At 40.5% G+C, this 144179-nt stretch overlaps 1 protein-coding gene across 1 annotated transcript; it reads left to right on the top strand.

The window, feature by feature from the left end:
- Window positions 1-24799: 24799 nt before the first annotated feature.
- EMB1006 (Pentatricopeptide repeat (PPR) superfamily protein) lies at window positions 24800-102303 on the top strand. The gene is made up of 2 exons (XM_089385387.1): window positions 24800-25870; window positions 100736-102303. Exons 1-2 carry the CDS (start codon window positions 24981-24983, stop codon window positions 102024-102026), a joined length of 2181 nt encoding a protein of 726 aa, XP_089241513.1. The 5' UTR covers window positions 24800-24980; the 3' UTR covers window positions 102027-102303.
- Window positions 102304-144179: the final 41876 nt, after the last annotated feature.

Genomic DNA, 144179 nt, shown 5'->3' on the forward strand with positions numbered 1-144179 from the left:
CATTACACCAGGAACTGATTTAAAGGATGGCATTATCAAAACAAAACAAAATGTCATTCGACAGAACTTGACAAAGAGAAACTTAATTGAGGGTGGTCATACATTTAAGCTTAATGCCAGACAAATCTATAAGGCAAGTGAAGGACAATATCAATATCAATCAGAAAGCCACACCATCTGCATGTTCACAACTTGAAGACATTGATGAGGTACAATCCATATGCTCATGTGGTTAATTATGTGCTTCTTGTTGATCCAGTACAAGTTCCCAACAAAGAAGCATTTGATAAGTCAAAAATTTTGAATACAATTATAATGTGCTTGGGAGGAACCATTCTGCAGAAGCTTAAAGACAATTGATGGAGGAATATCCCAATAACTCATGTTTTGAAACAATTAAATGTATCATTTATGTTGGTTTATCAGATACAGAAGCAAAGTTAGTGGCATGGGATCATAATTCAGATAATGAATATAGGATGTCTATGACTTTCATCCAAAGAGTTAGATTTATTCATAGTGAATTTGAAGAAAAATGTGGTGGGGATAGGATAAATGTTACTGTAGATTTCCGAAAGGAATGTTGTATGGAAATAGGCTATCAAATTGAAGAGAAAATCAATTCAAAAGGCGACAAAGGCGGCAAATTTAGTGATTTATTCAGAGGTGTTGATAACATTTTCCAGTTGGCATTTAGAACTGGAGAGATATGGGAGTTGATTAATGAGATTTTTAGCATGTGGGAGAACATTGGCATTAAAAACCAGAAGGTCAAAAAGTCTAAGCCATTGATATGTAGCAACAGTAAATCAGGTCCTGAAATGAAGCAGCTTCCAGAAGATATGACTATCACACCTTGGAGAGCATTGCAAGGAGTGAAGGATGAAAAACTTGTCAAAGCAATATTATCTCGTGTGAGGTCAGGGGAATTATCATTGGAGGAAATATTTGAGGAATTTCAAAAGCGAGTTTGTTGAATTATTTTTATTTATTTCTAGATTATAATTTTCTTTTAAATATAACATATTGTTATTGGTATTATTTGTTATACATATCATTATATTAATTTTTTTTACTTTATCTATGTTGTCATAAAGTTTACATGAAAATTATTGTTCAATGCCACTAAGAGTGGATTATCCAGCCTTTCTAGTGGGATAAACAAAACAAAGAAGGCCTAGAGTAGCAAGCATGAGGTTGATGTGCTGGCAGAGTTGAAGAACAGTGGCGCAAGCCCTTCAGAGCTTATTTTTAAAGGTACTCAGCTGTTTTTTTGAGAACAGCCAGATAAAAATGGCAGAAAGTTTTTGTCTCTTATCTGATTGCAAAAGCAGTCAAACAGAAGCATTAGAAATGCTCACAGCATATGCAATGTAACTTTTTATTTCCTTAATAAAAAGTTTGCTTTTTCTTTGGAAAAAAAGAAGTTGATTAGCGTATGGACACCCTTTTAAAAATTTAAAAAAAGTTTACATGAAAATTCAAGAACAAATGGTTAAATTGTTGAATGAAGATAGTTGGGATGATGTTGTACGCAACTATCCAGATTCAAGTTCTACATCAACATTAAAAAAAATATCTTGCATTTAGAAAAGTATGTTGATTTATACATTCATTTTTATTCATTTGTGTACTATTTTTAATTTATAACTTACACATATATTTTTTTATTTTATAAAAGATGAAGAAGAATGATAATGGAGCACCAGATAGTTTCAGAACCTTTATTGAAAAAAGAAAGATCGAAAGACAGAAGAAGCAATGTCTTAAGAATGTTGAACGTGATCCAACTCTTACTCATTTAATTTGGAATGGGCTATACACTATTCAATATCAAATAATACAAGGCAACTGTGAAGATATTGCTAAACTCATACCTAAAAAGGATTATGCCCTAGTTATTGCAAATATTCCCCATGGTTTCAATATTCCAAACATTGACTATGATAGTGATCTTTATACTTATCAAGCTCTTAGTAAAGTGGTTGCAGGATTTCTAGAAGTCACGTCGTCACCATTATGGAGATTTGTGACATTTCATTCAGACACACAATTGGCAATGTTATTATCAAGCTTCAAGGGGAAAATAAATTCAAGGCTACAGCTTACATGGTAAGACGTTTAAAATACATATTTGATTAATGTTAAAAGATTCATTTATGTACAAGTTAATTGAACTTTTACTATTTCATATTACGGGCAAAAGTCAAATCTTCTTAACCCTGAAGATCAACTATTTATAATTGATTGTGAGTTCATCCATATTGATAGTTGGGCAAAAGATGATAGCTATATGTCTATGATTTTTAATCGAGTAGATGGAAAGAGTCATAGCCAAACACTGACTTATGATGTTGTTGTGAGAAAACTAACATATGAAGACAACAAATCAAAAGGACAGATAGTTAACATTTATCAAAAACTGCAATTATTAATTAACTATCTTATAGACATATGTTCAAATGAAGGAGATTGGGTTCTGGATTTATTTTTTGGCTCAGGTAAGTTTTATTATATGGAATTGAATTTCAATATATTATTTCTTAATTTATATGTCATTGTACTAATTTACTTCATTATTTCTTTTGTGCTTGATAATTAGGTACAACGCTAGCATGTGACCTTCAAAAAGGAAGAAATTGCATTGCCATTGAAAAAGATCCAATACAGTGCAATTTCATTCAGCAAAGAATTAATGCTATTCAATTTCATCCAGATGCAATGCAAGAAATTGTGTTGAAGAAAAGGAACTTTAATGAATCACGTGTGACAAAAAAGGCAAAGGAACCCTAACCACCATTACACGGAATGATTGGAAAGGCATACATTGGGAGATTTGCAGACATCAAAGATCCATTAGAAGAGGAAAATGAGCAAAATGAAGCAGAAAATATTGTGGAAGAAGACAATAATAAAACTCTAGAAGACGAAAAGTTTGGATTACGTGACATTGTTGATTAAGTTTAAGTTATGCTTGGAAATCAAGCTCATCTTTTGTAACTATTAATTAGTTATACTTGTAATGTTTTGACTTTGACATTTTATGAGAAGAATATGCACTCAATTAAGATTGTTATGCATTCAATATTTGTATTATGTGATTTTCGCATTAATTTTTATGTTAATCATTATTTTTTGAAAAAAATAGTGATTATTATTATTTTTTTGACATGAAATTCATAAAAAAATATTATGTAACCATTTTTAGTTTAAAAATTCCTATAAAAATTGTGGTTTTGACATGTCATTTCTAGCAAAAAAAAAATTCAAAACGTATAGTTTTTTAGTTATATTTATGTTAAAATTGGTTATTTTTATGTCAATTATTAAAAATTATTGTTTTTTAGAGACAATTATTTCACGTGGATTGAAAAATTAATTAACGATGTATAAATATGTAGAATATCGAAAATTCAAAATATCGACCTTCTTCTTTAAATATGCAAAACAATAAAAACCTCACTACAAAAAAAAAACAAGAAAATATGAAGAAGAAGACCACTTCATAAATTATTAAATTTAGAAAATAATTATTTACATTTCATACATTAGAAAATTTAAAGTAAAAAAAATAAAATAAGTCTTTTAAAAAAAGAGCTTGATGCATAATTACCACTTTTTTAAATCAGCATGAAAATAACTACCATTCTAAAACGCAATGTACATAAAAAAAATTATAGTGCCAAAAACTATGCTCTAAAAAAAACATGTGTGTTCTGCATCATCCTTTTTCAAAATCGAGTCAATTTTTTGGTATCTCTACGAAACAAGTAACAATATCAGTTCTCGTTTCAAAGTTTACATTGTTGGAAGCTCTAAAATATAAAAGCGATAAGGTTGACATCATGACCATACGCGACCTTGTACTGAAGGTCTTGCTGTTGACCATTAACAGAGTTGTTGGGGCTCAGGCATTGCACGAATCCAACGAGTCTAAGTTCCAGTATGCCATAGACTACATGACGCCCATTGTCTTCAACTAGGCAGAAGCCCTGAAAGTGAACATGAAATGCCAATTATCCAAATTCAAGGTAGGAAACCTGAGGAAATTTGGATATGGTTCCGCTTTAATGACTTTCTTCTTGGAACGGATCCCATTGTTCCACTATCCGCTGGCAGAGGTAAATACCCCAATGCCACGAGATCCACGGATGGTCCGATGGACTGAACTGATGCCCGGGGCTGGAGGGAGCTAGAACATGTCATACAAGCCCACTTTCTTTGAATGGTTGAGGCGTCAGCTGATTGTTGTGGAGGATTGGCCATATAGTGGGACTGACTTCCGCGACAATCCTAACACGCCGCTCCTAGAGGGGGAGGATTTTGATGATGGCAATGAGCAAAACAGTTTTTTTTTTTACTTTTTATTGTTTTTGAAATATATGCATTCGTGACACTTTGATTTTGTAATTGTAGATGTGGGACCAGAGCGACCAGCCGGGATGTCCCCGATCGCTAGACACGTTGCTCGACAATTTCAGAGCGCTCCTTATCAGGAACGATTCGACAATGAGGAGGATATTGCGCGGAATCTCAATAACCTGACCAGAGGCATCCCAGAATATGCCCGGATGGAGGACACTAAACGTTGTTATCAGCGACACACAGTGGGAGTATCAGATCGGATCTGCCGATTACTGAATCACGTAGTACGAGCAGTAACGTGTTATCATGAGCACAATGTCGAGTAGTCCATAGGTTTAGCATTTACAGTTTTGAGGCCTACGAGCCACAGATGTATTTGGAACACATATATTAGCCAATGCATCTGTTAATGTATTCATGTGCCTAAGAATGTGATGATATGTGACATAATCAAAATTTCTTTCCAATAGACGAATACACAATTACATTCTCAATATATTAGGGTTTCTGACAAAATATTGCCCATTGAGCTGAAGAACAACAAGTTGTGAATCAAGGTTAACAACCATTTCTCGAATGTCAAGAGCAATGGCTTTTGACAAGAGTTCGATAACTGCATTATATTCAACAATGTTATTAGTTGTTTGACCTAAAAAAATACCTTGAAGATTAATCAACTCACCATGAGGGTCATAAATAGCCCATGCCGCAGATGATAGATTCTGAGTACTACGGCAAGCACCATCAGTGAAACTGACATAAGGAGTCACAAACATTTGCAAAGTAGGTGAAGACATAATAAGCAGGAAAGCTGCTTGAAAAACACACCAAACCAAACTGCACAAAAATTAATAACACACTTATGTACAAAAGTAATCATGTGGGATGACTCACGCGTAATACTTTTTGAGATATAACCCATTGTGGGGCTTGTCCAAGGGGTTGCCCTCATAATCAATCAGCTCATAGGCCCCTTTTTGTAACACATGCTTGACAATATAGGGCTCATGCCACATGGGTTTGAATTTTCCTGCCCCCGGCTTATCATTATCTTGGTCATATAACAAGACCAGATCACCCTCAGAAAAAGCACGAGGAGAGACCAACTGATCAAAATGGGACTTAACTCGCTTTTTCTATGATTTAATGACAAAAGCAGGGAGACGACGGGTTTCATCCAGTTGTTCTAAATATAAAAGACACTCTTCTTGAGGCGAGGTTTCGGGGAGTAATTTGACAACCAGTTTGAGTGAGGGAAGTTCACATTTAATCGGTAAGGTAGCTTCTAGACTGTATACTAGATGGAAAGGGGTGAATCTAGTTGTGTCTTTGGTCGAGGTTCGATAGGTCCACAGAGCTGAAAAAAACATGAGATGCCCATTGGATTTGTGCATCCCAATAGTACATTGAAGCATAGTAACTAACACTTTGTTTACAACTTCAACTTAGTCGTTGGCCTGAGGGTAATATGGAGTTGAGTTGTCATGACACAAGCCCAACATAGAAGTCAGCTCAACCATCATATAATCACGAAAATGGGAGCCATGGTCAGTGACAATGGCTTGAGGCACTCCAAACCTAGAAATCACATGATTGAATAGAAATTGCACTGTCGTTTTACCGTCAATTGAATATGTAGGCATCGCTTTGGCCCATTTGGTGAAGTAATCCATGGAAACAATAATATAACCATGCCCCCCAGCTGATTGAGGGTTACATGTCATAAAATCAATGCCCCATTTGGCAAAGGGACCAACGATAATAATGGGGTGAAGGTGAGCGGGTGGGGAACACATTTTTTGCTGATAAATAAAGCATTCATAGCATTTGCAAACAGCAAGAATGCAATCCTTAAAGATAAAGGGCTAGAAATAGCCAACGCGGAGTATCTTTTGAGCAGTGGCGTAGCCAAACAAATGACCACCACATGCCCCAGAATGGAATTCATTCAAGACTCTTTCAGCGTCATCGAGAGTTAAACATCGACGAAGAATTTAATCAACACCAAAGGGGTATAAGTATCCCTAATGATGCGGTAAGGTTGGGATTTATGCCGAATGCGTCAGCGATCATCCTTAGACAACGCAGACCGAAAGGTAGAAGTTTGGAGATACACGATGATATCACCGTACCAAGGATCAAGAGTGCTAATTAGAAAGAGAGTCTCATCGGGGAGCTGCTCATCAGCACCAGTAGGAAGAGAAGCAGAGGGAAGAGAGAAAATCAACTCAGCGAATATAAGTGATTTCTTGGATTTGGCAATAGTGAACACCAAATCAAATTCCTGGAGGATGAAAATCCACTTGGAATACTTGCCCCCAAGTAACTGACAAGTCAGAATGTAAGTCATGGGGTTACACTCAGAAATCACAGTTGTAGTGCGGAGGAGAATATAATGTCGAAAGCGCTGAACAACCTAAACAACAACCAAAGCCAACTTCTCGACATGAGCATAACGGGTCTCAGTATTGAGGAGGTTTCGGCTAAGTTAATAAATGACATGTTCATGACCTTCGTTGTCGTCTTGCACCAACACCATAGAAATAGTGCTAAAAGCTGCAGCTAGATAGAGGAAATAATCGCAATGATATTTTGGAGGATGCAACAAAGGAGCATTAATGAGGACAACTTTCAAGTCATCAAAAGACTTTTGGGCAGCCTCATCCCAAATGAATGGAGTTCCTTGCTTAAGCAATCAGGTGAACCCTGAAGCTAGCTCAACATAGTTAGGCACAAAGCGATGAAGGAAATTCACTTTCCCTTGCAGACTCTGTAATTGATGCAACGAAGAGGGAGGGGGTAGATTAACAATAGCCTCAACTTTGAGAGGATCAAGACGAATTCCATCTTTCGAAACAATAAAACCGAGGAGTCGTCCGGATTCGACGTAGAAGACACACTTATGCAGATTCAACTGAATGTTATAGTGTCTGCAACGAAGAAAGATTTGTTGAAGATGATCGGGATGGTCATGGCGCTTACGTGAATGAGCAGGAATATCATCCAGATAAGGCTGAACGATGTTTTTAATGTCATGGAAAGCATAGGACATCGCTCTTTGAAAAGTAGCCCCAACATTCTTAAGGCCAAAAGGGAGCTTTTTATATGCAAAGTCCCCCACGGATAGATAAAGGTAGTCTTATCTTGATCAGTCGGTGTAATGTTTATCTGGTTATAACCAGAAAAACTGTCCATAAAGGAAAAGATCTCACTCCCAGCACATTCATCGATGATTTGTTCTATAAAAGGAGTGGGATAATTATCCTTTGGACAGGCACAATTAAGGTCGCGGTAACTAACACAGACTTGAATGGTGCCTTGTTTCTTAGTCACTGGTACGATATTGGACACCTAATCTATCAGAGGGATGGGATAAATAAATCCAGCTTTAAGAAGTTTTTCAACTTCCCCTTTAATGGCGGCCGCTTTTTTAGGGTACACTGGACGAAGTCGTTGACAAACTGGCTTCGCGTTGGGATAAGTCAAAATTTCGTGCATGGCTATACTTAGGTCAATGCTGGACATTTCTTCATATGACCATGCAAAAACATCTCGAAACTCTTGAAAAATATGAGTATAGAGCTTGATCTCATCAAGAGAACAAGTCACCCCAATATGAACGTTTTCAACGATACCAGGTTTAACAGAAATGTCAATAGGCATCATTTGGGTAATATTACCCATGTTCCCTTCTGACCAAACTTCATGGGTCATGATAGGCGTTTGAAGTGGTTGGGTCAGGAAACGAGAAGAGAACTTCTCAAGACAAGTAGACATGACCATCAGGCCAGGTAAGAATGAGGAACGATGATGAGTATCATTCCACGGTGCTTCCTCCAGAGACATAATTTCCATGGCACTTTCATTAGAAGGAAAAGTCTCGGCTAAGGGATCGGGAGAATCTGAAGAACCAAGCCACGAGGATTGAGAATATGCATTAAGGGAGGTACTCGAAGCAATATGATCAATAGGTACCAAAGCTAAAGCCGAAACAATCTCCACATAATTGATCTCGGCAAGGCTTCATAGCATAACATCAACCCATGTATCAATAAGATCAGGAGAGGGAATGACCCAAGGATTAGACTTAACCAATATCATGTTGACTGAGGCAACATGTGGAGGTGGGAGAGGAAAAATATCCATTAAGGAAGGATCTTTGAAAATTCCATCCCCCACACTCTCATACGGAGCACCAGTATGCTTCACATAAGGAACATTGTCATCCGAGGAAGAAGAGGCAAAGAAAGACAATTAGTTGACCATGACGATCTTCCCTTGATGAGGAAATCAGAGCACGCGGAACAAAGAGGAGGCTACAACATGCATAGCATGGGTCCAACTCTGTCCAAGTAGAATATTATAGTTAAGGTTCGCATCAACAATTTCTACCTCGACATTGACTGTCATGCCTTCCAAGGTAATGGCAAGATTAGGAAGGACACTGAATGGTCAAGAATTACGTCCATCAAAGACTTCCAATGTGTTAGGTGATTGGTTCAGGGTAGGAGAACCAATTTCCTTCCAACAAGAGACAGACATGATGCAAGTGGAAGCACCTTCATCAATGACGGTCCTATGAATGGTTTTCTCATTAATGATCACCTGAATGAGAAAGGCAATCTGATGAGGTAAGTGTGGAACATGGATTTCCAAATCAAAATAGATGAGATTGGAATCAAATGGATCAATACCTCCAATAGCTAATAGCAACGCTTTCTGCTGAGAAGGACAGCTCTGAAGGACCTCGAGAGTAGACATGGCTGATGGCGCTTGAGCCAAATCCTCAACAATGTTATAATGTTGAGCGGCTTGAGCATTTGGATTACTCGACGACTTTTGCAGCACACCCTGAGAGGGTGGTCGAATAGCAGATCAGGATTAGGTCGCTCTATATGGAGAGGATTGGAGGTAGACGGGATGGAGGAGGAAGGGGTACCTTCTTTCTCTTTCCCTGTCGTCGAAGTAGGTGTTTGATAATATTTTGATCTGGTAGCCACATTTATAGGTGTATTCATCATGAACACTTGGGAACCTGTGGAAGTGGAAGACTGAGGTTGGTCTACCATTTGGGTCTGTTGGGATGGAAAGGGCTCTTTCAAGATATCCAAGGTCCCTTTGAGCAAGTGACTAACATTAGATCATCGGGGACAATCTTTAGTGTAGTGATCCTCCTTGCAGATGAGGCATGGCTACTTGGGTTTTCTTTGAGAAGCATCGCCAACAAACGACATAGGAGGGCCCTGTTTCAGGGAATCGCCTTTGGCCTTGCCTTTGCCCTTCTTTTTACCCTTAGAGTATTTGTCTGTTGTGGTAGACTGGACAATGGGAATCTTAGAGGTTTTACTAGGACCAGATGAATTTCGAGAGGGATCATTGGAACCAGTGTTTGAGACTGATTTTTGCATGGAAGAAGATTTCACGGGGGTCTAAGACACAAAACCAATCACTCCATCAACAGGTGGGGTAGCTGGAGACTTTGATGCTATTAGATCTAATGATGGTCTTGGAGCATCGGGTAAAATATCATATAACATGCCATATTGCGAGTAGACAAGGTCTAAATACTGGGCACGAGCGATGGCTTGCTCCTCAGTAACACACCCACCCATAGTTATGTCCTCAACAATTTTGTTGATGAATGATTTGGTGAACCATTCTGTCAACAACTAATTAGCAATTTCAAACTTGATCAGGCGACGTCGACGCCTCCATTCATGGATGTGATCAGAGATATGGGTCGCAGTGTCTTGCTTAAGTGACGTAAGTAGATGGGTGTCAGTTTCATAGCGAACCGGTAGCTGGAAATGAGTGAGGAAATCCATAGCAAGAGTGTTAAAGTCATTGTAGGTAATTCGAGGCAATTTGGTGTACCACTTTGCTGCAGCACCTGTGAGAGTTCGTTGAAAAAGTCAAAGATGAATGGAATCATCAACGTATGAATTGGAGGAGCACCAGAGGTGATATGTCATCACGTGGGCTTGTGGATCCTCCTTCACTTTTCCCTCAAACTTCAGACAATCACTCGGAATCTTGGATGGAATTGGAGGCCAGTATGGCGAATGAAGAATGGAATCATTCATAAGTCTAGACACATCTGGAAACTCCAATGTGGCCAAGAATGGAAATTGCGTATTAAAAGGCATGTAGTGCCTTTAAGGAGACCCATATTGCGGAGTCCATCCTTGTTGGTAAGTATTTTTCCCCATGGTGGTGGATTTTGCCCCCATTGAAGGCTACCTTACCCATAAGGAGGATTCGGTCTGGGGTAGGTTTGGTATTGTCCCGCCATAAGCTGCTGATAAGAAACATACAGGTTAAAAGGTTGTCGAGCCTGTTGACCTTGGACATAAGTATTCTGAACTTGTTGACCCTGGACATACGGATTTTGCACCTGCTGCCCCTGGACATAAGGATTTTTAACCTGTTGCCCTTGGACATGAGGATTTTGAGCCTGTTGCTACAGGACTTGACCTTAACCTTGCAAAGGTTGACCTCACTGATATGAATACAAGGGTTATTGTTTCCCGAGTTGACCTTGTTGCTGCAAAGGTTGGCTTTGTTGCTGCAAATGTTGTCCCTACGGCTTCAAAAGTTGACCTTGCGAGGAAATTGATTGGGAGGACTGGTGAACAAACTACGTTTGCAGCTACAAAGCTTTTTGCGACTGTTGCAAGGGTTGCCCCTGTGGTTGTTGCAGTTGTCCTTGTTGTTGCACTACCTGCCCTTGTTGCTGTGAAGGTTGCCCCTGCTACTGCAAGGATTTCCCTTACTGCTGCAAGGGTACCTGAACAGTTCTTGGGGTGACACCCTGAGGATACTGAAAGTTCCTGAATTGGATCTAAGCATATCCACTAGGCACAGTGGATGGACCAGGCTGAACATAGGGCCCAAATTGAGGGATGTAAGGTGGATTTACCTTCGCTTGTGAACCATATGGAGCATAAGGAGTTTGGAACGAAACCTGAGCCACATATGACTGCTGGTACTGGACGTTACCTGATCGAGATGGACCAACAGGGTCTGGCTGTTGGTATTGGACATTACTTGATCCAGATGGACCAACAGGGTTCAGAATAGCACCGTAAGAGGGCTGATTCATTCCAACCATGTGAGTTTGTGAGCTACTCACATTGGTTGCATCAAACATCATGGAGATATTCAGATTTTGCCCCCAGGCGGTGGCACAGTCTGTCCACTTACTAGAGGGGTAGAAGAACTTACCGAGACTTGACTTGAGACTGTCGGTTGAAACGGAAAAACAAGTGGAGTCGGAATGGTGGGTTGCACCAGAACTGAAGTGACTGCAGTTTGCATAATCGGTTGAGAGGTCGGGTTCTGAATGAACAGACCTGAGGTAGGCATTGCGCCTGGAGACCAGATAGGGTTGTGGTATAACAACGAGGCACTGGGAATGCCCAAAACCAACTAACCTAGAGAGGTATAACCATGCGGTAATAAAGGCTCGCTATACTCAAGGTAAATGTTGGTTGGAATGCTTCCCGTGTAAGAGAAACCTTCTGGAGGCAACGGATATCCCTGCTCATCAACTACGTGAGGAGTTTGTGTAGCAGAAACCTCCGAGTGACCCGAAGAGGAGACTGGGATCTTGCCTTGTGATTCCATGGGTGGAAACAAACGATGATGGACAACCGAAGATGATCGAGGAGATAACTCCAAAGGAATACTAAGTCAATCATATGGACTGTACAAATGTTGTGGTGATATCACAACATGATCGAACAAAGGATTCAGGGGGTAAACAACCAGTCCTTGTTGACCTTCAGAAGTCGACAGACTCTCGGGAGTCTGGATAGGATTCTTTGAAGATTCTTGGCCATATTCGTAAGGTGACCATGTATCTAATGGAGGAGGACGAGATGACAAAGGTTGAATACTCAAAACAATTCCAAGTTCAACACCTTGATCCTCGAGTGGCGGCGGGAGATTAGGGAGAGGCTCCTCAGATGCTCTGTCTGATGGAGGAGTGGAAGCGGAATTAGGTGAACCTAATGGTTCTACCACAATGATTTTGTCTCAAACAACAAGAGAATAGAGATTAATTTCAGGGCTTCTTTAAAATATATTAAAGGTAAACTCACGACGTGGTCCAAAATAAGACTATTAGGAATGTGATGTGATTGTGGGCAAAAAAAAAATTAGATGCCGAAACAGACGAATGCCTTTTCATGTTTTAAGAGTCGAGAAAAAGGCAAAGATGACTCTAGTCACTTTCAGTTTGAATGAGCTCGAAAGGACAAGTGCTCGATGATCTTTTAAATTTAAAGAGTCAAAAAGACCAAAATGACTGCTCAGGATAATCTAGGCAAAAGGATTACCAGGTAACCATGAACTGCAGAATACCTCCCGGTGAACCGAGAAGTATGGGTAGACAATCTCCCCAAATGTTGTGTTCGGTGTATCGCGTTTACAAGGCGACAGAATCGGCTTCCTACGGATAAAGGATTACAAACCTAATGGGGTCTCCCTTTTTATACAAGACAGTATGGGGAGCACAAGTCCATACTAGCGCTGTCTAGTGTCGAAGCGAATGACAACTGCTAGGTTTGAAGACACTGGAACACATCTCTAGCCTAGACCTCTAAATGTGAGCGTTTAGTTTCAAATGCACCTTAGGTTATTTGAATACATTTTAAAGGTTTATCTTGAAATTAAGTCTCAGTTTTTAGGCCCTATCGATGTCACTTGAAAAACTCCTAAATGCAATTATATGAGACAAAACCCTTTCAATTCGATGAGTGTTCACACTAATTGAGAGTAGAGAAAACAACCAATGCAACAAACAAGCAACTACAGCAAAATGACTCTTCCCTACTTTACTTTTCAAAACAAAATAATGAAACTTCTTTCCACTTCCTAGCCTTCCTATCAAATGCACTTCAACTATTTCTTTCAACGGTAAAAGAAGTTCATTTCATTTCAAATGCTCATAACGATGCAATTCTAGCTTTCAATGATGCTACTTAATGCAACATATCAATTTAACAGACTAGAGTGATGTATTTTTTCAGTGGAATGATAAATTGAATCTTTCACATAAACATTCCAATGAAAAATTTTCAAATAACCAACATCAATCATATACCAAGCAAGATAATAAGAACTCCTTTCAAACCAAGTATGCAAAGACTCAATCAAAACAAAACAAGCAATGTAATCTATGCTCGAAAAAGAGACGTTCAATCAAAAGAAGAGAAAACGAAACTTTTACTTGTTCAATTGAAAACAAAGCAATACAAGGACTAAAACATGAAATGCATGGGGCAGCTAACCAACAACTTGACTTGATGAGCAAACAAACGGTTGAATGGACAATGACCTAGATGCCCTAGGGACACAAACCATCCAAAAACTCAAAAAATCAAGTAAGGCAAACTCAAACCAATCAAGCAAACAAATCAAGCTAACAAAGCTTTCTAGCCAGGGAGAATACAGGCAAACAAGCCAAGAAACAAAACTTATGAGGACAAGACACACTAGCAATGATTCAGGAGAAACCCTGATTTTAACCTACAAGAATTGGCGTGATTGCCTAACTGACAACAAGCGCCACAAGGGGGTACGGCGTGATTGTTCAAGGGTAAATTGCGTTGGTCGGTGCGACTGTCAGAAAATAAACAACGTTGATCGAGGGATTCAAGGAAAAAATAAAAAATTCAGAAATCAAAACTAGACCTATCACTCTAAATTCAAGAATCTAGGCAGCAGACAGTGTAAAGCATAGAAAACCAAAAAGAAAGAGTGAAACAAGAAAATTTGTCACAAATCATGAAATGAAAAACAATCCAAAGAGAGGGATGGGTCCGCAGCGGAGTTGCCAATTTGTGGAGTAGGTAAATCCTCTCTGTGGACAGAGACGATCCCTCTAGCCCAAGAGTGCGTCTAGCTGCAAACAAGACAATCTAATGCAAACTTCCTTAGATTAGAATCGAACAAGAGAGCCTACCTCTTATAGCGCTTATCCACTTGATGTTGATTTTGTTTCCTTTCTCTAGCTTCCTTTCACTCAAATACCTGAAACAAACATGCAAGAGACAACAACAAGCGTGATAACATAAAATTGAATTCAATCTACTTAAAAGGTCAAGGAGTTTTAAGCTATCAAATGCAATATAACACACGATATAGGAAATAAACCATTAGTTGTATTAATATAAACTTCAAAGAGAAATACAATTGGAGCCTTGACGTTATAGGTTCCCTTTGGCATGTTCGGGTTCCAACACCACTATAAGCATCTCATGATTCTCCCTCAAAACAATGGAAGTTCAAGGCCTCTTTCCTTTTACTCCAAACCAAACACTATAAGCTAATTATCCCTTCACACACAAGATAGAAGACTAAGGTTTTCAATATGGCTCTCAAGATTTGCAGATTATTCCAACCCTTTCATTAACTAGTTGAGGGTCTGAAATGAGGAGTTTATATAACTTTGATAGAGGGGAAATGGATCCTCTTATGGTGGGAGAGGCCTTATCCCTTTTGGTTGGTTCCATTTTAATAGGGGAAAGGAGCCCAAATAGTCTCTCTCAGCTCTATATTGCTCAACCATTTACCAGACTTTTGTTCACGAAGCTTCTAGACCTGGAAGCTTTGATTCCATTTTTAAAAACTTGCCAAAAGAGGGTCGGTGTGGGTGATGAATGGCTCACTTGCGTCGTTCGGTGCTAGTCCTAGTTTTAAACTCTACAAATCGGCGCAGGGAAGGAACTGAGCACTAGCGCCGGTCTTGAAAATTGAGCTTGAAGGAATATTATTGGGAAATGATGTAAGAGGGAAATGTTCTGCAGATGAATAGGGATGTAGGGCATGTTCTTCATGGCAGGAACACATATGAGGGCCACTATAGAGGTCCTCCAGGATCGAGGAATGGGAAGTACAAGGATAGTGACAAAATGTTGTGTAACAATCTGCATCAAATTTGACATCCCTTCACACAATTGTCATTCTGAGAGATGGAAAATACACCAGTAGTTGTGGGCAGTTTTTGTGTAACCCAAAATACCCCCAACTCTATTGTCATCTCTAGCTTCTTCCTTGATTCTTTGGAGACATGACAGTAGAAAAAGGCGCCAAAAATCCTAAAGTGTGACACATCCAACTTCCTCCTCGAAAAATCCTCCTCCGGAGTGATCATGCCAAGAATCTGATGAGTACTCTTGTTCTACAAATAGGCCAATGTGTTGCATGCTTCAGTCCACATGTGAAGAGGTAGGCTTTGGTCATGCAACATCACCCATACTGCTCCCACAATGCTACCATTCTTCCTCTCAGCCACCCATTCTGCTATGGGTTGTGGGGTACTGTAAACTCTCATCGAATGCCTTTTTTTTCACATAAATTTTTAAACTCATTCGAGATGTACTTACCTCCATTATCACTCCTAAAAGCTATCAGTTTCTTGCCAGTTTCTTTCTCTACCAGTGCCTTGAACTCTAAGAAGTTGGAGAAAGTCTCATCCTTCTTTCGCATGAAGAAAATCCAACACTTCTGCGAGAAGTCATCAATAAAGATGACAAAATACTTATGCCTGTATGTGGAGGCTATCAAGAAAGGTCCATAAACATCAAAGTGGATCCTTTCAAGGATTGCATGTGCTATGTTGTCCTGATCATGGAAAGTGGATTTTGTGTACTTCCCCTAGGTACACCGTGTGCATGTATCCTGCTGCTCTAGTGATCATTTGGGGAGGCATGTGGTAATTTGCTACATGATCTTCAAAGTGCCATGATGCAAATGGCCAAGTCTTCTATGCCAAAGTTCACCGACATCGCGACTCTGCACCTTCTCTACCTTTGTGCTCAATGCAGTACAATCCTCCACATCTAGATTGTGGAGGTTCTGCAGACGAACCCCGATCTACTTCACCTGTCCCCTGGTTATGTGTCTCAGGAATGCCTTTCCTTTTCTGAAGATCACATCATGTCCACAGTCTTCCAACACTAACATGGAGACAAGAATCTTCTTTAGACCCAGAATAAACACCACATCCTTGAGCCTGAGAGGGGAGCCCGACTCCCTCTAAAAGGTGATTGTACCAATTCCTGTCGCGATGTACCTTCCATAATCTCCCATCTCGATGTGCATCTAGAGACCTTTCTCCTCCAAATCACTAAAAAAATTTCTATTCTCCGTCATATAGAACGAGGCACTACTGTCGAGGTACCACACGCTTCCCATCATTGTGTTGGCCATGCATGCAATGAGCGTAAAATCAAGCTCGAACTGTGAAGCCAAAGCTTCACCTACCGCTCCTCCTAGAGTCTTCTTGCTTGTGTTATTGTGTGGACACTTCGTGGCATAGTGCTTGAATTCGTGATTGTGAAAGCAATTGATTCTGGACAAGTCTTTCTTCTTGCCCCCTTGACTAGTTTCTGCTTTGGATTAGGATTTCTTCCCTCTCCCTTTCTTTTCTTTACTAGCCAAGGCACAATTCTCTTCATCCTCAGCCTTGGATGAAGTCTCCTCTCTGGTATTCTGCCTTATTTCCTCCCACACCAGGTTAGACCATAAGCGCTCCCAACTTGGTAGTTTCTCCTTACCATTTACTGAATCTTGATAACTATGCCATCTCTTGGGAAGGCCCAAAAGGGATAGAGCTACAAAGTCTTCTTCAGGGACATTAACACCGACCCCATCAAGTTCATCATGAAACTATGTAAACTTACTCAGATACTGCGGAATTGTGTCATTCTTCTGCATCTTGATACTTCGAAGCTTGTCCTTGAGTGCCAGCTTTCTATGGTCACTATTATTCTCGAACAATTCTGTTAGTCCTTTCCACATCGTGAACAAAGTCTCTTTTCCATGGACATTTGAGACAATATGATCACGTACTCCCTCCAATATGATTATCCTCACTTTGGCCACATCTTTCTTCCATTGAGCAATATTTCAGGCATTAAATGCTTGGGGTTTTGCTACACCTGTCTTGATGTATTCGAGCTACCAATTGTCATCCAATACTACCTCCATGTAGTCCTTCCACGCAACAAATTTTGAGGTGCCTTCCAAGGCATACTCGAGCTTGAGTCCATTGAAATCCATCTTCTCAGTCCCAAAGAGAACCTACAACATTTATCTTCAAATTCAAGCCTCTTTAATGACAACTTCGAAATATATGTTCTATAACGATTCCAACTCTGATACCATGTAGAAATTAATGTGTAGATTCAATACTGCTCATGAAATTTACTAAATCACAAGACTTGAAGCTACTCTACTGATATGTGGAATTAATTCTCCATCTAGAACAAAAATCGTATACATGCAAAAGGAAACATCACACATACACAAAGATTTATCTAGGGGAAAAGAACTGCTCAAAACCCCTTACTATCTATATTGCATTAATCAGAGAGATGAAATACATATGCTTTGTAAGACCCTCATTCCAAATTTACCCAAGCTAACCGGTCCACCATGGTAAACACGTGACAAAGAGTTACTATGATATGATTCAACTCCCTAAGTGCAGTTAAGGAAGTGGAACCGACGAACCAACACCTTACATACCTCCCTCAGGTGCTACAAGACCCCTAGGAGCTAATCTACCACTCCAAGTGCCCAAACCACGAGTTAACCTAGCCTTTCAATGAATTAAACCCCCAGTCACTCCCATGACATGGGCATGCATGCGATTGGGACCCTCCAGTCACTCCCACAATATCTGCAAGGGAAAGACTGCAATATTTTTCAGCCAGTTCTATTACAGAGGCTGCGAGATTTAAGCCACTTTTTCAAGGCTAGTCTCCAAACCACTGCCCAAAACTTGATGAGACTTTCCAAGATAATAAATGACACCAAGACAAAGCCTCTAACACAAAACTTGATCAAGGACTTGACCTAACCAAGCCTAACCATGACAAACATTTTGTCGAACACATTGTGCACAGGTAATCTACAGGTCATAACAACATATCTGAGCATAGGGGTCTCATACTTATCTAAGATTCGTAAGGAAGCATTGATGCCTTATAAAATTAGTTGCATTAACATCTATTAGGTCACATTTCCATTGTTCATTCATTTACAAATCAAAACATGATGAGGGCCATACATCATAACTGTTATAAAACATTCTCATAACCAACATATAGCGAACATAAATAGTAAGGATACAACATCCATAGAATCCACATATAAACTAGTACATGTACACATGAAATACCAAGAAGGAACTCTTATTAATGAATGCAAAAGCTAACCAGGTTTGGGATTTCCACGTTCCACCCGACCATAGATTGGCTGAAACAAATCTCTCTTCAGCCAATCATCCCTATGTCATATTCCAAGCATGAATGTGGGACTCATTACCAAAAATCAACCAGGGCTTCCTGAGGCTAAACCAGCTCACCCTCGTCAATAGAATCATTCTTTAATGCAATCCTCACCAGATCATTAGGCCATAAACAAGCATGGATGCCACCAGATTTCTCCACCTACATCGTGAGGAATTTTCCTGTCTCCTAGTCTCTACGATTTACCACAATTCACAGTCCAATCCAGGGATCACTAAGGCATAATTGAGACACCACCCTCCAGCCTTTACCGTATATCCCGTCATTCACCAGTAAGGATTCCTAGGCTTGATCAAGGGTAACCACCTCTAGGCTTTATCGTATATCCCGCCATTCACTAGTCAAGGATTCCTAGGCCCACCAAGGCACACAATACCTTGATTTACCGCAACCCACATTTTGGTTCAGGGGTCACTAGGCTAGTGGCTTTATCGCAATCCACAATCTAGTTCAAGGATCACTAGGCCATGTGTTCTTTCATTCAGAGATCCACCTCACTCAGCTTCGAATATGTCAGGCAGTCCAATTCAACCAAAACATGAGAACCCCATCACACCATGGCTATCCGGAAATGGAAAGGTAAGGCTGAATAACATTGTCACACATGGCAAAACCCATGCCCATGACAACAAGAGAACCTAGAACACACATGCATAACCATGCATGCCAAATCTAGCAAGAAAATTACACATTCAAATGGATACCTGCAAGTAAACTCGTTGTAGCTGCTTGATCCTACTCTTCCTTGCTTGATCTTTTCTTCCTCTTTACCTTCTTTTCCTTTCATGATCTAATGCTGAAGTGCTCCAAGAAAACTCTAAGTGTCCAAGAGTGTGAGCGAGAGAATAAGGAGAGAGAACTCCAAAACTGAACATGTCAAAAGCTTATGGATTGATCCTTAGAAGCCTTTTGATCAATGAGGCCTATTTTCTTCATTTTCCATTATTTTCCCTTCATTTTCCTCCTCACATGCAACCTATGACCTTTCACATTCTCTTTCTCCTAATTTCCATTATTTTCATAAATAAAAATGTCAAATAATGAGACTTTGCTTTACCAAAGCCTTTGCCATTTTCCTTTAGCCATGATAATTGAAATGAACACCCACTAGGATGTTTTGCCCAACATTCAACTTGGAATACGTGTCTTGTGAACTTGGTCTTATTTGTTTCTTTATTAAATTTTACATGGAATTTTAACTAGGGTTGTTACATGCTTTCTCAAGCCTGAGCACACCCTGCAAGTGTATAGTCTATCCCTCTGCCTGACTGATTGACTCTGGCCAACACTTAGGCAATTTTCAAGCCCTCTAAACTCCTATTTCTTTGTGTTGTTCCCTTGGGAATTTGGTGCCTATTATTTATGAATTTCCCAATATTGAATTGCATAATTCCCTAGGGTCCTTCCTCTGATTGCATGCACCACCTGTACACATTGGAATATGCTACAACCGTTAGTACATTGCCTTGGAATCTCCATCTCAACTGGGTAACTCGAATTCTTTGCATGCAAAAATTATTTTGGGTTGATTGATTAGTTCACTGGTTGATCACTGGGTGTGGTTGAAGTTCCACTTCCACAACTTGACCTCCACTAGTTCTTCTGATAGTTAGAACTAGTTAAACTGATAATAACTCAAATTAACTGAAATAGATTGCTACAAATTAGCAATAAAACACACATAACTAAACTCAAGCTTCCCTAACTCGAATTAACTGAGTTAATTGAGTGACAAGTGCGATGTCACCTCAGTTAATTACCTCCAAGATTTCTGCTAAAATAGAAATTCAAATTTTCTCTAGTTTGACCAAGGCAAAATCAAACTGAGATTTTCTTGTTGCATTTTCAACAGATAACTTTGACAATATATCATTATGCCACTTGAAACTCCTCAATTTACATCAAATTCAATCCATGCTGGGAATTGCTAAATTATATTTATGATATCAGATTTTATTGAAATTAATTGAATGTTTGCTTTTCGACAAGATAATGCGACGAAGAAAACTAGACATAATTACAATTACTACCTCATAAAGAATCCATTTATTTGATGTTCAAATCACAAATATGAACAACGAATGCGACCATCATTGAAAGAATTTGAAAACAAGAAAATTTATCCATATAATCAAGCAAATAAATAAATTATGTACTTGAAGATTGGGTTATTCTGGCCAATTTTAACTTTGGATTTTTTTTAGCTCCACTTGCTTCTGCAACGACTAAACATAGTTGATGATTTTCTTTAAACATAGTTGATGATTTTCTTTAGCACAAGTGCCTTACCGCTAATCTGTTAACTCTCACACACCACACAAATCTCTAACTCGATGCAAACCAGGGTGATGTAAACCACAAAATTTGCAAACAAAAGAATGAATTCAATCAATAATTAATTTGAAGACCACATTAATATCTAACTCAATCACTGTTAAATATTAGTATGGTCTTCAGATTAATTATTGGAAGAAGAACGAGAGTAATGTAAACCATTAGTCCAGAAACGAACAAACACAGTCAATCACTGTTAAATATTAGTATGGTCTTCAGATTAATTATTGGAAGAAGAACGAGAGTAATGTAAACCATTAGTCCAGAAACGAACAAACACAGTCAATCAGTAATTATTTTTCAACTTCAAATTAAATGAAGCCAAGCACGAGGACTTTCTAGCAATCGCTTGGAAACTTACTTGAATTGGTCCATGTGAAGAGCCAAAGGAGTTCTAGTATGAGAAAGACTGTCGTCAAAATTTTCAGAGCTTGATAGGAATTTCAACACACACTTGCGTAAGGCCGCCACAAACACTTGCAACTATAATACCAATCAATATAATCCTCCATTGTAGCGCCTTGCAAATCCTATATATTAAACTCAGAAATAACAAAGTTAATTAAGTATCTTCACCTATGTCGAAATAATAATGTTAATTATAAGTATTTTCATCTGTGTAAGAGGGTTGCCTTCAGGGATCTTATTACGGTAAAATGAAGAGTCCAAAGCAATAGTTGCAACTGTAAGAAACATAAACAAAACAAAACAAAGAGCGTTACAGTTATTGGAGTTGCGTGAATTGTTCGTTTGTGAATTTTTACCAACATGGTTAGTTGCAGCTAGTATGGGAGACAATATACATCAAATTTGAGGCAGTTATCTACCTGGTGTGCAAATGTAGTTAGTAGGGAAGACGAGATCCGTGAATGGCACCCTCTCACTGTTATGGCAGGGAGTATATCAATGATACTACTACAAAATGGACAGATGACATTAAGGTTGAAATGAGAAATCCAAATTTTGTCCAATCTAACTGTTTACAAAGTAATTTTTTAATTTATAATAAAAAATTCGTTATTTATTTCTGAAGTTTAGTATTAAGTTTTGGATAAATCAAAGCTAAACTAATATGAGTTATACTACAAATTGATTACTAGAGTCTTGCTTTGGAGAGACTACTAAACATCAAAACACTTATTGACAATTACTATGTGATACATCTCATGTTGTTCAAATTAAAGAAATCATAAAAACTCACTACATTATAGTTTTATTTTAAATTACTATTATTAATAATAAATAATAAAAACAATTAATTGGGCCGAGAGGCGTTCTCCCACCCAATATGGTAGAGATGTTGTAATGTAATGTTTAACATTTAGACTAAGTCAAATCATAAACATAAAAATTAAAATAAATAAAAAGATTAATGTAATGTAAACATTTTAATTCCATTAAAAAAGAATTTAAAACAACCCTATAAAAATAAAATAACAATAAAAATAAAAATGACTCTTGGTATTGACATATAGTATTCATGTGGAATATAGCCTATTTAAGAGGAAAATTAAACCAACCTAGATTTATCTTAACTATGTATCTACCAAGTACAGAGGGATCAAATCTCTTGAGATTCAAACCTCTTTTAGAGTGAAAAGAGATTTGATCCCTCTCAACGTTTCGTAGATCCAGATTTAAGATGGATCCAGGCTAGGGTATAAGTTAAACATATATACATTGTGTTGAGATGCGCTCTTGAGGCCAGTATGGTAGAGATGTTATAATGTAATGTTTAACATTTTGACTAAATCAAATTACATAAAAACCAACCTAGATCCATCTTAACTCCGGATCTACCAAGCACCGAGAGAGATCAAATTTATTGAGATGCAAAACTCTTTTAGACTGAAAAGAGATTTGATCCCTCTATGTGCTTGGTAGATTCAGAGTTAAGATGAATCTAGGCTAGTTTAATTCCCCCCTTTAAATAGGCTATATTCCACGTGAATATCATAGGTTCTCAATACATAGTTCATTTTTATTTTTATACGTTATTTTAATTTTATTTTATAAAGTGAAAATGTTTACATTATATTAATATTTTTATTTTTGTGTTTTATGTAATTTGACTTAATCAAAATGTTAAACATTACATTACAACATCTCTACCATACTAGGTTGGAGAGCGCCTAAATAAAATAAATAAAATAAAAGATTAATGTAATGTAATGTATATAAAAAAAAAGATTAATGCAATGTAATGTAAACGACAAAAAAATAACAAAATAAAAATAATGTTATAAAAATAAACAAAAATGACCCATGGTATTCATGTGGAATATAACATATTTAAAGGGGGAAATTAACCTAGTCTAGATCTATCTTAACTTCATATCTATCAAGCGCAGAGAGTTATCAAATCCCTTGAGATGCCAACCTCTTTTATAGTGAAAAGAGATTTGATCCTCTTGGTAGATCCAACATTAAGATGGATCAAGATTGGTTTAAAAAGACATGGAACACGATTCTTAACTTGGAGATTCATAATAAATAAATAGGCTTTGTTACAATACCAAGGACCAATATCATGGCTTATCAATACCACACACCCAAAAAACCACAACTCACTTCATATAACGCTTATTCATGTTATTTTTAAAATTTAATCAATTTAATTAAAAAGTAAAAAAGAGTGCAACTACTTTAAAGATAAAAAACCACTCAAACTCTTTTTGGGCTTCTAGTGATTCCGATGATTCTCTATGGTTGTGAACTATGGGCCAGCTATACATCCGACATGCAGTGGAAACAAATTGAGAAAATTCGGAAGCATTTGATTACAAACAAATTCAAGATTAAAAGTGCAGTTCCTTATGCTATCTTGTTAAGTAAAAGAGGGGCTACTCCTATTGAAGTAGTGGTTATGGTGCGAGTCATAATGTATTTAAAAAAAAATTGAGCAAATGGAAGAGGGTAGCTGGCATAAGGTTGTCTTTAATGACATATTGTACAACAGAAAAAAAGATTGGGATGCAACAAAATAACAAATGGTTTAGTAAATGAGGTATTTGCTTGAACACGTGTCCCATAAACAACAAAGAGGTAATTCTTTTTGTTATGGATAAGTTCCACAAGAGTACTTGGGATAATGAGCTAGGAAGAAAGGAAAAATATTGTATTGAAGTGTTTAATCCCGCTCATAGTTATCAACTAAAAGCATACATAGAGGCCAATATCTCTTGGAGAGCCAAAATTCTTATTGCTCATTTAAGGACTAATTCTCATCAACTCCGTTGTGAAACATGGCGTTGGAAAATGCCAAAAGAAGTGTGGGAGGAAAGAGTATGCATTTTTTGTTCTTCCAAAAAAGTGGAAACAGAAAAGCATTACATTTTAGAATGTGAGGCCTTCAAAGACAACAGGGAAAGTTATGCAGATATGCTCGCATCTAGCTCTTGGAATAATCTATTTAGCGAAGCTTGGAGCATTTATTGTGAGACTTCATAGAAAAATGACCAAATACATCAAGCAGATGAAAAAACAATATGTCCCATAAACTATCTTTATTTTCAAATTTTAATTTATGTACATTACTAAAAATATTTAATAAAAATTATACCATCCATGTAATAATTATTAATAATTAATTAAAATTACAAAAACCTTATTCTAAATAAATATACTTATTAACGCAATAAATTAATTATATTTTTATCCCTTCATAAAAACATCTCTATCTTAATCCATTATTTGCGATCACTCCCATTATAAAGACAACACCCTCCCATTAACCCATTATTCCACCCTCCCTCATCACTCCCACAATTTCTAGAGTAAATAACTATTACAATCTTGACGAAATTATTTTTCTAGAATATAATTTGGATGGTTTTGTCGAGGATATGGCCGGCCAAAATATTTGATTTCATATATAAAATATCTCAAAATAATTTCAGGTTTTCAAATGGTACTTCATTCCTGCGTATGAGTGATGAGCACTAAATCCATCCACTGAATATGATGATGCTCCACACACCGAGTCTTCTTCATTTCTCACCAGATTACAGATCAAATCTTTCTATTCAATCCGGATGCCCTTCAAGCTCCATTACTTCATCGATTCTGCTTAGTCATTTCCCGCATTCTACATGTAGAACTCCATTTCCTCAGGTCATCCCGACTAAACACAATAAACGAATCCTCTGCCACTCTGAGTCCAACTCCCTTGTTCACCAACACCAACAGAATACCAACGAACCCGCAAGCCAAATTTACAGCATACAGTGGGAGTTCGATTCCATATTCCTTCAATTTCTAGAAAAAGAAATCCCCACCAAGATTTTCGGCCCCGAGGACGAAGAAACAATGCCAAAACAATATAAAAATCTGGGCATGGATAAAGAAAACTCAGAATCAGACCCCATTCATGCATTCTTCCAATCCTGCCTACGTCCCAATTTCAATTCGCACGGAAGAGGACCGGCTGAACGGAGTCAGGCAGGCGAGATACATAATGAACCCTATGCTAGATTAAACCCTATGGATGAAGTAGCAGATTTATTGCGGTCCATTATCAATATCGCCAAGAATCTTCCAGGGAACACCATGGTGGCTGATTTTCTGGACCCTTACATTGGAAGAATAAGCCACAGGGATTGCAATTTGCTGTTACAGTTGCTTGGAGAAGAGGGTTTATATTTGCAGGCTCTGTATCTTCTACAATGGATGCGATTGAAGGACCCATCTCTGGTTACCTCCACAACATATTCCCTCATTTTTCTGCTTCTCGGTAAAGCTGGAATGGTAGAAAAGTTTTGGGTACTGTACAGGAATATGCCACAAGGAAGAGAATTTCACTCTGTCCACGTTTACAATGCAATGATTATGGGTTTTTCACGGTGTTCCAGGTTAGAAGCCTCTCACAGTCTCTTTTCCTCTTTCTTTTTGGCTGAAATGCATAGTTAAGACTCCTTTGATGGTCAAGTTAAAACATTTTATCATCTATGCAGGCGCAGTCAATTTACACACAGGCAGTACAATCACAGTTTGAGTATAAAAAACCAGAGGCACTGTTGTCCAAAAAACTAAAATGTCCTGGGAAATTGTCTGCATACCGGAAATTCCTCTTTAAACACAGATTCCAAAGGCAAACTGAGGGGCGGAGGGACAGGGCACTCTAAGACATAAATATATAAAGATAGACAAGAAGCCCACATAGACATCCCATGCGCACACAGAGACAATGCCCAGGAATTCAAAATACCTGGCGGGGCTTTTCCAAATGTCGGATGATCCTTAGTTTGAATTTCATGTGGCTTCTTCCTCCCAAGTCTTGCAATTCATTTTGGCAGCATTAATTGGGCAGGGCTTTTGAAAAGCCCGACTTACCGTAATCTCGACTCCGGAAAGTTCAGAAACAATAAACTTTCTATACCCGAGAAATCTCTGCTCCAGGTCATCCAGACGCCATTATAGCTCTAAGCAGTTTCACAGTCACTCTACTCAAAGTTCTGCTTCTGGGCCACCTTTCCATGTTCACTTTCCCTCTGTGCCAGCATTTGCACTATTTTGATATAGCATCCCTTCATTTCTCTTTGCATGGTAGTAACAAAGCCAGCCAAGTGTGCTGTAATCCTAAGTTCTATTCTGCCACTAGAGTAAATATAACCCTCCAACCCCTCGATAAACTCTACATCCTCGTTATCAACTCTTCAGCATATTCTATCCGCCCCCATTCATCCTCATTTTGAAGCCTCTGCATTTCCATTGCTCCAAATTCCATCTATTGAAGCTGGGTTCAGTCCTTAGCTACCCGCTTCAAAAACTTCTTCAAGTTGGCTGAAGCTGGGTTCAGTCCTTAGCTACCCTCTTCAAAAACTTCTTCAAGTTGGTCTGCAGCAACTTGCTTCTGATTCCTGCCAAACTCTTCCTGATAATAAGCTTTCTCTTTTATCTGCACCTTCCCACATTCGCCCCCTTGATCTGCTGTGCTCCTTAACAGTTTGCCTTCTACTGTGCATGCTAAGAGAATGCCACCAAATGAAATGATAGCACAGACAAATAAGAAACAACCAACAGTACAGTGTGTGCAGAGTCGGACTAGCGAGATAATAATTGGACGAGACTGTCATTGCCCTCTACATCTACCCTTAGTGAATTCATGACATATCTAGCCTTCGTGCTAATTCTTGCCCACATTTCTCATTCCCAATACAATTTGACCAGTTCCAAGGTTCATTCCTGTGTTTACTATTGGCTGGGAGGTCAGCTGCCTCATTTGTATTTGTTGAAATTGTAACTAGGTTCAGTCTTCATAACGTATGATGTCAAAAGATCAAATTTTTTTTATTTCAGTCAACAAGAAAATTATTTTTGTCATGTCTCATTTGGACATTTAATTTTGACATTCAAAAGAAAGAAAATTGAATTTTAAAAGTATATTTTTTATGTGTCCGAGTAGACCAAGTTGGCCTTCTAGAAGACGAGTTGGCTTGCCCAACAGTCACCTCCCTTTGCATGAACAAACAACAAACAACTATAAATAGAGCCAAATCGTTTCCATCAAACACACACTTCGATGATCTGATCTGAGGCAAGGAGGACGAGATTCCTGAGGCAGAAGTGCGAGATTCTCTGAAGCATGCATACGGATTTCTTGAGGCTATATTTCTCTGTTATAATGCGAGTTCCTGTGGCACCTTTCTCTGTGATGTTGCAAGTTCCTGTGGCACCTTTTCCTGTAATGATGCAAGCCTCCTATGACACCTATCTCATTGTGACATCCGAGCTACCTATGGCACTGTACTCCTGTCCTATCTGAGCTTTTTGTAGCACTACACTCCTGTGATATCCGAGCTATCTATGGCACTGCATTTCTGAAGTTATGCGAAGTTTGTAAGGCTTTTTATCTCTGTGACGTGGCTTCTAAATACAGGCATATATAAATAGATTGGTTGACAAAAACATGGGAGAGTTGGAGGGTTGATTTGGCACTTGGATCACTGGTTAGTTTGACTTGAATTTTTCTTAATGACAAAAATTCTATTAAAAAAGGATTGATAGTTTTCCTTGTGGGTTTTTCCCTGGCCTCTTGCCTAATTTCTGGTGTCTCTTGTGCACTATGATCTCTATTTGAATGGCTAAATTGTTAAAGTGTAATTACTTGATGACATAACTAAATGAAATAAATGCGAAGAGAAAATATATATATCAGTCCCAAGTAACTATCATATATAGAAGCTAAGTTCTAAGAGCAGTCTTGAAGAAGTTTATGAGAGATCAAAGTTTAGAAGTAGATTGAAGGCAAAGAAAGTCTCCTTGAAATAGCAAATCATTTCTATAAGGACGAAGATTTTTGACTTGTACCCTGTTCTGTAACATATTATTTTGTGGTTCATTTCTTGGAGGAAGGTCCGAATTTTGTGACACATTATGTAATATTCCTAATTAGCCATGGCTAATTGGAATATTTGATTTTGCTCAATTTTGCCTTCTATGGTTATTTATAAATAAAAAGGGGAGGAAAAGGGGGACATAACTCACCTTTAGAATAAAGTCACTCCCTAGTAGCACAACGTTGTGACTTAAAGCGGAGCCAAGGGGGCCAAAGGACCACGCAGACACTTGGAAGAACTGCGCAAATGGAAATGAACACGTGGCAAGAGAGGGACTATGTTGGAGGAGGTGGGCCTTGGGGTTGAGAGAGGCCAACGCTATAAAGGAGAGAGGAGCCTGCTCATTTTGTCATTCGGTTATGTGCATTTGAGCTAGTCACTTCGACTTAGAGCACGCTGGCTGTTTAGCCTGTCTGCGGCATTGTTTAGTGCAACGAGTGTCTTTGTTTGGAGATCTCACCCTTAGCCCCGGGGGACTTCAAGTGCCTACTCGGGCAAGGTAGTTTTCGACAGTCTTTTGCAGGAGGATTGTCCTTTGGAGTGAGGAGGAATTGAGCATTTTTGGATAACTGCGCAGTCTTGAGAGAGGGACGCAGTTTTTTTGGTGGGAGTTCCGGATTGAGGGTTTTGTGGAGGATTAGAGCTGGGAGATTGAGCAAGGGATCAGCTCTTGCATATTGGAGGATTTTGGTAGAGTTTCGGGCTGAATTTTGGTGGATTCTATTCAGTGGCAGCGCAGAGCCTTGAGGGACAGCGTAGATCTCCAAGGAGGTGATTTTCGGGGGTCGGCTATTTCAGACAAGCTTTCTGGGTTTTTTCAGGGTTTCTTGAGTAGAGTCTGATTCTAGAGTTTCAACATTTTCTGAGGAGGGGAACAGCCCCAAATCCTCATTTGATTTCCAGCAGGAGCAACAGCACGACAGTGCTCCAACAGCTTGGACGCAGTTCAGAGAGAGGCCGTTCCTTTGCTATTCTGAGTGTATTTCTTCACTTGCCTTGTGCAAGTCGAGGTGCCATCTTTCTGATTACCTCCTGTACTCATTCCATTACTCAGTATAATAAAATGGCTTAACATTTCTCTTTGCATTTCTTGAGTATCTGCTTATATTTCATGTTCACATTATTATATGTTGTACCACTGTTATTTTTATCACTTTGAGTTTCCTAGTCACTATATCATTGGGACGTGTTTGGTTGGAGTTTGCTTGGGTTTGAGGGATATCCGGGAAACGGGATATTACAGTGGTATCAAAGCATAGATCTGGCTCAGCCTGTGGAGCTAGCAATCTATGACACCGGGGGAAAAGTCCTACATCTGTTACAGAGGTAGGAGATATAGAGACACTGGGCGTAGGTTGGAGAACACCTACGGAGAGGGAGACTGTGTTCAGGTGGTGGACACAGAATAGGAGGAGCCTGTGGTGGACGCAGAGCAGGAAGAATCGATGGCAGATGATGACGGGAAGAAATTTGCGGACATGCTCTTCAAATCAGTGCAGGATCTGTCGAGGTAGATCGAGGTGATGGGGCAGAGATTCACGGCGATGGAGGCTAGGCAGCGTGAGAGCCCACGAGTTTTCCAAGTTGGAGAGGGATCAGGTGCATCTCACCATTTGCCAGAGCAGGGTGCCACTCAGCGTGATACTACTCAGCAAGTGGCCTCACATGGCTGTATACGCTCTACCATGCCCACTTTCCTAGGAGCAGATACGGGGGCCGGAGCACAGCGAGAGGCAGAGCCCGGTCATATGGGTGATTATTTTGCGGAGTACCAGGCCTATGGGTAGGAGTTTAGGGACACTCTCATTCAGAGACTTTGTTAAGCTCCAACGGGATAGTAGACCCCACGACCATCACAGAGGACACTGACATTATCACGATGGAGACACCCACCGCACAGCTAGTAGATTCCACTTACCTACGTTTGATGGTTCATCGAATAGTTCGGCAAGGTCTTGGGTGGAGAAGCTGGACATCTATTTCCAGCTTAACCAGATGTCGGAGGCAGAGGCCATCAAGGTGGCGACATTACATTTGGATGGTGAGGCCTAGGATTGGTGGTTCCATGGGATGGTTACACTCAGACATTCCACAGTGACAACATATGCCGAATTTACCAGGTGATTGATGGATAGATTTGACCGGAGGGATCCGGAACAACATTTTGTTGAGCTGACAAGGCTTAAATAGACCGGAAACCCAGAGACCTACATTGCAGACTTCTTGAGGGTTTCATTGATGGTGCCTGATCTATCCACAGCACGTAGGATCTACATGTATGTTGAGAGATTAGCATAGCCACTTCGGGGTCTAGTCAGGTTCACTAGACCAGCCACACTCTAGGATGCTATTAGCAGGACCCGGGACTTACAGGATGCCTTACTCAGGACCCGGACACCTTACCCCCAGAGATAGGCTTTCCAGCCTAAGGGGAAGGATGTGAGGATTCCGCCTCCAAAGGGGAATCCAGGTTGAGTATAGATTGATGATGATGCCAGGAGGGAGCTGAAGAAGAAGTGGTTGTGCTTTACCTGTCAGGAGCTGTGGGCACCAGGACATAGATGTGCTGCTGGCAAAGCACATTTTATTGAGGTCTTCTCCGAGAGCAGCGGAGAAGAGGATGAGGAGGATGACGTGGAGGCAGGAGATAGTCATACTGCGCAGGGCCCTTTACCACCTCCACCACCAGCAACAGGTGGTGTAGCTTTTGCACCTATTGGAGGGGCCCTTGCCGCATTGCGAGGAGTTCCCAAGTATTTGATGTTGCGCGTACGGGGGACAGTACGTGGCCAGCAAGTATTAGTTTTGGTTGACAGTGGGGCAACCCACAACTTCATCGATGCACAGATGGTTGAACTGAGAGGTATACAGATAGAGAGCTTCGATGGCTTTTCAGTTTTGGTCTTAGGAGATCAGACCATGGTGTGTGCTCGTTATGTTCCAGAGTTATCAGTGACGATGGGCACCTACACACTGACCGACCACTTTTTCGTGGTCGATATTCCGAACACCAACATGATACTAGGTGTTTAGTGGCTTATCACTCTAGGGAAGGTCACGACAGATTGGAAGACCCTAGAGATGGAGTGGGATGATGAGAAGACAGGGAGGTATGAGAAGATACGGGGACAACACACATATCTGCCTTAGACTGTTTTGGTTCATCGGATGGAGGTAGTCTTCCAGAAGGGAGACGTAGAGTGGGCAGTGGAGCTGCGTGCATCAGAGGCAGGGACTACAGGGTAGGCGGTGCACCCAGAGATACAGTCCATCCTTGACTGGTATGCCACAGTGTTTGGGGAGATTCCGCTGGGACAACCACCAGATTGGGGGTTTGAGCACACCATTGAGCTTGAGCAGGGCATTCAGTTCGTCGGATACAGTGCAGCGAGCCTTTGATAGGCTCAAGGAGGTGATGAGCAATTGCCCAGTGCTTGTATTGCCAGATTTTTCGCAGCCATTTGTTTTGGAGTGTGATGCGTCGGGAGAGGGGATCGGCGTAGTATTGATGCGGGGAGGTCACCCTATAGCCTTTGAGAGCCGGAAGCTCCTTCCGCACGAGAGGTTGTATTCTATATACGATAAGGAGATGCTGGCCATCATGCATGCATTGGCCAAGTTCCGGTAATATTTAGTGGATAACAGGTTCAGGGTGAGGACTAATCGCAACAGCCTCAGGTTCTTTTTGGAGCAGATGCAGCTACATGAGAGGCAACAGAAGTGGATCTGTAAAATCCAAGCATATGACTTTGACATTGAGTATGTCAAGGGTAAAAACAACGTGGTAGCAGATGCCCTTTCACGTAGACCAGCCACGTTGTCTCTTATGAGCTTGGACAGAGACTGGAGGGCTCGACTCTTAGTAGAGTACTCCAAGGACAGATTTGCATGTGAGGTTCTCAATGGGCAGGTGGCGGATGACAGGTACAGGGTTGTTGATGAGATCATCTACTACAGGGACCGGATCTTCTTGACTGAGAGATCTCAGCTCAAGAAGAAGTTACTTCAGGCGTCAAATGATTCACCATTGGCAGGCCATTAGGGGTTTACCAAACCTACAGGGCCATTAGAGAGAGGTTCTCATGGAAGGGCCTCAAGGAGGACATACTCCAGCATGTCTGGGAGTGCGACGTTTGCTAGAGGAACAAGGGGGAGATGAGCCATCCTATAGGATTATTGCAGCCTCTTCCCATTCCGGAGGGGAAGTGGGGGTGTATTTCGATGAACTTCATCACAGGGTTGCCCATGGTATAGGGCAAGGATTGCATCTTTGTCGTCGTTGATCGACTGACAAAGTACTCACACTTTTTCGCCATATCCGCACACTACATAGCAGCACAAGTGGCCGAGCTGTTCTTCAGAGAGATCTTCAGGTTACATGGTCTTCCCAAGACCATCACCAGTGACAGGGACAGCCGTTTCATGGGCGGATTTTGGCAGGAGCTTTTTCGGTTGGTGGGGACGGAGTTGACACCGAGTACCAGTTATCACCCACAGACAGACAGGCAGACAGAGATAGTTAACAAGTGGCTGGAGGGCTACTTGCGTAACTATGTCAGTGGACAGCAGCGAGCATGGCTGAAGTGGCTGCATCTGGGGGAGTACTGCTACAACACTACACATCACATGTCCATCAATATGTCACCATTCTATGCTTTGTATGAATATCATCCTTTATCTTTTGCTGACGTGATGTTTGGTGCTAGCAAGGCTCTGAGAGCCAAGATTTGGATCCAAAAGAGTCAGGATATTCTCCGAGCTCTCAAGGATAATATGGCTACAGTGCAGAACCAGCAGAAGCTGTATGCTGACAAGGGTCGGGTGGAGAGATAGTTTGAGGTAGGGGACTTGGTCTACCTACAATTACAGCCATACCGATAGTCGTCACTGAAGCAGAAGGGGGTTGAAAAGCTCAAGCCCTGCTTTTATGGGCCATACAGGGTGATACGCAGGATTGGACAGGTTGCGTATGAGTTGGAGCTGCCCCAAGGCAGCAAGATTCATAACGTCTTTCATGTATCATGCCTGAAGAAGGCATTGGGACAACATGTGACAGTGACAGATGAGCTACCGCCCACGGATGATGAGGGGCATTTGGTGTTGCAGCCAGAGGCTATTATTGATACCAGGGAGAGGTAGCTACGGAGTAGGACGGTCCGAGAATTCTTGGTGAGGTGGAAGAATTTACCGGATGAGGATGCCACTTGGGAGAGTGAGAAAATTTTGCAGCATCCATTACTTCAGTTGCTTGAGGACAAGCAACATTTTCCGGGGGAGACTGTAATATTCCTAATTAGCCATGGCTAATTAGAATATTCGATTTTGCTCAATTTTGCCTTTTATAGTTATTTATAAATAAAAAGGTGAGGAAAAAGGGGACATAACTCACCTTTAGAATAAAGTCACTCCCTAGTAGCACAACGTTGTGACTTAAAGGGGAGCCAAGGGGGCCAAAGGACCACGCAGAGATGGGGCCCATGCAGAAACTTGGAGGGACTGCGCAGATGGAAAGGAACATGTGGCAAGAGAGGGACTACGTTGGAGGAGGTGGGCCTTGGGGTTGAGAGAGGCCAACGCTATAAAGGAGAGAGGAGCCTCCTCATTTTGTTATTCGGTTATGTGCATTTGAGCTAGTCACTTTGACTTAGAGCACGCTAGTTGTTTAGCCTGTCTGCAACACTGTTTAGTGCAACGAGTGTCTCCGTTCGGAGATCTCACCCTTAGCCCCGGGGGACTTCGAGTGCCTACTCGGGCAAGGTAGTTTTCAACAGTCTTTTGCAGGAGGATATTCCTTTGGACTGAGGAGGAACTGAGCATTTTTGGATAACTGCGCAGTCTTGAGAGAGGGACGCAGTTCTTTTGGTGGATTCTATTCAATGGCAGCGTAGAGCCTTGAGGGACAACGTAGATCCCCAAGGGGGTGATTTTCGGGGGTTGGCTATTTCAGAAAAGCTTTTTGGGTTTTTCTGGGTTTCTTGAGTAGAGTTTGATTCCAAAGTTTCAACATTTTTTGAGGAGGGGAACAACCCCAAATCCTCATTTGATTTCCAGCAGTAGCAGCAGCACGACAATTCTCCAGCAGCTTGGACGCAGTTCAGAGAGAGGCCATTCCTTTGCTATTTTGAGTGTATTTCTTCACTTGCCTTGTGCAAGTCGAGGTGCCATCTTTCTGATCACCTCCTGTACTCATTCCATTACTCAGTATACTAAAATGGCTTAGCATTTCTCTCTGCATTTCTTGAGTATCTGCTTATATTTCATGTTCAAATTATTATATGTTGTACCACTGTTATTTTTATCACTTTGAGATTCCCAATCACTATATCATTGGGACGTGTTTGGTTGGAGTTTGCTTGGGTTTGAGGGATATCTCGGAAACGGGATATTACACATTACCCCTGTTCAAGAGATCTGAACCTGTGGATAAATGTGACAGTGGTCTAAATATTATCCCTGTCTGAAAGGAAAAGTCCTCTCCATGATCCAAAATCATCTCTAAAGTAATCCGAGCCTCTAAGAAACCATGACAAGATTAGACTTTGATGGATCCGAGTTTCTTTGGACAATGGCATGACACTCCTGTAATTCATACAAGCTACCTATGGCATCTATCTTCTATGAAAAAATTGCAGACTTGTGATGAGGACATGAAGCACCTTATCTGTGGAACCTTGCAAAGAATATAAGGTAACTACACTATGATGCAAATTCTAAGAAATTGTGCAAGATAAGAAACTATCTCCGTGAAAAGACTGTGATCTGCGTTATAAGGAATCCGAACTCCCTGAAAGTGACAAGGTTAAGCTTGTAACAGTCCGAGACACTAGTATGAGATGCTACATCTGTGAATTAAGACCTGGAAATCTAGATCATACTTGTATATCCAATAATCTGAGCTTATTTCTGTGGCACAAATCCGTGAAGGTTACACTATACATAATATAAGGACATAATATATATTTCAGTAAGTCATGTTGAGAAATCAAGTATAGTGTAGTTTAATGCTTTATTCCTCTTCTTGGTAATTACTTGTGAATATTAGGTGTCTTCTTATTACTTCTTATGTCTTTTTCATCTAGCAATTATACAAATGTTTAGAACATAAAGATCACAATGAGACAAGGGAGACCAGAAATTAGGCTAGAGGCCCGGGCAAAGTCCACAACGGGAAAACCCAACAATCTTTCTCTTATAGAATTAGATCAAAATGAGAGATATCCAAGACCAAGACCAAACTGCCACAAAGATACCAAGTCAAACTCTCCTCCAAGTCTCCTCTAAGAGTCAAAGTCAAAGCTGGTCAAACTTCTTCAAAATTTGGTCAAACTCAAAATTCAAGTCCGGTAGTAGAGGCCGAATTTCAGCCTGTAATACCTCAAAAATTTGGCTCTGTTCCACAGAAAATTTTGTCACACGTGTGAACTGTAGTAGAGTAAAAACTTCGATTTTCTTCTTGTGCTCTGACTGGCTTCTCTCTCCTTTGACTTCGGCCTTCTTCTTCTTTCTTTAGGTGCAAAAGATCCTTGATTTGTGATGGATGAATGAGCTCTCCAAGAGGTCAAGGTGTGGTTTATAATTCAAAAAAAAAATTAAATTCTTTTTCTTACAAATGTCCAAATTGGATATGACTCAAATAATTTTTCTTGTCTCATAATAATTTTTTTTGACTCTGTTTGACTCTCTAAGCATGAAGAACATGCTTTAACAAAAATATAATAAAAACATCAATGATAAATTTACATTATGAAGACCAACTCTAGTTACAATTTCAACACTCCCTCTTAACTAGGGAAGTATTCATAATGACTTAACATGATAGTCTCAAGTTGAACTATTCATATAAGAAAGGATCCAGATTGATACGCATCATTGATGATAACATCATGTTAATTTTAGGTATGTTCTATGTTTAGAGCAATTTATTTCAATTTTCACAGTTAGCTCAATATCTTTTCCAGATTAGCAATCACATCCACATAATAGTAAGTCGCAGATAGAACATAAACATGAATCACAATGTGGGGAAACCCTTGATCAATTCTTCTTATATGTTCTTCAATAGTTCAACAGAGAGAGAAAGATAGTACATATACATCAGAAGTCAACATTTTGACTTATCTAAACAAGAGCGGAGATCATCTCTAAGAACATGACACATGAGGTAGCTTAACTGAACTCAGTTGAAGGCATGCTGCTTCAACTGATCCTCTAAGGTGACTCCATCACCATGCAACACCTGTCATTGTGCTGCACCACGCTGCACCATGTCCTGCATCACAGAGGTGCACCATCACTGTGTTTCACTGAGCTGCATCTTTCATACTATTGCACTATGCATACTGTTGACCACTACCGGTCAATTGCCCATAGCAGTACACCCCCTTTTTCTTTGCAAAAAGGGTAGCGCTTGATCGACATGTCCGTGCCATTCTACAGTCATCGACAGCTTGATCAATTTATGTTGTAAACCCAGTCTGCATGTATAAATTGTAAATAATCTTAGCAGATATGAGTCATGTTTGTAAATTGCCTAGGTGGACCTAAGTTTCTAAGTGATAATCTATGTTCCTGAAGGTTTTTCGTCTCACCGATCCATGATCGACAGAGTTTTCCTTCAGCCTAACCCCAAAGCCGGGATGGATTTTGTCATTAAAATCTTAGAGAATCCTAGTGTGTTAATTTGCTGGATTATAGTTCTATCGCAGAACTGGGTGGTTTATGAGGGTCTATGTCAAATGAGTTTTCCCCCCTTGGGATGTAAAGTTGTAAAAGTCATGATGTAAAGTGTCTTGAGGGTTAAGAAATGTTTTAATCCCCTCATAAGTCCTAAGTCCTAGGTCTTAGGTGATTTTCCCAAAAGCTAAGTTCAAGGATCCATTTAAAAAATAAATTAAAAAATAATAAATAAATAAAAAATAAAAAAATAAAAAATATAAAAAAAATATAATAAAGTAAAAAACCTAAAAATAATAAACTAATAATATTTTGAGTAAATAAATGCAGAATTTCAATTTTTTAATACATTAAAAATTTGACGGATGAGATCAAGGGATATCTTGATCCTCATCGACGGTCGAGATCATTTTGACATGGATCACTTGAATTAGCTGTTGGGATCTTTTCCTTTAAATAGGGTGCTAGGGGTCATTTGAGATCATTCGATCTTGGAGTCTTGTGCTGAAGAAGCTCTCTTGTAAACTTTTTCTGGTGCTAATAAAGCAAGACTTTGGGGTTAAAATCTTGCTGGTGTTACTCTCTGGAAGTGCTGTGAGCTATTTTATTTTCTGCATATTTTGATTTTCAGCCATTAGTAGCAGCTTATTATAGAGTATTGTTGAGCACAGGTATCTTGTTCACTTGCTAGTGTTTGAATGGTATTAGGTTTTCTGAAGTAATGGCAGGTATCTCCATTGCTTTTTGAGATCCAGTATTATTTTTCCTCTCTTTATTGATGGTTGAAGTGAGCTATGCAGGAAACCTTTATTGAAGAAGATCAGCGGGCGTTGGGGGAAGTTCTTGGCTGAACCAGCCAACTCCCGCAAGCACTTTCTTGCAGAGCCCAGCTAGTTTTAATCCTTGGTTTATCACTCAATTTATTTTTCTGAATTGCATGACAGATTTTCTGAAGTTCTTCATAGTAAATCTGAAATTTTCGATAATATTACTGCTGGTTACTGATCAATCTGGCTGTCTAAGAGTCAAGAGTTGTAAATACTGTTTAGATCATCTAGGGTTTTAATTTTGTTTTATGCACATATTATTTTTTTTAAGCGATTTTTCGTTTCAGGTTTGCAGGGTTTCTGAAGCACCCGAAGGTTTATCAACGCTGCACAACTGCCGGGCCTGCGTTCTATGCTCTCTCTCTCACCCTCATCCTTCCCCTTATCCATCATCGAAATCCGTATCCAATCATCATTGCTGCCTTCTTAAGTTACCCAAGCGCTGCTATAAACTGCTGTGCGCAGTCTCCATATGAATTCTTCCCCATGCAGTTTCTATTTGAGTGCTAAATCCCTGCGTGTAGCTGCCGTTTTGCACCCCTCTGCTTGATCGCTGCCATCCTCGCAGTCTTACGCTGCCTCAGCCCTCCCTATCAGCGTAATAAACCTTGCTTTTGTGTTTGTCAGTAAGCCTGTCACGCAGACATCATCACTGCTTCCCTTGTGTAGCTGCTTCCTGCGGCTCTATCTCCTCAACACCTGTCTACCTGCGCGAGGAAAGGAAAAACGTCGTTCTCTGCCAGCGCGTCGGCCTCCAATCTGCATTTCAAACATCAATCGTTGCCGTCTGAGTCTGCTATCACCGCCATCCAGTTGACCGAAACAGCAAACAAGCAAACTCCGCCGTCAGATTCAGGCATTCTACACGGGCCAATGGCTCTCACGTCGTTTCCCCTCCGCGCGGACCCTGCAAAACTCTTCGTGCTGCGTGGACTAAGTTTCATCGTCCCTCTCCACCATTCTCCGCTGCCCACTGTTCGATTTTCCACCCCTGTGATCCGCTGTTGCATTCTCCGCCGTCAAGCAGGATCAACCTCAAACCCGTCCGTCGATTTCATCTGCACGAGGTGGTAAGTTCTTCTCGGGTTTGTATTTCGACGAGCTAAGGTCAGCGTACATGTAATTTTCAGGATTTCGTTTGATGTTCTTTTCTTTATTTTTGTATGCGTTTCACATGGTAAGAATTAGCTCAGTTATCATTTAGCTTAGTTCTAATTTTCTTTTAAACAAAAAAAAAATAATAAAAATCGATTTTCATATTCTCCCTTTTTTTTAGTTTAAAATTCATATAGTGTTCAGTTTGTCTTTTAGAGTAAAGTCTAGTTTAGATTTAAATTTTAAAAAGTTTTCTTTAAAAAAAATAAATAAAAAATTTAAATTTTCTTTTTTATACAAAAAAGTTGAAGTCTTAGATTTTAATTCAGATTTTGTTTTCTTTCTAAAGTTTAAATTAGTTTTATTTTTTTTATATCAAAAATTAAATAAAAAATAAAAAATTCATAAAAATAAATAAAAAAGTCCCTTGTTTAGACTTTAGTTAGGATTTTAGTTTTATTTAATTTTTAGATTTAAGTTTTGTTTAATTTTTAGATTTAAAGTTTATCTTTAGTTAGTTTAGTTTTATTTTACTTTAAAATATAAAAATATTTTGGAAATTTTTTCCAGTTTCAGTCTTGGCTTAGAAATTTGGTATGTTTTATCTTTTTCTGCTGAGGCTAAAATTTTGATGTGGGAATTATTGTTTATCATGCATGAATGATCATTTTGAAGATTAGCTACATGAATATGATATCTGGTTAATGTTCATAATTGCGTGGTTGTGTATCAAGCATTTATCTTTTCGAAATTTTTTAATCGCTGGATATCGTTATTGAGCTCTAATCAGTATAGGAACATTGTGGTTTTACTGGATATCTTGCATCGTTCAAGTTATTTGATGATAAATGATTGCTGCACATGGTTTACATCTCTGCAACATCTAGCAAATAATCGTTTAAACATCAAACCCACAAGGCACTGGTCTTTTAACTTAACAAAATCAATTTAGTGCTCGTTTCTTCGTGTCTCCCAACCCAACTGGTCGACAGTTGGTCTTCATCACCTCATAGGGTCTACCCCCCTTAGCCGCGGGAGACAGGCTTAAACGGAGAGATTGGGGATCAGCGTGACAGCCCCCGGTCTGAGCATTGTCGTGTCAATTTGTGCGACAACATTTTTTGGCGCCGTTGCCGGGGATAGAGTTTTTCTGTCCTTGGTTCTTTCATTTCGAGTTTTTTCGTGTTTCACTTCTTGTTCAGGTGGCGACTCCACTTCATATATTATCTTCAACAGTGTATACTAGAAGACATCCAAGCAGTCTGTGCAATCCTACTCTTGATCCTGAGAAGGTCCTCAGGGTACGGTTACACAAACTCTCTTCTCGTACACTTCTTGTAAACCTTGGACAAGAAGCCCTCTCTGATATTCATTTGCTTTTTAAAGGTCAAGTTAGGCACAACATCATGGATATGTATGCCCCTTGTGATTTTTCTAACATTCCAGGATATCCCAACGATATTCCATCTATTGGGATCGATAAATTGCCTAACTTTCATGGAGATAATGCGATTAGTGCTAACTCTCATTTGCGAGATTTTAGCATATGGATGGCTAAGTACGCAAGATTTGCTAATTTCGATCATGAGGATGTCAGAATGACTCTTTTCATCTTAACTCTAGGAGGCGATGCCTATGATTGGTTTGCAGAAAAACCTCAGAATTCATTTAACTCCTTACAGTCGATCATTAATGCATTTAAAGAAAAATATGGAGATAAGAGAGAAGGAAGACACCTCATAAAAGCTATTAGCCTAATAAAAAAGAGAGAGGATGAAACTGTTGAAGAATTTAATAAAAGGTTTAATGGTATTGTTAGAGAATTACCTCAAGACTATAAACCTACAGATAAAACTCTCCAAGATTTTTACATTGATGCCTTTAGTCCTGAGCCATCTTATGAATTAAAGCGTGCTAAACTTAATGATTATAGAGATTGCCAAGCCTTAGCTATAGAGCTTGAAAAGGACAAGGCCGCATCTGGGAAGTCTGAGATTCCAGGTTTCGATAGGGCTGCTACGAAACTAAAGGAACCTAAAGGAAAAGCAGTTCAAGAACCTGAAAGTGAGCTTGTTCTCAAATTGCTTCAAAAAATTGAAACTATGGAAATTAATCATAATAAGGAGATAACCACTTTGCAGAATAGGTTGATCCAAATGGAAAGATCGCAAACGCAGAATTTTCAACCTCGAAACAATAATAATAGAAATAACAATTGGCAAAGGAAGGGTCAATCTAGTGAGCAGAAACCTCCTAATCCGCTAAATAATTTGGTTGATAATGCTCCTCCTTACTGTCGGGTTTGTGATGCTCTTCATGAAGAGGCCACTTGTCCCATCGTTAGAAGAATTTTAGATAATGGAATGTTTGGAACGGCTGATCAAATAAATGTAGTAGGCAACAAGTTTCCTTTGTCTATGGATGATTGGATAGAGGTCAAGGAAAGGAGTCGTGATGTTGTGAATCCTTCTTCAGCTTTTAGTATAAATAACCTTGAAAATGAAGATGATATTTTGGCTAGGTTATATGGTGAAAAACCCTCTCCCGAGCAAATCTTGGAAATTGCTAGAGATAAGGGTTTGACCTATCAGAGAAGGGATAAAGATCAAAGCGGGAATCAAATTCCCCTTCGAACTTTTAACCCTGGTGTAAACTCTGGAATAGATGTCGATTTGGGAAGTTTGTATAACAATGCAAAAATCCGGGTTCCTGTCTCCGAGATTGCTAAAATTCCTTCCCAAAGAGACAAGTTACTAAAAGCGATTCAAGGTCCTCAAGTCAATACTTCTCAACAGAAGACTCGGGAAGTTGACTATCATGATGCTCCCATATATCTGCAAAGCTTAGATGCTGATAACAAAGATCACCAGCCTTTCTTTATCACCTTATTAGTTAATGGGTATAAATTGAATAATTGCATGTTGGATTCTGGTGCATCCGCTTGTGTAATGACTAAAAGGGTCATGGAACAACTTAACTTAAGAGTTTCTAGATCCTACTATAACATATGCGCCATGGATTCTAAGAAAATCGAAGTGCATGGTTTAATCAAAGATTTGCAAGTTCATCTTTCAGTTTACCCAGACATCATGGTTGTCATGGATATTGTTGTTGTGGATGTGCCTGATGCCTGGGGTATGCTGTTATCTAGAAAGTGGGCCTCTGATCTAGGAGGAAGTATTCAAATGAATTGGTCATATGCCATGATTCCTTCTAGGGGTGATGGTTTTGTGAGACTAAATAGAGAGCCCGAAAGAAAATTTCATGTTGAAGATCCTAAGAGACCTCACAACGAAATAATCAAAGAGCAATCTGACTTTGGGAACTATGCCATTATGTCTAATTTTATAATTCCTGATAAGATTAGGGATCTCAAGGATAAAGTTTGGTATATGTACTTCGATGGTGCATCGTCTAGGCATGGTAAAGGTGCTGGAATAGTGCTTAAATCTCCCCTTGGTCACATTTTCAAGTTTGCCTATCGATTAGAATTTGAAGCAACCAATAATGTCGCTGAATATGAGGCTATATTGTTGGGGCTTGAGTTGGCCAAGTCCTTGAAGGTTAAATTGCTTAGCATTAAAAGGGATTCTGATTTAGTTATCATGCAGCTTAAAAATAAATTCACATGCAGAAATCAAAGATTAAGAAACTATAGAAATGCTGTGTGGGATACTATGGAGCATTTTGATGCCCGTGACGTCGAAGCAATTCCAAGAGAGCAAAATAGTTTGGCAGATGAACTTGCCGTAGCTGCTATTACTTTCCAGTTATTTGATGAGCTAACTAAAGATAAGATCAAAATGGAAGTAATATTCAGACCATCTGTTCCAGATAACTCAGAGCATTGGCAGGTTTTCAATGATGAAAAGCAAGTCATTCGTTTTCTTAATAGTTTGGATGAGTTTGAGGATTTTCGGATAGTTTCTGAGGAGGATGGATCTTTAAATCATGAGCATATCATAAATCCTACTCCTAGGAATGTGGTTGCCTTAGAGCAACATTTTGATCGGCATGATGCCACGAAGCTGAGAGAAGAAAATAAGATGGACCCATGCGAATATCTCGAGGTAAACATTGGCACTTTTGAAAACCCAAAGATCGTTAAAATTGGTAGAAGTACTAGTGTGGAGGAAAGAAAAAGGTTAACTGATTTACTTCGCGAATATCGAGATATTTTGGCTTTTTCTTATGATGAATTAAAGGGCTATAGGGAAGATGTCATGGAACATACTATCCCCTTAAAAGATGAAAATGCTAAACCCTTTTGTCAGAAACTTAGGCAAATTAATCCTAAATTAGCCCCCTTGGTTCAGAAAGAACTTGCGAAAATGCTTGCAGCAGGGATTATCGCTCAAACAAGGCATTCGACATGGTGTTCGAATCTGGTGATTGTTAGGAAAAAGAATGGTACGATAAGGCTGTGTGTCGATTTTCAAAACCTCAATCTAGCATGCAAGAAAGATAATTACCCTTTGCCAAACATGGAGACTTTGTTGCAAAGAGTAACCGGTTCTGGAATGATGTCGCTGCTAGATGGTTTTTCTGGGTACAATCAGGTATGGGTTAAGAAGGAAGATCGTCATAAAACCACGTTCACTACACCATGGGGTACATTTGAATACATCAGAATGCCTTTTGGATTAACAAATGCTGGGGCTACATTCCAAAGGGCTATGGATTATGCCTTCAAAGGGTTAATCGAGAAATTTATTGAAATTTACCAAGATGATCTTACTGTTTTCTCTTAAGATGGTATCAGTCATGTAAATCATCTTTGGTAGGTTTTCGATAGATGTAGAGAATACAGGATTTCTTTGAATCCAGCTAAGTTTGTTTTTGGAGTAACGGAAGGGAAATTACTCGGCCATATCATTTCTAAGGAGGGAATCAAGATTGATCCTGAAAGAATTGAAGCAATCCAAAAGATTCCTCTCCCTCATAATCTTAAATCCCTTCAATCTTTCCTCGGAAAGATAAATTTTATTAGAAGGTTTTTTCCAAATTATGCAGAAATAGCTAAGCCTATTCAAAATCTTCTAAAGAAAGATGCAAAATTTATTTGGCAAGAATACGACAAAAAGGCTTTCCAAGAAATCAAATGTGCTATCGCAAGAGCTCTTGTCTTAGTTAGTCCCGATTATTCCAAGGATTTCATGATTTTTTCTTTCGCTTCCGAAGATACCATTGCTGGTGTCCTGCTTCAAAAGAATAAAGATGGTCATGAGCAGCCTATTGCTTTCATGAGTAGAGCACTTCAAAATTCCGAATTGAAGTACAATACCATGGAAAAGCAGGCTTATGCCCTGGTCAAGTCTCTTAAGCACTTTCAAACTTATGTGGTTTATTCTAAAGTCATTGCTTTCGTCCCACATTCTGCTGTTAAGGATATATTAACTCAAACCGATTGCTTAGGGACTCGCACTAGGTGGGTTACTAAAATACAAGAATATGATTTAGAAATCAGACCCACCAAGCTGGTCAAAGGCCAAGGTTTAGCTCAGATGTTAACTGAAGGTAACGAAAAGACTCTTGGTTTGTTCTGTCTTAACGATCTGTCCTCGCTGGAGTTGCAAAGATTAGCAGAGCACGAGTGGTACAAGGACATAGTTTATTACTTGATGAATCTTGCATGTCCTAACCATTTAGTTGCTCATGAGAAGGGCTCTTAGACTAAAAGCCACTAAGTATTGCCTTATGAAGGATGGCCTTGGGTGGAGAAATCCTGAGGGCATAGTGCTTAGGTGTGTTGATGACGTTGAGTCCAAGAAATTAATCTCTAAGTTTCATTCAGGATTTTGTGGTGGTCATTATGTTGCTAGAACTACCGCCCACAAAATCTTGAGAGCTGGCTATTATTGGCCTTCAATCTTTTCTGATGTGCACAAGTTTGTTAGAGCTTGTCAAGCCTGTCAACTATTCACTGGGAAATAGAAGCTTGTTGCCTTGCCCCTACAACCTGTCATTGTAGAGGCACCTTTTCAGCATTAGGGTCTGGACTTCATAGGGAAGTTCCATGAAAATTCTAGCAATGGCTACTCTTGGATTTTGACTGCCACGGATTATTTCACTAAATGGGTTGAAGCCATTCCTACTAAGAATGCCACTGAAAAGGTTATTATGGATTTCATTGAAAATAACGTCATTACTAGATTTGGTGTCCCCGCTAAGATCACTACTGACAATGCCAAAGCTTTTAGTTCTTTAGAGTTTTCATCTTTTTGTTTCAAGTATGGCATTGTCTTATCTCATTCGTCAAATTACTATCCTTAGGGTAATGGTCTGGCTGAATCAAGTAACAAGAATCGCATAACCATTATCAAGAAGATAGTAGGAGATAATAAGAGATCATGGGACAGCAAAATCAAGTATGCTTTATGGGCAGATAGAATCACTAAGAAGAAAGCTACTGGTAAATCTCCCTTCGAATTAGTTTATGGCTTGGATGTAACTTTACCTGTGCACCTCAAATTGCCAGCTTATCAACTCCTCCAGAATTTTTCTACTAATAAAGATGTTGTTCAGAAATAGAATAGATCAGATTGTGGAGTTAGATGAAACTCGTAGGACAGCTTTTGATGCCATATGTAAAAATCAATCTAACATTAAGAAAAACTTTGATAAATTTTCTCGATCTAGATCTTTGCAGGTGGGAGATATGGTATTGCTTTGGGACCGCAAGAATGAGAAACCAGGAAAACATAAGAAGTTTGACAGTTTGTGGCTGGGACCTTACATCATTCGAGATATAGCTGGACCAAACTCATTCCACTTGAGCAGACTGGATGGCGAACCACTTGATCTACCAGCGAATGGCCAAATGCTCAAGCTGTTCTTCAAAGATGATATCTGATGCCATAGGGCATCCTTTGTATTGTATTTCTATCCCTACTCCTTGTCATTTCAGCATTTCATTTCTGTTTTAGATTAGATTTACTTTTCATAGTCAAAGAGCTTCTATCTTTTATGTGCTTAAATGTTATATGATGATTTTTGAATGGACGCTACTTATTTCTATTGTGTATTGCGTGGATGCAGATTCTGGATTCTCACATTCCTACAGTGCAACAACGTGTCCCCAAGTAAAGCCAGATGTTGACCACTACCGGTCAATTGCCCATAGCAGTACACCCCCTTTTTCTTTGCAAAAAGGGTAGCGCTTGATCGACATGTCCGTGCCATTCTACAGTCATCGATAGCTTGATCAATTTATGTTGTAAACCCAGTCTGCATGTATAAATTGTAAATAATCTTAGCAGATATGAGTCATGTCTGTAAATTGCCTAGGTGGACCTAAGTTTCTAAGTGATGATCTACGTTCCGGAAGGTTTTTCGTCTCACCGATCCATGATCGGCAGAGTTTTCCTTCAGCCTAACCCCAAAGCCGGGATGGATTTTGTCATTAGAATCTTAGGAGAATCCTAGTGTGTTAATCTGCTGGATTATAGTTCTGTCGCAGAACTGGGTGGTTTATGAGGGTCTATGTCAAATGGGTTTCCCCCCTTGGGATGTAAAGTTGTAAAAGTCATGATGTAAAGTGTTTTGAGGGTTAAGAAATGTTTTAATCCCCTCATAAGTCCTAAGTCCTAGGTCCTAGGTGATTTTCCCAAAAGCTAAGTTCAAGGATCCATTTAAAAAATAAATTAAAAAATAATAAATAAATAAAAAATAAAAAAATAAAAAAATAAAATAAAGTAAAAAACCTAAAAATAATAAAATAATAATATTTTGAGTAAATAAATGCAGAATTTCAATTTTTTAATACATTAAAAATTCGACGGATGAGATCAAGGGATATCTTGATCCTCATCGACGGTCGAGATCGTTTTGACATGGATCACTTGAACTAGTTGTTGGGATCTTTTCCTTTAAATAGGGTGCTAGGGGTCATTTGAGATCATTCGATCTTGGAGTCTTGTGCTGAAGAAGCTCTCTTGTAAACTTTTTCTGGTGCTAATAAAGAAAGACTTTGGGGTTAAAATTTTGCTGGTGTTACTCTCTGGAAGTGCTGTGAGCTATTTTATTTTCTGCATATTTTGATTTTCAGCCATTAGTAGCAGCTTATTATAGAGTATTGTTGAGCACAGGTATCTTGTTCACTTGCTAGGGTTTGAATGGTATTGGGTTTTCTGAAGTAATGGCAGGTATCTCCATTGCTTTTTGAGATCCAGTATTATTTTTCCTCTCTTTATTGATGGTTGAAGTGAGCTGTGCAGGAAACCTTTATTGAAGAAGATCAGCGGGCATTTGGGGAAGTTCTCGGCTGAACCAACCAACTCCCGCAAGCACTTTCTTGCAGAGCCCAGCTAGTTTTGATCCTTGGTTTATCGCTTAGTTTATTTTTCTGAATTGCATGAGAGATTTTCTGAAGTTCTTCATAGTAAATCTGAAATTTTCGATAATATTACCGCTGGTTACTGATCAATCTGGATATCTAAGAGTCAAGAGTTGTAAATACTGTTTAGATCATCTAGGGTTTTAATTTTGTTTTATGCACATATTATTTTTTTTAGGCGATTTTTCGTTTCAGGTTTGCAGGGTTTCTGAAAGCACCCGAAGGTTTATCAACGCTGCACAGCTGCCGAGCCTGCGTTCTATGCTCTCTCTCTCACCCTCATCCTTCCCCTTGTCCATCATTGAAATCCGTATCCAATCATCATTGTTGCCTTCTTAAGTTACCCAAGCGCTGCTATAAACTGCTGTGCGCAGTCTACATCTGAATTCTTCATCTGAATTCTTCCCCATGCAGTTTCTATTTGAGTGCTAAATCCCTGCGTGTAGCTGCCGTTTTGCACCCCTCTGCTTGATCGCTGTCATCCTCGCAGTCTTACGCTGCCTCAGCCCTCCCTATCAGCGTAATAAACCTTGCTTTTCTGTTTGTCAGTAAGCCTTTCACGCAGACATCGTCACTGCTTCCCTTGCGTATCTGCTTCCTGCGGCTCTATCTCCTCAACGCCTGTCTACCTGTGTGAGGAAAGGAAAAACGTTGTTCTCTGCCAGCACGTCGGCCTCCAATCTGCATTTCAAACATCAATCGTTGCCGTTTGAGTCTGCTATCACTGCCATCCAGTTGACCGAAATAGCAAACAAGCAAACTCCGCTGTCAGATTCAGGCATTCTACACGGGCCAGTGGCTCTCACGTCGTTTCCCCTCCGCGCGGACCCTGCAAAACTCTTCGGGCTGCGTGGACTAAGTTTCATCGTCCCTCTCCACCATTCTCCGCTGCCCACTGTTCGATTTTCCACCCCTGCGATCTGCTGTTGCAATTCTCCGTCGTCAAGCAGGATCCACCTCAAACCCGTCCGTCGATTTCATCTGCACGAGGTGGTAAGTTCTTCTCGGGTTTGTATTTCGACGAGCTAAGGTCAGCGTACATGTAATTTTCAGGATTTCGTTTGATGTTCTTTTCTTTATTTTTTTGTATGCGTTTCATATGGTAAGAATTAGCTCAGTTATCGTTTAGCTTAGTTCTAATTTTCTTTTAAACAAAAAAAAAATAATAAAAATCGATTTTCATATTCTCCCTTTTTTTTAGTTTAAAATTCGTATAGTGTTTAGTTTGTCTTTTAGAGTAAAGTCTAGTTTAGATTTAAATTTTAAAAAGTTTTCTTTTAAAAAAAAATAAATTAAATTTTCTTTTTTATACAAAAAAGTTGAAGTCTTAGATTTTAATTCAGATTTTGTTTTCTTTCTATAGTTTAAATTAGTTTTATTTTTTTATATCAAAAATTAAATAAAAAATAAAAAATTCATAAAAATAAATAAAAAGTCCCTTGTTTAGACTTTAGTTTTATTTAATTTTTAGATTTAAAGTTTTATCTTTAGTTAGTTTAGTTTTATTTTACTTTAAAATATAAAAATATTTTGGAAATTTTTGCCAGTTTCAGTCTTGGCTTAGAAATTTGGTATGTTTTATCTTTTTCTGCCGAGGCTAAAATTTTGATGTGGGAATTATTGTTTATCATGCATGAATGATCATTTTGAAGATTAGCTACATGAATATGATATCTGGTTAATGTTCATAATTGCGTGGTTGTGTATCAAGCATTTATCTTTTCGAAATTTTTAATCGCTGGATATCGTTATTGAGCTTTAATCATTATAAGAACATTGTGGTTTTACTGGATATCTTGCATCGTTCAAGTTATTTGATGATAAATGATTGCTGTACATGGTTTACATCTCTGCAACATCTAGTAAATAATCGTTTAAACATCAAACCCACAAGGCACTGGTCTTTTAACTTAACAAAATCAATTTAGTGCTCGTTTCTTCGTGTCTCCCAACCCAACTGGTCGACAGTTGGTCTTCATCACCTCATAGGGTTTACCCCCCTTAGCTGCGGGAGACAGGCTTAAACGGAGAGATCGGGGATCAGCGTGACAACCCCCGGTCTGAGCGTTGTTGTGTCAATTTGTGCGACAACACATACCATGTCTAGCATCACAGAGCTGCACCATGCTGCACCGTCACTGTGTCTCACTGAGCTGCATCTTTCATACTACTGCACTATGCATACCGCTGTTTTATACTTACAACATTCATCCTAAGATATCAAGGTTGCTTGCTATGGTGCTATGGCCTGCGGCCTAGCACATAGCAATGCCAATGTAACTGATTTGAGTTATGATTGCTGCAACAATCCTAACAGATTCATCGATTAGGCCCGCTGCCTATCACAGTTCCGCTGTCATCTACAACTCACCCTAAAACAGATTTCCTTACCTTGATTGCTGTCCAAACAACCTTGATTAGTCTCCTGTAGGTACTTGGCCTAACAACCCTACACACAACTCCTACACAACCTCTTTTCCCACGCAGTAGTAGCCTCTCTCTGCGGCTCAAATAGAAGTGCCCTAACTATCTTTACTCCAACATCTTGGTGCTCTTGAATTGCCTTCAAGATAGGCCTGTGAGGAGCCTCCTTAACTCGACCTAATCTCTAACTCCTTGTCCCTTGAGACAACCTTGTTCTTCGGCCTGTTTGCACCCTCAAACAACCCTCAAACCAATCTGCATCCCTACAACAACTCGACCTCTAATCTAGGCTCTCCATGCTGTCCTCACGCTGTATCTTCTTGCTGCGGCTAGGTCTACTAGATCTGCGGCTAGTGTTCTTTAAGGCCTCCTCATGACAGCAGATCTTGCTGCCTATAGAAGCTCTCATAAACAGTGGTATATCTCCCTTCTTTGCTGCAGCTAAGTAGCCTCCTTTGACTGCAGTTAGGGCATCCTTTAGGTAGTGTATAAGGGCAGGTTTGGGCTGTGTATAGGAGCCTCTTTAGGCTGTGTATAGGAGCCTCTTTACTGTGGCCAAATCTCCTTCATGACTGCGTTTTAGGCTTCCTCTGGACATCGTATATCTAGGGCATCATTATCATCTTCATGTCCGCGTTTTAGACCTTTCTCTGGACAGCGTATGGCTTTCATGAGCTAGGGCATCATCCTCTAGGATTGCGTTTTTCCCTTAGAGATTCTTCTTTCCACTAAAACCCAAAACAAGTGGAGAAGAAGAAATCTCAAGAGAGTTGTGTGTACAAATGACTTGCAAGACACTTGTATTTATACTAAAACGTGGAGCACAAGTGGGGGCAGTTGGGTTGCTGGTCGACCTTGACGAATTGTCCCATAACACAAATAAATTCATATCTCCATGAATACTTATCGGAATCGGATGATCTTTAGATCAATCCTACACCTCTTGATGAGAGGAATCCAAGAAAAATATCAGTTGCCATAACTAAGATGACCCACATGGAGTTTGGCCCTAGTTGCCAATTTTAACACTCCCTCTCAACTAGGGGGAACTCCATCCGCTGATCCATCTACCAGACTGTACTATCTCTTCCATCAGTGCCTAGCACTGCTCTTCTCTGCTGAACCATGGAGAAGAAGAATTGATCGAGAATGTCTCATACCATTCTCTATTGACCCGAAGTCAGTCCCATATGAAGAGAGTGTGTCATACCACTCTTACTGATCCCAGATCAGTTCCAAAAGAGAGTGAGTTATATCACTTTTAGTAACCTGAAGTCAGTTTCATTGATCCCAGATCAATATCACAAGAGAGTGTCTCAAACCACTCATATTGACTCGAAGTCAGTTTCATTGATCCCAGATCAATACCAAAAAAGAGTGTCTCAAACCACTCATACTGACTCGAAGTCAGTTTCATTGATCCCAGATCAATACCAAAAGAGAGTGTCTCAAACCACTCATACTGACTCGAAGTCAGTTTCATTGATCCTAGATCAATATCAAAAGAGAGTGTCTCAAACCACTCATACTGACCCAAAGTCAGTTTCATTGATCCCAGATCAATATCATCCTAGCATAGGGAGTATGGTAGTAACACGATGCGTCCATCGGTACTACTATGGTCCCTATCCTCATTTCCCTACTCATTGGCCAGAGGAGAGGTACTTCCCATGAGTCCCAGTCTGCATGGGTAGGAGGTTTGTTAATTTTAGGTATGTTCTATGCTTAGAGCAATTTATTTCAATTTTCACAGTTAGCTCAATATCTTTTCCAGATTAGCAATCACATCAGCATTAAAGTAAACTGCAGATAGAACATAAACATAAATTGCAGAAGACGAGCCAAGACAAGAGGACATAAGATGTGGCGCTAGCCAGAGACAAACCCCAATGTGGGGAAACCCTTGATCAATTCTTCTTATATGTTCTTCACTAGTTGAACATAGAGAGAGAGATATCGTACATTTACAACATAAGTCAACACTTTGACTTATCTAGATAAGAGCATAGGTCATCTCTAAGAAGATGATACATGAGATCAGTTGAAGACATGTTGCTTCAACTTGTTCTTCAAGGTGACTCCTTCACCTATCATTGTGTTGCATTTCGTCATCATGCTGCACCTCACCGTGATGCACCATGTTGCACCCATCATCATAAAGTTGGACCCCATGACCATGTTGTACACATCATACTGTTGCACCTTATGCTGCATTGCTGTCCCATGACCATGTTGTCATACAACATGTCTCATGTGCTTGCATCATCATGCTTGCCACTACTAACCATGCTGTCCATGCTTGCCATGCTGCACCATGCTTGCCATGCTGTCCATGCTTGCCATGCTGCACCATGATGCCCATGTTGCACCATGCTGTCCATGCTTGCTGTTGTCCCATGTTTTCCTTAGCATTCCTTCGCTGTCCCATTTACCATGCAACTGTCCCTTGCCACTGCTGCCTAGATATATTGCTATAGCTGCTGTCCTTAACAATCATGCTATACCTTGCTAATTTCCCCTTGCTGCTGTCCCCTTAGCCTTGCCATACCTTGCTGCTGTCCCATGTGTCTTAGCATACCTTGCTGCTGTCCTATGTAGGCTAACACCAACACCTATACTCACCCAACAACCCATAGATTAGGGCTCTGACTCCTTGTGCAATTTGCTGTCCCAATCAGCCTTGGTAGAACTCGCTGTCACCTAAATCAACATATATCCTTCATGATGTAATACTAGGTTCAGCCTTCTGATTAGGGCCTCATAGAAGGCTGCATATTAGGGCCTTTTGTGACAGCAATAAGGACCCTTTTTGATCTGTGTATGTATCTTCTTGACAGTAGATTAGGGCACAAAGGGACTGCGTATAAGGGCATCTGATTAGGCCTCTAGTAAGGCCTGTGTTTAGGGCATAATGGCACTTCTAAGACAACGGATGTGTCTCCTCCTTTAGGACAGCGTTTAGGTCATCATTAGGGCTTCCTGAAACAGTGATCTTGGACAACGTTCTAGCCTCTCCTTGCTGCACTATAGAAGTCTCCTTTAGGACAGCGTAGGAGCCTCTCTTTGTTGTGATAAGACTCCTCCAAGACTACGGCTAGGGCATGCTTCCTTGACAATGTTTTAGACTTCTCTTTGACAACGTCTAGGGCTTCCATTGACAACTATAGAAACCCTCTCCTTGCTGCTAGAAGAGCCTCCTCTTGACTGCATATAAACCTGCGTAGAGCCTTCTCCTTTTGACTGCGTCTAGGGCTAGGGCATCTCCTCTAGGGCAGCTCCCTTAGTCTTCTTTCCTCCAACGTCTAGGGCTTCCACTCCTAGATTTCTCTTCCACTAAAACCCAAGACAAGTGGAGAGAAATCAAGATAGAAGTGTGTGTAGAAATGACTATCAAGTCACCTCTTTTTATACTAAATCGTGGAGCACATGTGTGGGTTATTTGGTTGCTAGCCGACCTTGACGAATTGTCTTATAACACAATTAAATTCATAACTCCATGAATACTTATCGGAATCGGATGATCTTTAGATCAATCCTACACCTCTCGATGAGAGGGATCCAAGAAAAATATCAGCTGCCATAAATAAGATGACCCACATGGAGTTTGGCCCTAGTTGCCAATTTTAACACTCCCTCTCAACTAGGGAGAACTCCATCTGCTGCTGCATCTGTCTGATTGTACTATCTCTGCCATCAGTGCCCTGCACTGCTTTGCTCTGCTCTACTCTGCTATGCTCTGCTCTGCTGAACCATGAAGAAGAAAAATTGATCGAGAATGTCTCAAACCATTCTCTAGTGACCTGAAGTCAATTCCATATGAAGAGATTGTGTCATACCACTCTTACTGACCCAAAGTCAGTTTCATTGATCCCAGATCAATATCACAAGAGAGTGTCTCAAACCACTCATACTGATCCCAGATCAATGGAGGTCATCCTAGCATAGGGAGTATCGTAGATACAACGATGTGTCCATCGATAATACTACTATGGTACCTAACCCCATTTCCATGCTCATTGGCCAGATGAGAGGTACTTCCCATGAGTCCTAGACTGCATGGGTAAGATGCCTCTACATGAGAATCACTCATCCTGTCCCTAAGTCGCCATGGGGTATCACAGGGGAAGGCTGAGCCATTCACCCTGAACACAGCGCACCATTAGGGGAGGGTGAGTCGTCCTATTGTCGCTTGTTGCTGCAATAAGTACCCCAAGCCCCCCGGAGCTCCCAGAGCTCAATGCATGCAACATGTAGGACCCTCATAAGAAGGTCTCTCAACGACTCCAAGTCGTTCGGGAAAGTCACAAATTTGACCTTTTCCTGGGGCTTTGATAGAATGTCTGTGACCTATACATTAGTCTCAATGCGATAGAGCCTCCTCGCTCATCCACGTACCATATCCCAGATAAGGTATTATCTGATGTCTATATACTGGAGCAATCATAGAATACAAGATTCCTCAACAATCGAATCCCCCCCTGGTTGACATAGAAGATCACGGTGGTATCCATCATGTGTACAAACAACTCACTGAAGAGCTTTCACCACCAGACAACTTCACATGAGGTCATACTCGTAGCTATGTATTCGGTCTCAGCGGTGCTTTTATAGCAACCGATTTTTGCTTTCTGCTAATCCAGAATATCAAGCAGAACCCAAAGAGAATCAGCACTCAGAAGTGCTCTTGAGATCCTTCACACTGCCTTCCCAGTCAGCATTCGAATAATCATGCAGTTTCATATTTCCGGCAGTGTATCTCAATCCATGAGGGATTGTGCCCCGAAGATATCCGAGAATATTCTTATCACCAATCTAGTGAGGCTCAACCAAAATATGAGCCTAACATGCTAACTGCAAAACATATATCCGGACGAAAGTTCACCAAGAACATCAATGCGAATGAGTTTATGAAACTCAGAGGCATTTACCAAATCTGGTCTGGCATCACTACCATATAACTTTAGAAAATTAAGATCCTCGAGGTAGTCACGGGCTTGCAGTTTACCATTCCACATTCGGAATCCAACTCCCTCTTTCTTCTGCAACTGAGAGGGTCTGCACCTGTCAGAAAGAGGTCATCCTCAAAAGGTGCTAGTATGAGAGGTCTATCATCCACAACCTTCAAACAATGGTTTGGATCGGCTTCACTCCTAATGAATCTCAGCTTCATCAGACAACTATCAATCCTCTCATACTATGCCCGGGGTGTTTTGCTTCAAGCCATAGAGGGCTTTCTTCCACCTGCATACATGAGATTCCCGATCATGAATCTCAAACCCCTCGGGTTGTGCCAAACCTGTGGACCTGCTACATGAGGGGAATTGTCCCCTTGTAAGATTTTCCTTCGGTACATCTCAAACATGTACCTTCATGCTCTTTTTGAATTTAGGCATCCCTGTCACCAACTAACTCACAGACCTCCAGTGCTATGTGTTAACTGACATGGTCCCCAATGGAATTCCTGCAACTTCATACAAATTGCCAACCCTAAACCCATGAGTAAACGCATCTTTGAAAATTCTATTTTCAAACACTTACCTTTCCATCGATGAATGCCACCCTGAAACCTTTGACTTCCATTGCCGAAATGGACACCAGGTTCTTCTTGCGATCAGGTACATAAAAGAGATTCTGTAAATGAATTGAGTTACCCTCATTCAATTAAGGGGTAACATTCCCTACACCCTTTCTGGGATAGGTGGCATCGGTCCAAGTATAATCCCAATTGTTTCAATCTCTACTAAATTAGGGAGATCACCCTTCTATCCGATGAAGTGCCTTGAAGCACTACAATCAGTAAGCCAGATTCTCAAAGAATCTAAAGGAAAGGGCCAATACAAGATAACGCTTCTTTATCTTATGAGAAACAATATTTGATTCTTCATACCTCGGGTTCCTTGCTTTCTTTGAAGAGTCAGTTGTTTCCTTGATGACTTGCATTACCTGTCATTCCTTCGATCATTGAAGATGTCCCTGGAATGATTGTTATCTTCATCAAGAGATGTGTCCCTGCCATTCCGACACTCCTTTGCATAATGGTCGAACTTATTACAAACAAGGTATCTGTCTTTCTTTCCACCCTTAGATTTGGACTTCCCAATGAAGTGGTCTTTAGGTAGGCCATTAGAAGCTTCTGCTGCGCCATTATGATAATATTTTCTGCTTTGACTTCACCCATGGCAAATTTGAAGAGGGATGAGGAATCCATTGATCCTTTTGTCCTTTCCCAACTGTCTTCGGTGATTGCTCTTTCACTCTTGCTTGGGCTTTGTCTTCACCTCACCTCTGATACCATGTTAATTTTAGGTATGTTCTATGCTTAGAGCAATTTATTTCAATTTTCACAGTTAGCTCAATACCTTTTCTATATCAGCAATCGCATCAGCATTAAAGTAAACTGCAGATAGAACATAAACATAAATCGCAGAAGACAAGCCAAGACAAGAGGACACAAGATGTGGCGCTAGCTAGGGACAAACCCCAATGTGGGGAAACCCTTGATCAATTCTTCTTATATGTTCTTCAATAGCTCAGCAGAGAGAGAGAGAGAGAGAGAGAGATAGTACATTTACAACAGAAGTCAACACTTTGACTTAGCTAGATAAGAGCATAGGTCATCTCTAAGAAGATGATACATTTAGTTGAAGATATGTTGCTTCAACTGATTCTCCAAGGTGACTCCTTCACCTATCATTGTGCTGCATTTCGTCATCATGCTGCACCTCATTGCGCTGTACCATGCTGCACCCATCATTATAAAGTTGGACCACATGACCATGCTGTACACATCATATTGTTGCACCTTATGTTGCACTGCTGTCCCATGACCATGTTGTCATACAACATGTCTCATGTGCTCACAGCATCATGCTTGCCACTGCTATCCATGCTGTCCATGCTTGTCATGCTGCACCATGATGTCCATGTTGCACCATGCTGTCCATGCTTGCTGTTGTCCCATGTTTTCCTTAGCATTCCTTTGTTGTCCCATTTACTATGCAACTGTCCCTTGCCACTGCTGCCTAGATATATTGCTGTAGCTGCTGTCCCTAACAGTCATGCTATACCTTGCTGATGTCCCCTTGCTGCTGTCCCTAACAGTCATGCTATACCTTGCTAATGTCCCCTTGCTGTTGTCCCCTTAGCTTTGCCATACCTTGCTGCTGCCCCATGTGTCTTAGCGTACCTTGCTGCTGCCCTATGTGCTAACACTAGCACCTATACTCACCCAACAACCCATAGATTAGGGCTCTGAATCCTTGTGCAATCCGTTGTCCCAATCAGCCTTGGTAGAACTCGCTGTCACCTAAATCAACATATATCCTTCATGATGTAATACGAGGTTCAACCTTTTGATTAGGGCCTCATAGAAGGTTGTGTAATAGGGCCTTTTGTGACAGCAATAAGGACCCTTTCTGATCTGCGTATGTATCTTCTTGACAACAGATTAGGGCACAAAGGAACTGCGTATAAGGGCATTTGATTAGGCCTGTGTTTAGGGCATAATGGCACTTCTAAGACAACAAATGTGTCTCCTCCTTTAGGACATTGTTTAGGTCATCATTAAGGCTTCCTAAAACAATGATCTCGGACAGTGTTCTAGCCTCTCCTTGTTGCGCTATATAAGTCTCCTTTAGGACATCGTAAGAGCCTCTCTTTGCTATGATAAGACTCCACCAAGACTATGGCTAGGGCATGCTTCCTTGACAAAGTCTATGGCTTCCATTGACAGCTATAGAAACCCTCTCCTTGCCGCTAGAAGAGCCTCCTCTTGACTGCATATAAACTTGCGTAGAGCCTTCTCCTTTTGATTGCGTCTAGGGCTAGGGCATCTCCTCTAGGGTAGCTCCCTTAGTCTTCTTTCCTCCAACGTCTAGGGCTTCCACTCCTAGATTTCTCTTCCACTAAAACCTAAGACAAGTGGAGAGAAATTGAGATAGAAGTGTGTGTAGAAATGACTATCAAGTCATCTCTTTTTATGCTCAATGGTGGAGCACATGTGTGGGTTATTTGGTTGCTGACCGACCTTGACGAATTGTCTTATAACACAATTAAATTCATAACTCCATGAATACTTATCGGAATCAGATGATCTTTAAATCAATCATACACCTCTCGATGAGAGGGATCCAAGAAAAATATCAGCTGCCATAAATAAGATGACCCACATGGAGTTTGGCCCTAGTTGCCAATTTTAACAATGTCTCAGCAGGAGAAGGATGAACCACTCATCCTGCCTACATATTGCAAGGGGTATCCCAGGGGAAGGCTGAAACACTCACCCTGTACACAATAAATCACTAGCGGAACGCTGAATCATTCACCCTATGATTGTGTCTCGGCAAGAGAAGGATGAACCACTCATCTTGCCTACATAGCAAACCACTAAGGGAAGGCTAGACCACTCACCCTATGGTTGCTCATCGCTCCACGATGTACCCCCAAGCCCCCCGAAGCTCCCAAAGCTCGATGCCCATATCATATAGGACCCTTAGGAGAGAGTCTCTCCACTACTCCTAGTCGTTCTCGGAAAGTCACAAATTTGACCTTTCCCAGGGGCTTCGACAGAATGTCAGCGACCTGCACATCAGTCCCAATGCGATGGAGCCTTCTTGCTCATCAATGTACCATATCCCAGATAAAGTGGTACCTGATGTCTATATGCTTGGAGCGATCATAGAATACAAGATTCCTCAATAATAGAATCCCCCTCTGGTTGACACAGAAGATCACGGTGGTATCCATCATGTGTACAAACAACTCATTGAAGAGCTTCCCCATCTAGGCAGCTTCACACAAGGTCATACTCGTAGCTATGTATTCGGTCTTAGTGGTGCTCAAAACAACCGTATTTTGCTTCCTACTCATCCAAGATATCGTAGCAGAACTCAAAGAGAACCAACCCTCAGAAGTGCTCTTGCGATCCTCCACACTGCCTGCCCAGTCAGCATTTGAATAATCATGTAGCTTCACATTTCCGGCAGTATATCTCAATCCATGAGAGATTGTGCCCCTAAGATATCTCAGAAGATTCTTGGCACCAATCCAATGAGGCTCAACCATATATGACCTCAACATGCTAACCGCAAAACATATATCCGAACGAAAATTCACCAAGAACATCAATGCTAGAATGAGTTTATGAAATTCAGAGGCATTTCCCAAATTAGGTCCAACATCCCTACCACATAACTTCTGAAAGTTAAGCTCCATCAAGGTAGTCACAGGCTTGCAGTTCACCATTCCAAATCCGGAATCCAACTCCCTCTTACTTTTGCAAATGAGAGGGTCTGCACTTGTCAAAAAGAGGTCGTCCTCAGAAGGTGCCAGTATGAGAGGTCTATCATCCACAACCTTCAAGAAAAGGTTTGGATTGGCTTCACTCTAGTGAATCTCAGTTTCATCAGACAGTTATCAATCCTCTCATATCAAGCTCGGGGTGTTTTGCTTCAAGCCATAGAGGGCTTTCTTTCATCTGCATACTTGAGATTCCCGATCATGAATCCGAAACCCCTCGGGTTGTTCCAAACCCGTGGACTTGCTACATGAGGGGAATGGTCCCCTTGTAAGATTTTCCTTCGGTACATCTCGAACATGTACCTTCATGCTCTTCTTGAATTCAGGCATCCCAGTCACCATTTGACTCACATCAGGTAGGGCCCCATAATAAGCATACCTTCGGTGCTATAGGAGAGATGTGTCAACTGACATGGTCCCTAATGGACTTCCTGCAACTTGATTCAAATTGCCAACCCTGAATAAAAGCGTCGTTGAAAATTCCAAAACACATACCTTTCCATCGATGAATGTCACCTTGAAACTTTTGACTTCCATTGCCGAAATGGACACCAGGTTCTTCTTGCGATCAGGTACATAAAGAGATTCTTGTAAATGAATCGAGTTACCCTCATTCAGTTCAGGGGTAATATTCACTACACCCTTTCCGGGATAGGTGGCATTGACTCCAAGTATAATCCCACGACTGTTTCCATCTCTACCAAATTTGAGACAACACCCTTCTATCCGATGAAGTGCCTTGAAGCACAACAGATTCCCAAAGAGTCTAGAGGAGAGGGCCAATATAACAATACTTGATTCTTCATACCTGGGGTTCCTTCTTTTTTTTTGAAGAGTCGGTCATTTCCTTGATGTCCTGCATTACCTATCATTCCTCCGATCATTGAAGATGTCCTTGGAATGATTGTTATCATCCAGTGCTCTGTCCCGACAATTTGGACACTCCTTTGCATAATGGCCGAACTTATTGCAAGCAAGGCATCTGCCTTTCCTTCTACCCTTAGATCCAGACTTCCTATTGAAGTGATCTTTAGGTAGGCCATTAGAAGCTTCCACTGCACCACTCAGATATTATTCTCTGCTTTCACTTCACCCTTGGTGAATTTGAAGAGGGATGAAGAACCCATTGAGCCTTTTTGTCCTTTCCAACTGTCTTCGGTGATTTCTCTTTCGCTCTTGCTTGGGCTTTGTCTTCACCTCAACTCCGATACCATGTTATTTTTAGGTATGTTCTATGCTTAGAGCAATTTATTTCAATTTTCACAGTTAGCTCAATATCTTTTCCCGATTAGCAATCACATCAGCATAATAGTAAATTGCAGATAGAACATAAACATGAACCGCATAAGATAAGCCAAGACAAGAGGACACAAGATGTGGCGCTAGCCAGGGACAAACCCCAATGTGGGGAAACCCTTGATCAATTTTTCTTATATGTTCTTCAATAGTTCAACAGAGAGAGAGATAGTACATATACATCAGAAGTCAACATTTTGACTTGTCTAAATAAGAGTAGAGATCATCTCTAAGAAGATGACACATGAGGTAGCTTAACTGAACTCAGTTGAAGGCATGCTGCTTCAACTGATCCTCCAAGGTGACTCCATCACCATGCGACACTTGTCATTGTGCTGCACCATGCTGCACCATGTCCTGCATCACAGAGCTGCACCATGCTGCACCATCACTGTGTCTCACTAAGCTGCATCTTTCATACTGCTGCACTATGCATACCGCTGTTATATACTTACAACATTCATCCTAAGATACCAAGGTTGCTTGCTATGGTGCTATGGCCTGCGGCCTAGCACATAACAATGCCAATGTAACTGATTTGAGTTATGATTGCTGCAACAATCCTAATAGATTCATCGATTAGGACCGCTGCCTATCACAGTTCAACTGTCATCTACAACTCACCCAAAAACATATTTCCTTACCTTGGTAGCTGTCCAAACAACTTTGATTAGGCTCCTGTAGATACTTGGCCTAACAGCCCTACACATAGCTTCTACGCAGCCTCTTTTCCCACACAGTAGTAGCCTCTTTGCGGCTCAAATAGAAGTGCCCTAACTATATTTACTCCAGCATTTCGATGCTCTTGAATTGCCTTCAAGATAGGCCTGCGAGGAGTTTCCTTAACTCGGCCTAATCTCTGGCTCCTTGTCCCTTGAGACAACGCTGTTCTTGGGCCTATTTGCACCCTCAAACAACCCTCAAACCAATCCGCATCCCTACAACAACTCGACCTCTAATCTAGGCTCTCCACGCTGTCCTCACGCTGTATCTTCTTGCTGCGGCTAGGGCATTTCTCTTTGCTACGGCTAGGTCTATTAGATCTGCGACTAGGGTTCTTTAAGGCCTCCTCATGACAACAGATCTTGCTGCGTGTAGAAGCTCTCCTAAACAGTGGTAGATCTCCCTTCTTTGTTGCGGCTAAGTAGCCTCCTTTGACTACAGTTAGGGCATCCTTTAGGCAGTGTATAAGGGTAGGTTTGGGCAGTGTATAGGAGCCTCTTTAGGCTGTGTATATGAGCCTCTTTATTGCGGCCAGATCTCCTTCATGACTGCGTTTTAGGCTTCCTCTGGACAATGTATAGCTAGGGCATCATTATCATCTTCATGTTTGCGTTTTAGACCTTTCTCTGGACAACATATGGCTTTCATGAGCTAGGGCATCATCCTCTAGGACTGCGTTTTTCCCTTAGAGATTCTTCTTTCCACTAAAACCCAAAACAAGTGGAGAAGAAGAAATCTCAAGAGAGTTGTGTGTACAAATGACTTGCAAGGCACTTGTATTTATACTAAAATGTGGAGCACAAGTGGGGGCAGTTGGGTTGCTGGCCGACCTTGACGAATTGTCCCATAACACAAATAAATTCATATCTCCATGAATACTTATCGGAATTGGATGATCTTTAAATCAATCCTACACCTCTCGATGAGAGGAGTCCAAGAAAAATATCCGCTGCCATAAATAAGATGACCCACATGGAGTTTGGCCCTAGTTGCCAATTTTAGCACATCATTATAACTAGCATTTGTCAAAATACCAAGGCCTTGACAAGTAAGCTCTATCTCCCCACTAGATCAGTGCACAGCACTAGGAGGCATTCAATAAGACACCACTGCCTCTCTGAGGCACATACTCCACCTAGGTTCACCAAAGTATGTCCTCATAGGACCATTTCCTAATCCAATGTTACAATACTTGACACAAGGAAATATCAATCACTCTGGCCATTCTTATACTAGATCAATGTACTTGACTTACGACTGTTAGTCCTGGTCACAGTGCATGTCTCAATAATGTCGGTCCATGATGCTTATCCAATCCACCATTCTCTCTATCCATATTCATGTACCAGACTTATGGTTGTTAGTCCTTGCCATAGTACATGACACATGAAGAGCAAGGTGTCTATCCTCAGTCCCTCTCAATCTGGGAGGAAATATCCACAAGCCCAAGCTTGTTTCGAAAATACTCATGCTTTCCCATAGGAAGGGACTTAGTCGATACATCGGCTACCTGTTTGTTAGTGGAGATATATTGTTGCTTCACGACTCCATTTTGCACCATGATTTGAATGTAGCGATACTTGTTCATAATGTGCTTTGACCTCGCATGAAAGACCTAGTTCTATGACAACTTTATGCAACTTTGATTATCACAACATATTATGGTTGAATCCATTACTCCTTCAAACAACTCAACAAGTAATTTACGGAGCCAAACTATTTCACGACTAACTTCACTGGCTACCATATACTCAGCTTCAACTATACTTAGTGCAACCGAATACTATTTCTGCTTATCCAAGAAACCATTCAGATCCCAAACAAAAACAACTTCCAGTGATACTTTTCCCGTCATCAACACTGCCTGCCTAATCAAAATCAATATAACCTAATAATCGAATCTCATTTCTTGCAACATATCTCAAAAAATGATGTATGGTTCCATGAAGATATCTCAAAATGTGTTTCGCTGCTATCCAATGATCATCTTGGGCTCCATCTGAAATTGGCTTGGATTGTTTACAATAAAACATATATTTGGTCGGGTGTTCACTAAATAATAAATACATTAGAGAACTAATCAACTGCCAGTATGATGATGGATCAACAAGATTTGAATCGGAACTTCCCAACTTCTTCAAATTGGTGATCATTGGTGTTGCCATTGATTTATAGTCCATCCCAAATTTCTATAGAATCTTGATCACATATTTTCCTTGAGCCCAGAAAAATTTCGTTGGGTTTCTGCCAAACTTCAAGTCCCTGGTAATAGTGCATTAAATCAAGATCCTTCACGTCGAATTCAACTGCTAGTTCCTTCTTGCATTGACGAATAAGATGCTCCATCCCTTTTATTATTAAGTAATTCACATTTAGCAATATGATCATTGGTTCATTCTTTACTACCTTGATGTAGAGATTCAGATCTGCAATAATTTTGACGAAACCAAGCCTTATTAAATAGGCATCCATACGAGCATACCATGCTCTAGGGGCTTGTTTTAAGTCACATAGAGCTTTCTTCAATTTGCAAACATGGGATTCCTTCCCACGGAATTCAATTCCTTGCCGTTGTTCAATGCAGACTTCTTCATCAATTGTGTCATTGAGAAAAACGATTTTCATGTCCATTTGATGTATATTCCATCTTGTTACCCACGAAAAGTGGGTGACTCCATAGGAGAATTTTTCCCCTAGATTTGTCCTTAGTTGACAACCAGCAACCCTTGACAACCACCAGTGAAGCTGATGTATTGTGCCATTTGATTTCCGCTCCCTGAGCCAGTCGTATGACCCCTCACCCATCTGTCAAGAGCATTTTTTTGAAGGTGGGAAATCCAATCCTAAAGGTATGTTTTTCATTGTGCAATCGGTGCTTATGCTTGTTTTTCCTTGGGCACTTTGGGCATGGATTATTGGGTGACTTGGCAGAAGGAAGAGTTTTGACTGAATGGGGGGTTAATCCTTAATCCTAGTTCCGTGGGATCTCCCCTATTGACTTATAGCTTTAGGAAGGGCACTACTTGGGAAACCTCGATTTTGGTAGCGTGGTCATGTTTTCCCATTTCTCATTTTTCACTCCCCTCCACACATGACAAGTCCTATTTCATCATTTTCTTTCTCTGGGTCCACAAGGCATTGGCACATTGCCTCCCCTTGTCCACATGTCTGGGTCAGTTCTGGAAATGTTGTCTTGGAGGTTGACGCAAATAAAAGAACGTTAAAAGCATATCATGGCCATAGAGAAGAAACAAAAGAAAAAAATATCATAAAATGTAGAAGATGGCTAGGACATTTAATATAGCACGTGGGCAAAAGCCAAACATGAGCTCTACCCCTTCATTGTGGCCATCACCTTGGATCCTAGGGCCCTTAAGTGCTCTACACATGATTAAGGAACCCATGCACGTTCCAACCCCTGGTGGGCAATGAACTGGCCCACCTTAATGGGGTAATAGTTGCTACACATATCTCACAACATGCTCCTATTTCCTAGAGCCCTGAGGAGTAATACAAAGAAAAATCATAAAAAGGCAAAAGGCAAATAATGAAGGGTGGAAAAGCAAAGGTCGGGGTAACTCATCTATCCACGATTGCTCCCTCCTACATATACCCAAATATGTGGACATTGTTGAAAAATATAACTATGCTCTGTCTTCATAATTGTGTATGTATTTATATCATTGTATATTTATTGTAAAAAGTGAAAAAGAAGAAAAATAAAATTATTCAAGCATAGTTTTCATGTTCAAGAATCAAAAGTATTATTATTATTATTATTTTATTAGGTAAGCATGTTATTCATGCTTCTAGTATTTCTTGAGTCAAAGAGTCAAAGTCCTATTTGGACCTATTGTAAAGAAAAAGAGAAAATATTTTTTAATATGCAATTTTGGGTCAAAAAACCCTCTAGATGCCAATCGGCCTACATGACAAGTCAGCGCTGCCCCAATGGATTGTTGGAAAATGTAACTAGGCTCGATCTTCATTATTGTACTTGAGTCGGATGTAATATATTTGTCAAAATAAAGTGAAAATAATTTTTATTATTAATTTAATTTGACTTATTAAAGCATGGGTTTCATGCTTGGGTCAAATGTTTAGGTCAAGCCTCCATTGTAGGCTTTAGGTTATTGTCAAAATAAATTGTGAAGACTCGTCCATCCATCGAAGTCTCCTTGCTGGTGAAAGGATCTCCATCAAGTCGAATTCCATAAGAAGATCACATGTCGGCCTACACAAATAAATATATATGCATGTCGGCTCAATTATAATGATGCAACTCTTCATCAACTCATGTCGGCCTATTTTTCGTATGGCAAACAACTATAAATACAGGGATAAGGACCTCACATTCGATATAGAGAATTTTGGATCAGAATTTCAAAGCTCGCACTTTTTCGGTGATTACAGGGTTCAGATGAGGGTAGGTAGCGTGAGATGAGGGTAGGTAGCTCACGCTTTTTTGGTGATTACAAGGTTCGATGAGGGCAGACAACTCACACTTTTTCGGTGTTTACAAGGTTCAAATGAGGGCATACAACTCACATTTTTTTGGTGATTACAGGGTTTGGGTGAGGGCAAACATTTCAGTGATCCAAGTTCGGATGAGGGCAGACACTTCTGTGTTATTTCAGGAGTTCGAATAGGGCATCGAGATGATCTCCATGATCGGTGCTAGGCCTCACCACAATAACCTCATCTTTGTATAATGACTTCGTTGATGCTATTACAACGATGCTTCCACAGTTCGTTCATGTCTCGATGCTATGATGGATGGAGGTAGTCTTGAGTCTAGATTGTTAGGGTCATGGTCATCTCATTTTTGAATCTATTGAAGGAAGAACTTATGACTGGGTTTTCCCCTCGAGGGGGGTTTTGCCATGGCAGCGTGCCTATATCTTGTGTTCTCTTCTTTTGTTGCTTGGCATTAATCTTGATGATCAGAATAGATGGTTAAGAAAACTAATACTAATAATGAAAACATCACAAGTTAACGTCATTAAGAGGAAAATCATTTAACTGCCATGTATATCGATTTTCCAACATGGGATCAAAGCTATGGTCAAAAGTCAAGAGGTAGTTTGAAGAAGGGTGTGCTAATTGGAGTTAAGATTACAATGGGCTAAGACACCTTGAAGAAAGAGAATTTCGCTATACCTCAAGGTGACAAGTCAAAGAATGAAAAGTTCAAGTATTAATCTCAGTCACAGTCAAATCATCTTAGAGAGCAAGGGTTGATGATCTCACAGTCTAGAAGAAAAATATAACTTCACTCCACAGGATAGTAATGAACTCAAGACATCTAGTATCACAAGTATAAGTATGATGTAAGCTACAACGAGACAACTCGATCACTTCAGAGATTGGGTTCATAAATTTTCAGTGAAGTCATAGTCATAAAAGAATCCGAGTTCTATTATATATGGTTAAAGTTTTGATAGGATCATAGGCTGGAGCATTGATATTTTTAAGAACTAAAACAGTGATAAGGGTTCACCACAACAAGAAGCTTTTGCTGCCACAACATTGTCATCATTAATGAACTGTGCCACTCCTTCTACAAACAATGGAGATTGGGATTACTATGTGCAAACCGAAGTGGACTGTATCATCACATAAACTATTTGAAGTCTGTCCTTACAAACTCAAGCACTCTTTCAGGATTTGAGTACAAGTAAGTATTGTTACTACGACAAGGTTAATAAGCTCTCAGGAATCAGAGGTATGTAAAATTCAAGATAAGTATAATCATAAAGATTTTCAAATGTTAAATAGTTAGTACTCCCTAGATAACATACTAAATCACATATTATAATCTCGATCCTTATCTTCTAGGATGTCAAATAAAAGTCCTTGATTGAAAGAAGGAATAATATTTATAGAATTCCATCCTCCATGGTTATGTAGGAGATCTAACTTGAGAAGTTAAATCATGATTCTTGGTATCCCATGTTTTGCTTGAAAGTATATCTACATATATAGAAGATCATGACTTGCTGAATGCTCAAGAAGTATGAAGGAGGACCTCTCAAGACAAGGTTTGTCAAGGAACAAAGGTATGCTTTAAATACGTTGATTTCTTTATATTGAAAGGTTTATTCATTTGACATTGTATTACTAACATTGTTATGTCTAGCTATATTGAATCATAATGATTCTTGTTTTTGGGTGATTCATCTCTTGATAAATCTACCCACCCCACTCATATTCTTAACTGATTTTGTAGAACCTTAGATAGGTTCTGGGAAACCCTAACCGAAGGTTATGCTAATATGAATGTCTGAAACCCTAAACTGCATAGGGATATTGTGAAATGTTGTTTGAAGTTTTTATCGATAATGGCATGTTTGGGATTTTGGTATGATCAGGAAAACCTAACTTGTTAGGGTTGAATGATAAGGTCTAAAATCCCAAATCTTTGAAGTTTTGGTAATGTTGGGTTTACTATGTTTCTACATTGAAACCCTAGTCCATTAGGGTTTGGTGGAATGTGTAAGCAAGACCCTTATAATGTCTTAGAAATGATTTCTTGGTATGGGTGTGTTTGTCTGATCAAACCCTAGTGTAATCAAGTTTGTATGTCTAACTCTTATCTGATATTTTGGCGAAGTTGGGTTTGACTAACACGATATTAAATGTATTTGCATGATGATGAAATCTAGGGATATACAAATATGTCCTTTTGGTTGAAACCCTAGCTTGGTATAATGTATTAATGTTGTCGGACATATAATATGCTTACGAATAATTATGAATTCCTAGATATGTTTGTTGACCTAGTTATTGATGGTCATAAGTCTTAGATTTAATGGAAGTCCTTGTCTGAGATTCTAGGATGGTGATATTTGGAAATCTAGGGTTTTGGAGTTGAATCTTAGTAGAAGTAAAAATCTCTGATGTATGATGACATTATATAATTTGAGATTTGTGTAAGATTGTTGAAATCCAAGTTTTGGTAGGAATTGATGGTTGATTAGGAAATCTAGGGTTTGCAACTAACCCTAGTGGAAGCTGGTCTTGTTAATGACTAAGCTGTGATTGGTTTTTTTTAACCCTAGTGAGAAGTCTAACATATGGATTTTGAAAGGTTGTTAGATGCTTTATATTTGTTTGAATTGTTTCTAGGGTTTTCTATATGTTGTAGGAAGGTATGTCATACCTTTGGAAGTAACATTGAAACCCTAGATGGAATGAAAATTGTTATGGAGTAGTCTAGGGTTTATGACTAAGTCCCTAGCAAGTTGTTAAAGAGTATATGTCTTTTGTTTGTAATTAAGTCTGGGTATTTGATGTGTATAAAGTTGAAATGCTTTCGTGATTTTGATATGGCTAATTTCATGCTTCTATAGATTTGGTTGTACTTGCTATCTAATTTGTGCAGGTACACAATCTTCAACTTGGCGAAGATGCTCGATGTGACAAGCATGATGAAAGATGATAATAACTCTGATGAAATGGTTGGAAGCCATGAAAGATTCTCTGGTGACAAAAAAAAGCTGATCTCTCTGGGGAAGCATGACTAGAAGAGATCTCCCTAAGATTAAGAGGGAGTCTGGATGAAGTGGTGCTTTCTGGTTGAGAGGGAGGGCATAGCTTGGTTTTGATTGGAGAATAAATTTCATAGGATATGTTGTTATATGAGAAGTAGGAAAGGAAAGTATATGATTGAGGAATCTTTTGTCAAAGATTCGATTGGTAGTCCTACTGAGTTGAGGAGCAACATCTAGAATGACCCCAGAGGTTTGTATTTGATTATGTACATATGAAAGTATATTATTGATTGGGGTTGTGGTTGTACAGGTGAATCTCTCGAAGGTTTTGATAGCATGCTGGTTACCAATCAATTTGATTGGGAGAGATTGGTCATTCTTGATCTGCTGGATCAAGGGGTGTTGAGGCTTTGTGAGTGAAGCATTGCCTGGGAAGACATTTGGCCGACACTTTTTGTTGATGTCTGGGTCCTGAAGTTGGAAAGGTGGTGTTGGTTATTGAGCTTTGTTTTGGATACACATCTGGATTTTTTTGGGTTGGTGGTTAGCAAGTAAGTCTGATGGTACCTACAGGAGCTGAAAGCTTGAGTTCATCTTATTCCCACATGGATAGATTGCCCTGGCCAGGAATCTAGTCTGTGGCATTGCGGTGCCTAAATTGTTGAGAGACCACATGGATAGATTGCCCTGGTCAGGAATATAGTCCGTGGCATTGCAGTGCTTGAATTGTTGAGAGATCAATGGATAGATTCCCCTGGTAAGGAATCTAGTCCATGACATTGTGGTGCCTAAACTTTTTCATAGATGATGTGGTTTGAGATCTTCCATGTACCTCTTTGGTTGTACGTAAATATGAATACCTCCCTAGTTAAGAAGTGTTGGAAAATGTAACTAGCTTCAGTCTTCATTATTGTACTTGAGTTAGATGTAATATATTTGTCGAAAGAAAGTGAAAATAATTTTTACTATTAATTTAATTTGACTTATGAAAGCATGGGTTTCATGCTTGGGTCAAATGTATAGGTCAAGCCTTCATTGTAGGCTTTAGGTTATTGTCAAAATAAATTGTGAAGACTCGTCCATCCATTGAAGTCTCCTTGCTATTGAAAGGATCTCCATCAAGTCGAATTCCATAAGAATACCACATGTTGGCCTACACAAATAAATATATATGCATGTCGGCTCAATTATAATGACGCAACTCTTCATCAATTCATGTCGGCCTATTTTTCATATGGCAAACAACTATAAATACAGGGATAAGGACCTCGCATTTGATATAGAGAATTTTGGATCAGAATTTCAGAGCTCGCACTTTTTCGGTGATTACAGGGTTTGGATGAGGGCAGACAACTCACACTTTTTCAGTGATTATAGGGCTTGATGAGGGCAAACAACTCGCACTTTTTTAGTGTTTACAGGTTTCGAATGAGGGCAGACAACTCACATTTTTTCGGTGATTATAGGGTTCGAATGAGAGCAAACATTTTGGTGATCCAAGTTCAGATGAGGGCAGACATTTCTGTGTTACTTCTGGAGTTCGAATAGGGCATCAAAATGATCTCCGTGATCAGTGTTAGGCCTCACCACAGTAACCTCATCTTTGTACAGTGACTTCGTTGATGCTATTACAATGATGCTTCCACAATTCTTTCATGTCTCAATGCTATGATGGATGGAGGTAGTCCCGAGTCTAGAATGTTAGGGTCATGGTCGTCTCATTTTTGAATCTATTGAAGGAAGAACTTATGACTGGGTTTTCCCCTCGAGGGTCTTTTGTCCTGGCAGCGTGCCTATATCTTGTGTTCTCTTCTTTTGTTGCTTGGCATTAATCTTGATGATCATAAAAGATAATTAAGAAAACTAATACTAATAATGAAAACATCACAAATTAATGTCATTAAGAGGAAAATCATTTAACTGCCACGTATATCGATTTCCAACATGGACATGTCTATTCGTACCCCTTTGGACTAGTATAAATCGAAGGAAGATGGAGCTCTTTTGGACACACACATTTGGAAGATTAAGCTCTCAAATTTCGCAGAAGATGGAGGGCCGAAGTCTGGGATGGAATGTGTGGAAATTTTGCCTTGGTACTTCTATTGTTGCTGGTCTCTTGATGATGAATTTGTTAATAAAAATGGAAGTTCTATGGCATCTAGAGGTGGAATTTTTTCTGTGGTCATGGGTCTTGGATATCTCACTTTGATCTGATTCTATAAGAAGAAAATTTTTGGGTTTTCCCTTAGAAGATGGGTTTTTCTCTTGCCGAGAGCCTATATCTTGTGTTCTTTTGTTCCTGTGATTTATGTTCATATTATGGTGATTGTTGATGAAAGAATCAAAATAAAAAAACAATATGAAGCCAAATTAAATTCACAAGCAATTACTGTGGAAAGAGAAATTTAATATTATTTGTAAAACCTCATGATTTCTCAACATGGTATCAGAGCAAGGTTGTTCGAAGTAAGAGGTTGAAGATCACTTCTGTTGGCTTGTCATCAAAATTCATGCAGTGTTGCATCCCTCAGAGGCTGAAGATCACTTCTGTTGGCTTGTTATCAAAATTCATGCATTGTTGCATCCCCAAGAACGACTCTGACATCATAAAATTCAGAATCAAATCAATAGATGGTTGTGATTAAAGGACCATATTTACTATGGTATTCACAACTCTGTGATAACCCTAAATCTGATCTTGTGGCAGTGAGGACTTTGTGTCAAAAATGCAATACAAGAAATCTACAGTGGAAAGGTATTATAATCAGTGGCTCAGAACCTAAGGCTTGTCTTATGAGAACTTGCACTCTATATATTAATCTCTGTAAATTTACAACAGTAATTCCACAATGATCTCACACTTTGTTCCTAGCTAGATGGCTCGAAATGATGATCTCACATGTATAGAGGCTCGTACTTTTTGTGGATATAACCACTATGATGATTCACACAAATGTAATTGTCCTTTGGCTCATTTTTTGTGACATGATTTTATGATCGAATGCTCTTCTTTGTGGTTTGTTCCGGTAGCTCATGAGATCATATTATTTACTATGTGATGATGGTTAGCTCGGTTAGCATATTTCTATATGACAATTAAGAGATATACAAATTTTAATAGAAACTGGCACTGAAGATTATGGACTTAAGCTCGCTCTTTCAGTTGGCTCACACTGTGATGACTTGTATTTTCAGTGTATCGAATGTTTTGAAGGTCGCATTTTCCTGGCTCAAATATACAGTAGCATCTCAACGTATGTCTCGATGATCTTAGTATAGGTGGCACATTCTGTTACTCTAAGAAATGCAAATTATAATCTGATCAATTACACAATGGCATGTTAATTTTATACAATACTCGTTGAGTGGAATGGTGGACCGTATAAATCCCACTTCTATAAGCTCACATGGTTTATATTGTTGTATAAAATAATTCACTCTGCATGGTCACTACTTCTATGATGAATAAACCTTGCACAATAGCATTGATATTTCGCTGAAGCTTTGACTTCGTTGTGCTAATGACTTCACAATGGCTTGACCAATTCACATAACATATATGCTATGAACAACTCGTATGTATGATTTCGTACAAATCACAGTGACTCAGTTCTACAATGGTTCAATGCGATTGTTTTTAGAAACTCACATATTCCTATGACTTGAAATACCATGGCTTACATTTGACCTTCGCACTTTGTGGAAGTGTTTGCATAGTACACAATGTTCACGCTATGCTATAGTAGTCAAGAACAAAGACATTGTTTGGAACTATTCTTTACAATATGTTATGGCGTTGCCAAACTTTGTAGGCATCAATACATGGTGACATAATTCTACAGGAGAATCTACCATGAAACCAACTAGTTGATGAAGGATTGGTCTACAGATCACATTCTTATGATTATGGCTCAATGACTCTGCCCCTATAATGGCTAGATGATATACTTTGTAGCTCGAGCATCCAGAAGTGAAGCTTGATGCACTTGAAATCAAAGAAATGGATCGTATAACAAAGACATCAATCTAGTGAAGGCACAACTTGTTTACCTGTGTCTTGGTCATGTTGGTCTGAGAGTGGAAGTCACATATAGAGCAAAGGACATACATAATGATGATTTCTTATGACAATGATCTCTAAGCTTGTGTTAGCAGTGGAAGTGACAAACACTTATGCATTACTTTGGATTGTGAGATCAAGACTCTATGGATCATGTCCTTGGAGAACAGTCTCTGTGAAAGAGACATAAGGTAAGGTTGCATAAGGCATGTATGATTTCCATATGCATATTATGTTTTGTGAGGGTTCCTATAAAGAGTCTTTAGGATTTTGTAGAATTTAGGGTTTGTAGAAGTCTTGAAGATTTTTTGGTAGGGTTTATGAACCTTAGTTTAGATTGGACTAACCCTAGAAAAGTGAAAACCCTAATCCTATGAAGCTCTAGCTCTTGATCTCTAAGGTTTTGTAGATTATATCTAGGGTATGTGGTAAAACCCTAGCAAGGGTTGAAATACAAATAAAACCTAGGGCTTGAAAGTCAAATCCCTAGGAGTAGATGTTTCTGCTTATAGTAAAAACCCTAATAAGGGTTAGGTCATGGGATATCTAGGGTTCGTAACCAAAACCCTAGATAGAAATCATGAAAATCCCTAGATTGACAAAATTAACATCATGCTTTTGTAGTTGTATATTTTTCTTGCTTGTACTTAGTGTTGAGAATTGCACGTACATGATGAAGGCTATCCAAATCATGAGAAAGATGGAAGAACTAAGCAAAGCAAACTCGTGCTTGATGATAACTTCGTGATAACGATAAGCATGATGGAAAGAGGGATGTCTGATGAACATATTCTAGAAACACTTGATGATTGAAAGCTGAAGCCGAACATTATTGCAATATGAAGATAGAACGTGCAAAGGAATGATGACTTCAAAGGGAGCTTTAAATATTGAAAGCGCTGTGGATTTTGAGAGAGCAGTTTAACTCTCAAGTTTTTAAGGTATGTCTTTAAGTTTTATTTAAAGGCTAAACTTGTTGACAAGCCTCTGTTTTAGATGAAGTACATGTACTTCAGGGACAAGCTTGGATTTGTTAAAGATAAGTTCTCTCACTAAGAGGAGCACTAATAATAGGGGCAAACATTCTCCAAATGTAGGAAGAATTGCCCAGACTATTGTTGAAGGCAAACATTCTCCTAGGTTAGGAAGAATGGTCCTTAAGACCTTGTTACTCAAGAGAAGAGGTGCCTTTTTGTGTTGACCTTGTCACTCTATAAAAGTAGGTGCCTTTATTAGGCTAAAGATACCTATTCAGTAACCCTTTTGGCCTAAAGTAAGTAAGGCTTGTAATGTTAGGGTTTGTTCATTGATAATAGTAACCCTATGGTGGAAGGATCCTTTAGGTTTTTGACTCTGTAGCTTGAGGAGTTGTATGTTCCCTAGGGTTTGGCCAACCTTGGGTAACTAGAACATGAATGTTCTTGGAGGTTTGACCTTGGTAATAACAAATTTGTACTAGTCTATAGACCATGAGGTTAAGGCGCCAGCCAAATCTCAGTGACTAGTAAATGTGTCTTAAGCTATCCCATATGATGTCTCACAAGTTGTTGAGTTGGTACCTTGGCAGATAGCCTAGATGATACCTAGATCTCTATTGAGGTGGTGCCTTGGCAGATTTCCTAGATGGTAGCGAGATCTTTAGGGTTGGTATCTTGGAAGGTAGCTTGGACGACACATAGATCCCTGTTAGGGTTTGCATCTTGGCAAGTAGCCTAGACGATACCTAGATCGCTGTTGGGTTGGTATCTTAGTAGGTATCCTAGACGATACCTAGATCCATGTTAGGGTTGGTATCTTGGCAGTTAGCCTAGATGATACCTAGATCCCTGTTAGGGTTGGTATCTTGGAAGGTAGCCTAAACGATACCTAAATCCTTATTGGGTTGATATCTTGGCAAGTAGCCTAGATGGTATCTAGATCCCTGTTGGGTTGATACCATGGTAGTAGCCAAGATGGTACCTAGATCCCTTGATGAGTTGATACCTTGGCAATAACCTAGATGGTGTATAGATCCTTGGAATAGTATACGTTAGCAATAGCCTAGATGTTACCTAGATTCCTAGATCAACATGTCTTTTGGATTGGTGTCTTAGCACCTAGAGTCTCGTAAAAGAATGTCTGTTGGATTGGCACCTTGGCTATGACTCTTCTTATGAGAATATTTCAATTTGAGAATATCCTTGTACCGATTGTGCAATTATGAATACCTCCCTAGTTAAGAGGGAGTGTCAAAAAATGTAACTATGCTCGGTCTTCATAATTGTCTATGTATTTGTATTATTGTATATTTATTGTAAAAATTGAAAAATTGAAAAATAAAATTATTCAAGTATGGGTTTCATGCTCAAAAGAATTTTTATCGTTATTATTTTATTAGGTAAGCATGTTCTTCATGCTTCTAGGATTTGTTGAGTCAAAGAGTCAAAGTCCTATTTGAACCTATTGTAAAGAAAAAGAGAAAATAATTTTGAATATGCAATTTTGGGTCAAAAACCCCTCTAGATGCCAAGTTGACCTATGACAAGTCGGCCCTGCCCCAGTGGACATGTCTATTCACACCCCTCTGGACTAGTATAAATAGAAGGAATATGTAGCTCATTTGGATACACACTTGGGGATTAAGCTCTGAAATTTTGTAGAAGATGGAGGGTCGAAGTCTGGGATGGAAGAAGAGTTTCTTCTTGGGATGGAATGTGTGGAAATTCTGCCTTGGTACTTCTCTTGTTGTTGGTCTCTTGATGTTGAGTTTGTTAAGAAAAATGGAAGGTCTGACTTGGCATCTAGAGGTGGAATTTCTTCGTGGTCATGGGTCTTGGATATCTCACTTTGATCCAATTCTATAAGAAGAAAATTTTCTGGGTTTTCCCTTAGGAGAGGGGTTTTGCCTTGGCTGAGAGCCTATATCTTGTGTTCTTTTATTCTTATGATCTTCATATTCATATTATGGTAATAGTTTGATGAAAGAATTAGAATAGAAAATAATAAGAAGCCAAATTAAATTCCCAAGCAATTACTGTGGAAAGAGAAATTTAATATTATTTGTAAAGCCTCATGATTTCTCAACAGACGTCTATCATCATTACCATCCTTGAACCAATGGCATTTGGCTTCGAGACGCTCGTGTCCCCATCCATTTCATCATTATTCACATGATCCCTATCAATTAAAAGATGTACCTTGGATTTGTCTCTCCTTTTCGGGGTTGGGAACACCTTATAGGATTGTTTATTAGCCACTCTTACCTAGGGAGGTAACACTATTACAAACTTAAAACCCCAAGTTTAGAAGGGAAGCCCACTATGAATGTAATATCCCTAAGGAAAATTAACAACGATAAACAAAGCATGCATAGCAAAACAACACAAATTTCCACACAATATTAAACACCTGGAACAACACCAAAATCTGCGCAAAATTGAGTTATTTTATTATAATAAGAAGAGGGTACAATATAAGCTGATAATGTATGCACCTGGGCTTGCTCAAGGCAAGCTAATAAGACCTAGGTGATGAAATCAACTGCTCAACCACTAGGAAGATGTCCCCTCAAATGCTCTGTGTTGGCCCTAGAAACTGCATTGCTAGCTGCAAGAAACCGCTGCTAGGTCCACCTCCGGTGCTCAGAAAATTCCAGGAAATTAACCTCCGTCTCCCCACAAATAAGCCACCAAAAGCCAAAAAAGGTTTTTCCAAATGTTGACCTCCGAAATTCGGCCCAATTCCCAAGCTCTCCTCCAACTGTTGGGCAAATCGAAAATAACATTGTTTGAGGCCCCCAAAATGGCTACAAAGCCCAATGAAATTCCTTCCTGGAACTCCCCACAAGATTCAACTCGTCCTAACACTCGAATTGGCCTCCTCCAAGCTCCCATGTGTGGCACGAAATCCCCTTTGCGCAAGCCCATGTAGTCTCTAGTGTTGGCTCGATGTGTGTAGCAAATTCCCTCAAAATTGAGCCCAACTAGCACTCCAAAACTCCAGCAAATAATGGCCCAAATTACTCCCGAAAAGCTCCATGAATTCTTTGGTCTACAACCAACTCTTCCAAGGGATGCATACTTCCCTCTCTGTGCCCAACTTGCTAGAAAAACTCCACGAATTACTCACTAATATCCCATGCAGGTCCCAAACAAAGTGTAGATCACCTCCTTGGGTTGGCACTCGAAGTCCACCGAAGGTAGGGTGAGATTCTTGCATGAAAATCTCGTGTGCTCCACAACACTTGCAGACTTGGCTCTTAGCTCAAGCGTGCTAGGTATGAGTAAATGTCAAATGATCAAAAATGCCAAAATGATGAATGCACCACCTATTTACCCTTGAGCCTCCAATCCTCCATGTGAGTCCCATACGTCGATCCCTTCATCTCTCTTCCCTCCATGAGTGCATATTAGCCAAGGGGAGTGTATTTCCCTTTGTGGGTGTCCCCCACCATCAATTAACAATTCAATTTTCCTTTTTATCTCATGTTGGAGCCTTCTTTCACCTCAAAATTGCAAGTGGCACCCCACAAGCCACTTTTCCTATGTTGCAACCCAAAATTGACAAAATTGATCAAAATTGATATTTCACTTAGCAACCTTACTAAGTGGGAATATCACAGTCCTCCCTGCCAAGATGTTGCTTGTCCTCAAGCAACTGCAATGCTGGATGTTGTAGTATTTGCTCACCCTCCCAAGTGGCATCCTCATCTGGTAGGTTCTTCCATCTGATCAAGAACTCCTTGATGACTCTACTCCTCAATCTCCTCTCCCTGCTCTCCAAGATAGCCTCAGGTTCAAGAATTAGATGCCCATCATCATATAGTGGAGGTAACTCAATGGTTGTTGTCACATGCTATCCTAGTACCTTCTTGAGGCACGAAACGTCGAAGACGTTATGCACCCAACTCCTAGGAGGAAGCTCTAACTCGTATGCCACTTCACCAACTCTCCTGGTCACCCGGTATGGGCCATAAAATTGTGGTTGTAGCTTCTCGGCCCCCTTCTGTTTCAGCGTGGATTGTCTGTAAGGTTGAAGGCGCAAGAAAACTAGGTCCCCCACCTCGAAATGTCTCTCAACCCTGTGCTTGTTTGCATACATCTTCTGCTGATTTTGGGTTGTTTGCAAATTATCCTTGAGAGCTTTAAGGATATCTTGGCTCTCCTGTATCCAATATTTGGCCCTTGGGGTCCGACTATCTCAAAAACAAGGTCAACAAAAGATAAAGCATCATATCCATATAAAGCTCGGAAAGGTGACATACTGATGGACATGTGATAGGTAGTGTTGCAACAGTACTCCCCCAAGTGAAGCCATCTCGCCCAAGCATGTTGCTGCCTCTTCACGTAATTCCGCAGATAACCCTCCAGCCATTTGTTAACTATCTTGGTTTGGGTGTGGTAGCTGGTACTTGGTGTTAGCTCTATGCCCACTAGCCTGAAAAGCTCTTGCCAAAAAGCCCCCATAAAATGGCTGTCCCTGTCACTCACTATGGTCTTGGGGAGACCATGCAACTGGAAGACCTCCCTGAAAAACAACTCTGCAACTTGCGAAGCAAAGTACCTGGCGGGAATGGCGAAGAAATGGGCATACTTCGTCAATCTGTCCACCACTACGTATATGCAATTGCGGCCCTGCACCGTGGGAAGCCCTGTGATGAAGTCCATCGAGATGCTCTCCCATTTCCCCTCCGGAATAGGGAGCAACTGTAATAACCCAGCTGGATGAGTTAACTCCCCTTTGTTCCTCTGGCAAGCCTCGCACTCTTGTACATGCCTCAGCACATCCCCTTTGAGGCCCTTCCATGTGAAGCGCTCTCTGACTGTCTTGTAGGTCTTCAGGAACCCTTGGTGTCCTGATAGTGGTGAATCATGCACTACATGAAGGATTCTGTCCCTCAACTATGAACCAGGAACCAAATAGATGCACCCCTTGTAGCAAATGACATTCGCCATCACACGATAGCGCTCATCCCCATTGGTACCCTCCGAGATCTCACAACCCTGTCGATCTTTGGAGCTCCACCAACAACTGTGCTTTCCAATCATGGTAGATGCTCATGAGGGAAAGTGTCACAAGCCTCCTATATAGGGCATCTGCCACCACATTATGCTTGCCCTTGACATATTCTATGTCAAAATCGTAGGCCTGAATCCTGCTGACCCACTTCTGCTACCTGTCGTTGAGGCCCTTCTGCCCCAGAAAGTGGTGAAGATTGTTATGATCAGTCTTCACTCTGAACCTATTACCAACCAAACGGAACTTGGCCAAAGCATGCATGATGGCCAACATCTCCTTGTCATAGATCGAGTACAACCTCTCGTGACTAAGGAGCTTCTGACTCTCGAAGGCTATAGGATGGCCCCTGTGACAATATTGCGCCAATGCCCTCACCTGATGCATCACACTCCAAGGTGAATGGCTATGTGAAATCGGGTAGAGCCAATATTAGGCAACTGCTCATCACCTCCTTGAGGTGCTCAAATGCTTCCTGTGCCCTGTTAGTCCATGCGAATGCCCCCTTCTTGGTCAGATTTGTGAGGGGTGCTGCTAGCTGTGAGAAGCCCTTCAAAAATTTCTTGTAATAGGTGCAAATGCGTACAAAACCCTTTAGCTCGGTCACATTCCGGGGAACTGGCTAATCTCGGATGGCTCTAATCTTCTCCTCGTTCACTCGCACTCCATCCTCTCCAATGATATGCCCCAAGTAGAGCATCTTTGTCAGTCCAAACTCACACTTGGACAATTTCACATAGAACTGTTTGTTGAGAAATCTAGGGCATAGCAATTAAGTGATTTCTCTTCTATTAGTAATTGCTTGTGAGTGCTTTTCACCATAGTTTTAAAACTCCAACCCAGACTTTAAACCGGTCGAGGGTAGACTCTGACTTTAAACCGGTCGAGGGTAGACTCTGACTCCGATTCCGACTTGGTATCGACTTGGCCTAGTTCATTTCAATGACAAGGTCTTTGTAAACAATACAATATTTTTTTTTTTTAATGAAAAAACATAATTTTAAAGATTTTCATTCATGCTTCCAAACTCGAAGCATTAAAATATAGAGAGAAGACAACATATGATCAAAGTATGCTCATGAATATATCTATTATATCAAAATGGAACCTAGTGCACTGTCCAATACATGTAATATATAGAGTTTAGAACAAAAGCACATAACCAAGGAGGCCCTAAATGGCCTCTACAACAAATCATCACTAGTCACTAGTCACTACTGCTAGAAAAGCCAACATCATATGGTTCAGAATTTGAATCAGAGTCAGATGGGGAAACCCATGGCTCCTCCTCCTCATCAAGATCCCCAACTGCAACTGTAGAGGTAGTAGCACTAGCAGGCGCAACAACTGCACACTAATATAGACGAGGTATGCACTTATGTCATGGCTGAGTAGAGGAAGTGCCTGCAACTAGAGGACTTGGCGCTGGGCCTGGTACTAGTGGATTTGCATTTAACTGAACATTATGTTCAAGTAAGGCCTCCATCTCTAAATCCAAATCAAGACCAATATTCTCATCAGGATCAAACTCTGCTGGTTGACTCTCCACTACCCAATTTGATGTTGGATCAATATCTTCCAACACAATGGGATCTATATCAGATCTTTTGTTCAACAATTGGTTGCGTCTTAGCCGAAGGTTGTATTGGATGTAGACTAGATCATTTAGCCGTTTTTGTTCCAAACAGTTTCTCTTCTTCGTGTGAATCCTTTAAAAGACAGAGCAATTACGGTCACAACCAGAAGCACTGTAAGTTTGACTCAAAATATGGATTGCAAACTTCTGCAATTGAGGACCATGGTTACCAAATGCCTCCCACCATTGTGCTGCAAAAAACATAGTTGTGTAATGAGTTAGCTCAACAAATTATATCCAACTTTCAAAATATAAACAATTTAACAAAATAAGAATTTGAAAATTGAACTTGTTTATCTGGCTCATCTGCTTCCCTTCCAATCCTTCCTAGGTTCTTGCCAAAGGTACCCATGGCTCTACTAAAACAAGTGATCTGTCGGTGTATCTCCAGCTGGTCACTCTCCTTAGGGACCATGCGCTCAAGGCACTCAACCAATCCATCTCTAACCTCCTCAGTTAAAGTTTCTGCGTCTAGAGGTTTGTAATGATACCTTGGGTTTAGAAAAAACCCAGCTGCATGTATAGGGCGATGGAGTTGATTTTTCCATCTTTGATCAATGATTTCCCAAATGGGACCATACTTAGCCACTCTATCCTTGTATGCTGCCTTTATTTGCTCATTTTCTTGATCCATAGCTTCATAAATGAAGCCCATAGCCAATCTTTCCCCATCCACCAACTGCAACACCTTAACTAGTGGCTCAACAACCTTCACAATCTCTGCTGCCTTTTTCCAAAATATTTCTTCATTAACTTTCTTTCTCACATCTTTGCCACCTTGTTTGCGAGCCCATTGACATTCATTCCATTCATCACTGAAAAACATCCTCTGCAAGTTTCTATGCTGGGAAAGCATAGATTGTAATGTCAAAAAATGAGTTGCAAATCTAGTGATGGCCGGCCTAACAATATCCTTGCCCCTTGTGTTTTTGTTCCAAACAGTTTCTCTTCCTCTTTAGGTTCAAAATCCATGAGTGATTGTAGATATATTTTGTCATGCTTTTGGCATGCTCTATAGTGTTTTTGATCCAATCTATTTTATCAATATCCTCAAGCATGAGGTCTGTGCAATGTGCAATACATGGGGTCCAAAAGATGGTTTTGTGTTTTTCCTCTAACAATTTACCAACAAGAACATAATTAGAGGCATTATCTGTGATGATCAAAACAACATTAGCCACCCCCACCTCTTCAACAACCTCATCCAAAAGCTGAAACAACAAGTGTGCATATTTCACCCTATCAGATGCATCTATTGATTTTAGAAACATGGTTCCCTATGGGCAAAAGATAAGAAAATTTATGATGGTATGACTCTTTTGATTAGTCCATTCGTTTGACATGATGGTACATCCTGTTTTCACCCATGAGCTTTTGAAATCTTTCAAATATTCATCAATGGACAAAACCTCTTTTTGCAAAAGAGATCCCCTTAACTCATGCTTACTAGGACCTTTGAAGCCCTTTCTAGTAGCAAATATGACATCAAACATAGGTTCATAATATGGTGAACAAGAAGCATTGAAGGGGATATTAGCATCATACCACCATCTAGCTATGTAATCACGGGCAATTTCTCTCAATTCTTTCTTTCAGTGGTCATCTAAAGTAGGCTGCATTTGACCTCTGTTAGCTTGAGGACCATGTGCACTATCAGAGGGAGAGGAGGGTGTGACTGTGCAATAACTTTTGATATCACCCTTCTTTTTAATTTTACCCTTACCCTTTTCTTAAATAGACTCCAAAGAGGGAAGAACATAGCGAAAGGGGTTGGATGCATCAATGCAAGGGATAGACGAAGAGCCCTCATAATCAAAATTGGGGTTGGCAACCATCATGTGTTTATACTCCTCTTCCTCCCTATTTTGGCCTCTATTTCTTTTTGCCTAGCTTTTTCTTTCTCAAACTTATCAAATTTTTCTGGCAACTCCTTCCTAATATCCCCAATTTGTTTTGCTGGTGCTGCACATGGAACAATTTGGCCTCTAAGACTAGCCAGGTGTTGTTTCAACCTATGAATGCCCCTTCCACCTCCCTTAAGTTTTTTATGACAAAATTTGCAATGCATTTGATTATCAATTATCTCAGCATATGCCCAAGAAACATCTTTCATTCTAGGAGCCATTTTTTGATATTTGGACTTGGAAATTAAAGGACATAAATATGAAAATGAAAAAAAAATAAAAATCTCTTCAATGTTCATTTCTTTTACAAAAATCACTCTTTTCAATTTCTAGATTTGCAAAAAAAAACAAGGGTAGATTTGAGAAGTGAAAAAAAATAGCTTTAGGATCTAGCCTCCTCAATGCTGCTCCAATGATTTGCCTAAGAAGCTCCTCATTGCTGCTCCAATGATTGCCTAAGAGGCTCTTTACTGTTGCTCCAATGATTGCCCAAGAGGCTTTTTACTGCTGCTCCAAAAAACAACTCCAACTCTTCGAAAACTCCTCACAAATGCTCGCACAAATGCAATGAGATAGTTTTGAGGAAATGTGAGGGGGTTGCGGAACTTTTATAGGCTTGGGAGAGGGTAGATAAAGTGAGAAAAACTAAAACAAAAAAAATCGCTTTTGGAATCCGCTTTTCTCTCCCTTTTTTGCTGCAGACCGACTCGGCCTGGTTATGACGGGCTCAGTCGAGCCGGCCGGTCCATTACTAAACTAGTCGAGTCGATGGTCGGCTTGGCTAGTTCGGTAACGGACTGGCCTTTGGTTCGGTTTTTGTATCGCGTCGGCCCGGGCAGGGGTCCGACTCGTTCAACCAGGGCGAGTCCGATTCAGACCGCCCTAGTTTTAAAACACTGGGAGAGACACACACACATTCATTTGATTTGCTATTGGAGATGTCAAGAAGACTCCAACAACCACGATTAAAACTTAATCGATGGTTGAGATAATCTCCAAGTCGATCTGTGTGAGTTTCTAGAGAATTCTCACATTTCTCTATTAATTCCTATTAATTAACCACTTTTCCTAAGTTAGACTTAGGAATTTTTTAACTATGGTCAATTAATTTAATTGAGCCATCTCTAGGTGGAATTTCTAGAAACAATTTCTAGGTTTTGGAGAACTGTGTTTTAACTTCTCCACAAAGTTTCAAGACTAGAACAACATCCGATGCTACAAAAACTAACACTCCCTTTTAGCGAGGAAGGTGTTCTCTCCAACTAGTGCTGCACAACTATCACAACACCCTTTCTCTGCAACATCCTCCAACCACGCTGCTGATGTCTGACGACTATCGTTGCTTGCTACTGTCCACCACCTATTGTGCTAACTCTGATTCATTTGCCACTAACTGTAGCTGAACCAAACTATTGCATCTGTGCTGCTGCTGACATTGCCCTGTACGTCCTGTGTTGCTGCTAAATCTACATCTGCACTGCAACTAATACTCTCTCTCAATTGTTGCTGCTGCTACTGCCACTGAGAAGCATCTGAAATACTGAATCATCTGTGTCTCTGTGTTGCAACTGTTTCTTGAGCATCTGACTACTACTAGCGTCTGCATTGTCCACTGAGAAATCTGTGCTGCTGTTGACTCTGCACTTAGCCTCTTGCTCTGCTATCAACATTGCTCTGCGCTCCCCAGCATTTGACTACCACTAGCCTGCAACTGTCACTCTGAAGCTGACTGCATCAACTTACACTAATCTTCCTACTACTGAATATTTTGGTCCCTTGTATTAAGGGTAATGATCCATGAGGATACACCATCCAATGAAAATATCACTAGACCATATCCAAATCTGCTTAACTCCGGGACTATTGCTCCATATCGCCCCACCTCTCTCCTGGAGGTATAACTGCATATTATTGAGAAATCTAAAGGACTTCAACTAGGATGATTTCTCTTAAACTTGATAAGTTCTTGTGATGTAATTTTATTTTTCTTGATTATTAGCTTCTTCTTTTATTATTATGTTGTTCTTATTATCAAACAACTACCAAAACAAGAAGATCAACAATACACAAGAACATAGGATGTAGGTTGCAAGCTCGGGCCAAAACCTCTCCACTTGCGAGGAAAACCCACAAATATCCTCTCTTATAGATTCTTCAAATGACGAATTCTAAGGCCTCTAGACCAATGTTTCAAAAAACAGCCGAACTGAATCGGAATCGGTTGAGTTGATCAAGCCAGACCCCTGGCCGGGTCGACTCGGTACAAAAACCGGCCCAAAGGCCGGTATGTTACTGAACCGGCCGGCTCTGCCGAGCCTGACATAACCTGGCCAAGCCAGTCCGCAGCGGAAAAGGAGGGAACAACGGACTCCAAATTATATTTTTTTGGGTTTTAGGTTTTTTGCAAGTCCATCTAACCTCTCCCAAGCTTATAAAAGTTACCCAACCCCCTCACATTTCCTCACAGTTATCTCATTGCATTTGTGTGAACATTTTTGAGGAGTTTGTGGAGTTGGTTTTTAGAGCAGCAGTGAGGAGTCTCTTGGGAAATCATTGGAGCAACAGTGAGGAGCTTCTTGGGCAGTCATTGGCTCAGTATTGAGGAGTTGGTTTGTTGGAGCAGTATCGAGGAGGCTAAAGCCTAGAGGTATTTTTTTTTTCACTTCTAAAATTTGCCTTTGCTTGTTTTTTTTCTTTTCGCATATATGGAAATTGAAAAGAGTAATTTTTGTAAAAGAAATGAACATTGAAGAATTGTTTTTTTTTCTTTTCATTTTTCAGATTTTTGTCCTTTAATTTCCAAGTCCAAATATAAAAAAATGGCTCCTAGAATGAAAGATGCTTCTTGGGCATATGCTGAGATGATTGATAATCAAATGCATTGCAAATTTTTACCATAGAAAAATTAAGGGAGGTGGAGGGGGCATTCATAGGCTGAAACAACAGTGGGCTGGTATTAGAGGCCAAATTGTTCCATGTGCAGCACCAGCAAAACAAATTGTGGATATTAGGAAGGAGTTGCTAGAAAAATTTGAGAAGTTTGAGGAAGAAAAAACTAGGCTGAAACAATAGTGGGCTGGTATTAGGGGCCAAATTGTTCCATGTGTAGCACCAACAGAACAAATTGGGGATATTAGGAAGGAGTTGCTAGAAAAATTTGAAAAGTTTGAGGAAGAAAAAACTAGGCAAAAAGAGAGGCTGAAATTGGGAGGAAGAGGAGTATGAAACACGTGATGACTGCCAACCCCAATTTTGATTATGAGGGCTCTTCATCTATCCCTTGCACTGATGCATCCAACCCTTTTCGCTATGTTCCTCCCTCTTTGGAGTCTATTCAAGAAAAGGGTAAAGGTAAAATTAAAAAGAAGGGTGATATCAAAAGTTATTTCATAGCCTCCTCTCTCTCTGATAGTGCACATGGTCCTCAAGCTAATAGAGGTCAAATGCAACCCACTTTAGATGACCATTGGAAGAAAGAATTGAGAGAAACTTTCTGTGATTACATAGCTAGATGGTGGTATGATGCTGATATCCCCCTCAATGCTTCTTGTTCACCATATTATGAACCTATGTTTGATGCCATATTTGTTGCTGGAAAGGGCTTCAAAGGCCCTACTATGCATGAGTTAAGGGGATCTCTTTTGCAAAAAGAGGTTTTTTCCATTGATGAATATTTGAAAGATTTCAAAAGCTCATGGGAAAAAACAGGATGTACCATCATGTCAGATGGATGGACTGATCAAAGGAACCGTACCATCATAAACTTTCTTATCTTTTTCCCACTGGGAACCATGTTTTTAAAATCATTTGATGCATCTGATATTAGAATATCTCTATTTAGTATTTAATGCTCAGTCTTTTAGCTGTTGCTACGTTTATTCTTTTAGCAGTTTCTTAGATGAAACTGTTTGTTTCTATATTCTACATAGAAACCTGATGTTTCTATTATTGTAAATATCCTTGTATTATCATTGAGCTGTTTGCTCCTGGTTAATTGAATTTTATTCAATATTCTTTCACATGCGTGCTTCGCACTGTTTTATGGTATCAGAGCACAGGAATTTTTTTCGAAATAATTTTTCATAGATTGAAAAATTCAGTAGTTCATTTCGAAACTGCTCTCAGGGTCTGGAGATTTCTTGATCTTCATTCCTTTCTAAGGTCGAGCCCTCTGTAAGCCAGGTAGCCTTCACTGAGTCTTAGCCTCGGCTTTGCTCATTGTGATAAAAGCTTACAGTCGTCAATCTCGATACAGAAAGGGATTCATCTCCTGCATTATCATTTTATGAGGATTTAAATTTGTGGCGGTGCTCAGAATCGCGAACAGTCTATTTGTTTTGAAGTCGTGTTTATTTTGTGGCCACCCGATCAACAAATTTGGAAGCCGTGCAGGACCACCGACGCTTTTGAAGAATCAAGATTCGAAACAGAGCTGTGGGGTCTGTTCTGAGGAGGGTTCCGGATCCATTCGAATTGAGGCACGCCAGAAACGTATATAACTTCCGGCACTTTCCAGCGGCACCGAAACTCGACCCGAGTTGCGAGGAGAAAACCGGCGAACGCTGTATCAAACCTCCGATTTACTTTGCCAACACGGGAAAGTGGCATCACTCTCTTCGCTCACGCAGTTCGACGCTCACGGGAATATATCAATATATCAATCATCTCTCAGTCTTCGCTCAGCAGAGTAATCGCACGTCTGAATCAAATCATAGTTACGGCTAACCTCCGAATCACGTCCCGTGGAGACCCTACGTCACGTCCCGGCAAACTTACAGCAAACCTGCTCACGTTTTTCTCCAGAATCGCGTCCGTCCGAGACCCGATTGTGCCCGCAATTCATATATATATTAGCTAAATCGTGAAGGACGTGCAGAACGGGATCCGAGCCTCCATATATTTGCTGAGAAATCAAGTTTTTTTACCGATCGAGATTCTTCATATAACGTGCCGGCAGTGTCACGTAAGTCACCATTTATTTGCTGAGAAATAAAGTTTCTTTAACAGATCCGAGATCCTTCAGATAACGTGACGGCAATGTCACGTAAAGGTATTTTCCAGCTTCTCGGTTTTTTGCTTAGAAATTGGATTAAAGTTTATTGTGATCTTATTTGAAGCGGTGGGACCAGAATAAGAATCACAGTAATTTTTTTTAAGCGTGGTCAAAGCAGCATCACAGTCATTTTTAAAAGTGGCGTGATCAGATCTGAGTAATATTTTTTGTGTGCAAGACTATTTCTTTCACAACAGAATTTATTAACAATTTGGTACAGTCATCTTGAAAGAAGATTTTTAAGCAGGCAGCTACACTTTGTTGTGTGTCAGACTTCTGTATTTAACTTTGGGAAAATGGCCACGCTCACCAATCTGATGTTAGAAGGAAATCAACGCTTTAATGGCAGCAACTATAACATTTGGAAACAAAGAATGCTGACCATTTTTGAATACAGGCGTCTTGATCAGCTCATTTTGGGCAAAGAGCCTCGTCCCGGTACAGCTGGTACCGATCAAGATAAATTTGATGATCGAAATCGGGAGGCTGTTATGCTTCTCAAGCTCTCTGTCGCTGATGATCAGTTACCACAGATTCCCTCTGGCAAGACCGCTGCCGAAATCTGGCAACAGTTGAAAGAACTGCACGAGACATCTGACAAAAGCAGAGCATTTTTTCTCAAAAATCAGTTGTTCTCCATCATGATGGATGAACATATGTCTTTACAGGAACATCTCAACAAAATTAAAGACATTCGAGATCAGCTCGAAGCCATTGGTCGGACCATGGAGGAAGAAGATATGGTAGTCATTACTCTGAAGAGTCTACCAAAATCTTATGAACATTTCATAGAAACTCTCAACATTACAACCACAAATGTTGATCTGAAGTTTCCAGATCTATGTACCAAACTTCTGCAGCAGGATCGGTGGAAATAGCAGTTTGGTAGTAGTACTTCATCAGTGTCCTCGGAAAATGCTTTTGCTGCAAAATACCAGTCCTCTCAGTCTTTTCAGCAGAAAGGTTCTCATCAGTCTTTTGATCCTACTAGGAAGAAAAGTGTGCAGTGTAACTACTGTCACAGGTTCGGTCACATGAAGAAAGATTGCCGACAGCGAATTGCTTCTGAACAGAAGAAACAGGGAGGGCCAAATCAGACAGCGAATGTTGCTGAACATTCCGAGCAGACAGAGTCTGCCTTTTACGCCTTTATGGCTAAAAGGTCTTCAGAACATGTTCCTTCCTCTGCATGGTACATTGATTCTGGTGCATCACGCCACTTCTCTCACAGGCGTGACTGGTTTATTGACTTCTCACCTTTCAGTGATTCAGTGGTATTTGGTGGAGGTGAAAAGTACAATGTAGCTGGTAGGGGTACAGTTCAAATTCAGTCTGGTAGACGCACGCTCATATTTCTCAATGTATACTATGTTCCTGGTATGGAGATTAATCTGCTATCTGTCAGCCAGATTATGAGAAATTCTCCTCAGCTTGATGTTGTGTTCAGTGCACACAAGTGCTCCATCATTGACAGGGAGACCAGTCTAACAGTTGCTGTTGGTCTAGAGGACCATGGTCTATACAGGCTACTTGACACCGGTGACTTTCCAGAAGTGGCTCTAGCAGCACGTGTCTCTCCCATCAGCACGCTATGGCATCAGCGGTATGGGCATCTCAATATGCAGTATCTCTCTCAGCTCTCTCGGGAGGGACTTGTGTCAGGATTACCTGATATTCAGACTCAGCAGTTGGGGGTATGCAGCGCCTGTCAAGCGGGAAAGCAACATCAGTCTTCATTCACAAATGGAGAATCTTGGCGCGCATCTAAGGTACTTCAGTTACTTCATGCTGATATTTGTGGTCCTATGAATACAGCTTCTATCACTGCTTGCAAATATTTTTTACTTATTGTAGATGACTTCAGTAGAAAGATGTGGGTGTATTTTTTAAAAAATAAATCTGATGCTCTTAGTACCTTTCAGAAGTTTAAAACCTTAGTTGAAAAAGAATCTGGTTGTAATATCATGACCCTTAGGACCGACAATGGGGGGGGAATTTTGTTCCTCAGCTTTTGCCAACTTCTGTGATATTCATGGCATCAAACGTCAATTCACCACCCCTTACACTCCCCAGCAGAACAGTGTTGTCGAGCGTCGTAACCGCACGGTTGTTGAAATGGCTCGTTCCATGTTACAACACAGGAGTGTTCCAAACAAATTCTGGGCTGAAGCAGTATTTACTGCTGTTTATCTTCTTAACCGATCACCTACTCAGGCTGTTAAAGGGAAGACTCCTGAAGAAATGTGGTCTGGTCGTAAGCCTAAGATCAGTCATCTCAAAGTTTTTGGCTCAGTTGCATATGTTTGGATTCCATCTGCTAAGCGCTCTAAATTGGATTCCAAAAGTCAGAAACTCATGATGACAGGTTACAGTGATCATCACAAGGCCTATAGACTGATCGATATAGTCACTGGTCGTCTTAGCTTCAGTCGAGATGTAGTATTTGATGAAGACAGAGGATTCTTTCAGTCTTCTTCTTCTGAGCAGCGTTCTGAGGATCAGCCTCACAGTGTTCTTCTTCCAGTCAGTCCACCTGATGGGAGGGATGATGTAGCATCAGTATTTGATAATATGCTATCTGAGCTTCCTCTAGAAGCTAATCCTCCTCTTGCTGTCCCTATTGCTCTTGAACCTTCTCCACTTCCTTCTGATATTGGTTCCTCTACTCCTGATATAGGTTCTTCTTCTCTTCGGCCAAAATGGTGGGCTAAAACCATAGGTGATCTCCGGGATGATGAGCTCCTTGAAGGTAGAACTTCTAGACATAAGAACAGACAACAGTCTACAGTCAATTTTGCTCTTATGGCTAATCTGCACAGTATTTTTGAGCCTCAAACCTATTCAGAGGCTAAGGGTACATCTGAGTGGGAACAGGCTATGGAAGTTGAATTCCAGAGTCTTCAGAAGAATCACACCTGGACACTTTCTGATCTTCCTGCCGAAAAAAAGCGCATAGGCTGCAAATGGGTGTATAAAGTGAAATACAAAGCTGATGGAACCATAGACAAGTATAAAGCTCGTCTTGTGGCTCGAGGGTTCTCACAAAAGGAAGGCATCGATTATGAGGAGACTTTTGCTCCTACCGCCAAGATGAGTACCATAAGGCTTGTTCTTGCCCTAGCAGCTCAGTTCAATTGGAAAGTTCATCAGATGGATGTAAAGAGTGCTTTCCTAAATGGTGATCTTCAAGAAGAAGTCTACATGACGCAGCCTCCAGGATTCAAGGTTGCTGGTCAAGAACAGAAAGTGTGTCGGTTAGCTAAAGCAATCTATGGATTGAAACAAGCTCCTCGGGCTTGGTACATGAAAATTGATCAGTACCTGACAGATCAGGGTTTTCAGCGGAGCCCATCTGATGCAAACCTGTATATCAAGCATACTGGTGATGATATCTTGTTTGTGGTTGTCTATGTGGATGATCTTATCATTACTGGCAGCTCTGCACATTTGGTTCATGGGATCAAACAAGATCTATGCAGCACTTTTGAGATGACAGACTTGGGACTTCTTCATTACTGTCTGGGGGTGCAAGTGTGGCAGACTGAAAATCAGAGCTTTCTCTCTTAGTCCAAGTATGCCAAAAATCTTGTGGAAAGGTTCAGAATGCAGGATTGCAAACCGACCACGACTCCTATGGAACCAGGGCTCAAACTTTCAGCACAATCATCCTCTCCCCTTGTGGATGAAACTTTATTCAGGCAATTAGTGGGCAGTCTCATCTATCTTGCTGCTACCAGACCTGACATCAGTTTTGCAGTAAGCTACATTTCTCGCTTTATGTCAGCTCCTAAAACTGATCATTGGATAGCAGCAAAGCGGGTGCTACGATATGTGCGTGGTACTTCTGATTATGGCCTCTTATATACTCGCAGCTCCAACCCTATTCTCAGTGGCTACACTGACTCTGACTGGGCTGGTTCGGTTGATGACCGTAAATCTACAGCTGGGTATGTGTTCAGTCTAGGATCTGGTGCTGTTACTTGGACTAGTAAGAAGCAACAGGCAGTGGCTCTCTCCTCAACAAAAGCAGAGTATCGGGGAGCAGTTAAGGCATCCTGTGAGGCAGTTTGGCTTCGTCGTATGCTTGCAGATATGCATGTTTTCCAGACAGGGTCTACTCCTTTGTTTTGTGATAATCAGGGAGTGCTCAAACTTGCCAAGAATCCAGTCTTTCATGAACGAACAAAGCATGTGGAAACTCATTGCCACTACATTCGACAGCTAGTTGAAGATGGCTCAGTTCAGTTGCAATATGTTCCCACAACAGAGCAGCCCGCCGACATTTTCACCAAGCCTCTTGGTCCTGATAAATTTGTAAAATTCCGCGGGTCTATTGGTGTTGTAAATAGATTGAGCATTAAGGGAGGGTAGTAGAATATCTCTATTTAGTATTTAATGCTCAGTCTTTTAGCTGTTGCTATTTTTATTCTTTTAGCAGTTTCTTAGATGAAACTGTTTGTTTCTATATTCTACATAGAAACCTGATGTTTCTATTATTGTAAATATCCTTGTATTATCATTGAGTTGTTTGCTCCTGGTTAATTGAATTTTATTCAATATTCTTTCACATGCGTGCTTCGCACTGTTTTATCTGATAGGGTGAAAGATGCACACTTGTTGTTTCAACTTTTTAGATGAGGTTGTTGAAGAGGTGGGGGTGGCTAATGTTGTTCAAATCATCACAGATAATGCCTCTAACTATGTTCTTGTTGGTAAAATGTTAGAGGAAAAACACAAAACCATCTTTTGGACCCCATGTGCTGCACATTGCATAGACCTCATGCTTGAGGATATTGGTAAAATAGATTGGATCAAGAACATTGTAGAGCATGCCTAAAGCATAATAAAATATATCTACAATCAACCATGGATTTTGAACCTGATGAGGAAAAACACAGGGGGCAAGGATATTGTTAGACCTGCCATCAGTAGATTTGCAACTCATTTTTTTGCATTGCAATCTATTCTTTCCCAACATAGAAACTTGCAAAGGATGTTCTCCAGTGATGAATGGAATGAATGTCAATGGGCTCGCAAATAGGATGGCAAAGATGTGAGAAAGAAAGTTAATGAATAAATATTTTGGAAAAAGGCAACAAAGATTGTGAAAGTTGTCGAGCCATTGGTTAAGGTGTTGTGCTTTGTGGATGGGGAAATATTGACTATGGGCATCATTTATGAGTCTATGGATCAAGCAAAGGAGCAAATAGAGGCAACATACAAGGATAGAGTGGCTAAGTATGGGCCCATTTGGGAAATAATTGATCAAAGATGGAACAATCAACTCCATTGCCTTATACATGCAGTTGTTGTTGTTGTTGTTTTTTTTTGAACCTAAGGTATCATTATAAAGCTCTGGAGGCGGAAGCTTTGACTGGGGAGGTTAGAGAAGGATAGATTGAGTGCCTTGAGCACATGGTCCCTAAGGAGAGTGACTAGTTGGAGATACACCAATAGATCACTTGTTTCAGCAGAGCCACAAGTACCTTTGGCAAGAACCTAACAAGGATTGCAAGGGAAGCAAATGAGCCAGGTAAACAAACAATTTCAATTTTCAAATTCTTATTTTGTTAAATTGTTTATAATTTGAAAGTTGGATATAATTTGTTGAGCTAACTTATTACACAACTATGTTTTTTGCAGCACAATGGTGGGAGGCATTTGGTAGCCATTATCCTCAATTGCAAAAGTTTGCAATCCGTATTTTGAGTCAAACTTGTAATGCTTCTGGTTGTGGGTGCAATTGGCCTGTCTTTGAGAGGATTCACACGAAGAAGAGAAACCATTTGGAACAAAAACGGTTAAATGATCTAGTCTATGTCCAATACAACCTCTAGCTAATTCACAACCAATTCCTGAACAAAAGACCTGATACAGATCCCATTGTGTTGGAAGATATTGATCCAACATAAGATTGGGGAGTGGAGAGTCATCCAATAGAGTTTGATTCTGATGAGGATATTGGTCTTGATTTGGATTTAGAGATGGAGGCATTAGTTGAACATAATGTTCAGTTAAATGCAGATCAACTAGTACCAGGCCCAACACCATGTCCTCCAGTTGTAGGGACTTCTTCTACTCAGCCACGACGCAAGTGCATAGCTCTCCTATCTCAGCGTGTAGCTGCTGTGCCTGCTAATGCTACTACTTCTACAGTTGTAGTTGGAGATCGTGATGAGGAGGAGGAGCCATGGGTTTCCCTATCTAACTCTGATTCAGAGTCTGAGCTAGATGATGTTGGGTTCTCTAACAGTGGCCAGTTGTGACTAGTGACTAGTGATGTTTTGTTGTAGAGGCCATTTAGAGCCTCCTTGGTTATGTTTTTTTGTTTTGATCTCTATATATTACATGTATTGGACAGTGCACTAGGTGCCATTTTGATATAATGGATATATTCATGAGCCTACTTTGATCATATGTTGTCTTCTCTCTATATTCTAATGCTTTGTGTTTGGAAACATGAATGAAAATCTTTAAAATTATGTTTTTTTATTAAAAAATAAATATTTAATGTATTTTTTACAAAGACCGAGTCATTGAAATCAACTAGGTCGAGTCAATACCAAGTTGGAGTCAGAGTTGACCCTTGACTGGTTCAGATTCCGAGTTGGAGTTTTAAAACTATGCTCTAGACCAAGACCAATACCCTTCCAAGACTAAGTCAAACCTTCTTGATGATGTGCTTCCTTTGTCCAAGTCAAACCTAGTCAAATCTCTTCCACCTGCACAATTTCGATCCCCAGCTACATAATTTCAGCTTTCACTGTAGGTTTGAAATTTTCGACACCTGCAACAATTACTACTTCTACACGTGTCAGCAATTTTAGGGCTTTCAAGGCTTCCTTTGACCTTCGCTTTGGTTCATCCTCCTTCTAGGGCTTGTAGGTGACCTAATAGTCCTTTCTTCGACCTTCTTTCTGGAATTTCCTCAAGTTCGACTTTGTAGCTGCAAAACCCTTGCCTTCTTTTGCACGTGAGATAGAGAGAGAGAGAAATAGCCCAAACAATTCGTCCTTCGTCCTTCTATCCTTCTTCGCTAGCCTTTCTTCTGCTTCTCCTTTGCTCTGATGATGAGAAGTGAGTGAGTGTCCATAGAGGTCATGTTCCCTCCTATATATAAGCTTCCAAGGAGGACGGCATGCCCTAATGAGGCCAACTTCTTAGCTGCCATGCCAACTTGGTCTTGGAGGGTATTTTGACACTTCTAAATACAAAATTAATTCTTTTGACATGTTACAATGTGTCCAGTGGGGTCTTCTTCATATGACAATGACTTTATTGACTTCTTGACACTAGGACAAACCCTAAAAGCACTCAATGTGTGCTTGGCCTCTAAGTAAAAGAACTTGAGCATGAAACCCATGCTACAATAATAATAATAATTTTTCTTTCTATTTACAATATACAAGAATCAAGAGTACATTTCATATTTATGAAGACCAAACCTAGTTACACATTTCAAGACATACATGGCAAAATCTTCTTCCAACTTGGAGGATACTTTGTCTATCTCTGCAGATGCCGTCATCTAATCCTGCTTCTCTTGCTTGTCCTTCTTCCTTTGAGGACACTGAGTACTGCAGTGGCCAAAATCGCCACACCTAAAGCACTTGACCTTAGATAGATCCTTCTTTTTCTTCTTCTCCCCCTATGAACCCTGTTCTCGACTAAGACCCTTTGATGCAAGGGCCACATTATCTTCCTCCTTCACACCTTTCGATCCTTTGCTATTGCTGCTGCTGATGGAGGTCTTCATAAGTGCTTGCCTCATCTCCTCCTGCTGTAGGTCTGACCACATCCTGTCCCACCTTGGTAATGTATCTCGTCCTAGAATGCCTTGGACAAATATTTCCCAATCCTCGGAGACACGGTTCAGGGCCAAATGCACAAGTTCTTTATCTTGAGGCGCTTCTCCTACGACTATAAGTTGATCCCAAATTTTCTGAATTCTGGTGAGAAAGGGATCAATGCTTTTACCCTTATGCATCTTGATGTTCCACAACTTCTCCTTCAGAAACATCTTCCGCTTCTCAGAAGGATTCTGATATAACCCTGCGAGAGCATCCCACATCTCTTTCGCAGTGTTCTTGCTAGTTATGTGTGAGACAATGTGATCTCGAACTCCATTGATAATCATCCGCTTTGCCTTGGCCATTTCCTTTCTAAGGTTCTCTAGCTGCTACTGATCAATAGGTTTTGCCACAACGTTCTCTGCATAAGTGTTCAGACCATGCTCATCAAGGAGAAAGGACATCCCGACCTTCCAAATGACATCGCTGGAGGCACCATCCAATCTGTCTTGATCTCTAAGCCTGATTGTGGCCATCTCTGAAAAAAATGCAAAACTAGAATATCCTCCTGTTTCCCTGCTCCACTGCCTGTTCTAAAACTTGCACTCCCTCCTGGAATGCGCAAAACTGCTCCTTCTACCTTGCTCTACCTTAGCGGCTTTCTGGAACCACTCGCTCAGCCTTCTCGAATGTCCCTTTTCTGGAAAATTAGCACATGAACTGTGACCCCAACAACTTGAACTGGCTAGTCTGGTAGACTCGTATGGTCTTCTGAAACTAATTATGGATCTCCTCTAGAAACTAGAACTGGAAACCCTCTAGGAAAATCTGAAACTTCCTATTAATTAACCACTTTTCCTAAGTTGGACTTGGGAAATTTTTAATTATGGTCAATTAATTTAATTGAGCCATCTATAGGTGGAATTTCCAGAAACCATTTTTGGGTTTTGGAGAACTCTTGTGTTTTAGCCTCTTCACAATGTTTCGAGACTAGAACACCATCCAATGCTACAAAAACTAACAGGGGGATGGAAACACCTAGTAGGGTTGTTGACCTAACTATCCCTAATATAAATGAGGTAACTTGTGTTGAGAAAACTAGTGGTAGCTAGATTAGGTGATTTCTCTTACTTTGATAACTGTTTGTAATGTATTTTTACTTTAACTAGATTAGCTTCTTCTTCAACTTGATTATTAATGTGTTTTCTATCATCAAATAGCTACCAAATAATAAAGAACAATAACACAAGAGGACACAAGATATTGACTATCAACCAGGGCCAAAACCTTTACTCTTGAGAAGAAAACCCACAAGAACTCTTCTCTTGTTATAAAACTTCAAATGAAGAATTCCAAGATCTATGACCCTTGACCAAGACCCCTCCAAGACCAAGTCAAAACTCTTCCTTGAAGAACTAACTTCTCACAAAGTCAACCTATGTCAAACTTGCCTTATGACAACAACAACTTCTTCCTTGACCAAGATTTCGGACTTGCAACTTTTCGCTGTAATTTTCAGCCCTTGCTGTAGAAACCCTAGGTGGCATGTGTGAGGGAATTATGGTGACTTTAGCTTCTTTTATTCTTTGCTAGGGAAACCTTCTCTTCCTTGATTACTTGTCTTGCAAACTTGACTTCTTGTCACAGAAATTTCGACTTCTTTTGCAACTTGTCCTTACTGCAACAAGGTGATGCCCTAGATCTTTGAAGGGATGTAGCCCAAAACAAATCAAAATTTCGTTTTTGTTCTACTTGTTTCTCCTTCTTTTCCTCGCTTTTCTTTAGGTCTTCTTATCTTGTTGATCGAACTTGTATGCTTCATGGATCTCCTTTGAGTGAGACCGAGTGCTTCTATATATAGGCTTCTTGGAGTGACCTAAGAGGTTGACTTGTTTCTCTTTGTAGGTCGACTTGTCATCTTATGAAGGCCGACTTGTTGTAGTACTATGACAAGGTCTTGGAGGGGTCTTTGTCTCTAATTTTGACTCAATTAAATTTTCCCTTTACAATATACAACATGCCCAAAAGGGTCTTCCATACATGACAATGACTCAATTGACTCGTTGACTTAATGACAAGCCCTAGAGGCACTCAATGGGTGCTTGACCTATAAAAATAAATTTTCCTTGACCATGAAACCATGCCTCAAGAATGACAATAATAAATTTAATTTTCTCTTTACATCAAATACATAAAATGATTACATATGTCATTATGAAGACCGAACCTAGTTACATATTTTAACTTGTTTACATGTCTTGATTTAGTTAGACATTTGAAGGTGAGTTATGTTTGAAGTATCCTTGTGCCCTAATGGTCCATTATGATGCATTAATGGTTATTGTCCCTAATGATTGTTGATTTCACTTGATGATGAGAGGTTTTTATTAGGTGGTGGTATCACAACAACAAAGACCCCTTGAGAATTGGTCTTCATCCCATTTAGTGGCACTCCAAATGTAGTTGTGCCCTATCTAGAGAGTGGTTCTAACCCTGATGATGCAACATTGCACCTCTAGAGATGAGCGTTGGGCTATAAGATGATTTCACATGGTACTTGACTCTCATGAGTACCCCCAGATGCTAAAATGCTAAGCCACTTATGGTTTGGTGTTGGACTCATTAATGATGTGCCCAGATGGACCCATGATGCCCCTAGGCTAGCCTTGACACTGTTTGCTCCATAACCTAGATGGTGATTGGTTATCCTTAAGATGACATGGGAGGGCTTGCACATCACTTTTAGACCCCAACACTTGAGCATGAGATGACACATCAATTGTTTTGATCCTATAAGGGTGATGTAGGACACAATGGTGATGACGTGATGGTTTTGGATGCACTTTTGGAGGCATACCCATTGCACTTTGAGTTATTTTTAAAGTATGGAATACTCATGATCCATTTTGTTACTTGCTTATGGCACCTTGAGCATTTATGGAGGATGACATCATAGTAGGGGACATTATTTCCCAGACATGTCGGCTATGTTGGCATTTATTGTTATGTTTTTTGAGCAATGTTGAGGTCGGCTTGTGACCTCATACTTGTTGAACACATAAGCAAACTTGTTTTAGGGCTTTGCTTGTAAAATTATGAAAGCAAGTCTTGTTAGATCTCATATAAATAGAGGTAGCTTTATTTAATTTTTCATAATGAACATTCATCCCTCTTCTCTTCCAAAAGAGTGGGAATTTTGTCTCTTGTCTCTATTTTGGGTCGAAATGTGATCTTTCATGGTGCGAAATCTCTTGAAGATACTTCCCTGAGATTCATTGAAGTGTTTCTCTTGGAAAATTTTATAAGTTTAACAGATATGTTCCATATTTTGCATGTTGTATTTGTGTAGTAGGGTTTATATAAATTGATCTTGAAATCTTGTTCCTTTATGACATGTAAAACTGTTTTCTTGGAAACCTTTAAGGGAACTCCGAGTGTGCATCTCTTAAATTTAAAATTTCCCCTCACAGGAAAAAATGCTAGGGTCTTGAAAGTGGACGCCTTAACCAATCCCCCTTACTTCAACGAGGCCATTTTCGTTTATCTTTGTCCTAGAAGATTCCATCAAGCCCATATAGAACAAGGCACTATTCATAGTTGTGTTGATCATCCATCTTTAGTATTAAATTTCTCCTCTCATTTTCTTAGATACCCAAAGTTAAGGCTAGGGTTTTATGCGAAATAGTGCTAAAAAGTGATTTATGTAGGTGTAATATTGGCCATAAAGTAGGAAATACATTTAATAATCATATAAAAGCAAAGTCTAGCATTACTTGCATGTTAAACTCCTCTTTTAGGGCTGATGTCATCACCCCCTTGCTGTCTATGCATAGTTTCAGTCAAAATTTCTCTATAAACTCTATATCCTAAGCATCTATTTGAAGGTCTTGCATCCTTTGTTGATTAAACATTTAAAGTCCGTTTCTTTTGGCTTTCATATGACGTTGTTTTCCTTATCATTGAAAATCTGCAAAACCCTAACTTATAGCAGCCCTCTAATTGGTCTAGGAATAAAGTATCTGAACTTTGGCATAGAATATTTAAGCGTTCTAGGCTCCTTCAGTGCTATATCTCCTTGCTGTTTATGCAGTGTCAGTCATAAAACTTCTGTATACAGTGTACACTCTATATCCTAAGCATCTATTTGAAGGTCTTGCATCCTTTGTTCATTAATCATGTAAAGGCCTTTTCTTTTGGCTTTCATATGACATTGTTTGCCATCTCATTTAAAATCTGCAAAACCCTAACTTATAGCATCCCTCTAATTGGTCTAAGAATAAAGTATGTAAACTTTGACATAGAATATTTAAGCCTTCTAGGCTCTTTCGGTACTATACCCCAATTAGCACACATCTTATTATTCACCTCAAGCCATTCTCATTGAACATCCTTTAGGTGAGCATTCAGGGAAGCATCCCTTCTAGTCAAACATCATTAAAGAGCAGGAGGAGGTTGCTGAGATGACAGTGGCAACCGATCTCTTGTTGCTCTAAGGTCTGGTTCCACCTAGTGGGGCTTTGCACTAGGCCTGCTAGATTTTGCAGCAACAGTAGTACTAGAAGAAAATATTTGACAGTTTCTGACCTCTTTTAGACCAGGGAATCGATTTTTAGAAAAGTGCATTGCTCTTATACAGGGAGGTCTTGCAGGCTATCTCTTTCCTCCAACCTCTAGAATGCTTGTTTGAAGGTCTAGAGATAAGGGGGGATTTCCTCTTAAGCATGGAGGAAATCAAGAGTACATTATATTTTCTGTATGTTTTTACATGATAACATTTTGTGTCAGTTGTTTTGCTAGCATTCCTTGTTAGTCATTTATCATATACAGTGGTCGAGATACTGAATTTTAATTTGTTATTCTTCTATGAGCTCATTTGGTAAGTGATTCTCGAGTTACCAAAGAGGATGACCTATAAATTTTGGTATTTAATCTTAATATACGTTCTTTCAAAGAAGCTTAATGTAATTCTCCTATTCTTCATCCTACTTGTTCTGTGAGACCAGTGTATGTGCACTCTTAGAAGAGGTTTTTTGGCTTATTATTGTCATAGGCTCACTAAGTTGTGGCCTGCTTGTCTGTTGATTTGACCTTCTTAGTGTGGGTTGATTTGGCTCTTCAGATACTGTGCTGTCATTTTGGGTTCAAGTCAGCCTTGATTAGCATTAATAGACCATAGAAATGAGCTCGAGCCTTGTATTTTTCAGGGTGTCATAAATGATTTGCTTAAATAATGGGTCCTTTTATGTGATCCATAAAAAGAGATTTTTTGTATATTTGAATTTGGCTTCCTCTGATCATGATGAGGCTACTATGCCCAGATTTAGCATAACAGGGGAACATTAGCACCATTCAATTAGGTTACCTTCAGGCTTCAGCTAAGCAGCTGCAAGTGGAGGCATCTATTCTGCCAAAGTCTCTTGGGATTCGCATGTGGCCCCACCTGTCATGTGCACTAGCACACATCCATGAACATGAGCACAAGCACTATAATGGCACTTTGTGAGACCTGAACCCTGGTGGGGGCTATATTAGCTACCTGCTCTCACCAACCTGGCAAGGAACTGTTGACATATATAGAATTTTAAGTGACCTACTCTCATTAAAATGCAAGAATGGAAGATTTTGTTTTAATATTCATGTAGCGGCATGCTTTTCAAGTTTCTACAGTATTCAAGTGAACACTAAACGTTGCTGCTAACATTTAATTGATATATGGTGTTGTAACTAGGGCCTTGTGTGTTGGTGATTAATATTTAGCTTTTCTCATTTTTGCAGATATGATGATGTATGGCAGGTCGTTAAGGAGATGGAAAGGAAAATTGGATCTGATTCTGTAACTCTTTCTTTTCTCATAACTGTTATGAGGAAAAGTGGTCAGAATGCTAAAGAAGTTTGGCAGTCTTTTAACAGGATGTCCAAAAGTGGAGTGAAAATGAGCTCTGAGATATTTGGCTCTCTTATCAAATCCTTTTGCAATGAGGGCCTCACAAAAGAAGCCCTTGTCATTTTATCTGAGATGGAGAAGCATGGCTTTAAGCCCAATGACATCATTTATAACACCTTAATTGATACTTACGCTAAAACGAATCAACTAGAAGAAGCCGAAGGTTTGTTTCTTGAAATGAAGGAGAGAGATTTACATCCAACAGTTTCTACTTATAATACCCTTGTTGATGCCTATAGCAAGAGAGGTCAATATGAAGTCGTGGAAGAGCTAATGGAGGAGATGGAGCAATCAGGATTGAAACCTGATGTTTTGACATTTACTTGTTTGCTATGTGCTTATGGGAGGCGGAAAAAAATGGGTGATAAGGCTACTGATGCTTTCATAAGAATGAGAAAACAAGGGTTACTTCCTACATCTCAATCATATACTGCTCTCATTCATGTCTATTCTGTGTGTAGCTGGTACGAAAAAGCTTATATTACATTTGAGAAGATGACAAAGGAAGGACTTCAACCCTCAATAGAAACGTATACAACTTTACTAGATTGTTATAGGCGGGCAGGTGATACTCAGAAACTAATGGAGATATGGAAACTGATGATAAACAAAGGCATCAAAGGGACAAGAGTAACATTTAATATCCTTGTTGATGGATTTGCTAAGAAAGGGCGCTACTGCGAAGCTAGGGATGTGATATTTGAATTTGGAAAGTTGGGTCTAAAGCCACATGTAATGACATACAACATGCTCATCAATGCATATGCACGTGGTGGAAGGCTCTCAAAGTGCCCTCAAGTTTTAAATGAGATGAAAGCTGCTGGATTGAAGCCAGATTCTTACACATATTCCACTCTTATCTATGCTTTCTTCCGAGTCAGTGATTTTAGGAAAGCTTTTTACTATCATAAAGAGATGATAAAAAACAATCAAGTTTCAGATTCTATGTCATATGCAAAAATGAAAGCTGTTCTGGATCTAAATCGCACATTAAAAAGTAAAAGAGACAGGAGAGCTGTGTTGGGTCGAATTAGAAAGCAAATAGGTCTTCCAAGTAGGAATAGGTCCTCAAAGGAGTTTTGGAAAAACAAGGAAAGACCCACAAATACAGTTACAAATTGAATTATGATTTAGCTTCTCTTTTCTTGGTATTTTTCTCACAGACTTAAAATGTATTATTTAGATCAGACAATTGAAAAGAGTATTGCCTTTTAAATTTTTGTTAGGTAACTCTTTCTTCAAGTTTCTTGTTTAACATAGTTCACATTCTTGGTACATCCCATATAGGTTTGATCTCATGCCACATTGCAGAAGTGGCTAATCTTGACCACGTTGAGTGTGCCTTTCGAGACTTGAAATTCATTTCACACTATAATACAAAGTACTTCCATTCATAATACAGTTCAATCTAGTCCCTTTAGTAACTCTCATGTCATTTGCATGTGCACGAGAATGTGCGGATGTGTGAATGTATTTTATTGTGCTTGTAATGATTGACTTCTCCCAGTGGCGAATGCATTAAGTTTTTCACTAAGAAAACTCTATGCCAAGCTGTCTATATCATCAAATAAATTGCTCAGTGATAGCATAAATCAACTCACAGATGTGGCAGAACTGTTTAAATAGCAGTGCGTGAATATGCATATTCTTGAGTTGAAATGCAAAATGTTTCTAATGCACAATAATTTTAGCTTGATTTATGTATAATATACTTTCAGGAACATCCTTCCATCTTAAATAAATGTTGACAAAACCAAAGATGAGCATCAACATAGTAACATGAGGCAATTTTTAACAATGGAACCTTCAGCAGTTGTTCAAGTACACAAATACTTGGATTTTACCACTAAAAATAACTAAAAGATGAGCAGTCTTATGACGCTTGGAGGAAGATGGAAAGTTCAGTATCCATTGGTAAACAAGTGGAGCGAGTTGGCATGCATATGTGGATGGGGACCTCATCATGTAAAATGGGAAATGTTCTTAAAGAGTGCTAGAGAGAGCTTTTCCTACGGGACTGAAAGTGAAAGGTACACTTCCCTAAGAGATGCTACTAGCAAAATGCATTTGTACGTGATGGAAATACTAGCCAAATAAGCACATTTCATGGAGATTTAAACTTGTCTCTATAGGAGAAATTGGCTGCTCGAATCAGCAATGCCAAATGGCAAGAATTGTCACAATTAATGATGCAACTGGATGGAAATTCCAAAGCTGGGAAAAATGTGAAAGAGGCCAAGCAGCATTCCCATTTACAGAAAATTGATTTGGAAAGTAAACTTGTTAACCAAGAAGATGGAATGCTATTAGACAAATTATGACTGACCCAAACAGTAAGTACACCTATTTAATATGTACATGAAGGCCTCAAGTCCCGACTCAAATACATAATAAGAGTATATCTAAGAAGCATGCACAATTCCCGAGACACTGTTGGAGGAACACTTGTGTGAAAAATATCTCTTAGGATTTGTTGATATCGCAGAGCATGTTTGTCTAGATTCAATGAGCTCAGTGGGAGATTCATTTGATCTTGAATGCTATAATTCTGCTAGTGCTTCAATAAATCCACATTTTTACTTGTATCATTCTTTTCTCCAAACTCTAAATATCTTATTTTTTTTCTTTAGACAAATAATTTTTGTATTGATGGCCTGTGGCCCACATTTTCCAAAGGGTTGTATCATTTGGCTGTCTTTATTCCTCCTTTGTTCACAAGGACTGCATTTTTCTTAAATTTCTGTTCTAACAATATACATACCCCTTAGATATAACAATCACTATGCAGCTATGTGCATTTAGGGGGTGGGGAAATGACAAGATGAACCCTTCCCCTCCCCCATGATTGTGTTGATTTTCTAGTGCTATATAGACGACACAATTTTTTGCAACTGATAATTACTTCCAATGATATATGATATTATTTTAGTGCAGTCCAGAATATTGTCAAGCAATTGAACTAAGAAAACTCAATAGTAAATGCAATGAAACAATAAAGATCACAATAGAAAAGCCATGCACAGTAGACACCAAAATTTTGCCCCGGGAAACCCAAACTTAGGAGAAAATCCAACAATATTTTTTAGGAGAAGTTGTTCAATTCAACAATAGTACAATTTGATAATCTTAAGTCAAACTTGTTCAACCCAAACCAAAATCACAGCATTGGCCAAACCTGGTCAAACAAGTTGAAATTCAGCCTTTTGCAAACGCTAATCAACTGTTGGTCAAACTTGGTCAAACTGGTGAAATTTGACCTATGATAGCTAATCAACTTCTGGTCAAACCTGGTCAAACAAGCCAAACTTTGACCTTCTGCAACAGCTGGTCAATTCAGTCAAACTTCCGAGAAGTATCTCGGTTAATTGTCCAAAATCTCAGTCAACTTTTCCTAGAAAAATTTTGGTCAACAACCTGAAACTTGGTCAACTCTGCCCATAAAAAGTTCAGTCAACTGCCGAGAAACTTGGTCAACTAGGCCTAGAAATGATCTGTCAACTCCTCTTTTCTGCGGTCAAATTTCCCTAGAAAAATCGGTTAAACAGGTCTCAGAAATCTTTATTCAATGCTGGTCAACACATCAAATACTGGTCAAACTTTGGATCTTCTCTCTCCTCTCTCAAACTTTGGATCAGAACAGAAGATATGTTGTTGTTGAATGAGTAAAGTTGAGTAGTTACACTTATATTAGTCAAGTGGGGTGACTTTTGAACAAAAGTCACACCCCTTCACTTGTGGGGTCGACATGTCATTTGGGGCCTACATGTCCTCCAAAATTTATAATTTATAATTTAAATTTAATTTTCTTTTTCTTTTTAGGGCCAACATATGTCGTTGGGGAATACCTCCCGCAATTACCCGAAAAACATCAGGTTATACTCATGTAAATATTCCTAGTGTGAATCCCATGAATCTGTTGTTGTCTTTGTTGACCCACACATTGGTTTATGATCTCATTACTTTACCTTGACATTTGGGGGATTTTGTTGCTGATGGCAGGGACTACATCCACAAGCTCGTATTTTAATATTGCATACCCATTGCAGAGCATGACCAACTTCTAATCCCCGTCTTGAGTCATACACCACACCTCTCTTTTTATGGAATTATTTGTTCCTGTCTTTGTCCACCTTGACTTCCTGGCCATGGTAGTCAGAATCAGAACCGAATTGGAATTGGAATTTGCAAAATTACGAATTGAATCAAAATTCTCAAAAATCATGAATCGAACTAGAACTGGAGTAGGAAGAGAATTGGCCAAAAAATTGGGCATAAGCACTGGCCAACTGAAACATCCATAAAATATTCAAATTTTAATAAAATAATAAAATTCACATGCAATGATGCAAATCCACTAAATATGCAAAATTTGCCAATGTATATAACATCCAAGGATGAATTTACCAAAAAGCTATGGAGATATAAGTTTTCCAGTGCATATAATTGAAAGTATAAAAGAAGGTTCTAATTAGTGAACCAAGTTCAACAATTTGAAGTTCCCTTTCTCTTGGTGAATGGCTTCAACATACACTACCATTGATGTTTTATATAAGTTGGCATGGGAATTATTGGGCAGAATTTCAGTTTCAATTAGTTGGCACCATTGGGTGTTGTATTCCCCCTCTATGGTTCAATATTACTTTCAGCCAAATCTTAGGTCAAAAGGTATGGGATAAAGGGTTGCAAGGTCTTCTGGTTTGAATATATGTTGAAACGCAGAAAAATGAACTAGATGTGTTGACAATTGAAAAACGCCCCAATTTCAACCATCTCCATGTAAGGTCCCATGGTTTAATTTCATTATCAAATATTCTAAATGGGGTTTTAGTGTATTATTAAAATTTAACTTAACGAAAGTAATATTCAAATAAAGGCAAATGTCAATGACAATGCTGAGAAGTAGGTTTAATTTTTTTTGGGTGTGTTTCTCATGATTCATGGTAAACTAGTGGGTTCAGATTGGAACCTATTGATTTGGTTCAGAGTTGATCCCAAACTGGATGTCAGTCTGAATCATATTGAAAAAAGGTTAAGATAATTTTGATATGGAAACCATTAATTCTGATGACCATGTGCTGGACTATTTGCTATCCAAAAATCTTGCCACCTAGATGCAATCCTTGTGTTGTGTCAATGAAACTGCCTTCTACAAAATCCCAAGTATTTCTCCATCTAAATCATTCTCAATTTGTCTTGTCTTCCTTACATGTTTCTTTCTCCTTGCTCCATGTCCATGGAGAACTCTTGTAGCCTCTTTGACTAAAAAAACTACACTTTCTCGCTTTCTAAAGCTATTACCTCACCATGGTTGTTGTAATATTGCAAAAATGCTTCTTCGTCTTTTCCCACAAAGATAAAGTATTCATTAATAAAAAAGATGATAGATTCTACTCCTAATTTCAAATTATTTTTGATTTTTCCCTTAACCTTGAGCCACCTACATATAGAGCTATTTTCCTTGACTTCCCTAATATATTTATAATTCCCTCGATTTCATGGAGTTAATCATTATTCCTTGGACATGGACATGATGATTCACTCTCCATGTGCTTTTGAAATCTTATATAAACCAATCTTTTGCAACTCTAAAGATGTATCCTTTTGTAAATGTTATCACCCAAATTAGCAGCCTTGACAAGGTCGTGATCAAGGTGCTAGGGGTAAGCACATGAGATATGCCCCACTATTAATTTTTCCACTACACTCAAGAATTGGGTTTGAGTCTAAAGTCATGATCACAAACACACTCAAATGCCACAACACAAACACTTTGCCCATCAGAATAACATATGGCAGTGAATCAACCACCACACAAAACAAAATTTTCAACCCACAACTTGTTATATTACAAAATTTATTACAACAATCTTAGGGCTCCCGTACCAAGGATCATGGCCCTTACAATCAACCCTGATACAAGACACAAGTAGGGCTTGGTGTCAACAACCTATGACTACTTATATGTCCCTAAACAAAGTACACTTGACTTACTTGCTGATGTAGCTATCTATAGTCCTTTAAATCTACGTACCTTGAACACATCTGATGGGTATTTTGCCTCCCCTTTTTGCTGGTCACTGCAACTTCTGCCTCTTTAGAAAGCTTGCATATCTAGCTACTCAATCTGCCACTATCAACCCTCTTGCTGCTCCAATAATGCAATGATGCAAATCCACCAAATATGCATATTTTGGCAATGTATATAACATCCAAGGATGTATTTACCAAAAATATATGGAGATATAAGTTCTATAGTACATATAATTGAAATTATAAAAGAAGGTTCTAACTCGTGAACCAAGTTCAACAATTTGAAGTTCCCTTTCACTTGGTGAATGGCTTCAACATACACTACCGTTGATGTTTTAAATAAGTTGGCATGGGAATTATTGGGCAGAATATCAGTTTCAATTAGTTGGCACCATTGAGTGTTGTATTGCCCCTCTATGGTTATGTTGTATTAGTTGCTAGAATACATAAGAGTAGTGAAATTTGAAGCCATTTCCCAAGCCACAAAAGCTATCAGAGCCAAATCAGCCCCTCTCCATTGCATAGTCCTTGTGAAAAGCTTTCCAATGATATATGTAAGTCCAAAAATGGACTCATGGATCAGAGGTTAAAGAAGATTAAAGATACCCTTGGAAAGCTAGAAAGCAAAGAGAAATAGCCCAAAGGAAAAGGCTCATCGCAAAAGGCTATCGGCGGGGTCTCGGGCACAGGCTTATGGTTTATCGGTGGTTCATGGTGCTGAATGCCGATATCGTAGCCCTGAATCCCACATATCAGCCATCCCGCAGTCCCGCATATTGGCCATCTCGCAGTCCCGCATTATTGGCACATCGGCTAATTGGTGGGACAAAGAGGTCACCACTCCTAAGCTTTGCGATATCGCGACTTTTTGCGATATAATGTGAGATCGCCGGGAAGGGCCAAAAAGGATTAACAAAGGAAATGCATGCAAAAAACAAGAACGAGCCGCCCCCTTTCTCTCTCTCCTCCACGTGGCGGTATGGAAATCAGCAATCGACGGCTCTACGGTATCGGCAATAGGAAATTGACGGAGTAAAGGGGCTACTACTTTAAAAACCTTGCAATATCACCGATTTGCGATACAGTGTTAAATTGTTGGGGAGGGGCCGATTCTATTTAACAAAGGAATTCATGGAAAAACCAAGGTCGGGCAAGCCATTTTCTCTCTCCTCCAGGGGGGCCACGTGGCGCAATATGATTGGTCCCTATGGCTGACATGGCAGCTGATGTCATCAATGATGTGGTAGTATGAAGGACACGTGGCATTCCAATTCGACATTTTTAGGGGTCCTATAGGGGTATTTACGGGTGACACGTGTCACCACTCACAGGGAGACACATGGCAGTGATGACATCCCCCTCGCAGATCGGTGATTGACGATCGCACAGGTCAAGGCGCTCTTATACCTCAGTCTCTTCTGACTTGCGATTGCGATGTGCGGGAACTCCTCAGATGCGATATTTTATATATTGGATTTAAAGGCCCGTCGGGTCCACCCCTTTTTAAAGGCCGCATGTTCATTCAACACCCCTCCCCCAGATATGATACTTTATGTAATGCATTCTATAGACTGCCGCGTCCAGACAAGTCGGCTCGCCCCCGTAGATCGACGATCGTAGGGTTCAAAGGGAAATCTCAGTGGCAACCCTCAGAAAGTGTCGAAGTGCGAGATTTCATGTAACAAAGAAAAAAGGCCCCAGATAGGATCCTGAAGGCCTTAGCGCCCGAGGACTCAACACTTGGTCGCAACCCCTAGTCATATGAAGGAAACAACAGAAAGGGGCTATACAAAAAGGGGCCTAAGGGGAATTCAAAACGCGCCTGTTTCGTGATATTTCAGTGATATGGTTCCGCACCTGAAAGACTTCTTGTTACATCATAAATGCATCCTCGGGCAGACTAGGAGCATGATACAGAGCTTTTAAAGATGGATGGGTTGGGAGCTACAACATTGAATAAGAGTATGGTGCGGCAATGCACCAGTATGGGGGGCTTGGGAGCGCTTAATGATTCTGCATGGGGCTCCACTCGACTTCAGAGAAAGAACTAATCAAGCAGTTAAGACAGAATTGACAGAAACCGACCGAGCAGCAGGGGAAGCACATCATGACAGAGATGTGGCTTGATCAGGGGCCTCCACGTGAACAGTAGGGGGACACCTCCTCCATCATCTTTTTGTTTTCCTTCTCTTTCTCATTATTATGTAGTTTCTTTATTTCCAAGAAGGGATCCGATCCCGATTGTAATCATTTTGGGCAACAATGCCTTACATAGGCCGAGACAACTAGTCTAGTAGACAGTTGGAGCTCTGGCTCAGATATTTTGTTGCAACTGTAATCCAAACTCCCCCTCTTCTTATAAATAGGGGAAGCGACACTTACACTGGGTTCCGGAATTTCTCACCCACGGGCTCTGAATTCTGAGATGCCACTTTTGGCTCTATTTGCTTATTCATGGGGGACTTGACTGATGTTGCGCTGAATGTTATGGACTGGTTATTTGGACCCTCCAAGATGAATGTAAATATCCCGATGATTCCAAGCATGATCAATGTGCAGTATGTTTCCTCTGTGTAATCTCATCTCATTTATGTTTTCCCTTCTCTGAAATAGTATAATGAAGCTGTTGGTTTCTCTCCGATTTATGGATTTATCTTGGCTGCTAAATAGAGAACAATACCTGTGCATATCTCATATTTGCTTGTGTTATTCACTAGCATACAGTACTTGTAGAAATGACAAATTTACTTGTGTATTTGATTAACCTGCAGAACCTGTGTTAGCCCAGATTTACTTTAGCTGTTGGAAGAAAATGATAGCCATGTTATAGTTGGCTTGAAACCTTAACTAGCTATCAGCTTTTTCTATCACTCCACCTCCTTCCTCTTCCATATTTCTATTGGAACGCTGTTGCTTAGGATTCTGTGTTATGCACAACCCTATACATCAAATTCCATATTTCTACTGGAACATTGCTGTTTAGGATTCTGTTTGTTACAACCTTATGCATCTACTTCCCTCCTTGCTTTCCTTCTCTCGATCATTACTACAACTTCAATATTAAGTTGTCTCATTGTTGTGTGTCGCCACTAGAAGAAGACATTTCTCTTTGAGATTGCCTCAATATACCCCCCGCATTTGGATCCATATGTTGGATTGAGTCTACCTTAATGAAGACCTATTGAACCAAGCCCCTTTATTATATTTTTATTACGTGACAATTGGAGTGCTGCAAAACCCCCTCACAGATAATCTTCCATGCACTCCTCTACTTAAGATGTCCTAGGAACTGGTCTACAATCAACCCAGAGGTTGTCTCTAGGAGGCTTTCTATCTCTCCTGCAGCACTTGTGATGTTGGTGCGATTTGAAGCGATAACATATTTCTAGCATGTTGCCAGGGAACATATTAGAATAGTTTTCCCTGGGTATGACAAAATTATACATTTCCTCTATTAGGTAAGCAAGGGAAGTGTGGGTTGAAGATCTCTCACCTTGGCGACTCCACTGTTTCAATTCTATGGTAAACATCGTGGCGACTCCACTGTCCATATCTCTATTTGATCATCCCGGCTTTCAAGCAGGCCCCATACTCACTCTAATGCTACAACAGCTGAAAACTTTCCCTACTTTTGAAACTAAAATCAGTCATATAGGGAGGATTTCGAGATGGCCATTCCTGCATTCTTGGCCAACCAATTTGCTCGACTGGATTTTTCTTCTATTGTTGGTTATCCCAATCATGTCCTTGCGTTTCATGAGTGGGATACCTATTTTCCTAGATTTAATGGGAACACAGAGAGAAGACCTAACCAACACCTCAAAGACTTTCATGAATGCATGGAGCAACAAGGTATTCTTCTTGAAGATGTACAGATGAAGTTGTTCAAGTGGTCTTTAGATGAGGACGCTAGAGTTTGGTTTAAAACGATACCTCATAGCAGCATATCTTCCTTGAAATGTTTTCATACAACATTCCATCAATATTTCCAAAGATTTTATCCACCGAATGCTCTATTTGAAGATTGCCACTCAAATTTTAACAATGAAAACATTCTCGAGGTTGAAGACTCTGTTGAAGATGTTTTTGGAGCCTCTCTCCAAGAAAACATCCACTCACATCAAGAAGCGTCACCCAATGAGCAAGAAAGAGAAGAAGGAAACATCATCAGACTGCAAATAAACCCTCAGAGGTCTGATTCGGCTGATTTTTATGTTCCTCCTTATGACATATATGACTTTGATGGAGAGTCAAGTGATGGTGAGCCACAACGCTCCCAGTCATGGGAAGCTGCGCAAGAAGAGGAAGCCCATCAGGAAGTCAGCAGGGAGGCTCCAGCTTACAAAGCACATCCTACACCTGGAGAACAAGATCAAGAACCTCCTCTGGTTTATACTTCATATCATTTAGAGGAGGGTGAGATGGTCGAGGATTGTCAAATGGATCCGTTTACTAGCAAATGGGGAGATATCTTCTAGTAGCAAGTTTTGCTTAAAAAATCTAAGGTTGAGGAGATAAACAATGTTTATGGCTGCCCTAGCCAAGAGGATATTCGTCAGCAGACTGCTCATGAAAAAGAGGCAAATGCAAACTTTCCTTGTCAATTCCATGACCTTGTAGTTGAGTACATGAGCATATTCTTAAGGCAACAACAGAGGTTATGTCTAGAGCATGCATCAAGCTTTTCATTTTCAGATTTTTCATGGCGCCTGCTTGTTTTAATTTTTATTTTTCAACAATGTGAAGGCATAAGGCCCAGTACTCTAATGCAGGCCTAGCTCCATTGGAGGGTTGAACTCACTTAGGTGAATTGAGCCCTGTGCATAAGTAGGAATGTATATAAATAAGCTCACTCGCTGAGCATTTAATTTCTAGTTGTTATAATTTTTATTTCTGCATTTCAGTTTGAGGAGGAAGTGACTCCCTGCAAACAAAGGTTTATGGAATTTTATGTAAGTTCATATATTTCTGACTCCATGCCCAATGGTGAAGGACACTGGTCTGAAAGTTCTCAGCACCTTGCCAGCAAGACACTGTCCCTAGTAGGAGCCAATGTTGTCACTCACTGCTTTACAAGTTATCAGTTTCCAGAATACATAAGAGCAGTGAAATTTGAAGCCATTTCCCAAGCCATAAAATATATCAGAGCCAAATCAACCCCTCTCCATTGCATAGTGCTTGCTATAAGCTTTCCAATGGTATATGGAAGTCCAAAAACAGACTCCTAGATCAGAAGTTAAAGAAGATTAAAGATACCATTAGAAAGATATAAAGCAAAGAGAAATAGCCCAAAGGAAAAGGCTCATTGCAAATCGTCGATCGGCAGGGTCCCGGGCATAGTCTTACGGTTTATCGAAGATTCATGGTGTTGAACACCCATATCGAAGTCCCACATCCCGCATATCAACCATCTTGCAATCTCGCATCCCACATAACGACCATCCCGCAGTCCTGCATTATCGGCACATCGGCGGGACAAAGAGGTCACCGCTCTTAAGCTTTGTGATATTGCGAATTTTTGCGATATAATGTGAGACCTCCAGGAAGCGCTGAAAAGGCTTAACAAAGGAAATGCATGCAAAAATAGGAACAGGCCGCCCCCTTTCTCTCTCTCCTCCACGTGGCGGTACGGAAATCGACAATCGACGACTCTATGATATCGGAAATCGGCAATCGGAGGAGTAAAGGGGCTACCACTTTAAAAACCTTGCGATATCGATGATTTGTGATACATTGTTAAATCGCCGGGGAGGGGCCGATTCTATTTAACAAAGGAATTCACGGAAAAATCAAGGTCGGGAAGGCAATTTTCTCTCTCCTCTAGGGGGCATGTGGCGCAATATGATTGGTCCCTATGGCTGACATAGCAGCTTACGTCATCAATGATGTGGCAGTACGGAGGAAACATGGCATTCTAATTTGGTATTTTCAAGGGTCCTATAGGGGCATTTCTAGGTGACATGTGGCAATGATGAAGTCACCCCCGCAGATCAGTGATCGATGATCGCACAGGTCAAGGCGCTCCTACACCTCAGTCTCTTCCGACTTGCGATTGCGATGTGTGGGAACTCCCTAGATGCGATATTTTATATATTGGATTTAAAGGCCCATCAGGTCTGCCCCTTTTTAAAGGCCGCATGCTCATTCAAAGCCCCTCCCCTGGATGCGATACTTTATGCGATGCATTCTATACACTGTCGCGTCCGGGCAAGTCAGCCCGCCCTCGTAGATCGATGATCATAGGGTTCAAAGGTAAATCTCAGTGGAAACCCTCGGAAAGCGCCGAAGTGCGAGATTTCATATAACAAAGGAAAAAGGCCCTGGATAGGATCCTAAAGGCCTTAGCACCTGAGGACTCAACACTTGGTCGCAACCCCTAGTCATATGAAGGAAACAACGGAAAGGGGCTATACAAAAAGGGGCCTAAGGGGAATTCAAAACGCGTCTGTTTCGTGATATTTCGGTGATAAAGTTCTGCACTTGAAATAATTATTGTTACATCGTAAATGCATCCCCAGGCAGACCAGGACCATGATACAAAGCTTTTAAAGACGGGTGGGTCAGCAGCTACAACATTGAATTAGAGTATAGTGCGGCGGTGCACTAGTATGGGGGGCTCGAGAGATCTTAATGATTCGGCATGGGGCTCCACTCGACTTTAGAGAAAGAACTAATCAGGTAGTTAAGGCAGAATTGACAGAAACCGACCGAGCAACAGGGGAAGCGCATCATGACAGAGACGTGGCTTGATCAGGGGCCTCCACAGGAACAGCAGGAGGACACCTCCTCCATCATCTTTCCAGTTTCCTTCTCCTTCTCATTATTCTGTAGTTTCTGTATTTCCAAGAAGGAATCCGATCCTGATTGTAATCATTTTGGGCAACAACGCCTTACATAGGTTGAGATAGCTAGTCTAGTAGATAGCTGGAGCTCTGGCTCAAATATTTTGTTGCAACTGTAATCCAAGCTCCCCCTCTTCTTATAAATAGGGGGAAGAAACACTTAGACTAGGTTCCAGAATTTCTCACCCACAGGGTCTGAATTCTGAGATGCCACTTTTGGTTCTATTTTCTTATTCATGGGGGACTTGACTGATGTTGTGCTGAATGTTATGGACTGGTTATTTAGACCCTCGAAGATGAATGAAACTATCCCGGTGATTCGAAGCATGATCAATGTGTAGTATGATTCCTCTGTGTAATCTCATCTCATTTATCTTTTCCCTTCTCTGAAATAGTATAATGAAGCTGTTGGTTTCTCTCTGATTTATGGATTTATCTTGGCTGCTAAATAGAGAACAATACCTGTGCATATCTCAGATCTTCTTGTGTTATTCACTAGCATACAGTACTTGTAGAAATTACAGATTTACTTGTGTATTTGATTAACCCACAGAACCTGTGTTAGCCCAGATTTACTTTAGCTGGTTGCAGAAAATGATACCCATGTTATAGTTGGCCTGAAACCTTAACTCGTTCTCAGCTTTTTCTATCACTCCACCCCCTTCCTCTTCCATATTTCTATTGGAAAACCATTGGTTAAGAGTTGTGTTGTTTACAAACCTATACATCAAATTCCATATTTCTGCTAGAACATTGCGGTTTAGGATTCTATTTGTTACAACCCTATGCATCTACTTCCTTCCTTTCCTCCTTTCCACCATTACTACAACTTCAGTATTGAGTTGCCTCATTGTTGTGTGTCAGCCACTAGAAGAAGACATTTCTCTTTGAGATTTCCCAGATATACCCCCCGCATTTGGATCTGCGTGTTGGCTTGAGTCTACCTTAATGAAGATCTATTGAACAAGGCCCCTTTATTATATTTTTATTTTTTGACAATTGGAGTGTTGCAAAACCCCCTCACAGATAATCTTCCATGCACTCTTCTACTTAATATTTCCTAGGCAATGGTCTACAATCAACCCAAAGACTGTCTCTAGGAGGCTTTCTATCTCTCCTGCAACACTTGTGTTGTTGGTGCAATTTGAAGCGACAAAAAGTTCAATATTACTTTTAGCCAAATCTTAGGTCAAAGGGTATGGGATAAAGGGGTGCAAGGTCTTCTGGTTTGAATACATGTTCAAGCGCAGAAAAAACAACTAGATGTGTTGAGAATTGAAAAACACCCCAATTTCAACCATCTCCATGTAAGGTCCCATGGTTTAATTTCATTATCAAATATTCTAAATGGGGGTTTATTGTATTATTAAAATTTAGCTTAACGAAAGTAAAATTCAAATAAAGGCAAATGTCAATGACAACGCTGAAAAAGAGGTCAATATTTTTTGGGCGTGTTTCTCAGGATTCATGGTAAACTAGTGGGTTCAGATTGGAACCTATTGATTTGGTTAACAGTTGATCCCAAACTGGTTTTCAGCCTGAACCATATTGAAAAAGGGTTAAAATAATTTTGATTTGGAAACCACTGATTCTGAATACCACGTGCTTGACTAATTGTTATCCAAAAATCTTGCCACCTAGATGCAATCCTCGTGTTGTGTCAATGAAACTGCCTTCCACAAAATCCCAAGTATTTCTCCACCATAATCAATCTAAATTTGGCTCGTCTTCCCTACATGTTTCTTTCTCCTTGTTCCATGTCCATGGAGAACTCTTGTATCCTCTTTGACTAAAAAAACTACACTTTCTGGCTGCCTAGAAAGCCATTACCTCACCATGGTTTTTGTAATATTGCAAAAATGCTTCTTCATAATTTCCCACAAAGATAAAGTATTTATTAATAAAAAGGATGATAGATTCTACTCCTAATTCCAAATTATTTTTGGTTCTTTCCCCTTGTCATTGTCCTTAACCTTGAGCCACCTACATATAGAGTTTTTTTCCTTGACTTCCCTAATATATTTATAATTCCCTCGATTTCATGGATTTAAAGATTATTCCTTGTACATGGACTTGATGATTCACTATCCATGTGCGTTTGAAATCTCATATAAACCAATATTTTTGCAAATCTAAAGATGTATAATTTTGTAGATGTTACGACCCAGATTAGCATCCTTGACAAGGTTGTGATCAAGGTGCTAGGGGTAAGCACACGAGATATGCCCACTGTTAATTTTTCCATGACACTCAAGAATTAGGTTTGAGTCTAAAGTCATGATCACAAACACACTCAAATGCCACAACACAAGTACTTTCACATCAGAATAACATATAGCAGTGAATCAACTAGTACACAAAACACATTTTCAACCCACAACTTGTTATATTACAAACTTTAATTCAACAATCTTAGGAATCTCGTACCAGGGATCTTGGCCCTTAAAATCAACCCTGATACAAGACACAAGTAGGGCTTGGTGTCAACAACCTATGACTACCAATATGTCCCTAAACAAAGTACACTTGACTTACTTGCTGATGTAGCGATCCATAGTCCTTTCAATCTATGTAGCTTGAACACATCTGGTTTGTACTTTGCCTTCCCTTTCTGTTGGTCACTGCAACTTCTACCACTTCAAAAAGCTTGCACATCTAGCTACTCAATCTGCCACTGTCAACCCTGTTTCTGATCCAAGAGTGACTGAACTTTGGCCCATACAAGTCTTCCCACTAGTTGGTCTCCTGTGCCAGCTCTTAGGGTCTTCACAACTTCCCTCTTCATGCCTCTCTGGTGCCCCAAAGAAGACCATACTTAGCGCTTGGAGGCTTCCCTCTTATCACTGATGTTTTCCCACTTGAAACTCACTAAACTAGGGCATACAACCAACCCTCTTGACTACCCTTTTTCTCTTCCAAAAGTCAATCCATAGGGATATATGTATAGCCCACTTATTCTGACAAGTCTGTCACTTGTCCACAATACTTAGGGTTAAAATGTAGCCACTAATAGTCCTCCAAAACATTGTACACATGATTCTCCAAAATCGCTATTCAAAACATTCCTAGAACATCCCTACCATCCCTTGTATTCATCAACACAGAAATACAAACAACATACCTTTCAAGACGTCCACACACTTGTCCTGAAATGTCATGGTTCTAAGCATTAATTTCTGAGTCATACGACCCTCTTTAAGGGTTTTTGTAGCACACATAAACCAATCCTAATATCTACCTGTGCAACTCCTCAAAACCTTAGTAAATTCTCCCTTATAGCCCTGTGCTTGACCCTTAAACAATGTGACCTTACACCAACTACTTGCTAGACTACACGACCCTCCAAAAAAGGCTTCACGACCCTCTCAAAGCGGCTGTTATAGCGGCTCGACTTTACTTTAGGGACAAAAAATTATGCAGCCTGCAATACAGAGAGGATATGCTCCAAACAAGTGCCCAAAATCTCGGAAACTTGGCTAGCCTTCTCGCTAACTCGTCCAACCAGAATACAAGGAAAGGATGCTAAAATCGTCCTCTTCTTCGACTCAAATTGGATCCTTTAGGTCTGTGGCTAGGGAAAATACCTTTCTATTTGATGAGATGCAATTGGATGGATGTGAATGAACTAAACTCTTACTTTCTTAACCACTAGGTCTCATCACATAACTCCAAGCCAACCGAAACAATTGTTTAAACTCCATAAAAACATTAGACAAATTCTTTTCATTCTTCCAACATCACATCATTGATGCCTTAGGTGCCCCTTAGCCCTTTAAGGGTGGCCCACATGCTCTCAATGATGAAACAATCAAAATATCCACTTGGTTTTTCATCCATAACTTTGGGTGTGAAACTCACTGCTTGGGTACAATTTACCACAAATCCCATGTGGGTCAAAGTTATCCCAAAGCATGTAGCCTAGGGTGTGGGAGTACCTCCCAAGCCACACAAGTCAACACCCACTATCACCTCAATACTATCCTCCCACACTTTAGGCCAACTCTTAGAAAACCACAGGGAGTGTCCAACAAGCTAGAGAGACCAATGCTTAGAAACACTATGTATGATGAAGGTTAGCAGTTTATAAAACAAATTCTAAATCTGGTGTATGAATAAGTATACCTAGAAATACTAACCAGCCCTTGAAATCCCATTAAAATATTACAAGAAATATAATGTTTTTATGCTCAAGAATGTGGTTAAGTCACATACATTAAGTAAGATGAGTATATTTTGATTACCAATTGATAATATGCTATCATTCAGACAAGATTGCCACTATCATGCACTTTCAAATTTGCAAAATGACTAAGAATGCAAAAAATGCCATATTTGGAGTGCCTTACAAGCAACCCAAAAATGTAGAAACACATTGGGATGAAAGATCCTTAGGTGTTTTGCTTGGGCACTAAGTTAGGAGTGAAATAATAACCCAATAATGAAATTATGCAACTAAACAAGATGCTACAACAATTTGGAATAAAACTTTCATAGAAAAGAGCGAAAATCCCCCTAAGGTCAAGCTTGGAAAATATCCCAATCAAAACAAAACAATTTTCAGTGTTTTTGGAGGTATAAATCACTACTAGGTATGAATAATATGTCCTTAAAACAAGTTAGAAATGAAACTATCGTTAAGTTGTAATATCCCTCTTGGGGAAATTACCCCGAGGGTTCAGTTTTGAGCTAGGGTTTTCAATAAACCATGAAAGAATCACATTTTATAATAGCAGCATAAAAAATTCATCAATCCATAACACAATAATGACCCTTTTATTAATGCACAAATGGTATAAACAGATACTCAAACATTCATTAGTTCTTCAACAACTACTGTAACTTAGGACTAATTTGACTAGTAAACAACATACCTATTATGCAACACAAAAATCCATAAATCCCTAGTAGGGATAGCAATTATAACTAGTTTTTATGTTTACAAATTAACACTATCCAATGTTCTATCACTTAGGAGTTGGTCACACCAGCTACCCTAACTTCAGGTCAACTGATGTTGAGAAATATAGGGGAAACTCAATTAGGTCATTTCTCTTAATTTGATAACTGCTTGTGATGTATTTTTAATTAATTTGATTAAATTCTTCTTCAATTTGATTATTATTGTGTTTTCTATCATCAAACAACTACCAAACAATAAAGAACAATGTGACAAGAGGACAAATAATGTAGGCTATAAGCCAGGGCCAAAACCTCTCCTTTTGATAGGAAAACCCACAAGAACTCCTCTTCTTATAGAACTTCAAATAATGAATTCCAAGGCTTAAGACCCTTGAAAAACACCCCTTCAAGACCAAGTCAACCTTCCTTCTTGATGAGCTTTTCTTACACAAATTACAACAACAAAATTTGACCTTCCAACAAAAACTTCGACCCCAACAACTTCTCCAACGAGTTCGACCCCAACAACTTTTCTAGCAAGTTCAAACCCCAACCAATTTTCCAGTAACTTCCACTTCCAACAACTTTCTACCTCTAACAACATTCCAACAATTTCGACTTCCAACAATTTTCTAGCAACTTCGTCCTCCAACAACTTTCCAGTGACTCTTACCTAACATATTTAAAATTTCGTTGCATTTAAGAGAGAGAGAGAGAGAGAGAGAGAGAGAGAGACCCAAAAACTTCGACTCTAGCTTCCTTTTTGAACTTCACTTTTTTTTTTGGTTCCGAGAAAAAATCGAACTTTTCATTGCAAAAAACAAAAAGTTACATTGTATATGCTGTTGAGAATTCAGATGACTGTATGATTTTTAGTCATAGAGTTGTTGAGATGTTGCTTGAGGGATGCCCCCTCCTACTATCTCTAGAGTCTGATTCCGGTTCACTGATTAGTTTTGTGTCCGAGGTCTCCTTAGAGAATAGAAACCCCCACTGAAATGATCAGTTTCTTGTGCATCTTAAACAAAAGGATCACTGTTTTCAATTTTAAAGTTACTCCTTTGGCTGAATCATTCCCGGGTCTCCTCAGAACGGAAAACAACCCAAATAGGAATGAGCCAGTTGAAATTTTTTGAGGTTTTAAAGAAGTTAAAGAGTGTTTGTATCGATTGTTCTGAACTGAAAGAAAAGAAAACTGTAAAATAGGAAGGTGCCAGAGCCCTTGCTATGGCTTCAGAGAGAAAGTTTTACACATAGGGTGGACGATCCGAGACACGAATCTCGTCCATATGTTTGTCCTCTATTCGCCAACAACCCATTTTTTGTTGCAGGCCCTCTTTAGAAAGCTTGTCTGCATCATCATTGCGTTCCCTGTATATATGTCATAGAGAGATGATGTTAAAATGAGTTTTTAGATGCATGGTTTCTTCTATTAGTGATGATAACATGTAGTTCTGACATCTGCTTGATCCATTGAACCATTTGACAATGTTCAAAGAATCCCCGAAGATCTGAATCGTGGATATGCCCAATTGGATGAGCTAGCAAAGGAGGAGTTTTAAGGCTGTCAGCTCGGCGAAATTATTGGTTCCATTCCCTAAGCCCACTAAGGATTTGAGGCTTCTATGGGGGTTTAGATGGATGATCATCCTAGCTCTACATTTGTTGTCTTCGCTGGAGGCCCCATCGAAATATTCCCATGGAATCCCTTCCATGATGTTCTCTTCTTTGATCGGGTGAGGTATCTTCTCATGGGTGGGTTCAGGGATGCTAGTGAAGATAGACGTACTTCCAATAGCTATCATTTCGACCAAAGGGATTTGATCTTGAAAGATACTTTTGTTCCTTGCGATCCATAACCCCCAGGAGATGATAAGGGGGAGGTTCCTCGAATTCCCTTCAGGATGTTGAGTCCACCAAGATTTCTAGGCTGCTACTATCATCTGCCCATTCCATGCAGCTCTTTTGTGGATCAGTTCCCCGACCGCTTGCCACACTGCTTTGGAGAAGGAACAATCCATGAAGAGATGAGAAATTGTCTCAGAGGCTATTTTGTAAAGGGCACATCTTCCTGGTCCTGACTTAAATCTTTTCTGGAGGATGTCCCAGGTAGGAACCTTCTCCTTTAGGAGACACCAGAAGAGCATTCGGGCTTTTGCCGGGCATTGCAATTTCTAGATTGAGGTTACCCACCAGTGCTGATTCCTCCAACCTTTCTTTGTCATTAAGAAATTGTAACCTTGTTTTGGGGATTATTTCCCTATCTCTGCATGGGCCCATACTAATTGATCTGGTCTGTCTCTTAACTAGACATTTGATCTAGACAGCTCCGAGGTGAAAGTTTTCCACTCCCCTGTCCATTAAGGGTTGAGATTTAGGTCCGATCCTAAAAACCATGCTTGGCCCCATATGGAGGAGTGTCCATGTTTCTCATTCTGGCTAAGGTTATTTATGCCTATGGAGTTAAGATAGTTGATGAGTCCCTGGGATAGTCTGAAGTCTTCATTGCATCCTACCCAAGGGTCCTTCCCTAGTCGGACATGTTCTCCATTCCCTACCTGCCAGGATACACCTTGTTCTATGATCTTGAAGCCTTCTAATGTTTCTTTCCACACCACTGAGGCACTACCTTTCTTTTTGGTTGGGATTCTAATCCAGTCTTCTAACGACATTGGGTCAATATATTTCCTTTTTACCACCATAGTCCAGAGGTTCTCTGATTTGATAAGCCTCCATCCCAGCTTTGCTGCTAGCATTGATTCGAAGCATGTTAAGTCTTTGATTCCCCATCCTCCCCATTCCTTTGGCCTTGCCACCTTCACCCAGGCCACCCCTAGGAGTACCAAGTCTTCATTTGATCCCGCCCATAAGAATTTGCTGCAGACTCTTCTGATTTTCTCCAGAATCCCTTTCGGGACCCAGGTTAGTGCAGCCCAGTAGACCAAAATAGCCAGGAGGACTGATTTGATTAGTGTTAATCTGCCAGCTCTAGATAGGCATTTGTAGCTCTAGTGGGAGACTCTTTATTCGATATTTGCTATTAGCCAGTGCCAATCTTGCTTCCTATATGAGCAAGGCTTTAGATAGAACCCAAGATATTTGAAGCAGTCTTGGAGCCTCCGGTCCTCGAAGGGCAAGTCCTCTTTGATTTGGGCTACTTCGAGCTTGTTGAATCCTTCCAACAAAAGTTGAGATTTAGCACTGTTGATTTGAAGACCTGTTGCTTTTAAGAAGAGCTTTAGTAACCTTTTTAATTCCTGAGTTTCAGTTCTTCTTCCAGTAGTGAAAAGCAGGATGTCATCCACGAATAGGAGATGGGTTATTTTCAGATTGGCTGCCACTTCTAGCCCTTGGATTTTGCCTTTCCTTCGGGCATCATTGATCAGTTGGCTGAGGCCTTCGGCTGCCAGAAGGAATAGGAGAGGCGAGAGGGGACATCCCTGTCGAAGTCCTCTTTGACTATGGAAGAAAGAGGTGGCTGCTCCGTTGATGAGAATAACAAAGCTTACACTGGTTAAGCATCCCATTACCCAGTTTATGAAATCTATGTGGAACCCCAGGTGCGTGAGAAGCATCCGAATGTACATCCAACTGACCCTGTCAAATGCTTTAGATAAGTCAATTTTCACTACTGCTCCTTTGATTTTTTTTTTAATGATACTGTGGATGGATTCCTGGGCTACTCCAATAGCTTCATGGATCTGCCTTCCGTTTAGAAAGCTGGACTGTTCTCTTGACATGTGCCTGGATAGGATTGGTTTAACCCAGAGGGCTATCACCTTTTCTATGATTTTATAGATATAGTTACAGAGGGAGATCGGTCTGAAGTCCTCAAAGGAGGAAGGGTCTTCTTTTTTCGGAACGAGGGCTATGAAGGTTGAGTTGAATGGCGGATATATTACTCCTTTCCTTCTAGATTCTTCAACAACTTCGGTTAGATCTTGCCCTAATTGCTCGAAGAAATGTTGGAACAACTCCATTGTCCAGATGTCTGGGCCAGGGCTTTTGTCTTTTGGCATTGCTTTTACTATTCCTTCCACCTCCTCCCTGGTGACTTCTCCCATTAGTTCCCGCGAATCCTCTTCTTCCACATAACGAGGGAAAGTCTGGGCTGTTTGGATTACTTCTGCCAAGGACATTTCACCTTGGTCAGAGAAAAGATTCTGAAAGTGTCCTATGCCCATCTGGGAAAGATCCTCGAAGGATCGGGCCTCTCTGCCTCCTTCTTCTTTTAGGTGCCAGATGGTGTTTATGTTCTTCCTTCCTCTAGCATAGTTTGGAAGAATTTATTATTTTCATCCCCTGCCTTTAGCCAAATTTTTCTGCTTTTCATCCGCCATTGCTCTTCTCTTTCCAGGAGTATTTTATTCCTTTTGCCTTCCCATTGCGTGATTTTTTTTTTTTTTCCTGGGTTTCATATCCATCAGCTTCAGGACTTTCAATCCAGTGGAGATTCCTTTCTATTTGGATGAGGTATTTGTCTTCTTTCAGCTTCTTTTCCTTGGCCCAATTCACTGTGGCTTTTTTAAGGCATTTCAGGTTCTCCATAAAGAGGAAGGCTTTATTATCCGCATCACTGGTGCTTGCAGGTCTCCAAGTGGTTTTAAAGAGGGAGTTGAAGGAGTACTCTTGGAGCCAATCGAGATTGAATTTGAAGGGGGCTGCTGGTTTTTTGGGGAGCTTGGATAGTTCAAGCAGGACTGGCATGTGATCCAAATTCCCTCCTTCACCCACCCACTGGCGGAAAACTGGAATTTTGGCAGCAGTTTCCTCCTGAAGGAGGAATTGGTCCAGTCTTTTTGCTACCCGACCTTCCCATGCTCTTCTATTTCTCTAGGTAGGTCTTATCTTCAGCAAGTTAATGTCCAGTAATTTGCTGTCTCTGAAGAGGTTGGTGAAAAAGTCTGACAGTTGATCTTGTCTGGCCGAGGGACCCCAGGTTTCAGAGGAGCCTATGGAGAAGTTTAAGTCTCCCTTGATTACCAGATTGGGGTTGTTCATAGAGGACTTGGAGAGAAGGGTCTTCTAGAAGAGGGCTCTTCCCTGGAAGGGTCCATAAATGTTTACTATCAGTAGAGAGGTGCAGAGTTCTTGGGAGTAAACTTCCATCCCCATAACCTGATCCATCCCCCAGGAATTTAGGCCTTTGAACTTCTCTTGCTTAAAAGCCATGGCTAGGCCCCCAGAATGTCCTTTGGCATCCAAAACCTGGATGATCCAGCTTGGCAAAATTTTTGATAGTGTTTTGGAGACCTCTTCACCTGCTCCCAGGGTTTCTTGAAGGAGAAGCATATCCAGATTGTAGTTTCAGATTACCTCTTTTAAGGCCAAATTTTTTTGGTTGCTGGCTAACCCTATACAATTCCAGGAAATAATGATCATTATATAACCTCCGGAAGGGGTTTTTCTGCTCTAAGCACCCCAGAAATGGACATCTTCTTGCCATCTGCAATGTCTATCTTCGCTCTTAGTTGAGCCTTGGATAGGTTTGATTTTCTCCCTCTTGTCTTCCTATCTTTTGGCTAAGAGGATTGCATGTGAATTCCTCCTACTAACTCCAAAGTTCCCCACGGGGAAGTTTCCTCTCTCAGGGTCTAAGGTGATAAGGATTGGTGGCAAGGAGGGTTCCCTCTCTCAGGGCCTCATCATTGGAAGGAGCATATTCACGATTCAGATCTATGTTGGGGATGGAAGTAATTATACTTTCCATTTGCATGGTTTCTGAATGAAGAATAGGAGCAACAATGTTCTAATGCCTAGAGGGACCAGGCATTGATTCATCTATATTTAAAGAATTTACAGGACAGAAATAAGGTGGTTTTAGTGCTAGACCCATACCCTCTTTGGTGGTCGAGTGGCTTCCTTCAGTGTGAGCTTGAGGGTCCTGGGTAGGTTCCTTCCCTTCGAGCTGGATGGGAGGCTGCTGCTCTTGGGTGGCCTTATGTTGTTGATCTATTTTCTTGTCTAAATTCTGCCGGGGTCCCTCCATGTCCAAATCCATTGGCTCTTCCCCCTTATTACCCTCTACTAGGCTAGTTATGTGAGTTTCCTCTGATGATCCCCCTGTCCCAACCTTCTTCTTCTTTCCTCTACATTTGTGGGCCATCGAGCATTCTTTTGCTAGGTGTCGATAAATGTGACACCTGTGGCATCGAAATGGCAGGTGTTCATAGCCGAGTTGCTGTAGGTATTTGAATTCTTTGTAATGCAACTGTATTTCTTCGGCTAGTCCTGCCCGAGGAGTGAGGCTTACCAAGATGCGAGCCATCCCCATATCCCTGGTTTGTAAGAAAGACATGTCTATTTCCATGTATTTCCCTAGATGGTTCCCGATGGATCTGAAGACAGATTCAACCCAGAGGAAAGGTGGGAGCCCTGGTAAGCGGACCCAAACTGGTAACTCATCCACTCTTTCCCTCTAGGTGCAAAAAGGGGATTCCATCGTTTGAAAAGGATCGAGTTCCTTCCGAAAGGCCAGTTCCTGTCCAATACCTAGTCCACCGCTTCTTTGTTTGCAAATTTAACCATAAACCACCCCTTTGCAAGTGTCGACACCTGGAAGGCTGAATCCAGGGCTTCCTTCAATTTTTGGGAAGCCCATTCCTAGATGAAGTTTGCTGAGTGTTTTTTCCCTCTTTCCCTTCCAACTAGTGTCAAATCCGCGACTTCCATGGCTTCATCTATTGACACATTCATTCCCAAGATCAAGTTTGCAACCAATTCTTTTCTCTTTCTTAGCTTGGGTTTTTTCCTCTTATCCCCCTTCTGCCTTTGCTGTGGCCCTTCCTCCCTGTCCTGGGTGATTGTTTCCACATTTGCCGCTTCGTTCTCCTCTCTTCCTAGGTGAACCCTCTTCCGTTTTTGATGATACCTTATGCTTGTCCCTTTTCGCTGCTTCCCACAACCCCTTTGAGTGTTGCTTCCTCCCCTAGCTTTAGAACCCACTCCGCTGTCGTCCCCTCTTCCTCCAACCCATCTTCAAGGTTCAGGATCCCCACAAACCCTGACCCCGAGCTCAAGAATTTTTGATTAGCCTGCTTGCAGCTGTATGGAATTTGGGGTTTCGTGGCCTAATCTAGGCTCCGAATTGGCCGTGTATTTTGTTCTTGTGCCATTCTCGGCTTCAACCCTGTGCTAATCCCTCTAGTGTTCCCTACCCCGTAGCTTATTATGATGTCTTCTAACCCTCCGGAAAAGAATAGACTGAGGGGATGGGGGTTTGATGGACTTACATGCGGGTTTTTTGCTGCCACTTCTACCGAATCGCCCTAGGTCTGCACCTCTTGGATGAGAGGGAATTCCTTCCGACTGCTTAGGAAGGGCAAGCCTAGATTGCCCTCCAGCTGCCCTAGGGTATCCTTCAGGTCCCAGACCTCCTCCGAACCGCGCGATTCCTTCCCAAGACTTCCAGCTGGACGAATATACCGTTCAATGTTCTGAGTCTGTGACCTCCAGACCCCAGACCGACAGGATGTCACCAGGTTTGGGGTCCAGATCAACAGTGTCGTTTGGATAGACCATCCTCTTGCTGGCTGCTCCTTGGTAATTGCTGGCTGCGCCTTGGTAACTGCTAGCCATAAAATATTCCCCTGATCGAACTTCCACTGTTTGCGAGCTATGGAATAGGAGCGGCTGCACTACTTACTTGGTTTGTTAACCCCATTTTGGTGCCCATGTCTTTCCCCTTGCGCCACACATGGATTTTCCCCAGTTCTGGACTGGGGCTCGTCTGTCGTCCTGTCCCAGCTATCGCCTTCCTCGGGCCCTGCTCTAGCATCCCCTTTTATGCTGCGTCCAGCCGTATACCTCTTGTACTTTCCCCTGTCTTTGTCCAGACCTCGTGGCCTCCACCGGCAGGCCTTCCTGCCCCTACATCCACGTAGTTCCATTCTTCAAAACCCTAGGTCGTCTTCCATCCGCCATCGATTTCCTCATTCCTTTCATCATTGCAACATCTTCTTGAACTTCACTTGTCGTAGGACTTCTTCCTTCTTAAGATCGAAATCTTCTTCTTTCTTCTTCGTATGGCTTGGATGTGTTCTACAAATGAGGTCGAATGACTCTTATATATAGCTTTCCAAGGGTATGAATTGCCTAAATGAGGCCGACTTGATATTTCATGGAGTCCGACTTGTTGAAGGTTATTGACAAGGTCTTGGAGGGTCTTTTATGACTCAAATAATTTTTTTTACATAATACAAGATACCCAAAGGGGTATTCCATGTATGACAATGAATCCTTTTGACTTCATAATTCTATGAAAAACCTAGAAGCACTAAATGGGTGCTTGACTACAAATAAATTTACCTTGAGAATGAAACCCATGCATCAATAATGAAATAATAATTTTGTTTTTCTCTTTTCATCAAATACATAAAATCATGATTGCAATAGACATTATGACGACCAAACCTAGTTATACATTTCAACACTCCCTCTGAACCAGGGAGGTATTCATAATCCATACATGGTACTTGGACATTCTCATACTGAAGAATTCTCATAAGAAGAGTCGGATTGGTAAACCATCTCATAAGATATTTTCTCAACTTATACCAGTGCATCTCATCATACCAACCAAAAATGTCACATAGAGAGGCCTTGACTAACAACTCTATCTCTCCACAAGATCAGAGCATAGTGTTGGTGAAATAATGACTGATGGACACCATCAACATTGTTTCTTAAGGAACATGACCCACTAAGATGTTCACAAGGTGATCTAGGTGGATATTGGTGGCCACCCACCTATTCCACTTGGACCCCCACCATTGTTTCTTTCAGTTTTTCAGTTTCCTTATTTGTAGCACAATTTACTATTTTTGGCAGTTTTTTGGGTCTTGAACTTCCAGGGCCATTTTGAGGCCCTAAACGTTGTTTTGTTGGGAAAAAACATGGTTGATAAACAAATGTTGGTCATTAAAAAGTTAAAGTACTCGTATAGATCTTTCTAACGAGGTATTGTGCACGTCAAACGAAGATTGTATGCCAAAGTTACGACCCCGTGAAGTTGATGTACCATTTTACCCAAACAGGGCCCATAGTTTGGCGCTTCATCTCCTAGGGTTAGGTTTTTGGATGTTTAGGGTTTTCCATTGTTTCTCAATATTAAATAGGCCTTTGAGCCTCACTGTAACATAGTTTAGAGGCATGTAGCCGCCACATCTCTTCTCAGAGATAAGCTGCCATCTCTCGAGCTAGACTTATTTCCATTCTATTTGTAAGCATATTTCAGTATTTAATATTAATGAAATGAAGTGTTATTTCTACTGTAGCTTTGTATTTATGGTTATATCAGTAATTTTTTCATTCTTGTTTAAATCCAAATTAGTGGTATCCGAGCGGTTTTCTCTTTCTTTGTTTTTCTTTGCATGTCCCCAAAGAGGTTAGGATATAAGGAGTTAGGGCTCGATCTAGCTGAACTTTTGCAAGATTAACCTCACAAACCCCGATGACCGCTCATGGGGGAAGAAAATAAAAACGAGAGGGCAGGAGATCCTATCAAAATATTACTTGAGGAGGCCCTCGAGAAACAAAGGAACACGATGATGGATAATTTTGCCTAGATCCTTCAACAATTGCCAATTGTTGGCTTAAGGGGGCCTGACCCAGGTTTAGATTTGTTTGCTCCAACCAACAAAACCCTAGCTCTTGGCCCTTTCGGAAAAAACCTGCATATCGTAGGCTGCAGTCTCACCCGAAGTAGTATTGGGGGATGCTACAACCAGGTTTTAGCATCTAGAGACCATGTGATAAGTGATCTTAAGCCCTTGTTGCTTAGATATGCCTTCGTGTAGATCTATATTCTTCTATGGTCCGCTAATGTAACTCTACGAAAACAGCTTCTAAACCTTCGCGAAGGTCTACGATCAGACTTTATAGACCCTAAAGAAGTAGAATATCCCCTTTTGCGGACTAATTAATACTCTAGATCTGCCTTCGCATAGATCTATCCAATTCATCAAAAATCATAACATAATTAACCCTTATCTTCGTGAAAACATATAATTTCTTAGTTCATGTATAAATATTAAAGATTCAATAAGTTCGCACAACATTTACACATTATTCCATAGAAAACATATCATTGAGCGATAAAGTATAACATGAACACAAATAAGAATAATACTCAAAGGCAAGGTATTTCTCCCAAAATCAGTCTTTATTAAGTTCATCGTTCAATTTATAGACTTATCCACCCTGTGCACTCAGCTGCAGGGGTTCACAGGCCTCCTACGCACTTAGCTGCAAGAGCCTTCCCCTTTCGCCTAAGTACATGAACCAAAGCTTTCCCGCCTTAGCACTTGCCTAACAATCTTCTATCTTCACTTAGTTACTCTTCTAGACTCGCTATGAATCAACTATATATAGCATTCTTGCTTACAATACCGTGGCCCGCAGCCTGTGGATGAGTCTCAAAACCACCCTATTACTAATACTTACCCAAACAAGGGGATAAAGCCACTTTAACTCCTACTTAAATGCACGCTCTGCTTCCACATTTCGCGGAGACTTTACATTCTTTACAAAATCTATTACAAAAATTGGTTAAACTAACCCAATTTTGACCCTGGGGACCCTATCCCAACAGGCACCCAACACAAATATGGTGACTCACCCTCGAGTCAATCAGATGGCGCCTCGATCTTGCTACGAAGGCCACCTAACTCGACTTGTAATGCTGCGATATCAACAAAGCTCTGTACGGCGGCCTGCTGCACTTCCTCTACCAACTTTTTTTGTTGTTGGGCCTTCTACTATGAGGCACATCGTCCTTTGTGTTTGCTACAGTATTCTTAACTTTTCCTAAAGTGATATAGTAAGCTAGCAGGCTTCCTCTATCCATGGCTGTAATCTAGCCTTGAAAGGGCCTATTTTCTCTGTATCTCTTCCATCTGTGATTGCAGCTACTTTCCTTCCTGCAATCGCACGAGGAGTTGGGTTGGCGCAAAAGTGTGCGTAGTCACTCGGAATTCATCATACTGGCACTGTATCTCCCTGATATATGTGTTAAGCCTCTATAAGTTGGGTCCTCTTATAAGTTTGTCCATAATTCCATGTCTTGATCAAACATCATCTCGTAGTTTGTGACTGTTATATCCAATGTGCCCATGTTTTCCCTAATCCTGCTCCGCGTTTCTCCTGGACCTCTAGTAGAGTGGTTGGTTGCAACTTCAGTTGTAGCTCTGAGATCTTCATTAGAAGTTGAATATGAATTTTCTGATCTCATCCTTTGATGCAATCCAATTTCCTGATTTTTGCTGTCATCGCTGCGGCATCCTCTGGAATGTTCAACTCTGGAAGTGTCTTGAACACCTGCATTATTGCTGTCTCCAGGCTTTGACTTCGTGCTTGCATCTCGTCTTTTTCTTTCAGAGCCCGAGCCTTCTCCATGAACATCTGCTCATTATTGAATTTAAATTCACTTATCACTGTAAGTGCGTTGTTCTTTAATCCACAGCTTATCTGAAACCCCCTGATGCAGCGCATGGAGGGTCTGAAGTGACAACGCGACCAAGTTTACCCCCATGTCCTTAACTATACTTAACACAGCGCGGTCTTCCTATGATTCCACGCGGATCGATCCTTCTGGTAGGGGAATGACTCTGAGGTCCTGAGTTCATTCCAGCTTTGCGACTTTCTCGCTCCCTTGCACTAGGCTCGCTTTCACCCTGCTCGCTTGAATCTTGCCGATTTGGATCTACAACTCACGTAGATCCTTCTGGACGCTCTCTAGCATTTGCATGTATTGCTGTTCAAACTGTTGCCACAACTCTATTGTGGTGTCACTAACCTAGGCTTGCTGAACTCCTTATTCAGGGATTGTTGTGTCTCTTCAAACGTCATGTTGGGGTTATCAGTGCAATACTTGATGTACCATGTTAATGCGTGATCTTGTAAGGCTGTAACCAGTTGCACTTTCTTGATGTTATCATCTGTAATCTGCTGTGTTTCCCATACAACTCCTACGAAGAACCAAAACTGTTCGAGATCTTCGCTCCCTACTCCTTTAAAAATTGGCATCTTCATTGCGTTCGCCATGTTGAATGGTGGAAGAGGAGGTGGAGGGGGTGAAAGTGAAGGTGTATGAGGCAGAGGTGGAGGTGGAAGTGGAGGTGGAAGTGGAGGTGGAGTGGATGGATGAGGTTTCCTCGAGATACCCTATGTAATTAATTGAACTACACTTCACGGCGTAGTCAGCACCGTTCCTTTGTCGTCACTTGAAGGAGGTTCAATGAGCGGACTATTTTTTGGGCTTGATCCCTCATTTCTTCTATAGAATCTCCCGCTTCGCGTAGCCCCAAACATCAAGGTAACTGCATAATCCTATTTTCACATAACAACATTTGAATCCCAGTCTTTAACGATTTCAAATACTTATCTCGCAGTCCTTTAAAGACCGCTTCACTATAGCTGATATTTCATGTCGATCGCGAAATAAGTCACAAAACTTCCCAGTGTGTGATCAATCCAGTGATCCACAACCTGCGCGATATTGCTTTCTAATGCCTCCAAATGTCGCACCAGTTCAGGAGTCCAAAATATAGGATCATCAAGCCTCCATGTCCCTTGACTATTGGCCAATTTAGGCAACCACTCATGTAGTGTGTCAGGGAAGAAACATATGAACACGTCGGTCTTGTCTGTGTACAAAAATCTCTGCAACCATTGTTCCTTGGATAATTTAGGGCTCCTTATCTCTTGAGCTGCGAAAGCGTGCACGTTTTGATCAATCCACTTGTTAATATCTTTCTTCCCAGGAAACCATTTATCACACATCTTTTAGATAGATCCCTGTCCCGACAACAAAACCATTTGTTGGCTTAAGGGGGCCTGACCCAGGTTCAGAGTTTTTCGCGTCAACCAACAAAACCCTAGCTATTGGCCCTTTCAGCAACAACTTACATAGTGCAGGTTGTAGTCTCACCCAAAGCAATATTGGGGGATGCTAGAACTAGGTTTCTGCACCCAGAGACTGTGTGATAAGTGATTTTCAGCCCTTGTTGCTCAGATCTGCCATCACGCAAATCTATATTCTTCTATGGTCTGCTACTATAACTCTAATAAAACAGCTTCTAGACCTTTGCAAAGGTATGCGATCAAAATTTATAGACCCTAAAGAAGCAGACTGTCCCATTTCACGCACCAATTAATAACCCTAAATATACCTTCGTACAGATCTATCCAATTCATCAGAAATCATAACAGAATTAACCCTTACCTTCACAAAAACAGATAATTGTTTAGTTCATGCATAAATATTAAAGATTTAATAAGTTTGCACAACATTTACACATTATTCCACATAAAACATATCATTGAGCGATAAAGCATAACATGAACAAAAATAAGAATAATACTCAAAGGCAAGGCATTTCTCCCAAAATCAGTCTTTATTATGTTCAATGTTCAATTTATAGACTTCTCCACCCTGCGCACTCAGCCGCAGGGGTCCGCGCATTTAGTTGCGAACTTACCAAGGCCTCCTATGCCCTCAGTTGCAGGGGCCTTCCCCTTTCGCCTAAGTACAGGAAACAAAGCTTTCCCGCCTTAGAACTTGCCCAACAATCTTCTATCTTCATTTAGTTACTCTTCTATACTTGCTATGACTCAACTATATTTAGCATTCTTTCTTACAATACCATGGCCCGCGGCCTATGGGTGAGTCTTAAAACTGACTTATTACTTACCCAAACAAGGGGATAAAGCCCCTTTGACTCCTACTTAACTGTGCGCTCTGCTTCCACATTTCATAGAGACTTTACATTTTTTACAAAATCTATTACAAAAATTGGTTAAACTAACCCAAAATTGACCATGGGGACCCTATCCCAACACCCACCGGCGGTGCATCCACATCCAATAGCCACTCTGGAGGCTCCACTCCTTTTAAGGTACAAGTAAACTTTGAAATTCCCATATTTAGGGCCAAATAGATGCAGACACCTAGATAAATGGTTAAATATGCTAGAAGGATATTTTTCTGTTCATGATTTTTCCAGCCGAGAAAATATTACTTTTTCTCTTCTCAAAGCTGCCCCCCACGTCAAGGAATGGTGAGAAACCTATTGTGAGTAGAAGGATAAAAGTATGACCTCACTATTTTCAGCTACACCCACTTGAAATTCATTCCAGGATGCCATCAAGGAGAAGTACTAACCCTGTCGGGAGATATGGGGATAAATACATAAAGTGGACAACGCTGCAGTAGGGAAGGAACCAAGATGTGTCGAAGTTTACCAGTTTTTTTCATACCCTTCATACGAAGTTGGGTATCAAGGATTCTAAGAAACATTTGGTACTAAAGTACCACAACTGCCTACACAGGTACATGAAGGACGAGATGGAGTTCCTAGACATCTCCTCGCTTGGCACAACATACTGATACGCTGTCAAGATCGAGCAAAAGTTTATACAAAAGAAGTGAGACTTTGGATCTGTGAATCCGAAGCAAAGGAAAGGTGCCCCCAATTCATAGAACAAACGAAAAAGCCAAGGTAGGGCGGCCTAGGACAACCCACCAAAGGCACAAGAAAAGAACAACACCGTGAAACCGAAGAAGGAAACAGGAAAGTGGCGTGAGTTCCATAAGAGCTCCACGGACAACACAAGTGAGTGTTAGGCCAAGTAGTCACTAGTGGCTGAACTGAAGGCTTCAAAATCAAATGCATGTTCCGACTCTGAGTAAATACCCGACAAGGGGAATGACAAAGGGAAGAATATTATCGATGCGAAGCCCAACGCCACCGTTGCCACCACAAAGATCCAGAAGGAGGAACCTGGAGATCTAGAGGCGGAGGAGTGCCTCTTCCACTCCTAGATGTGGGTAAAGGGTTCCCCGCTACATTTCATTGTCGACAGTGGGAGCCAAAAGAAGCTAATTTTAGAAGAGGTCGTGAAGCGGCTGGGCTTAACGACCACAAGACACCGACAACCGTACACCATCGGGTGGCTTCACCAAGGATGGGATCTTGATGTGAGGCAGTAGTGCCGCCTTCCATACAGCATCAAGCCCTTCATGGATGAGGTATTATGTGACGTTGCTCATGTTTGTGATGTATTATTAGGCCAACCATACTTGTGGAAGCGACATGCTGTGTATGAGTCAAGGCCTCGCGCTGTTATTTTTACTTTGGGAAATATATTGTATAGGATCGGAGGTAGCACCGCCTATCACCATCTCTTTGTGTTAAAATTGGCAACTAGGGCCAAAATCATGTGGGTCATTTTATTAATGGAAGCTGATATTTTTCTTGGATCCCTCTCATCGAGAGGTGTAGGATTGATATAAAGATCATCCGATTCCGATAAGTATTCATGGAGATATGAATTTATATGTATTATGGGACAATTCGTCAAGGTCGGCTAAACCAAATAAACCCCACTTGTGCATAATGTTTTAGTATAAATAGAGGTGGCCTTCAAGTCATTTCAACACACTTGGGATATCTTCCTCTCTACTTGTCTTTGGGTTTTAGTAGGAGGAGAAATCCTAAGAAATAACGTTGCCTTGATCCAGAGGGCAGAAATGCTGGAATTGTTAGAAAAGCCGGAACTGCCAGAAAAGCCGGAAAAGCCGGAATAACCAGAAATGTCGGAACTGCCAGAAAAGCCAGAAAAACAGGAAAATTCGGAAAATCCAGAATTTCTAGAAAAGACGGAACTGCTGGAAAATCCAGAACTGCCGGAAAAGCCGGAACTGCCGGAAAATCCGGAAAAGCCAGAATTGCTGGAAATAACGAAACTGCCGGAGAAGCCAGAACTGCTGGAAAAGCTGGAACTGATGAAAAGCCGAAAATGCCAGAAAAGCCGGAACTGCTAGAAAAGCCAGAAAAGCTAGAAAATCTGGAAATGTTGGAAAAGCCGGAATTGACGAAAAAGCCAGAAAAGCCGGAAAAGCTGGAAAAGCCGGAAATGCTGGAACTGCAGGAACTGTCGAAAAAGCTGGAACTGTCGGAAAAGCTGGAATTTCTGGGATTTCTAGAACTGTCGAGAACAACCGAAACTACCCAGAACTGCCAGAACTACCAGAACTACAGGGAACTACCGAAACAACTGGAGCATCTATCTCCGAAGGAGAGCAGCATGCAAGGGACAACTAACTAACATTGGGATAGTTGTATGGTACTTAGCAACAAATACACCAAGCATGCAATGTTACAGCTAGCATGCAACAACAAGCATGTTAAGGACAACAAACATGCTAGGGACAACAAGCAAGCAAGGGACAACAAGCAAGCAAGGTGAAACCAACACATAGGTCAGGATAGCAACATGGTGCAACAATGGCACATAATGCAGTACAATGATGGGTACAATCATGATTAATGAAGCATGATGAGATGCAGCATAGTGATGATGGGTGCAACATGGTGCAGCGCGGTGAGGTTCAGCATGATGATGAAATGCAACACAACGATAGGTGAAGGAGTCACCTTGGAGAATCAGTTGAAGCAGCATGGCTTCAATTTATCTCATGTATCATCTTCTTAGAGATGATCTATGCTCTTATCTAGATAATTCAAAGTGTTGACTTCTATTGTAAATGTACTATTTCTCTCTCTCTCTGCTGAACTATTGAAGAACATATAAGAAGAATTGATTAAGGGTTTCCCCACATTAGGGTTTGTGCTTGGCTAGAGCCACATCTTGTGTCCTCTTGTCTTGGCTTGTCTTCTGCGATTTATGTTTATGTTCTATCTGCAGTTTACTTTAATGCTGATGCGATTGCTAATCTGGAAAAGATATGGAGCTAACTGTGAAAATTGAAATAAATTGCTCTAAGCATAGAACATACCTAAAATTAACATGGTATCAGAGCTGAGGTGAAGACAATTCCCAAGCAAGAGTGAAAGAGAAATCACCAAAGACAGTTGGGAAAGGACAAAAGGATCAGTGGATTCCTCATCCCTCTTCAAATTCACCAAAGGTGAAGTCAATGTAGAGAATATTATCAGAATGGCGCACTGAAATATGCCCTACCTAAAGATCACTTCATTGGAAGACCGGATCTCAGGGTGGAAGGAAAGGTAGATAACTAGTTCGGCCATTATGCGAAGGAGTGCCCGAATGGCAGGGACACATCACTTGATGATGATAACAATCATTCCAGGGACATCTTCAATGATCAACGGAATGATAGGTAATGCAGGTCATCAAGGAAATGGCCGACTCTTCATAGAAAGCAAGGAACCCCAGGTATGAAGAATCAAATGTTGTTTATGATAAGATAAAGAAGCGTTATCTTGCATTGGCCCTCTCCTTCAGATTCTTTGGGAATCTGGCCTATAGATTGTAGTGCTTCAAGGCACTTCATCGGATAGATGGGTGCACTCTCTAATTTGGTAGAGATGGAAACAATCGTGGGATTATACTTGGAGCTGATGCCACCTATTCCAGAAAGGGTGTAGGGAATGTTAACTCTTAATTGAATAAGGGTAACTCGATTCATTTACAACATCTCTTTTATGTACCTCATCACAAGAAGAACCTGGTGTCCAACACGGAAATGGAAGTCAAAGGTTTCATGGTGGCATTCATCGATGGAAAGGTACATGTTAAAAAATATATTTTTCAAAGATGCTTTTTCTCATGGGTTCAGGGTTGGCAATTCGTATCAAGTTGCAGGATGGTCCATTAGGGATCATGTCAATTGACATATCACATCTATAACACTGGAGGTATACCTATGGGGCCCTACTTGATGTGAGTCAAATGGTGATAGGGATGTTTGAATTCAAGTAGAGCATGAAGGTACATGTCTGAGATGTACCGAAGGAAAATATTATAAGGGGACCATTCCCCTCATGCAGCAGGTCCACAAGTTTGGAACAACCCGAGGAGTTTGAGATTCATGATCGGGAATCTCATTTATACAGGTGGAATAAAGCCCTCTATGGCTTGAAGCAAAACACCCCGACATAGTATGGGAGGATTGATAGCTGTCTGATGACGCTGAGATTCACTAGGAGTGAAACCGATCCAAACCATTACCTGAAGGTTGTGGATGATAGACCTATCATACCGACACCTTATGAGGACGACCTATTTTTGAGGTGCAGACCCTCTCATTTGTAGAAGTAAGAGGGAGTTGGATTTTGGATGTGGAATGAAAAAATGCAAGCCTGTGACTACCTCGAGGATCTTAACTTTCAAAAGTTATATGGTAGTGATGTCGGACCAGATTTGGGAAATGCCTATGAGTTTCTTAAACTCATTCGCGTTGATGTTCTTGGTGAACTTCTATCCGAACATATGTTTTTCAGTTAGCATGGTGAGCTCATATTTGGTTGAGCCTCATTAAATTGGTGCCAAGAATCTTCTGAGTTATCTTCGGGGCACAATCTCTCATGGATTGAGATACACTGTCGGAAATATGAAACTGCATGATTATTCAAATGCTGACAGGGCAAGTAGTGTGGAGGATCACTAGAACACTTCTCAATGCGGGTTCTCTTTGGATTCTGCTTCGATATCATGGATGAGTAGGAAGCAGAAGTCGTTTGCTATAATCACTGCTGAGACCAAATACATAGCTACAAGTATGATCTTGTGTGAAGCTGAATGGTTGCAGAAGCTCTTAAGTGAGCTGTTTGTACACATGATGAATACCACTGTGATTCTCTGTGACAACCAGAGGGGGGGTTTAGATTATTGAGGAATCCCGTATTCGATGATTGCTCCAGTAGATAGACAACATATACTGCCTTATCTGCGATATGGTAAGTCGATGAGTGAGGAGGCTCCATCACATTGAGACTGATGTACAGGTCACATACATTTTGTCAAAGCCCTAGGGAAAGGTCAAATCTGTGACATTCCCGAAAAACTTGGAGTCATTGAGAGACATTCTTATAAGGGTCCTGCATGTTGCATTCATTGAGCTTTGGGAGCTCTAGGGGGCTTGGGGTACTTACTGGAGCAACATACGACCATAGGGAGGCTCACCCTCCTGGTGGTGTGCTATGAACAGGATGATTAGTTCTCCTGTGGGCCAGGATGATTAGTTCTCTCGTGGTAACTGTGGAACATGATGATTACTTCTCCTGTGGGCCAGGATGATTTCTTCTCCGTGACGACTATGGAACAAGATGATTAGTTCTCCTGTGGGCCGGGATGATTTGTTCTCCGTGGCAACCGTGGAACATGATGATTAGTTCTCCTGTGGATAGGATGATTAGTTATCCTATCGAGGCATCCTACCCATGCAGTCTGGGACTCATGGGAAGTACCTCTCATCTAATCAATGAGCAGGGAAATGAGGATAGGGACCATAGTAGTACTATCGATGGACGCATCACTATATCTACCGTACTCCCTATGCTAGGATGACCTCCATTGATCTGGGATTAATGAAACTGATCTGGGATCAGTATGAGTGGTTTGAGACACTCTCTTGTGACATTGATCTGGGATCAATGAAATTGATTTGGGATCAGTATGAGTGGTTTGAGACACTCTCTTGTGACATTGATCTGGGATCAATGAAACTGATCTGAGATCAGTATGAGTGGTTTGAGACACTCTCTTATGACATTGATATGGGATCAGTATGAGTGGTTTGAGGCACTCTCTTGTGATATTGATCTGGGATCAATGAAACTGACTTCGGGTCAGTAAGAGTGATGTGACACACTCTCTTCAGATGAAACTGACTACGGGTCAGTAGAGAATTGTATGAGACATTCTCGACCAATTCTTCTTCTTCATGGTTCAGCAGAGCAGAGCAAAGCAAGCAGAGTAGAGCTCAGCAGATCAAAGCAGAGTAGAGAAGATCAGAGTAGAGCAGAGCAGAGCTTAGCAGATCAGAGTAGAGCATAGTAGTGCAGGGCACTGATGGCAGAGATAGTACAGTCGAACATATGGATCAATAGATGGAGTTCTCCCTAGTTGAGAGGGAGTGTTAAAATTGGTAACTAGGGCCAAAATCCATGTGGGTCATTTTATTAATAGAAGATGATATTTTTCTTGGATCCCTCTCATCGAGAGGTGTAGGATTGATCTAAATATCATTCGATTCCGATAAGTAATCATGGAGATATGAATTTATTTGTGTTATGGGACAATTCGTCAAGGTCAACCAACAACCAAATAAACCCCACTTGTGCTCAACGTTTTAGTATAAATAGAGGTGGCCTTCAAGTCATTTCAACACACTTGGGATCTCTTCCTCTCTATTTGTCTTTGGGTTATAGTAGGAGGAGAAATCATAAGGAATAACGTTGCCCTGATCCAGAGGGCAGAAATGCCGAAACTACCGTAAAATATGGAAAAGCTGGAAATGCCGGAAAAGCCGAAACTACCAGAAAATTCGCAATAGCCAGAAATGCCAGAACTGCTGGAAAAAGCTGAAACTGCCGGAAAAGCCGAAAAAGTCAGAACTGCTAGAAAAGCTGGAACTGCCGGAAAAGCCGGAACTATCGGAAAATTCGGAAAAGCCAGAACTGCTGGAAAAACCAGAACTGCCGGAAAAGCTGGAATTACTGAAAAAGCTGGAATTGCCGAAAGGTTGGAAATGTTGGAAAATTCAGACCTGCCGGAAAAGCCGGAATTTCCGGAAAAGTCAGAACTGCCAAAAGATTTGGAAAAGTTGGAAATGTTGGAAAAGAAAAAACTGCCAGAAAAGCCGAAAAAGTCAGAAAAGCTAGAAAAGCTGGAAAAGCTGGAAATGCCGGAACTGTCAGAAAAGCTAGAATCGCCGGAAAAACCAGAATTGTTGGGACTGCCGGAACTGCCAGGAACAACTAGAACTGCCGAAACTTCTGGGAACAGCCAGAACTGCCGAAACAACTGGAGCATCTGTCTTCGAAGGAGAGCAACATGCAAGGGACAACTAACTAACATTGGGACAATTGTATGGTACTTAGCAGCAAATACACCAAGCAGGCAATGTTACAGCTAGCATATAAGGGACAACTAGCATGCAACAACAAGCATGTTAAGGACAAAAAGCATGCTAGGGACAACAAACAAGCAAGGGACAACAAGCAAGCAAGGTGCAACCAACACATAGGTTAGGATGGCAACATGGTGCAGCAATGGCACATAATGTAGTACAACGATGGGTACAGTCATGATTAATGAAGTGTGATGAGATGCAACATAGTGATGATGGGTGCAACATGGTGCAGCGCAGTGAGGTGCAACATGATGACGAAATGCAGCACAAAAATAGGTGAAGGAGTCACCTTGGAGAATCAGTTGAAGCAACATGTCTTCAACTGATCTCATGTATCATCTTCTTAGGGATAATCTATGCTCTTATCTAGATAAGTCAAAGTGTTCACTTCTGTTGTAAACGTACTATCTCTCTCTCTCTCTTTGTTGAACTGTTGAAGAACATATATGAAGAATTGATCAAGGGTTTCCCCACATTGGGGTTTTTCCTTGGCTAGTGCCACATCTTGTGTCCTCTTGTCTTGGCTTGTCTTTTGCGATTTATGTTTATGTTCTATCTGTAGTTTACTTTAATGCTGATGTGATTGCTAATATGGAAAATATATGGAGCTAACTGTGAAATTGAAATAAATTCTAAGCATAGAACATACCTAAAATTAACACTTTTTTTACTGGAAAAAAATGCAATAAGCTCATTTCCAAAACCGGGAAATTTATTTTCCTGATGATACGCCCTCAGGGAAAGAAGAAGAAAATGGCCATGACCTCCAGATAGGGCCCCTTAGCACGATAACAACATATGGACATGGTCGTGGAGGAGTACGAGGACATCTTCACCTACCCCACAGGGGTGCCTCTGCATTGTCAGGTCAAGCAGTCCATTGATCTGACACCAGGTGCGTCGTTGCCCAATGGACCAATCTATTGGTGCTCCGTTCTGGAGAACGATAAAATCAAGAGGCCGATTCAAGAGCTTTTGTAGAAAGGTCACATCCGGTTGAGTTCGTCGCCCTGTGGGAACTCGATCGTGTTGATACAGAAGAAGGATGGGACTTGGAGACTCTGTATTGACTATCGGGTGCTGAACAAGATAACTGTCCAGAATAGGTACCTGATCCCATGGATTGATGACCTTATGGAGCAACTCAAGGGGGAGAAATATTTTAGCAAGATCGACTTGAATTCTAAATATCATTAGGTACCAATCAAACCCTTTGATGTGTGGAAGACTGCCTTCAAAGCCAAGGAGGACCTTTTCAAATGGTTGGTTATGCCTTTCGGGTTGACGAATGCTCTTGCAATTTTCATGAGGTTGATGTATGACATATTGTAGCCATTCACCAACTCATTTGTAGTGGTATACTTGGATGACATCCTGATCTTCAACCAGAGTTGGGAAGAGAATCTCCACCACATCCGACAGGTTCTCCAAACACTGCAACAACATAAGATTTGTGCCAATTTGGACAAATGCACTTTTGGCATGACCTAGGTTCAATATTTGGGATACATTATTGATGAACGGGGGTGCATGTGGATCTAGCCAAGATCCAAGTCATTCAGGATTAGCCATCCCCAACCACTTTGAGAAAGCTCCGCAACTTTTTGGGTCTTGCCAATTTCTACCACAGGTTCGTGTTGGGATTATCTCATATCACTTGGCCCTTGAGTCAAGTCACCAAGGGAGGAGCGAAAGAAAAATTATTTTGGTCTGAATCTCAACAAAAGGCATTCATAGAGTTGAAACATTGCCTCTGATTTTCACTAGTTCTCACATTACGAGACTTGCAACAACCATTTGAGATCGAGACATATGCCTCTGTCTATGCTATTGGGGCAGTCCTTACTCAACAGGGGCATCCAGTGGCATATCAAAGTGAGACACTTTTAGACATAGTTCGGAAGTATACCACTTATGAAAAAGAGATGTATTCCACTGTGCAGGCATACCGACAATGGAAGCATTACATTTTTGGAAGGAAATGATCTCTACACAGACCACCGACCCATGCAGTTCATATAGATGCAAGGGAAGTTGCAGAAGGATATCCATCAGAAGTGGTCCACATACTTGCAACAATTCCATTTGAATATCAAGTATAAGAAGGGCAACACCAATAATGTGCAGACCGCCTCAACCGACCACTGATCATGGCGTTAACCACAGTGCTCAACTCTTGTGGGAATGAGAATTCTTATTTGCCACTTCTCTACAAAAGCGATCTAGAATTCGGGCACACCTACTAGATGCTCTAGGAGGGTCAGGAAGTTATATATTTTCACCTCCAGGATGCCCTGTTATGCCACCTGGGACACCTTTGTGTTCCTTCAAGTGAGTGTGCCAAGATGATTTTGGAAGTGCACTATAGTCGGTCCACTGGGCATTTCGGGGTCAAGTAAATGGTGGCAATACTGCAAAAGTATTTCTATTAGCCGAATCTTCGACAAGATGTCAGGAATTACATTAGATCCTGCAATGCCTGCGCCATTGCCAAACCGACCATCAAGAAGCAAGGCATGTATACTCCACTGCCTACCCATATTCGAATTTTGGAATCCATCTCCATGGATTACATGTCGGGCCTTCCTTCTACTAAGCATGAAAATGACTATGTTTTTCTGGTCATCGACAGATTCTCGAAGATGGCCATTATGGCAGTCTGCAAGAAGAATAGCACAACATAAGCCATTGCTAAACTCTTCTTTGAACAATTATGGGTACACTTTGAAATCCCAAAGTCTATCATCTTAGATCAAGACTTTAGGTTCCTGAGTAAATTTTGATCCAGTCTCTGGTCGATGTTGGACACTAAGCTCACTAATTACACAACTTTCCATCCCCAAAATGATGGCTAGATAGAGGTTGTCAATAGGATGATCATACACATTTTGCACATGTACAACTCAAAGCATCCATGCACATGGGATGAGAGCCTCCCCTATGTACAACACAACTATAACGAGGTTCTCCACAGCTCGACTGGCTACTACCCTTTTTAGGTGGGCTTGGGATTCCAGCCACTATGTCTCATAAATGTGTCCATACCATTTGCAGTTACTCAGGAAGATTTGGCTCAGGTCCATTTGAAGCCAATAAGGCAAACAACTTCATTCATCACATCCAACATATCTAGCAGCAGGTCCACTACATTCTTGAGAAATCAAATTCCAAGTACAAGCAGTGACATGATCAACATTGGGTTCCACACAAGTTTCAGGTGGGTGACAAAGTCTGATTGCATTTGCAGAAGGAACGCCTTACCAGAGCCTATTGGAAACTCATAACACTTTGATATGGTCCTTAAAACATTACCAAGGCTATGGGAGACAATGCATTTGAGTTCAGCATTCCCCCATTCCTTGGCCTGCACCCAGTGTTCAATGTGGACTGCCTTCGACCATACTTCCCACCATTGCTAGACACATCAAACATTGCAAAACAAATCGCACGTATAGAGTTAAATCCAGATTGCATGGAACAAGACACAGATGATTAGATCATGGACACGCAGATCAAGAACACATGATGGAAAATGATACAACTATATCAAGTTTCCAAAGTAGGCCAACTCTTTCACCAGGGCAAGTGGCTCACTAGGGACCAAGTTCAGTAGAAGTTTCCTCATCTCATGGAGGAACTCAACACAATGGGGACCATTTCTTCCTAAGGGGGGAGGAATGATCTAGGTGGATATTGGTGGCCACCCAAATATTCCAGTTGGACCCCCACCATTGTTTCTTTCATTTTTTCAGTTTCCTTATTTGTAGCACAATTTACTATTTTTGGCAGTTTTTCGGGTCCTGAACTTCCAGAGTCATTTTGAGGCCCTAAACATCATTTTTTGGGAAAACTGGGACCAACATGGCTCGTGGACCAATGTTGGTCATACAAAAGTTGTAGTCCTCAGATAGATATTTCTAATGAGGTATTGTGCATGTCAAACAAATATCGTATGCCAAAGTTACAAACCCGAGAAGTTGATGTACCAATTTGCCCAAATGAGGCCCATAGTTTGGCGCTTCAACTCATAGGGTTAGTTTTTTGGATGTTTAGGGTTTCCCATTGTTTCTAAATAATAAATAGGCTTTTGAGCCTCATTGTACCACAATTCAGAGGCATGTAACCGCCACATATCTTCTCAGAGATAAGCTACCATCGCCTAATCTAGTCTTATTTCCATTCAGTTTGTAAGCATATTTCAATGTTTGATATTAATGAAATGAAGTGTTATTTCTACTGTAGCTTTGTATTTATGGTTATATCCGTAATTTGTTGCATTTTTTTTTAAATCCGGATCACAAGGTATGTCCTTTTAGGACAATTCCTATCTTGGAGTAACACATCCTCAAGGAATTTCCTCTTTGACTACTCTTACCTATTGGATGCCCTACTACATCCCCAAAGAGTATCAGAAACAATATGCTTACCCAATCCTCCATTATTTATTCATAACATGAAGATAATAATGATGTGTCTATCTCTCCCTCTCAACTAGGGAGGATCAACTCATTCCTATGAAAATAATCTATCTGAGCTCCCTCTCAACTAGGGACTTATTTTTCAACAACAACTTTCTGCTCTTCTGGTGGATATCATGGTACTATT

The sequence above is a fragment of the Pinus tabuliformis genome, chromosome Q, assembly GCF_031772625.1.
Source record: "Pinus tabuliformis cultivar Carrire ecotype Pingquan chromosome Q, CPIR1, whole genome shotgun sequence".
NCBI lineage: Eukaryota > Viridiplantae > Streptophyta > Pinopsida > Pinales > Pinaceae > Pinus > Pinus tabuliformis.

Coding starts and splice junctions, on each gene's coding strand:
- EMB1006 (XM_089385387.1), top strand. CDS start 24,981: ATGATGATGCTCCACACACCGAGTCTTCTTCATTTCTCACCAGATTAC. Junction 25,871..100,735: donor GGTTTTTCACGGTGTTCCAG/GTTAGAAGCCTC, acceptor TCATTTTTGCAG/ATATGATGATGTATGGCAGG.